Source organism: Oncorhynchus clarkii, chromosome 22 (genome assembly GCF_045791955.1).
Source record: "Oncorhynchus clarkii lewisi isolate Uvic-CL-2024 chromosome 22, UVic_Ocla_1.0, whole genome shotgun sequence".
NCBI lineage: Eukaryota > Metazoa > Chordata > Actinopteri > Salmoniformes > Salmonidae > Oncorhynchus > Oncorhynchus clarkii.
This window is the reverse complement of record NC_092168.1, coordinates 26,912,368-27,056,546: the sequence shown is the minus strand read 5'-3', so window position 1 is coordinate 27,056,546 and position 144,179 is coordinate 26,912,368. Positions and strand designations below refer to the sequence as shown.

The 144,179-nt window shown below is 41.7% G+C and overlaps 6 protein-coding genes across 7 annotated transcripts in view; 3 read left to right on the top strand and 3 right to left on the bottom strand.

The window, feature by feature from the left end:
* Positions 1-2,599, top strand: part of LOC139380186 (glycine receptor subunit alpha-2-like) — a 10,694-nt gene extending 8,095 nt beyond the window's left edge. The window contains exons 8-9 of the mRNA XM_071122640.1: positions 533-682; positions 1,479-2,599. Coding sequence (XP_070978741.1) covers positions 533-682; positions 1,479-1,760 — 432 coding nt within the window. The 3' untranslated portion in view covers positions 1,761-2,599. The remainder of the gene's footprint in view (positions 1-532; positions 683-1,478) is intronic.
* Positions 2,600-11,889: 9,290 nt separating this feature from the next.
* On the bottom strand, positions 11,890-20,254 carry LOC139380698 (Fanconi anemia group B protein-like). Of its 2 annotated transcripts, none has more exons than XM_071123633.1 (9): positions 20,031-20,254; positions 18,794-19,784; positions 18,564-18,719; positions 18,322-18,414; positions 18,009-18,137; positions 17,708-17,871; positions 14,648-15,060; positions 14,200-14,440; positions 11,890-13,971 (listed from the first exon to the last, which is right to left on the bottom strand). In XM_071123633.1, the coding sequence occupies exons 2-9, from the start codon at positions 19,718-19,720 to the stop codon at positions 13,554-13,556; spliced, it is 2,541 nt and encodes an 846-aa protein (XP_070979734.1). In that variant the 5' UTR covers positions 19,721-19,784; positions 20,031-20,254; the 3' UTR covers positions 11,890-13,553. The 2 variants fall into 2 exon arrangements, with proteins under 2 accessions (XP_070979734.1, XP_070979735.1); XM_071123634.1 differs by having other exon boundaries at positions 12,326-13,971; positions 18,564-18,715; positions 19,258-19,784; positions 20,031-20,250.
* Positions 20,255-20,615: 361 nt separating this feature from the next.
* LOC139380700 (motile sperm domain-containing protein 2-like) lies at positions 20,616-54,156 on the top strand. Its single transcript, XM_071123635.1, has 15 exons — positions 20,616-20,858; positions 20,969-21,026; positions 21,758-21,910; positions 22,800-22,886; positions 23,070-23,224; positions 24,667-24,727; positions 24,944-24,982; positions 25,111-25,235; positions 25,492-25,662; positions 35,931-36,052; positions 46,247-46,340; positions 46,550-46,646; positions 47,402-47,531; positions 47,817-47,925; positions 51,064-54,156. The coding sequence occupies exons 1-15, from the start codon at positions 20,826-20,828 to the stop codon at positions 51,205-51,207; spliced, it is 1,578 nt and encodes a 525-aa protein (XP_070979736.1). The 5' UTR covers positions 20,616-20,825; the 3' UTR covers positions 51,208-54,156.
* A 5,114-nt stretch (positions 54,157-59,270) lies between these two features.
* Positions 59,271-69,516, bottom strand: LOC139380697 (ankyrin repeat and SOCS box protein 9-like). Its single transcript, XM_071123632.1, has 7 exons — positions 69,244-69,516; positions 69,047-69,126; positions 68,547-68,654; positions 62,377-62,527; positions 61,980-62,114; positions 59,964-60,155; positions 59,271-59,732 (listed from the first exon to the last, which is right to left on the bottom strand). The coding sequence occupies exons 1-7, from the start codon at positions 69,335-69,337 to the stop codon at positions 59,581-59,583; spliced, it is 912 nt and encodes a 303-aa protein (XP_070979733.1). The 5' UTR covers positions 69,338-69,516; the 3' UTR covers positions 59,271-59,580.
* Positions 69,517-71,250: 1,734 nt separating this feature from the next.
* Positions 71,251-88,468, top strand: LOC139380696 (G-protein coupled receptor 143-like). Its single transcript, XM_071123631.1, has 9 exons — positions 71,251-71,525; positions 72,048-72,157; positions 77,779-77,873; positions 78,425-78,517; positions 79,051-79,160; positions 79,483-79,591; positions 81,727-81,844; positions 82,000-82,255; positions 87,347-88,468. Exons 1-9 carry the CDS (start codon positions 71,267-71,269, stop codon positions 87,448-87,450), a joined length of 1,254 nt encoding a protein of 417 aa, XP_070979732.1. The 5' UTR covers positions 71,251-71,266; the 3' UTR covers positions 87,451-88,468.
* A 1,070-nt stretch (positions 88,469-89,538) lies between these two features.
* On the bottom strand, positions 89,539-126,506 carry LOC139380695 (F-box-like/WD repeat-containing protein TBL1X). The gene is made up of 15 exons (XM_071123630.1): positions 126,195-126,506; positions 108,582-108,755; positions 108,051-108,196; positions 107,405-107,624; positions 105,688-105,820; positions 96,466-96,607; positions 96,270-96,333; positions 96,064-96,161; positions 94,901-94,961; positions 94,669-94,790; positions 94,382-94,456; positions 94,114-94,241; positions 92,981-93,146; positions 92,688-92,789; positions 89,539-91,609 (listed from the first exon to the last, which is right to left on the bottom strand). Exons 2-15 carry the CDS (start codon positions 108,637-108,639, stop codon positions 91,583-91,585), a joined length of 1,542 nt encoding a protein of 513 aa, XP_070979731.1. The 5' UTR covers positions 108,640-108,755; positions 126,195-126,506; the 3' UTR covers positions 89,539-91,582.
* Between the last annotated feature and the right edge of the window lie 17,673 nt (positions 126,507-144,179).

The following is a 144,179-nucleotide window of genomic DNA, read 5'->3' as shown; positions in this document are numbered from 1 at the left end:
CATGAAAGAAACGCTGATAAATATTAAGATAGGACTTTGAGAGGCCCAACTCACAGCAACAAAAGCTCAATATGCCTAAAGAGCACTCAACAACGTTGAGTTGTTTTCTCTCCATGCAAATTACCTGTCATTTTGAGAGACAGACGAGGTCATTGTAGGATGAATAAGAGGTCATCCTTCAGATTCTAGCCTCCATCTCACATCCGGCTGGGAGATGAAGGCTTCAGCCTAACTGCTACTGTTTCCTTTATGTTACCTTGGTAATTGAAGCAGCAATTATTTCCTTCCAGTGCTATCGCTGAAATCACTCATATCAATTTCAGCTTTGAAAGTTTAAAGCACTTGTTAGCAAATACCACCCCTCTAATTATGGTGATTTAGAATTTACATCAACTCTGATTAACATGACAAAGCACAATGAGGGAAGATAATAATCCCATTGAAATGTTAATTGACCGATGCATCATGACGCCAGGACATACAAGGATTATGCAGTCCCAGTAAACTATTGTTTGTTTGTTTCTTGTCACAGGTGTCCTATGTGAAGGCCATAGATATCTGGATGGCCGTGTGTCTCCTGTTTGTATTCGCTGCCCTACTGGAATATGCTGGGGTTAACTTTGTTTCCAGGCAACAGAAGGATTTACTTCGCTTGAGGCGAAGACAGAGGCGGACTCACAAGGTACAGTCTAGTCTTGAGGAGCATCCCACTGGACACATGCTGCTTAAATCAACGTTGTTTCTACTCCATTTCAATGAAATTACGTTGAACCAACGTGGAATAGACATTCAATTGACGTCTGTGCCCAGTGGGATTGCCGTTAGAACAGTCACTGCAAAGCCCAGACTCATTAACCATTTTTAAAGATTGGGAGTTCCACTCCAGTATTTTTTAATTGCTATTGAAGAGATGGGGAGAGACAGGCAAGATTGAGAAAATGTGTGTTGAAAATGCAACATGGACCAGGATTCGAGCAATCCCTCGCTTACACAAGCATACATGCACCAAAGGCAGGCGGTGCCAGTAACTGCTACACCAAATCCCAGGGCCTCATGGCTGATCATATGAATGGTGTCTTTCAAAAGGAAGTGTGACATGATGAAACTGGGCTGAATGAACATTTAGGGCAGTCAGAGACTTGTTGACTGAAGTGTGTCAGGTTGTCTAAGGTTATCTAAGTGTGTTAGCTTGTTGTTGCTGCTGCAGCAGAGGGAGGGAGGTAGGGAGGGTGCATCTGGGAGACATTCAGCTGTGTCCCCAGTGTTAATGAAGCAGCTGTAGATGTCGCCTGGAGGCATCCTCAGGTAAAGGGTACAACACCTGAGTCACGGGCCAAGAAAAGGACGCAAGAACATGGCTACTGGCCATACACCACAATGTCATAGTGTGTGTGCACATGGGAGTGTGTCTGAAACTCTTTCTCTCCATTGAACAGAAGCAAACTCACCATGGTTCTGCCTTTGTTTTGTTTCACCAGGATGATGACATGAGGGATGGCCGCTTCAATTTCTCTGGTTACGGCATGACTCAGTGTCTGAAGGATGGGTCGGCTGTTAAAAACGCCGTCTCAAACCCCGGCCCAGCACCACCAACTCCTAAAGAGAAAGAGGTGATAAGAAAAAGGTTTGTGGACAGGGCCAAGAGGATTGACACTGTGTCCCGAGCAGCCTTCCCTATGGCCTTCCTCCTCTTCAACATCTTCTACTGGATAACATACAAGGTCATCAGGCATGAGGACATTGGCATGCAGTCAGGGTAGTCGCTCTGCCCGGCAGGTTTTACCTATGGAACCCTCATCTCTCTCTCACTCTAATTTTACTGAATGAGAAATGATTGGACAGCAGTGAGACTACTTTATGTTGTGGGACTGTACATGGAGGAGAGGCACAGTGATGCTGGGGGTGGTGGTGGTGTTCTTTCAGGGATAATTGATAGGTGTTCAAGCAAAATCGAATAGACTAATGCACATGTTTTAGATGAACAAGTGGTGAGGCACAGATATATTCCTATGTGTTAATGCATCCTGGAGATTCTACTGGGTTTTTACTCAAGCCACAGAGCAATGATGTAAAAAGGTGGACCACATTTTATGAGACAATACTGCCTTTGCATTTGTGCAACATTGCAATGGAGCAACATTCCATGCATTTGTATGTGCAGTAGTCTGGGCTTTAGGGTTAGACTTTTGTGTGGTTTTCATATGAAGGTTGATTTAGAGCAGTTTTATACAATTGTACTGCAGTTCCTCACTGTTTCTACAAGCAGCAGTTCTATACGAGCACAATATATACACACACACACGTTTTACTATCCTTGTGGGGACCAAACAATTGATTCCCATTCAAAATCCTATTTTCTCTAACCCCTAAACCTAAACCAAACTCTGACCTTAACCTTAACCCTAACCCCAAGACTAAGACTAAAAAAGTATTTTTCCTTGTTGGGACCGACAAAATGTCCCCACTTGATTGAATTTTCCTTGTTTTACTGTCCTTGTGAGGAGTTCTGGTCCCCTCAAGTATAGTAAAACCAAACACACATCTATAAGGCCTACATGTGTGAAGAGATTAAATCCAGATTGACAGTTAGAAACTGCATTTTTATAAGCTACCCAAAGCCTTAGATATCATGGATTTGGAGATAAATGGTAGGCTTCCCTATCTTTCACAAAGCAATGTCTCTTTTCGCTCAGCTGTCTGTCAGATATGAATGCACTTATTTATTTAAAACTCAGTAAAATTTTGCCTAAAGGTGGTTTGTATTTTCCACTCCCCTTCAACGTACAGTTGAAGTCGGAAGTTTACATACACTTAGGTTGGAGTCATTAAAACTCGTTTTTCAACCACTCCACAAATTTTTTGTTAACAAATGATAGTTTTGGCAAGTCGGGTATCTACTTTGTGCATGACACAAGTAATTTTTCCAACAATTGTTTACAGACAAATTATTTCACTTTTAAATCACTGTATCACAATCCCAGTGGGTCAGAATTTCACATACACTAAGTTGACTGTACCTTTAAACAGCTTGGAAAATTCCAGAAAATTATTTAGAAGCTTCTGATAGGCTAATTGACATCATTTGAGGTGTACCTGTGGATGTATTTCAAGGCCTACCATCAAACTCAGTGCCTCTTTGCTTGACATCTTGGTAAAATCCAAAGAAATCAGCCAAGACCTCAGAAAACAAATTATAGAGCTCCACAAGTCTGGTTCATCCTTGGGAGAAATTTCCAAATGCCTGAAGGTACCACGGTCATCTGTACAAACAATAGTATGCAAGTATAAACGCCATGGGACCACGCAGCCGTCATACCACTCAGGAAGGAGATGCATTCTGTCTCCTAGAGATGAACGTTCTTTGGTGCGAAAAGTGCTAATTAATTTCAGAACAACAGCAAAGGACCTTGTGAAGATGCTGGAGGAAACAGGTACAAAAGTATCTACATCCACAGTAAAACAAGTCCTACGACCTGAAAGGTCGCTCAGCAAGGAAGAACTGCTCCAAAACCGCCATAAAAAAGCCAGACTACGGTTTTCAACTACGGACAAAGATCGTACTTTTTGGAGAAATGTCCTCTGGTCTGATGAAACAAAAATACAACTGTTTGGCCATAATAACCATAATTTTGTTAGGATGAAAAAGGGGGATGTTTGCAAGGCAAAGAACACCATCCCAACTGTGAAGCACGGGGGTGGCAGCATCATGTTGTGGGGGTGCTTTGCTGCAGAAGGGATGGTGCACTACACAAAATAGATGGCATCATGAGGCAGGAAAATTATGTGGATATATTGAAGCAACATCTCAAGACATCAGTCATCAGTCTAAAGTTAAAGCTTGGTCACAAATGGGTCTTCCAAATGGACAATGACCCCAAGCATACTTCCAAAGTTGTGGAAAATGGCTTAAGGACACAAGGTTCAACGTATTGGAGTGGCCATCACAAAGCCCTGCCCTCAATCCTATAGAACATTTGTGGGCAGAACTGGAAAAGTGTGTGCGAGCAAGGAGGCCTACAAACCTGACTCAGATACACCAGCTCTGTCAGGACGAATGGGCCAAAATTCACCCAACTTATTGCGGGAAGCTTGTGGAAGGCTACCCAAAACATTTGACCCAAGTTAAACTATTTAATTGCAATGCTACCAAATACTAATTGAGTGTATGTAAACTTCTGACCCACTGGGAATGTGATGAAAGAAATAAAGCTGAAATAAATCACTCTACTATTCTGACATTTCCCATTCTTAAAATAAAGTGGTGATTCTAACTGACCTAAGACATTGAATTTTTACTAGGATTAAATGTCAATAATTGTGAAAAACTGAGTTTAAATGTACTTGGTTAAGGTGTATGTAAACTTCCGACATCAACTCTATATCAAGTCATCATCATTACATACATGTTATCTAATCTATTTCATTATTCAACGTATCATCGCTATTTTCAAACTCCATCTTTTGCATTTCATTTTCTTCTTGTTCTATTCTTAAATATGCCACACGGGGTACATAAACTTCTGGCCCACAGACAATATCCCACTACTCAATATTCCCTTTTTGCCAATTAATTTGTTTGTATCACAGATAAATATTTAGAGTTGGGGTGTACGTTTTGTAGATTTAATTGTAATGAAATGTTTATTGTAATGAAGGCAGATGATATGTTTTTAAAAACTGAGATTTCTATTCTACTTCTTAAGATTCCTCTGAGGACTGCTGAATGCATTCCCTCTTTGGGCAGTATGTATTACAGTTAACATTGTATACTATACAGCATTGCCACTATGAAGGATATCCTCGTAACACAATGGTATAGAGCAGCTATTGGTCCTTGCACTCCTGACATACTACAAGGAAAGTATTTTCTTGAATGCTCAGTGTTTCCCCTATTTGCATTTAGCAGCGGCGCAATGTAGATGTATAGATGTATTCCCCAGAAGATCTCATCCCCGCACACCGCAGGAAGACCCCCCCGCCCCCCCTACTCTGCCAACGCTGCTGAAAGAAGTCCTAGGGGAAACTAATGCTGTTTCTGAAAAAGGTTGTTTAAGAAACTGTACATCAATAAAGTTGAGTGTGCACCACATATGCCCTCTCCCTCACCATGGTAGTGTGTTGTCCCATCATCAAACAGACTGTCAGAACATCACATGATGTGTACCGTATGGAACTAGCTGATCACATTTTAGAAGAAGAAGTATGATGCAGACTACAGAGTTCAATATTTCTAGTGGGATGGCAACAGGGAATCATTACCCATAAATAATGATTAGAGACCAACCAAGAAAAATCTTGTAAAACAGACATCTCTATGGTGACTTGGGACAAAGTTAGAGGAGAAAAAACAACAACTGTCCTTTCTTCTTACCTGGCCAATGACTCAGGGTGACTGCTGAAGCCTGGCTGGGCTCTCTTTATATCCAGATCGCGCCGTGTGACACAGAACTGGGGCGACAGCGGGCTTCCGCTAATGTAGGATAATGGACCTCACGGTGTGTTGGCAAGACATCACAGCAGGTAGCGTTTACCTGTGTGGACACCACCTGAATAGAAAATGCCAGAGTGGCTTCACTGCCACGGCAAAAACATTCTATTAGACATACACCTGGGGCTAAGTGGTAGCACCTCCTAAACGGTCTTCACTCAGTGCAATTGTCTCTGAAGTTGTTTAATGTGAAAACCATGGAAATCACTGCTGCCCAGAGAGAATCATGTTATGCTCCCTGACACCAAATGACCATGTGAATCATCTTAATTAGACAGAAAAGATAACATTGCTCTAATGTATATTGGACTTACCTTTCCCACTAGTCAATTCACTGGACCTTATTACCATGCTGGAAATGAATGCGAGAGATCAACATTGAGCCACATCCAACACAAAGTGTGCTATTGGAGATGATAGAATCAATCAAAGCAAAATAATGCATACAACTGTGGTTGAGTGTTTCACATCAGGATTCTAAACTGATTCATAATGTTAATAGTCTACAAATAATACCTCCCATTTACTGTAGGTGACACTTTACGGCACTGTTCATTATTGGTCTAAAAGGCAAGGATGCAGTCTTATTGAAATAGCCAGTCAGTGACAGCTTAGAAAATAATACAATTATTTTCAGAATAAAGAGTAAAAATAGATAGCATCTTAATTGTCTCAGAGAGAAAATACGACTTCCAATCGTTCATTAGGCTTCTAGACGGTCTGGGAGGGAGAAAAAAAAGAAATTACAGGGTTTCCATAGCAACTGCACAGAAATGGAAAGGCCAGTGTGTGGGGAAAGTGTGGATTGATTGAGTTTGAAAACTGGTGGATCATTTTGTCACAGAATATATATTTAGTCTTTCTCCTCATTAAAAGGCTGGGAGAAGAATATTTTGACAAATGAAAACTGTTTTATGTTATTCCAGTGATTAAACCAGCCTTATAGATGACCACAACAAAGCTATTATCATTGTCATCCAACTTAAACCAATGCTAACCCATTATCCTGTCTGGAACAGCAAAACAGCCCCCCCAAGTCTATACAAACTAATTAACAAAACCACTTAATGTCAATTCAATTCCCACCTTTAGAGGTTGGACACAGAGTTAAAACCCAGTGCAACTACTGTAGATGGGGACGCTGCTGATATTACAGAGTATTGATCTCAGTTCCTTTGTCATGGCTCAATATAGCTAGTCTATAATCAATGAGACTGAACTGTCTGTGCATGCTTCGATCCCCTCCAGGCCTTCCAAGACTGGTTTCCCTGCTCTTAGGAATGTTTCAAAGCACAACGATTCTATCATTCTAAATCCCTACTCCAAAGTGCATATATAAATATCCCTTTTTAATCACAGAGTTGTACTGCTCAGAGAAATGGTTTCTAACGAGAACTGATAAACACTGTTTATGCTCCTACTGGGACATGTACAATTAGAGGAATTAGACTGAGCAACCCTACACTTTGAGTCAGGCATGTCCCATCAGTCAGAAGAAGTAGTCAAATCAGAAAATAATATAAATGTGTTAGGATGTCGCTAAATTGAAGTCGCTAAATTGAACAAATACCATAATACATGATTGATATTTGATAAAGTCACGCAATTGGGATTGTTTTACATCTGAGGTCTACTTTAAAAGTGTATGTGATGGTTCCATTCAACACATTACTGGGAAGTGCTTTTAAGAGTAAGTATTTTTTTTAGACTATCTGCATAAGAAATGTTGTATTTAGAAAACTGCAAGTGTGCCACTTGGAATTGTAGTCAATAAACACAGGGTGAGAGAGTACTTCTACGACTACTAGTCAAGGCGAAGTCGAAATACATCTTCAATGTAGAGACACTTGGTATAGTTGTGCCTACTTCTCTATTGTAATCAATAAGCCTATGTATTTCCACATAGATTTGACAGAGTCACGGGCATTTATTGGGATGACTCATGTACTGGAGGGTAGTCACTAGCTGGCACAAAAACAGTCATACAATCTGATTTGAAACCTAACCCTAACCTTAACCACACTGCTGACCTTATGCTTAACCATAAATTAAAGGGATACTTTGTGATTTTGGCAATGAGGCTCTTAAACTTCCAGTCATTTTGCTAAAGCTAGTTAGCATTGGTTCGTGAAACTACTTCTAACTTCCTTCATACTAGACAAAGTCATAAAAATGGTATCCAGAAGTTCATCTAACTCTGGGGAATTAGATAAAGTGCCTATTTCCAAAATCCCGAAGTATCCTTTAAAGACCAAAAAGCTATTTTTTGCACTTATTTAGCCAATTTTGACTTTGCAACTGGCCCATCTAGTGTAAATCCCTCAGATCTGCCTCTAGGACAAGATTCATCCCAATAAACATCAACCTGCGACATAGTCCTGCAGCGAGAGGAACCTTAGTCAATAGCTATACTAACCAAGCCAGGAGCAGAGCGATCAAGGTTGACCTGTCACTCAGAATCAACATAACAATGACTTCTCTCCACCAACAACACTCATCATTGTTGGTGTTAACATTACCAGAACGATGCCTCTGGAAACAGTCAATCAAGTATCTGGGGCTTGTTTGTCCCTTAATAGATTATTCAATTGTGATTCATGTTCAGCAACATAAGAATTCCAAAAAACTGTACAAGATGGAAACTAGGCTACATGTTGTCTTGTCAACGGATTTAAATCTGTAATGACTGGCAAATTGCCTTCATGTCTTTAAGGCCAATTCCACCACTTTTCAAGGAAATGTTCATATCCAGAACAATACCAGTGTCTACATGTGAAAACAGCACATATCTACATTTTGTAGAAAAAAAAGTGAAAAAGTTCTACCCGATGACATTTTAAAAACAGTGATTTTCAAACACTACGAGATTCGGAGTGACGTGTGGAAAAAGAAGATACCCTCCCCTCCCTCTGGACTCATTGCAGATTTTGAAAAGCAGTTTTCCTACTTTCTTATCTTTTTAACCACAGATCATAGAAACGTGCCATTTTCACATATGTAGACTCTGGTATGGTGCTGGAGATGAGTTTGAAAAGTGGCAGAATTGCCCTATAATAACCTTCAAACTACACTGAACAAAAATATTAAAACGCAACATGTGTTAGTCCCATGTTTCATGAGCTGAAATAAAAGATCCTAGAAACTTTCCATATGCACAAAAAGCTTCCTTTTCTCAAATTGTGTGCACAAATTTGTTTCCATCCCTCTTAATGAGCATTTCATTTTTGCCAAGATAATCCAGATGTGGCATATCAAGAAGTCTTAAACAGCATGATCATTACAGTGCACCTTGTGCTGGGGACAATAAAATGCCACTCTAAAATGTGCAGTTTTGTCACAACACAATGCCAGATCTCTCACGTTTTGAGGGAGCGTACAATTGGCATGCTGACTGCATGAACGTCCACCAGAGCTGTTACCAATGAATTTGGCAGTACGTCCAACCAGCCTCACAACCGCAGACGGTATGGCGTCGTATGGGCGAGCAGTTTGCTGATGTCAACGTTGTGAACAGTGCCCCACGGTGGCAGTGGGGTTATGGTATGGGCAGGCATAAGCTATAGACAAAAACAATTACATTTTACAGATGGCAATTTGAATGCACAGAGACACTGTGACGAGATCCTGAGGCCCATTGCTGTGCCATTCATCTGCAGCCATCACCTCATATCCAGCAATTGAAGAGGAGTGGGACAACATTCCAGAGGCCACAATCAACAGCCTGATCCACTCCCCTACCTTTTTTTTTAAAGGTATATGTGACCAACAGATGCATTTCTGTATTCCCAGTCATGTAAAATACATAGACTAGGGCCTATTTAATTGATTTCAATTGACTGATTTCCTTCCGTGAACTAACTCAGTAAAATCTTTAAAATTGTTGCATGTTACATTTATATTTTTGTTCAGTATATTTTGGCTTCGGAGAAGAGGCATATGCAAGCTTCATGCCTGGTCCTCGTCTGCAATGAAATTCCTCTGTCAGGAACCACATTCTTCATTCTGATGAAAACACTTGTGGATCGAGGGCAGATGCCCTGCAGTCATTCTTCTCAAACTTAAAAGTTAGCTTGCAATAATGGGATGACAAAACAAATCCCCATGCATTCTCCTCAGCCTGCCAGGCAGTGAGGTTTGAAGAGGCCTCCAGGCAGAAAACCATCCCCAGCTGATACCATAACAAATCGAGCAGGTGCCTCAGTGCAAGCGCTGTATACCTAACCCCAGAGGAAAACCCAAAAACCTGTGTGTGTTTGAAGGAGGCCGAAAGGTGTGAATTAGTGTGAGTATTGTGAAAAAGACAGACAGCAGAGCAAAACGCAAATGGCAGGTATCACCAGATGATACAGTTCTCACAAAACCGGTTCAAAGCAGAATCATTTGAATTGTATGGCTTTTTATTTTTATTATTTTGCAAAAAATCCCATGACAGTGAAAACAAAGAGTGCCTACAACAATGTTCTCCAATTATGTTTTCTAGACAAAAAGTATTGTGACAGTGAGTCCAAGAGCCCTGGATTCAATAACAGCCTTAGGTATTGGACCACAGATAGTATCGTGGTGAAAGAGAGAGAAGTGGAATTTCTCTGGTCAGACAGTGTGCCACAGACAGGAGCTGCTGTGTCGCGATCTGACTTTATGAGAACCAAAACTGCACATCCCCATCCTGGGGTCCTCCAGGGGCGAACTTCACAAAATAAGGGGCCAAAAACCTGGTAGAAATGCACCATCCGTCCTACCAGACACCTTTAGTCAAACAGCCTGGGCTGTTTGCTGTTTGAGCACACATAGTAACTGTACTACATTTGGTCAAGACAATATCCAAGATGGGTTTAATTTATAGCATCTTACAGAAAATATAACTGCGCCATAACGGGAAGAGACAAAGCTTTCTCAGCTTCTAACCAGGGAGGCAGGTGTAGACGTTTGCCATCCCGTTACCTCCTAAAGTTTCATTCTGAACACACAGTGTTTCACACTTCAGATCACAGCAGCAGCAGCGTTTCACAGGCTGCCGGTCTGAGGGGAGAGAGGAGTAGCTATTACACACAGATTAGAGGCGTGAAGCACAGGAGGTGGTCCAAGGGAGACATGCATTCACACACGCACACATTCATACAGTGCTTTCAGAACATATTCACACAACTCAACTTTTTCCACATTTTGCTGTGCTACAGCCTGAATTTGAAAGGGACTAAACATATATTGGTCACTGGCCCACACACAAAACCCCATAATGTAAAAGTGGAATATTGTTTAGATCTTTTTTATTATTATTATTATTTTGTATAAAAAAAACAATAAGTATTCAACCTCTTATGGCAAACCTAAATAAGTTCAGGAATAAAAACTTACTTAAGTCATAAGTTGTTTGGACACTTTGTGTAACAATAGTGTTTAACGTGATTTTTGAATGACTACCTCATCTCTGTACCCCACACATACAGATAATTGTAATGTCCCTCAGTCGAGCAGTGAATTTCAAACTAAGACCACGGATGTTTTCCAATGCCTCAAAAACAAACAAAAAAAGCAGACATTGACAAGTTATTACACGTTAGATGGTGTATCAATACACCCAGTCACTAAAGATACTGGCATCCTTCCTAACTCAGTTGCTGGAGAGGAAGGAAACAGCTCAGGGATTTCACCATGAGGCCAATGGTAACTTTAAAACAGAGTTTAAATGGCTGAGGATGGACCAACAACATTGTAGTTACTCCACAATACTAACCCAATTGACAGCATGAAAAGGAAGATGGTACAGAATAATATTGCAATAAGGCACTAAAGTAATACTGGGGAAAAAGTGGCAAAACAAGTCACTTTTTGTCCTGAATACAGTGTTATGTTTGGGGAAAATCCAATACAACATTACTGAGTACCATTCTCCATATTTTCAAGCATAGTGGTGGCTGCATAATGTTATGGATATGCTTGTAATCATTAAGGACTAGGGAGTTTCAGGACAAAAAAGAAAACGGAGCTAAGCACAGTCAAAATTATACAGGAAAGCCTGGTTCAGTGTGCTGTACCACTGGGTGATGAATTCACTTTTCAGAAGGACAGTAACCTAAAACACAAGGGCAAATCTACACTGGAGTTGCATACCAAGAAGAGAGCAAATTATCCTGAGTGGGCGAGTTACAGTTTTGACATAAATCTGCTTGAAAGTCTGTCAAGACTTGAAAATTGTTATCTAGCAATGACCTACAACAAATTTGACAGAGCTTGAAGAATTTTTTTAAATAATGGGCAATGATTGTACAATCCAGAGTTGCAAATCTCTTAGAGACCTAGCCAGAAAGACTCACAGCTGTAAGTACTGACAAAGGTTATTCTAACATGCATTGACTCAGGGGTGTGAATTCTTATGCAAATACATTTAAAAAAAAAAAAAATTTTTAACTGTCATTATGGGGTATTGTGTTTAGATGGATGAGATGTTTGTTATTTATTTTGTCCATTTTTAATTCAGGCTCTCACAAAACATTTTCACAAAGGGGTGTGAATATTTTCTGAAGGCACTGTATGCTGCTGTTCTGCTACTTCAGTAGAAATAAAGCACCATTGGTTTTGAGGTGCTAATAAAAGGAAGTGAAACTATTTACTTGTGAAGCGCTATAACCGATTAGGCTGAGCCCCTTCTCGAAACAGAAACTTCTGTAGAGGGAGCAATGCTCCACCCCATCAATGCTGACTTAAATGAAGAACAAGCTTGAAGAATTGAGAAAATAATTTAAAAAAATGGGCAGATATTGTACATACCAGGTGTGGAAAGCTCTTAGAGACTTACGCAGAGAGACTCACAGATGTAATCACTGAGAGATACTTAAGTAAATGAGATTTCAGTATTTCATTTAATACATTTTAAACAATTTCTCAGAACGTTTTCACTTTGTCATTATAGAGTGTAGATGGATGAAACAAATCATATTTAATCAATTTTGAATTCAGGCTGTAACAAAATGTGGAATAAGTCTAGGGGTATGAACACTTTTTTTAAATGGACCGTACATCTGAGGAACTATAGGTACAGGCAGGTTTACAGTATGAGAGATTAACATAATAATTACAGTAACCTACAGGGTGAATTGCATCTCAGGTTTGTAACTTCTCATTACCAATGACAACGCATAAGGTAGCACTCAGTTCAACATGGCATAAGACAGTGATCATCTGGACTGAATCTCAACATTTCATTGATAACAGGAACATACAGAATATTAGAAACCAAAAGAAGGTAACAATACAATCCTGTAGAAGGCATAGAAATAAAAAAGAACTACTGCACTACCGTGGCCAGTTTATTAGATACACCATTCACGAAAATGGTTCACTCCTACAGTGAGTCACGTGGCTGCTATATAAAGCAGGCAGACAGGTATTGAGGCGTTCAGAAACTGTTCGTTGAACATTAGAATGGGCAAAACGAGTGATCTAAGAGACGTGGTATGATCGTCAGTGCCAGGCGCATCGGTTCCAGTATCTCAGAAACAACAGTGTCTAGGGTTAACCGAGAATGGTGCGACAAACAAAAAAAACATCCAGTGAGCGGCAGTCCTGTCAGCTTGTTGATGAGAGGTCAAATGAGAACGGCAAGAATCGTGCGAGCTAACAAGCGGGCCACAAACAGGCAAATAATGGTGCAGTACAACAACGGCATCTCGGAATTAACAACTTGTCGTTCCTCGTCACAGATGGGCCATTGCACCAGACGACCACACCGGGTTCCTCTCCGATCAGCTAAAAACAAGAAGTGGCTCCAGTGGGCACTCGATCACCAACACTGGACAACTGAAGAGTGGAAGAACTTTGCCTGGTCCGACTAATCCCGGGTCCTGTTGCGTCATGCTGATGGCAGAGTCAGCATATGGCGTAAATAGCATGAGTCCATGGCCCCAACCTGCCTGGTGTCAACGGTATAGGTTGGTGGCAGTGGTATAATGGTGTGGGGAATGTTTTCCTGGCACCCGTTAGGTCCCTTGATACCAATTGAGCTACGTTCCCATGAACCGAAGAATTTGGGCTGGCCACTTAGTGTGCATGTCAATGCATTGCAAGCCTAAATTAGTGTCTGTGTCTCTAGGAGGGCAGCTACATCTCCTTCCAGCTGTACCTGGGTTAGGCTCTGGGTCAACCTGCGATAGCGCTCCACGCCCACCAGGGGGCTCAACAGCCTCCTGCTCCTCTCCTTGTCCCGCTGCCACTCCTCCCTGCACCTCTGGAGTCCCTCAGCAGAGCCTGGATCAGGGGGCTCCATCTTCTTCACTCCACTGCTCTTCTTCACCTCCTCCATCTCCTCTTCCTCACCATGGAGCAAAGACGACACGCCCTGTTTGAGTGACAGTACCTCTTTCTCCAGGGAATGGGCCAGTCGTGGTACCGTCCCGTCTCCTCCCCCCTGCCTGAGGCGCAGGATGGAGCAGGATGCTGGCAGGAAACCGAACAGGGAGTCGAGGAACTGCAGCACCTTGAACTGGCTACAGGTAAACAATTATGTAAATATCATGAGAGGTATGTATTATTTGTGTTTAATCTGTATCGAAACGCACTATACCATTGAAGTATTAGAGCGCCATTAAACATTCCAGTATATTTGGATTAAGGAACATTCATGCATGGCCCACCACTAAGTAATTTAATCACTCGTGCATAATTTCCTAATTCGTTGAACATATCAAACGCCATTGTAAGCAAAGATTAGCTACCTGCAGTGGACGGATAATTCTCCCTGGAAAGGTGTTTTGTGCTGCCAGTGAAACAGCATGACAGCAGATGGCCCAGCAGGATTGGCCAGTAGGTAGTGTGGGCTGATCTCTAGCCTCTCACAGGGAATGCTTGTCTGGATCCAGCCAGCCACATCACACAGGGTGTGGTCAGGAGAGTGGATCAGGAAGGTCCAGGCATCCAGTACAGCCAATAGGCTAAGCAGGTCTTCTCTAGCCTCATCTAGAGAGACAGGAAAGAAAATAGAATGCAATAGAATAGTGAACACTACATACAGTATTAACTGTTTATTCAATGAGTAAGCAACACTATTATACTGTTAAGAAAAGACGTGAAGATGTCCACACACAAACGACTATCAATTATCATAAAGGGAGTTAGAGCTTTTACTTATTGACCATCCACTGATATAAAGTGTCACAGTTTTACCTGTTGTGAGTTGACTGTTGGTCATCAGCTGGCGGTGGTGTTTGACCTGAATATCAATTTGGATTTGACCGCACTGGACCACTGTTGGTCCTGGAGCGGTTACAGAGGCCGAAGATCCCTGTCTGTGGACGTAATGGAGCATAATGGGGCATTTGACGCTGCCAGAGGTCAGCAGAGGGGTCAGGTCAGTCATAGCGGTCACTGCCAGTCGGTGTGTGGCACGGGCTCCGCTGGCAATGGCCCGCCTGCTCCTCTTAGCCGCTGGCTCTGGGTGAGAGTAGGGAGACGGGGGGCTGGGTGTGGAGGGGCTGGGTGTGGGGAACCAGGACGCTTGGCTGTGGGTCTGGATGACCGCAGGCGTCTGGCTCTGGCCTCTCTCTCTCAGGATGGATAAAGTAACACTCTCCGCTGAGCTGGAACAAAAATATATACACTGAACAAAAATATAAAACGCAACAATATCAAACATTTTATGAAGTTACAGTTCATATGAGGAAATCAGTCAATTGAAATAAATTCATTAGGTCCCTAATCTATGGATTTCAAATAACTGGGAATACAGATATGCATCTGTTGGTCACAGATACCTTAAAATAAACAGGCCTCACAATGAGCCTCAGGAGCACGTCATTGGTATTTCTGTGCATTAAAAATGCCATTGATAAAATGCAATTGTGTTTGTAGCTTATGCCTGCCCATACCATGACCCCACCATGGGGCACTCTTCACAACATTGACATCAGCAAACCGCTCGCCCACATGACACCATACGTCTTTATGAGGCTGGTTGGAAGTGGTAGAGAAGGTAGAGAAGTGAACATTAAATTCTCTGGCAACAGTTCTGATGGACATTTCTGCAATCAGCATGCAAATTGCACGCTCCCTCAAAACTTGAAACATCTGTAGCATTGTGTTGTGTGACAAAACTGCACATCAGTGTCCTTTTACTGTCCCCAGCACAAGGTGCACCTGTGTAATGAAAATTCTGTTTAATCAGCTTCTTCATATGCCACGCCTGTCAGGTGGATGGATTATCTTGGCAAAGGAGAAACACTAACAGGGATGTAAACAAAATTGTGCACAATATTTTTGAGAAATAAGCTTCTTGTGTGTATGGAACATTTCTGGAATCTTTAATTTCAGCTCATGAAACAAGGGACCAACACTTTACATGTTGTGTTTATAAATTTGTTCAGTGTATAACACGTCAGTAACAATCGCTCGGACACAGTAGGCTGCTGAACAGGGAATCAAATACATTTAGTATTAATGAAGTGAGTGAGCGAATAAATTAAAGACCAAAAGAACGCATGAAAGAACAAACAGATGAGTGATCTCAAACTGTCTGGAGAGCCTATGTACTACTTGAGCTGTACCAGTGCCATGTTAACCCACAGCAGCAGCACTGAGGGCCCCCAAGCAATTCCACCATAAGGATGATATTCTCCATCCTCAAGACATGCGCCCAAGTTAAAACAGAACAGGTGGCGCAACTTGGACTCTTGATTGCTCTGCGCTCCCACAGAAACCGCTCTGAGGGCTGTTGGAGAGTATGTTGCCATGGTGACCAGATAGGCATGTGGCTGCTGTAGAGTAATATCTCAAAGTCTGGAGAGTTATCGCCCGAGAGAGTAAGACTGGCTCCTAAAAGTAGCTCTTCTACAGGAGGCTGAGGCAAGGCAACTGGGTGGAAGGGAAGACATTATTGATATCCCTTCAGTCTTGCTTTGAGTGCACTTCACAGGCATAAACAGCATTTGAGGTTACGTTTGTTTGCTATATGTCCTCATAAATGCAATCATGATCTAAGTTGTATAAGTTCTGTGATATTAACTAGGTTTCCATCTCACTTTTTATGCGAGTGTCGACAAACCAAAATACGCTAGACAAGATGGAATCTTTTTGTGTCGGTATAATTAATTTTGGAGAAATGGTGGTGGAAACGCCTTTATGCACACATATTGATACAATAACCATCATATCGAAGTAAAATTGGAGTCACACGATATTGTGTGTGATCCTCTCACTACAACTCGGGAAAGCATGCAGTTTATTAAGCTACAGATTAAATAAATTATGAAGTTCACAGGGTGGTGAAAGTACACAGCGATGAGCTTGATGCTCTTTTTCAATATTCTGGTGACATTATGATCTACGCTTGGCTGTCGTTTGACATAATAATAATAATAATCTTATCATGTAGGCCAGAGATTCCCAACCAAGGGGTACTTGAGAAGATTTGAGGTCATAGGACTACTGGTAAAATGCACGAGGGGGTAACCCCTAGCAGAGCAAAATTCAGTTGGTGGTACAGTAACGGACAAAGGTTTGGAGCCACTGATGTAGGCTATACCTGCACTACATGTGCAAGCTGTTGCTAGAGCACGCATGCCAAGGCCAGAGTGTGAACATTCGCTATTTAAAAAGGCAACATTTTTAGGCAACAAGTAAACAAGTAAAAAGGCAACAAGTAATTTGTGCATTAAGTCATTGCCTTTTGTCCGCAATAGTCAATTGGATTACACCACATCTTAAATGTGAAAATGCGCATATTGTTTTACGCATAGGCAGATTTTACAATATTAGTCACCAATTGGATTGAAACCTAGCTAGTGAGACAAATGTCTGGAGGGGAAACATGATCTTTCGGGTGTGATTTAAGTGAGTGGATTTAAAGATCAATATTCTGGCAGGTTTTTATTGTTTTATTTTTATCTCTGTCTTTTGGTTGGGGGAATTGCTCGTTGGTAGGTAAAGAAATCTGGTCAGCCACTGTGGGATCTAACATCTGGTCAGTGGTTTTCACCAGGCAGGAACCATGCTTGACTGAGCCCATTAACACATACTATCATTACTTTAACACTGCCGCTATCATTACCATGCCCTCAGCTCCATAAAATGAAGATATCAATAAAATTAGAAGCTGCAAAATTCACTACTAACAATTGATGTTCAATGATACGTAGCTGAGGAAAATAAGATGCAATGTTCATAGGGCTCTCAAACGAGCTCACGTGACAGTGAAAATATCAACTGATATAGAGAAAGAAGTATATTTACATGGCACTCTCTGTGGATAGTATCACGCCCACAATCAAGCGGTCTTCAATGACACGGTGCCAAAGATTGTCCACTAGAGGTGGTGGCATCACCGGCATAACCTGCCTCTTCTCATGAATGGCCTCGTCCTCTGGCTCATCTTCCCATAGAGAAACAAGGCCTTCCTGTTAGAGAGGATCAAAGACTACCATCAACACCAATATGATAACAGTTACATACATCTGGCATATATTGAATTGTCATGTAAGAAAGATCATGACAATGTAAGAAAAATAAGCGTGACTAGGCTAATGACAATCACCTGCTCTGTCTGGGTGAGAATGTGTTCTCTTCCTGAGACCAGGTCTGTGAGGGCTTGGACTGACTGGCGTAGAACCCTCTCCTTCACCCTCACATCGCTCTGAAGATCCTGGAGCAAGGTCAGGCCACTCTAAAGAAACACAACATAGTGGAAAATAGCAACATGTTGGATAAACTGGAATATTGTTGCATCTGGACAATACACTCCAAACATGACAACTGTTAAATAATTTACGCATTGTTCTCATTAGCACCCAAATACACAACTACAGAATAACAGCTGTGATGTTGTTCTCCTGAATGTAATAATATACCTGTAGTCTGGACTGTAGAGCTTGGACAGTTAGGAGGTAGTTCTCCTGAGCTGTGTCAGATGCCTGCTGTCCTTCACTGCTCTCCTGTCCATGCTGAAACATACAATCTTTAAAGATCAGAATGGTACCTTTAGGCATTTGGTTTACAAAACACCGGATATGAACCTTGTTACATACACCATTTAGGGGTATAAGTTGGGTGTTATAAAACTGGTAAAGAAGAACAAATAGTAGTGTCTCACAGAATAGGTTGTCCCGCAGAGATCTGTGATGAGGAAAAGATCCACTGGATCCACAGGAGGGCTCTGGCTTCCAAAGACCAGCAGCATCTGATCTGTTCCACAGCTCAAAAAGTCATCCACATGTAGGGAGGTCACACCTGACCAGCATGATGCTACCTGAGGGAGACAGAACAGGGCCATGAGAATTATACAGTAAGCATGATAGCTCACCCAAAATAGCAGAACAATACCTGAAAAGTATCTTTCCACACTGCACAGACATGTCCATCGTTGAAATAGATGGCAAACAGACATCCATTGCGTCCAGTGTTGACCATCTGAATGTGTTGAGGTTCTTCAAAGGGAAGCAGACATACCTCAATGGGAATGCCGTTCTCAAAATACACCAACTGCTTTTTACTGGTCGCTGCCACCACAGTTGATTTCAACACACTGTTCACCTCTTCAGCGGAGATCACAAATACACACTGTGTGATGGAACTATAGGCATGAGGTAAGATCAGATCTGCATTAAATACTTGTCCGTCCTCTACAAAATAACCCATGGTTTTGCTCCCGCCTGGAGCGTCCAAATGATCTTTCAGGCATTCTTTTGATTGTGTTTGGTAACCTAGTATGAATATTTTTCTTTTGTTGAGAGGAAACTCAACAATACAATTCAGAGAGAGCTTGATAGGTATTTGTCTAACTTCACCTGCCTGCAGTGACGTGTAGAAGACAATACCAGCATGGCTCCATAATACAGTAGGGCCTTGCAAGATAGTAACATTGTCTTTCATTCGGTATGGCAGTTTAAACTCCATATGTGGCTCTAATCTATTTGAGATGCTCAGAGTGAGAAGGCTGTACTTGAAGACATTTCCCTTCTTGCTCTGTATCAGTAAAATGCATGGCGAAGTGACTCTGTTTTTCACATGTAGGGCAAAGGTGCATGCCACTATATCAACATTAGATGAACTCTTTCTGTTGATGACAGCCATACCACCATTCCCCTTTAAGAAAGTGCAGCCATTCCGTTGAAATGTCAGTCTGCTAAAAGCCAATTCTGATCCTCTTCGACTTTCGCCATCTCTGGGATTGGGGAGTTTGCACTGAAATGTGAGAATATCACCATGGAAGGAGAGCAGCTTCGTGTGTTTGGGACTGTCATGTGTCATTGTGGTACTTTTATCCACAGTAGGATGAGTTCAGCAGGTGTCCTCTGTGTCCCCTCTTCGTCACCTGAAAAGTATATGCACATGACTCTAGTTGAGTTTAACTTGTCTAGCTAACGTTAGCTAAGTTAGCTTAATCAGCTGACTGAAATGCTCAGCTGGTGTACTGTAGTTATAGTAGCCAGTTACTGTAACGTTAGCTAGTTAACTTACTTGCACTAAACCCCAAAATTGCACCGAACAAACATGTAGTTAACTAGCTAGCTACGTGATTTCGAGATAGAATTACGAAAGATGACCCGGTGATGCTTACCTGCAGTTATGGGGCAAAAGTTTGTCAAATAGTTAGCTATCAAATATTCACTGTCAAAACATCGCGCCAGCACTCAGTCAAGGTGCCCTTGATTCATGTCGCCTGCGTAGAAGATGGGTGGAGTGTTTCATGGCCAATTACCAAAATGGTTGATGTGGTTATATATATATATACAAGTCTCATATAAAGTTCTCAACCCTACAAGCTCATCCGGCGAAGCACGTGACCCAAATCTAACGCTTTCAATTACGTAACAAACTTTGCATTGTGGGATAGCCAGTCTTGTTTCCAACAACATACACGTGAACAGTTGTCGCATTCAAAACAACTGGTAACTCGGAAAACTCCGACTCCCGACTTCAGTGCGCTCATAACCACTGGGAACCCTGGAGAAAAAAACGAGCTCCAACTGGGAAATATCGTATTGGACGGCTCATCCAACATGGAATCTCTGGAACTCCGAATTTCCGAACTGAAGTTCACTGACGTCATGATTTGACCTTTTTTTCCCCGAATTCCCTGTTGTCTTGAAAGCACCAAGGATAAACTATTGTTTACGTGCTTTGTCATCAATGCTTACGTTGAAGACGCTTGAATTAATCCATGCAATGTTCTTTATATTTGCATAAATGGACCTGAGATATCATATACCTATGTATATATTTGACGAGCTTGCCAAGAGTAAAAATGGCAACATATGTTGTATATCAGTGGGTAGTACTGATTCATCTATCAACTTCCATGTAGCCACACTAGCCACCACAGAAGCAGTCACTTGAACAGAGTCACTTGAACATGGCGGAAGTTGGGCAGCTCGAATCAGAGCAGGTAGCACACCAGCTCATTTTAGCAACAAGATTACATATATTTTGCTTGGCTATTTGTTATGATAATATTCATTAACATTAAACATGGCAAACGTATATCTCTTACAACAGGACATTGAGAAGAAAATTGAGGAGACAAAACAGAAGTTCAAGAATGATTACGTCCAAGGTAAGTGCCTGTTAACAGTCCAGTTAGCTAGCTAGCAAAATAACATTTGACACAACACCCCATAATCTAGCTACTGTAACGGATAACATCATTCGCTAACTAGTTAGCTAAAAGCCAAAAAGCTCTGCGCTGTTCGATTTCAGTTCATCAATCTAGTTTACTTCGCTAGTTAACGTTACCTATTTGACTGAGAAAAGATCATACTTTTGAAATAGTAGCCTGTTGCCATATGTTCAGATGTGCCACTTGTAAACAATAATTATCATAGTAATCATCATCATACCTATTCAGTTTCTGACAGATTGTTCTGATACATTAATTCATTGATGAATGAATATTGATTTGCCTACTGGCAGTGACATGTCTGTGGTCACACCATTATAATGTAAACTTGTTTTTTTTTGTAATAGAAAAACCTGTTATTTTCAGTAGCCTACTTGAGGTGAAAACCATACTATACCTTTCAGTCCCCTGATAAGCGTTCTTGAAAGACCAATCCCTCTTTGAAAGAACACTTGTTTCCTAAACAGCTACATTTAGTAAATGAGGTAGCTGAAGTAGCAAGGCACCCCTGTTTTGTTTTACATACAGTAGGCTAATTGCTGTCTGCACTCTATGGTAGGGTCTTGTCGCAAAAGGTTAGAAGCAACAATCTCATAGGTGTGTTTTTGGAGTAGGTATTTAGTTTATATATGAGTAATATAAATTGTTAATTTCTCTATCCTTCACAGAATCGGACAAATATGACTCCAGAGATGTGGACAGGCTACAGAAGGATGACGCTCTGGTGGAGGCATACCTGACATGGCGACAATACTCTGTGGACGATGCCTTGAAAATGATTGACGATAGTTTCCTGTGGAGGAAAGAATTTGGTTTAAATGGTGAGGAGACCATTGCAGGTGTCCTTTTTTTCTGGGATTGGGATACAATTTCGGTACAATTTCGGTACAATTTCATAAATGCCGACCGATAATCTGTTTGTTATACATGGTGGGATTGAGTCGCAACAAAATGGAATTTAGCATTGCATATAAATGTTCGGAATGACACTTTCATGTGTACAACATCTAAAGACCTACATCACTATACTGAGAGCTTTGCTGTTTCTAAAAGGACATATTTGGGTTACTGCAAGTGTGGTAGGTTTCTCAAAACCAAGTTAAATTACGAAAAAAGTGTCTGGACCCTTCTATAACATGCCATTTGCATCAAATAGAGATTTGGTTGTAAAAAGTAAACTTCTCCTTTTAAGGTTGTGTAGAAAACAGGAACAACACACATTCTACACTCTGCTAAAGTAGTGTCCTAACTATATTCAAATACAGGCAAGTTATAAAGAGCATTTTTATGTAGGCCTATCAGTATTACCACACTGTGACGATTCATCAGTAGCTGTTTTGTGTGCCATTGTGGGATAGATTCTTGGCCTTCTCTCAGAGAAAGGCTTCATAGTCCATCCGTACAAGCCGGAGACAATCTTCTATAAGCCTCACTGGTAAATTGCTGCATTTTAGTCATTCAATTACAGGGTTTTAATCCAGCCAACAGTCAGTTTGTTAAATCGGCGTCATGCAGAAATTGGATTTACAACTTCTGATATGAGTTATTGTCACTTGTTGACATGTTTTGTCAGTCTTGAATAGAAGAGAGGAGTTAGGAATACTTTGGTTTTTAAGATGATTATTTTGGCCAGTAATTGTTCCTATTATGAAACATTCTTATTGAATGGCCAAGAAAGTTTTTGGCCATGAAAGTTTTGTCTTATTTCAGACCTCACTGAGAGCAGCATTCCAAAGTGGATGTTTGAGACGGGGGCTGTCTTCCTCCACGGCTACGACAAGGAAGGCAACAAGCTCTGTATGTTGATTCAATATGCTCATACGGTACCATATGTATAATATATTTCTCTAATAATTGCTCACTGACACAATATTTATACCCCTTACAAAAGGATACAAAATATGTTCAGTCATTGTTCTTTAATACGTTTGCCACATATGTTGAGATTATTGAAGGCAATACCTTTGTCTGTGTTTTCAGTCTGGTTCAAAGTCAAGCTACATACCAAGGATGCAAAGACCATCATGGACAAGAAGAAGTATGTTGCCTTCTGGCTGGAGCGCTATGCTAAGAGAGAGCCAGGGATGCCACTGACTGTTGTGTTCGACATGGCTGATTCAGGGATCAGCAATATCGTGAGTGGACACTTATCTGTATGATTAACATTGTAGTCATTTCATGTATTTGTCACCTGCCCTTATTATTTGATAGTGTTTGAAGAATCACTGTAATTTCATCCATTGCTACAGTACATCAATAGCTCTGGTTTCAACCAATATGACTGTTGATCCACTCTACATAGGTTAAAGGCGGGCTTTATTTTTGTTAATTTTTGTCCTCATAATTAAACATGTTTGCCCCCTTTTCAAAAAGATGTGGCCTAACTCTGTGGGTGGTTATGAGTGTCATTGAAGACCCGGTGTGCATCCTAATTTTGCTTGCTGTTTGAGCCAGGGACTTGGAGGGATTGATGCTCTTCAATGCTTAGCACGTTGGAGATTAAAGTGACCTTTAAATCCGTTTGGTCAATCCAAATCGACTGACTACCTAATCCATAGACTGACTGTCTGTCAGAGCCTCCAGGCAGGCACTCTCCTCTCAGTCAGTCAGCTTGCTTCTCAGGCCAAACTCACTCCTGGAGAAATGCACCAATTAAACACACACGAGCCAGAGAGAGAATAAATAACTTCACAAAACCCAAATATGAAATGTGTGGATTAGTAGATCATTTTGGGAAGCAGTCTTAATGAAGTTTTTGGAAATAGCCCACTGTGTGGGGTGGAACAGGCCTAGCCAGTGTTATCTCATTAACTTTAAAAAATGTGTCTGTAGGGGGTGGGATCTAGACAGGCTCCTCCTAAGGGTATGACTAGATTGATAGTGTTGTCTGACAATAATAGGCCAATATGGTAATGGAAACATGACTGAGTGAATTGTCATGAAGGAGGCTTTTAAGGTAGCTGTAATCCATTCAACTGACTGGAGAGTTTTAGATACCGGTAGTCTCGTGTGTTTGTATGAATTCAACCTTTGTCCTTGTTTCAGGAGACTCAGGACAGATAGCATTGGTTTGTTTGGAGGACACGTGCACACACGAAAAGGAAACCTCTGAGTTTCCAAACTGTCCGTAGTTATCGCAGCCAAGGCTTGATATGGAGAGCGACTTTATACAACCTTTCAATCAAGGTTCCTCAATCATACAGTAAACAACCAAACTGCAATGTGTCAGCAAATACTGTGATTAATACAATCAGCGCAATGCAAGTAGACTTTGCCTTAGTTATGGTGGTTCATGGGGTGCCTGAATTATATTTCATATGATTGAGTTGAGGGAAGGTGTTTGAAAGTATGAAATGGATTGGCTACAGCTCTCTTCAGTAGAACTTGTGACAAAGTTTCAATGGTGGTGATTTGGGTCAATGCACAGCTTGCGGCAGTAAATATCTTAGGCTGAGCAAACAATTTCCCTATTGAAAACCCATAAAACGTCTTTGCTAGTCAAAGCCTGCTTTGAGGCTGTATAGCACTGTACTTTCTTTCGCGCTGTCGTGTTCATTTACTTTTTTTTATTTTTCAGGACATGGATTTTGTGAAGTATATCATTAATTGCTTCAAAGTGTATTATCCAAAGTTTCTATGTAAGTATATAAAAAGTGTAACAATATGGGTTTCATTCACGGGTTGGTCGATCAACTTTGTATGACACAGATGGCCTACATAATTAGTATTATCATTGACACGCATTGTGTGAAATTAGTTTTAATAAATGGATTTAAAACAACGCACATGGCATCATATGATTCTGTGTTGTGGCCTTGTTACCTCTCAGATATGGTTTTATCTTGTCATTTTAGCCAAAATGATCATTGTTGACATGCCATGGATCATGAATGGTGAGTCATGTAGTTATTCAAAATATTTGCTATAGAAATGTTAGTACCCATAAGGAACCAGTCTTTATGATTAAATCGTAGTTTGGACTTCGTAGTTGGGACACTGTTGTTTTTTTGTTTTTTTTCAGCTGCATGGAAGATTGTGAAGACATGGTTGGGTCCAGAAGCCATCAGCAAGCTCAAGTTTGCATCCAAAAACGAGATCCAGACGTTTATTGACCCTGAGTACCTCCCTCTTCACATGGGTGGAATGGTATATACCTGCAGTAATTAACTCACTGAAGATGGCAGTGACGCTGTCCATTGATTTACCTGGCTGCATACATTTTCATCTTACTATCTCATCTGATGAATTCCCTTTTTCAAATGTCAACATTTTAAAGGTTTTGCATCTATTCCTCCGCTCACTTTTCATGAGAAAATGTGCCTAGCCTGTGACTAATCAATATTTGGCCATTATCACATTACTTCGGATGGTTGACCTAATACTATCTCTGAATTCATTTCAGGACACCTTCAAATACAGCTATCCTCCCCTTCCTGACGATGACTTCCAAACACCCACCTGTGAGAACGGACCAATCGTCAGCGAGGATGACAATGAGAGCAAGGAGGGCGAATCAGAGGGCAAGGAGTTGGAGTCAAGCTTCAGCTCCGAAGTCGCTGTCAAACCCAAAAAGGTACAAAGGCTCCCCTTTTATTTATCAACTCTGGTATTTTCTGTCCTCCTCTCTAAATGTAGGTACAGCAAGGAAGACAACACGCTCAGATACATTGTATATTCACGCTGTGGCTGCATCTAAACTCCTAATCTGGCTTAAATAGTTTTACTTATCCATTAGATTTTTAGAATTAGTACAAGATGTTGTCATGTTTCTAAGGTAGCCTGCCATTACATCTGATAATGGCTGCTGCTATTACTCATTAACAGTAGAGTGAATTTAGTTAGTATTTGCAGTGAGCTAAAATTGATTACTGACGGTTTAACCCTGCATGGGGTTCTCTTAGAAACAGCAGACAGATTTTATCTTCGTCATTAGCTCGAATTACCATTAAAGCACACCCTGTCCACACTCAGCAGTCAAATAAGACATTAGAAGAAGTCCAGTCGAGTTACTCCTCACTTTGATGTGCCGTTTTACTCCCAGACCCTTTCATTTCTCAACGTTTAGTGTGAGATAACAGTATGTAATCGGGGTCCTCTGTGGAGAGAGCTGTGAATGGTTGAGGCGCTAATGCCCTGATTTGGCAGCTGTTAAGCTCCTCCTCATTGTCTCGGTCAAGGTGACTTCCCATGTCTCCAGCTGCAGCTTAATCCTTCCTGTCGACTGACTGACTGACTGTACCCGCACATCGCAGTCCCACTCTCTGGATCTACCTCAGTCTCCCTCACTCAACCCATGGCTCCTCTCATCAGGCTATTGAGAATGTGTCAAGTCTGACTGGCGTCAAAGAAGCTCTTCCTAGCTGCGGTGGAGACCGCTTTTTCCCCGCATGCGTCGTTCGGCTAACTTGACTTCACAGCAGTGTTTAAAGCAGTTCCCAGAATACTCCCGCGGGGCCTACTTTCTTTCTTTTGTGTTACCACTAATGGTTTTGTTGCCGGCCGGCCCTCGTGCAGCCAGGGCCCATCACAGAGACAACCTGCAGCTCTAGGCTTTAACACACCTCCACCATCTAGTTCTCTCTGCTGTCGTTAGGCTGCCGTACCCTAGCAACAGTCAGCACATCATTACTGGCATATGCTGCACACATTCCCCTCTTTCTCTTCCCTTGGGGTCTTCACTGTTCATCCACAGCACAATCTATTTAGCCTCTACTTTGTGTGACAAGCAAAACAAACACACATTGTAGCCTATGATATAGGCTACTGTCATTTCTGTCATATGAAGACTAGCCTGTATGAGTAGATCTACCTGTTTCATATTCTTTAGTGTAATGTCAACTGGATGGTAGTGCTGTGAAGTGTTGGGTGTTTATTGATGTAGCTGTCTGGGTGTAGCTGCGCTAGCTATGTGTCCTGTATTCCTGGCAGAGGGCTGTGTTGTCTCTACATTGTCAGACAATGGGGCGCTATGGCTATGCTGTGACTGTGCTGTGTCAAAGCAGACTTCTGTTGAGCCTTTAATTAGGCTTGGGTGATGTACTGTGGGAATTTAGAAATACCGATGGTATGATTTAAAAACAATATATATATCGGTATTTCTAAATTCCCACAGTATACGGTACATCGCCCAAGCCTAATTAAAGGCTCAACAGAAGTCTGCTTTGACACAGCACAGTCACAGCATAGCCATAGCGCCCCATTATCTGACAATATAGAGACAACACAGCCCTCTGCCAGGAATACAGGACACATAGCTAGCGCAGCTACACCCAGAGAGCTACATCAGTAAACACCCAACACTTCACAGCACTACCATCCAGTTGACATTACACTAAAGAATATACAGTGGGGCAAAAAAGTATTTAGTCAGCCACCAATTGTGCAAGTTCTCCCACTTAAAAAGATGAGAGAGGCCTGTAATTTTCAACTATGACAGACAAAATGAGAGAAAAAAAATCCAGAAAATCACATTGTAGAATCTTTAATGAATTTATTTGCAAATTATGGTGGAAAATAAGTATTTGGTCAATAACAAAAGTTTATCTCAATACTTTGTTATATACCCTTTGTTGGCAATGACAGAGGTCAAACGTTTTCTGTAAGTCTTCACAAGGTTTTCACACACTGTTGCTGGTATTTTGGCCCATTCCTCCATGCAGATCTCCTCTAGAGCAGTGATGTTTTGGGGCTGTTGCTGGGCAACACAGACTTTCAACTCCCTCCAAAGATTTTCTATGGGGTTGAGATCTGGAGACTGGCTAGGCCACTTCAGGACCTTGAAATGCTTCTTACGAAGCCACTCCTTCGTTGCCTGGGCGGTGTGTTTGGGATCATTGTCATGCTGAAAGACCCAGCCACGTTTCATCTTCAATGCCCTTGCTGATGGAAGGAGGTTTTCACTCAAAATCTCACGATACATGGCCCCATTCATTCTTTCCTTTACACGGATCAGTCGTCCTGGTCCCTTTGCAGAAAAACAGCCCCAAAGCATGATGTTTCCACCCCCATGCTTCACAGTAGGTATGGTGTTCTTTAGATGCAACTCAGCATTCTTTGTCCTCCAAACACGACGAGTTGAGTTTTTACCAAAAAGTTCTATTTTGTTTTCATCTGACCATATGACATTCTCCCAATCTTCTTCTGGATCACCCAAATGCTCTCTAGCAAATTTCAGACGGGCCTGGACATGTACTGGCAAGGGGACACGTCTGGCACTGCAGGATTTGAGTCCCTGGCGGCGTAGTGTGTTACTGATGGTAGGCTTTGTTACTTTGGTCCCAGCTCTCTGCAGGTCATTCACTAGGTCCCCCCGTGTGGTTCTGGGATTTTTGTTCACCGTTCTTGTGATCATTTTGACCCCACGGGGTGAGATCTTGCGTGGAGCCCCAGATCGAGGGAGATTATCAGTGGTCTTGTATGTCTTCCAATTCCTAATAATTGCTCCCACAGTTGATTTCTTCAAACCAAGCTGCTTACCTATTGCAGATTCAGTCTTCCCAGCCTGGTGCAGGTCTACAATTTTGTTTCTGGTATCCTTTGACAGCTCTTTGGTCTTGGCCATAGTGGAGTTTGGAGTGTGACTGTGAGGTTGTGGACAGGTGTCTTTTATACTGATAACAAGTTCAAACAGGTGCCATTAATACAGGTAACAAGTGGAGGACAGAGGAGCCTCTTAAATAAGAAGTTACAGGTCTGTGAGAGCCAGAAATCTTGCTTGTTTGTAGGTGACCAAATACTTATTTTCCACCATAATTTGCAAATAAATTCAGAAAAAATCCTACAATGTGATTTTCTGGATTTTTTTTCTCATTTTGTCTGTCATAGTTGAAGTGTACCTATGATGAAAATTACAGGCCTCTCTCATCTTTTTAAGTGGGAGAACTTGCACAATTGGTGGCTTACTAAATACTTTTTTGCCCCACTTTATATATATATATATATATTGCAGCCCTTGTGTGCACTTCTGGTAATACCCTGGTATGGTACAGGAATGGTATGACAATCTGTATGCCACCAACCCTACATTTAAGCCATTTGGGTAACCTGCACCACTTTTGTAGCTCACAGGGGACTCTGTACATATACACACACACTCTCTTGCGTACACACAGATACACAGACCTATTCTCCAGAGTGGCCCCGGCAGCTACGCGTCGCAAAGCTGCTCGCATGAGCCTCTTAAGCGCCTGGAGCCTAAAACGTCAAAGCCCCCATTGTAAATTAAGACCACATTAGTCATGCACAACAGATTTAGATTTACAAATGGACATATGCAAATGAGTGAGTAAATAAACATAGTTAGGGCTACCCAAAATCCTTGGGACATTCCTACCCCAAACCCGAACATTATCACCTACCCTAACTTTAACCATAACCCTTACCTAATCATAAAAACTTTACATTTCAACTTCAGTGGGGTAGGGATGTCCCAAGAATCCCCGATAGCAAGGACCAATAGTTCACACCCAAACCCTTTCCTTGGAATGGACTGCTGACGGTGTTGTAACATACAGACCTGGAGTCAAGCTACACACTCTGCTGTGGCATTGGAGTGTAGCTATGTATTCATGGTCAGGGAGGGTCAGCCTGCCTTGCGCAACCCTAGCGGGAACGGTATGGTTGGTGTATGGTTCAGGTATTTCTTTGGCATGATCAGGGAATGTCTTGTATTAGATTATAATAAATCAGGTTGGCAAACCAAAACCTGAGCCTCATCCAGTCTGTGTGTGGTTTTGTGTGTAGGCCTGTGTGATCGAGTGGTATGTGAATGAGTCCATCTATACACGCGAGTGAGCACAATGGTCTTTGTTGACTCTAACAATCTATTTAGGCTATTGGCTAATCTCTTGGTTTGCTGTGATTTAAGGTTAGGGTCCTAATTCCAATCATGATATCCATTGCTTACAGTTTGTCTGTCTGCACACATTCTGCCGTCATGATCATGTTCTGCTACTCCTCTCTCTACATAAATATGGTCCTGCCTCCTGAATCAATACCAGTGTGTCTCAACAGTGTTGATACAGTAGCGTCCCAGAGCAATCAGCTAATTGCCTTTCTCTCTGTTTTGAACCAAGGGCTGGTTTTGGTAAGCCATTGTATGCTCTTAGCCTCACCAGCAGAAGTACTGAGTCCTGGAGAGTTCTGCAGTCTGAAAGGGCAGTCTGAGGGTTTTACTCATGTAGAATGTGTGAGTACCCCACCCTCGCCATCTAATCACCATCATCGACTCATTCAGCCTTTGATTGAATCCAAAATGGACCTGGATCAAACATTTCAAATTTGACCCCTACAATGTGTTGCACTTTTTGGACTCCGTGAGATGATTTGGAATTTTATTATGTTTTTGAAGAGATTCATAGCCAATCAAGTAGGCTAAGATACATTACTCACAATAGTGCATCATAAAAGAAGAAAAGCTTTCCAACCTTGATGCCTGTCCCAGTGACCAGCTTTATATATTGGTGATATTTTATCCAACTTGGAGTGTTTTATCTTACTTAATGTAACATTAGGGAAGTTGTTTTTCTGTAGTGAAAAGAAAGGAAGTGTGCCAAGTGTATACATGCCTAAATGTATTGTACTGACCTTTTAATCCAAAACCATACTGTATTGTATCATTACTGTTCAGTTCAAATGAGCTTTTAAAAAAATATATAAATATTTCACCTTTTATTTAACCAGGTAGGCTAGTTGAGAACATGTTCTCATTTGTAACTGCGACCTGGCCAAGATAAAGCATAGCAGTGTGAACAGACAACACAGAGTTACACATGGAGTAAACAATTAACAAGTCAATAACAAAAAGTCTATATACATTGTGTGCAAAAGGCATGAGGAGGTAGGCGAATAATTACAATTATCTACTCTATTATAATGATGAATGTACTCATTGTTTATAATAATAGAGAAAGATAATTATACAGTCATACTACCACCAGCACTAACGTTTTTGGTATTTTTACCGCACTTACGTTAGCATATTTGCACTTACCTTTTGACATATATACCTGTAATTGCAAGACCTACCTCTGTGTATCAACACCGTTTCAAAAGACGAGAGAGCAACTTTTCAAAAATCATCTGTATTGTGCCTTACTGTCAATAACCACTCCAGAGCCCCGTCTTTCAAAAGTTATTTATCCGGATTCGGCTATCAGATAGGAGTCCCCATTCAAGTCAATGACTTGTCCGTTTAATTCAATATATTTCTATGCATTTAATCCTCTCGATAGGCGAAATCCAGATGTATAGCATTTCAAAAACTGTGCACAGATCATCGGACAGTCATTTCACGGTCTGCTTGGGGACGCTGCCGACAAATCATGTTATCAATTCAAGAATTTCATATGGGCTACATTTCTTAGACATTTCTGGATGTATGGATTTCATATTGTATCTGCTGCCTAGATCAGCCTTAGATCAGACGGTCCTTTTGAATTTCTAAATGTTTGTTCCCGACCCTATGTCATTTTTTGGGTGATTTCACATTTTAGCCAGGATTAGGATTAATATTAGGTGTAATGGCAAAATGTAGATTTCCGCCTAAATAGAGATACCCAAAAGTAACTGCTATTCATGTGTAATTACATGATTCTGACATGCTAACACTTGGTATATTTGGAAAGAAGTAATCTGTGAGGAAATGATCAGAAGATAGATAGATAGTTACATAGTTCAGAGAACACAATCTCAAGCACACACAAAATGACTTATTTTATTTTGAAAGTGATCTTTCATTGACAAGCTATAAGTGAATTATTGATGCCCAGAGCTGGAAACGCATCAGGTGGCTTCCACAACATGTGAACAATATCAGAAGAAATATGGGATTGATAGACCTAACCACTAGAAATGGGCAGATGTTTTAGTAAGTGGTGTCAAGTGTGGTCACGGGACGTTTCCAAGTGTCGCTAAACCTCTCCACAGTGGCATATGTCTGTAAATGAGATAATACCAGTGCTATTACGTATTTGCAATCCCTAAATGCACATTTTTCAGTCTAAAAAAACAATTTCTTCCATATAAACCTCACTCAAACATTGTATCGGTGTTATGGGGTATCCAGGGTACATTCAAGTGTCCTTCTCTCCAAAGTGTCTGAATGTGGCCATTAAGTCATTCATCATCAGATAATTGACAATAGGCTATATTTGTTCCTACCAACCTAAGGATTAATTTGATCCCCCCCCCCATATAGCTCAAACACAGACCAAATTGAAGCTTACCTTGCAAGATGTTTGGTGACAATGTTGTGTAAAATAAACATTTTAACTCTCGGGGCTGGTGATCAATAACGGTAGGTCAGAGTATTTTGATCCTGGTTTTGATTAACCAGAATGATAAACTGAACATTTTGTTTTTCACTGTTTGATTAACAGTTGATTTAGTTATGATTGTAACTCTTATGCAATTATTTGATAGTCTATTTAATCAACGGAAATGCTGTAGTTTTTTATTTATTCAACAGATTAGTCTCTGCCAGTCAATTATGCTCATGTACATTTCAACAGTAGCTAATTAATCCCTGTTGTGTATTGCACTTGATTTGAACACTGAATAAAAATAGACATTTCAGAAGCAGCTCAGTGTATCTTGATGTCTTTATTGTGTCATCTGTGTGTGTCGCAGCGGCCTGGTGGAGGTGTGCGTGTGTGTTGCTTATCACAGTAGAAGACACACTCCTCATGTGACTCATTAGTGCTTGTACACGGATCACAGGCACACCCCAGTCACCTCTCATCCAACTCTCCCATCCTATCACATCTTCTCTCTCCTGCTGCACTCCCCCTCTCCCTATCTCCCATCTGGCTCACTCAAGCTGTGGGACTGGCCTTGGTAATATACTATAGAGGCCAAATTACGCTCGTCCCACCACAACTGACCTTTCACCTGTCTTTCCATAACTTTCTGCCAACGTTGAACAAACCACGTGTTCATATCGGCTGTTCTGTGGTCTCGTGAACTCATTGTGTGGGTGGGTGTATGAGGGAGGGAGTTGGATGTGGGCGAAAGTTTACGTTTATTGAAGTGAAAGTGCTGACTAGCCATGGGACCATGTGTTCTCACAGGACATGTGTTTGTAGGGTTCCTCTTCTTGTTGCCTCACTATACTGTGAACAAGGTTCAGGGGTTGTCATGGGGATTGATGTGTTTATTTAGGAAATGAAATGACCTGTCACACACACAGTCCCAAAATGTATTTAACTGATATAATTTGAAATAAATCCAATTGTATATCAGATTTGCTGAATACAACAGGTATACCTTACCGTGTAATGCTTACTTAAAGCCCTTAACCAAAAACGCAGTTAAATAAATAGTTTAAAAAAATTAAAATAAATAAAATTGAATACAAAAATATAATCAAATCAAAAAGTAACACCAAGAAAATTACCTAACAATAACGAGGCTATATACAGGGGGTACCGGTACCTCAATGTGTTGGGAGGTACAGGTTAGTCGAGGTGATTTGTAAAGTGACTATGCATATATAATAAACAGCCAGTAGCAGCAGTCCGGGTGGCCATTTGATTAATTGTGCAGCACTCTTATGGTTTGGGGGTAGAAGCTGTTAAGGAGCCTTTTGGTGCTAGACTTGGCGCACCGGTACCTCTTGCCGTTTGGTAGCAGAGAGAACAGTATGACTTGGGTGACTGGAGTCTTTGACAATTTTTTGGGCCTTCCTCTGACACGCCTAGTATATAGGTCCTGGATGTCAGGAAGCTTGGCCCCAGCGACGTACTGGGCCGTACACACTATCCTCTGTAGCGCCTTGCGGTCGGAGGCCCGAGCAGCTGCCATACTAGGCGGTGCTGCAACCGGTCATGATGCTCTCGATGGTGCAGCTCAAGACATTTTTCAGAACCTGGAGACCCATGCCAAATCTTTTCAGTCTCCTGAGGGGGAAAAGGCGTTGTCGTGCCCTCTTCACAACTGTGAAGTGTTTGGACCATGATAGTTTGTTGGTGATGTGGACACCAAGGAACTTAACTCTCGACCCGATGTTAAAGGGGGCCTGTTTGGCCCTCCTTTACCTGTAGTCCACGATCAGCTCCTTTTGTCTCGCTCACATTGAGGGAGAGGTTGTTATGCTGGCACCACACTGCCAGGTCTCTGACCTCCTCCCTATAGGCTGTCTCATCATTGTCAGTGATCAGGCCTACCACCGTTGTGTGGTCGGCAAACTTAATGATGGTGTTGGAGTCGTGCTTGGCCACACAGTCATGGGTGAACAGCGAGTACAGGACGGTACTGTGCATGCACCCCTGAGTGGCTCCAGTGTTGAGGATCAGCGTGGCAGATTTGTTGTTGCCTACCCTTACCACCTGGGGGCCCGTCAGGAAGTCCAGGATCCAGAGGCAGGTGTTTAGTCCCAGGGTCCTTAGCTTATTGATGAACTTTGTGGGCACTATGGTGTTGAATGCTGCGCTGTGATCAATGAACAGCATTCTCACATAGGTGTTCCTTTTGTCCAGGCGGGAAAGGGCAGTGTGGAGTGCGATTGAGATGCATCATCTGTGGATCTGTTTGGGCGGTATGCGAATTGGAGTGGGTCTAGGGTTTCCGGCATGATGGTGTTGATGTGAGCCATGACCAGCCTTTCGAAGCACTTCATGGCTACAGACTTGAGTGCTACAGGGCAGAAGTCCTTTTAGGCCGGTTACCTTCGCTTTCTTGGGTTCAGGGACTATGGTGGTCTGTTTGAAACATGTAGGTATTACAGACTCGATCAGGGAGAGGTTGAAAATGTCAGTGAAGACACTTGCCAGTTGGTCCGCGCATGCTTTGAGTACAAATCTTGGTAATCCGTCTGGCCTCGTGGCTTTGTGAATGTTGATCTGTTTAAAGGTCTTGCTCATATTGGCTACGGAGAGCGTGATCACACAGTCATCTGGGACAGCTAGTGCTCTCATGCATGCTTCAGTGTTACTTACCTCGAAGCGAGCAACAAAGGCATTTAGCTCGTCTGGTAGGCTTGCATCATTGGGCAGCTTGCGTCTGGGTTTCCCTTTTGTAGTCCGTAATAGTTTTCAAGGCCTGCCACATCTGACAAGTGTCAGAGCCTGTGTAGTAAGATTCAATCTTAGTCCTGTTTTGATGCTTTGCTTGTTTGATGGTTCGTCTGAGGACATAGCGGGATTTCTTATAAGAGTCTGGATTAGTGTCCCGCTCCTTAAAAGCAGCAACTCTAGCCTTTAGCTCGGTGCGGATGTTGCCTGTAATCCATGGCTTCTGGTTGGGATATGTACGTACGGTCACTGTGGGGATGACGTTGTTGATGCACCTATTGATGAAGCCAGTGACTGAGGTGGTATACTCCTCAATGCCATTGGATGAATCCTGGAACATATTCCAGTCTGTGCTAGCAAAACAGTCCTCTAGCGTAGCATCCGCATCATCTGACCACTTCTGTATTGAGCGATTCACTGGTAATTCTTGCTTTAGTTTTTGCTTGTAAGCAGGAATCAGGAGGATAGAATTATGGTCAAATTTGCCAAATGGAGGGTGAGGGAGAGCTTTGTATGCATCTCTGTGTGTGGAGTAAAGGTAGTATAGTGTAGTATAGTTGTATAAAAAACAAAATTGTCTTTTTCTTCTTTTTTTTCTCTGGTTGCACATGTGACATGCAGGGAGAAATTAGGTAAAACTGATTTGTTTGCCTGCCTTGAAGTCCACGGCCACTAGGAGCGCCGATCTGGATGACTATAGTTAAGCATTTAATAGTTTTATTTAGAAATGAATAAATATTACTTATGAGAATATGTATCTTTTAGAACACCTCTCCAAACAAAGCACTTAGAATGATGCACTGATGAATGAGCAACTGTTGTCTTGTTTCAGGTGTATTTCTCTGAGGAGAGTCTGAGCAGTCTGAAGCTGGATGACAACGACAAAGGAGACTGTCGGACGAAGGGAGCTAGGAAGCCACTGACCACATTCAAGGGCCCTCTTCTAAACGTCAGGTATTCAATGCAGCCCTCTCTTAGTCTTCTCTTGCTGAATATCAAATCAACCCTTACTCGCTAGGCACTCCTGTATCTCAGAAAGTATTGAAAATTTATAAGCAATATGCTAATTCTTTCACTTTGCCTTCTGGGTGGAATTTTCACCATATTGTTTATCCAATATTTGCAGATATACAAGAGTTTCTAGAAAGTCAGGAGGGACTAGGGTTTGATTTGGAATTCAGCATCTCTCAGCTGCACTCAATGCTTAAAGAATAGCAGGACTATTAGCACAGTGACTAGGCTGTAGCTAATCCATATCCACATGGGAAGGATTTGAATGGGTTGTAGAGTTTAGGATGAATGTGTTTTTGACACTCAAGGCCAGAGACAAATATCAATATGTTTGCACCTGGATGGATCGATTGATCTTGTAGTATTTGAACAGAAATAAAGGATGCCTGCGATCAATAGTGCATTGCGTGGAAATCAGTTGGTGCAGTTAATTACTGTGATATTCAATAAAATTAATTGCTTGATCATACCGACTATTACTTCCCATATTAACCAAGGAGCAACCAGTAGTCCCCATGCAAATTGGATGGCTAAATGAATGTGGCATTAGTGATCGAGTGACAATTTTGTGCAAAACATAGTTCAAGGTCATTCTGTTACCTAATTGTACTATTTTGTGTTGAAGCTGATGTATAATTTATCTTGAGGCTGATTATAGAGTGCCATTATTCAGTGTTCTATGTTATTTGAAAGAACTTTATCTTTCCTAATCATTTTATAAGAATTTGTTGACTTAAGGTGACCTGTATGGGGTGCTGTTGCTGTTGAGGTTGACTTCAGGTACAGTACTTGTGAGCTACCTCCATTGATGGCTATTTTGATGTCAAATCAGATCATTCCTCTTTTCCCTAGTCATTTCTGTCGAGTTCAGTTTTTTGGAGAGCTGACACTTTGATGTGAGATTTGACAGCTCAGGGCTACGTATTAGATGCAATTATGTCTCTGAGCTGTGTTAGTCCTGATTCCAGTGAGACCACGAGGAAGGCAGAACACACTGAGAGGGGAGGGGCATGAGAGGGGAGGCTTTGATCTTCAGAATATGTTTGTCAAAAGGTTTCTTGGAGTCTAGAGAGTCATTCTGGGCTCAGGGGAGCACTGTGCTCCTCAACACTTTACTGGGGCAAATAATAAATACAGGAGGATGTGGAGAGGAAGGAAGTTGGAACAATCTGTTTAGAGGAGCCGTACCCTATGGAATGTACAATGAGAGACTTTAAAGAATGGCGCCCGAGGAGATGGCTGCTGTTTTATGGGCTCCTAACCAATTGTGCTATTTTGTGTGTTTTTTCACGTTGTTTGTAACTTATTTTGTACATAATGTTTCTTCCACCATCTCTTAAGACCGAAAATAGCTTCTGGATATCAGAACAGCTATTACTCACCTTGAACTGGACAAAGATTTTTTTCTTTAATGAGTCAGATGCAAAGGATATACTCCAGATACCCGACCAGGCCCAAATCCCCGTCATTTGCATGAAGAGAACACGCCAATACAGGGGGCGCAGGTCCGGGTGCCTTGTGAGAATTTGTTGGCGAGTGGGTAACCCACCTCTACCATCCGTCCTATTGGTCAATGTGCAATCATTGGAGAATAAACTGGATGAGCTCCGTTCAAGACTATCCTACCAACGGGACATTTAAAAACTGTAAAATCTTAAGTTTCACAGAGTCATGGCTGAACGACGACATGGATAATATACAGTTGGCAAGACCGAACAGCTGCCTCCAGTAAGACAAGGGTTGGTGGTCTGTGTCTATTTGTCAATAACAGCTGGTGTGCGAAATCAAGTATTAAGGAAGTTTCAAAGTTTTGCTCGCCTGAGGTAGAGTATCTCATAGTAAGCTGTAGACCACACTATTTACAGAGAGAGTTTTCATCTATATTTTTCGTAGCTGTCTATTTACCACCACAAACCGATGCTGGCATTCCACAAACTGAATAAAGCCATAAGCTTCCTAGTGGCTGGGGTCTTTAATGCAGGGAAACTTAAATCAGTTCTACCTCATTTCTACCAGCATGTTACAGTACATGTGCAATGAGGGGGGGGGGGGAACTCCACACACAGAGACGCGTACAAAGCTCTCCCTAGCCCTCCATTTGAAAACTCGGACCATAATTCTATCCTCCTGATTCCTGTTACAAGCAAAAACTAAAGCAGGAAGTACCAGTGACTCGCTCAATACGGAAGTGGTCAGATGACGCAGATGCTATGCTACAGGACTGTGTTGCTAGGACAGACTGGAATATGTTCCGGGACTCATCCAATGGCATTGAGGAGTATACCATATCAGTCACCTGGCTTCATCAATAAGTTCGATGACCTTGTTTCCACAGTGACCTACATACATACCCCAACCATAAGCCATGGATTACAGGCAACATCTGCACGGAGGTAAAGGGTAAAGCTGCTGCTTTCAAGGAGCGGGACTCTTACCTGGACTCTTATAAGAAGTCCCGCTATGCCCTCAGAGGAACCATCAAACAGGCAAACGCGTAAATACAGGACTAAGATTGAATCCTACTACACTGGCTCTGACGCTGGTTGGATAAATTACTTCTATGCGGGCTTCGAGGCAAGCATGCATGAGAGCACCAGCTGTTCCAGACAACTGTGTGATAACACCTTGGCCAATGTAAGTAAAACCTTTTAAACAGCTCAACATTCACAATACCGCAGGGCCAGACTAATTCGCCAACCGAATTACCAGGACATGTACTCCAAGCATGTGCTGACCAACTGGCAAGTGTCTTCACTGACATTTTCAACCTGTCCCTGGCCGAGTCTGTAATACCTACAGTAGCAGTCAAAGGTTTGGGCACCTACTCATTTTCATACTCATTTTCTACATTGTATTTTGTAGTTCATCACTAAGCTAAGGACCCTGGGACTAAACACCTACCTCTGCAACTGGATCCTGGACTTCCTGACAGGCTGTCACCAGGTGGTAAGGGTAGGCAACAACACATCTGCCACACTGATCATCAACACGGGGGCCCCTCAGGGGCGTGTGCTTAGTCCCCTCCTGTACTCCCTATTCACCCATGATTGTGTGGCCAAGCACGACTCCACACCATTAAGTTTGCCGACGACACAACGGTGGTAGGTCTAATCACCGAAAACGATGAGACAGCCTGTAGGAGGAGGTCAGAGACCTGGCAGTGTGGTGACAGGACAACAACCTCTCCCTCAATGTGATCAAGACAAAGGAGATTATCGTGGACTACAGGAAAAGGAGGGCCGAGCACGCCCCCATTCTCATTGATGGGGCTGTAGTGGAGCAGGTTGAGAGCTTCAAGTTCCTTGGTGTCCACATCACCAACAAACTATCATAGTCCAAACACACCAAGACTGTCGTGAAGAGGGCACGACAATGCCAATTCACCCTCAGGAGACTGAAAAGATTTGGCATGGGTCCCCAGATCCTGAAAAATGTATTGAGCTGCACCATCAAGACTATTCTGACTGGTTGCATCATGCCTGGTATGGCAAATGCTTTTTTTTACGTGTTATTTCTTACATTAGTACCCCAGGTCATCTTAGGTTTCATTACATACAGTCGAGAAGAACTACTGAACATAAGAGCAGCGTCAACTCACCATCAGTACGACCAAGAATATGACTTTTGTGAAGCGGATCCTGTGTTCTGCCTTTCACCCAGGACAACGGAATGGATCCCAGCCGGCGACCCAAAAAAACGACTTCGTAAAAGGGGGAAACGGAGCGGTCTTCTGGTCAGACTCCGGAGACGGGCACATCGTGCACCACTCCCTAGCATTCTTCTCGCCAATGTCCAGTCTCTTGACAACAAGGTTGATGAAATCCGAGCAAGGGTAGCATTCCAGAGGGACATCAGAGACTGTAACGTTCTTTGCTTCACGGAAACATGGCTCACTGGAGAGACGCTATCGGAATCGGTGCAGCCAGCTGGTTTCTCCACGCATCGCGCAGACAGAAACAAACATCTTTCTGGTAAGAAGAGCTTCATGGTTAACGTGACGTGGTGTGATCATAACAACATACAGGTACTCAAGTCCTTCTGTTCACCTGATTTAGAATTCCTCACAATCAAATGTCGACCGCATTATCTACCAAGGGAATTCTCTTCGATTATAATCACAGCCGTATATATTCCCCCCCAAGCAGACACATTGATGGCTCTGAACGAACTTTATTTGACTCTTTGCCAACTGGAATCCATTTATCCGGAGGCTGCATTCATTGTAGCTGGGGATTTGAACAAGGCTAATCTGAAAACAAGATTCCCTAAATTTTATCAGCATATCGATTGCGCAACCAGGGGTGGAAAAACCCTGGATCACTGCTATTCTAACTTCCGCGACGCATATAAGGCCTTGCCCCGCCCTCCTTTCGGAAAAGCTGACCACGACTCCATTTTGTTGATCCCTGCCTAGAGACAGAAACTAAAACAAAAAGCTCCCGCGCTGAGGTCTGTTCAACGCTGGTCCGACCAATCTGATTCCACACTCCAAGACTGCTTCCATCACGTGCACTGGGATATGTTTCGTATTGCGTCAGACAACAACATTGACGAATACGCTGATTCGGTGAGCGAGTTCATTAGAACGTGCGTTGAAGATGTCGTTCCCATAGCAACGATTAAAACATTCCCAAACCAGAAACCGTGGATTGATGGCAGCATTCGCGTGAAACTGAAAGCCCGAACCACTGCTTTTAATCAGGGCAAGGTGACCGGAAACATGACCGAATACAAACAGTGTAACTATTCCCTCCGCAAGGCAATCAAACAAGCTAAGCGTCAGTATAGAGACAAAGTAGAATCTCAATTCAACGGCTCAGACACAAGAGGTATGTGGCAGGGTCTACAGTCAATCACGGATTACAAAAAGAAAACCAGCCCAGTCACGGACCAGGATGTCTTGCTCCCAGGCAGACTAAATAACTTTTTTGCCCGCTTTGAGGACAATACAGTGCCACTGACACGGCCCGCAACTAAAACATGCAGACTCTCCTTCACTGCAGCCGACGTGAGGAAAACATTTAAACGTGTCAACCCTCGCAAGGCTGCAGGCCCAGACGACATCCCCAGCCGCGCCCTCAGAGCATGCGCAGACCAGCTGGCTGGTGTGTTTACGGACATATTCAATCAATCCCTATCCCAGTCTGTTGTTCCCACATGCTTCAAGAAGGCCACCATTGTTCCTGTTCCCAAGAAAGCTAAGGTAACTGAGCTAAACGACTACCGCCCCGTAGCACTCACTTCCGTCATCATGAAGTGCTTTGAGAGACTAGTCAAGGACCATATCACCGCCACCCTACCTGACACCCTAGACCCACTCCAATTTGCTTACCGCCCAAATAGGTCCACAGACGATGCAATCTCAACCACACTGCACACTGCCCTAACCCATCTGGACAAGAGGAATACCTATGTGAGAATGCTGTTCATCGACTACAGCTCGGCATTTAACACCATAGTGCCCTCCAAGCTCGTCATCAAGCTCGAGACCCTGGGTCTCGACCCCGCCCTGTGCAACTGGGTACTGGACTTCCTGACGGGCCACCCCCAGGTGGTGAGGGTAGGCAACAACATTTCCACCCCGCTGATCCTCAACACTGGGGCCCCACAAGGGTGCGTTCTGAGCCCTCTCCTGTACTCCCTGTTCACCCACGACTGCGTGGCCACGCACGCCTCCAACTCAATCATCAAGTTTGCGGACGACACAACAGTGGTAGGCTTGATTACCAACAACGACGAGACGGCCTACAGGGAGGAGGTGAGGGCCCTCGGAGTGTGGTGTCAGGAAAATAACCTCACACTCAACGTCAACAAAACTAAGGAGATGATTGTGGACTTCAGGAAACAGCAGAGGGAACACCCCCCTATCCACATTGATGGAACAGTAGTGGAGAGGGTAGTAAGTTTTAAGTTCCTCGGCGTACACATCACAGACAAACTGAATTGGTCCACCCACACAGACAGCATCGTGAAGAAGGCGCAGCAGCGCCTCTTCAACCTCAGGAGGCTGAAGAAATTCGGCGTGTCACCAAAAGCACTCACAAACTTCTACAGATGCACAATCGAGAGCATCCTGTCTGGCTGTATCACCGCCTGGTACGGCAACTGCTCCGCCCACAACCGTAAGGCTCTCCAGAGGTTAGTGAGGTCTGCACAACACATCACCGGGGACAAACTACCTGCCCTCCAGGACACCTACACCACCCGATGTCACAGGAAGGCCATAAAGATCATCAAGGACAACAACCACCCGAGCCACTGCCTGTTCACCCCGCTATCATCCAGAAGGCGAGGTCAGTACTGGTGCATCAAAGCTGGGACCGAGAGACTGAAAAACAGCTTCTATCTCAAGGCCATCAGATTGTTAAACAGCCACCACTAACATTATTCATCTCATATGTATATGTATATACTGTACTCTATATCATCTACTGCATCTTTATGTAATACATGTATCACTAGCCACTTTAACTATGCCACTTTGTTTACATACTCATCTCAAATGTATATACTGCACTCAATACCATCTACTGTATCTTGCCTATGCCGCTCTGTACCATCACTCACTCATATATCTTTATGTACATATTCTTTATCCCCTTACACTTGTGTGTATAAGGTAGTAGTTTTGGAATTGTTAGCTAGATTACTTGTTGGTTATTACTGCATTGTCGGAACTAGAAGCACAAGCATTTCGCTACACTCGCATTAACATCTGCTAACCATGTGTATGTGACAAAATAAATCAGATTTGATATAAAAAAAAATTGGTGCGTTACGTTCACTAGTTCCAAAAACATCCAGTAATTTTGCATAGCCACATCGATTCAACAGAAATACTCATCATAAATGTAGATGATAATACAAGTTATACACATGGAATTATAGATATACCTCTCCTTAATGCAACCACTTTGTCAGATTTCAAAAAAACTTTACGGAAAAAGCATACCATGCAATAATCTGAGACGGCGCTCAGAAATATAATACAATTAGCCCCCATGTTGGAGTCAACAGAAACCAGAAATTACATGATAAATATTCCCTTACCTTTGATGATCTTCATCAGAATGCACTCCCAGGAATCCCAGCTCCACAATAAATGTTTGATTTGTTCGATAATGTCCTTTATTTATGTCCAATTAGCTACTTTGTTAGCGCATATCCAAACGCTCGTTCATTTCTTCGGACAAAAACTTCAAAAAGTTATATTACAGGTCGAAGAAACATTTCAAACTAAGTATAGAATCAATCATTAGGATGTTTTTATCATAAATCTTCAATAAAGTTCCAACCGGAGAATTCCTTTGTGTCTTGAGGAGGAACACAAGTCAATATCATGTGGAATGCGCGTGACCAGGAAATGGCTCTCTGCCAGTAAGCTGACTCATTCAGCTCTTATTCAGTCCCACAACGCAGTAGAATCCTCATTCAAGTTTCTAAAGACGGTTGACATCTAGTGGAAGCCGTAGGAAGTGCAACTTCATTCATATCCCAATGTGAATTCAATAGAGGCTGGGTTGAAAATCGACCAACCTTAGATTTCCCACTTCCTGTTTGGATTTCTTCTCAGGTTTTTGCCTGCCATATGAGTTTGGTTATACTCACAGACATCATTCAAACAGTTTTAGAAATGTCAGAGTGCTTTCTATCCAATACTAATAATAATATGCATATATTAGTAACTGAGACTGAGGAGCAGGCCGTTTACTCTGGGCACCTCATTGCACCTTTCATCCAAGCTACTCAATAGTGCCCCTGCAGCCATAAGAAGTTAATGCAACCGCTGTGTCAGATTTCAAAAAAACTTTACGGAAAACGCAAACCATGCAATAATCTGAGTACAGCTTTCAAACAACAAAGCAGCCAAAAAGATATCGCCATATTGGATAGTCAACAGAAGTCAGAAATAGCATTATAAATATTAACTTACCTTTGATGATCTTCATCAGAATGCACTCCCAGGAATCCCAGTTCCACATTAAATGTTTGATTTAGTTCGATAATGTCCATAATTTATGTCCAAAGAGCTATTTTTGTTAGCACGTTTGGTAAACAAATCCAAAGTCATGAAGCGCGTTCCCTAGTTGCAGACAAAATGTCAAAAAGTTCCGTTACTGTCCGTAGAAACATGTCAAACGATGTATGGAATCAATCTTTAGGATGTTTTTAACATAAAACGTCAATGTTCCAACCGGAGAATTCCTATGTCTGTAGAATAGCAATGGAACTAGAGCTAACTCTCACGTGACCGCGCCTCAGAGCCTGTGGCAATCTGCCAGACACCTGGCTCAATCAGCCCTTATGAGCCCCCACCTCACAGTAGAATCCTCAAACAAGTTTCTAAAGATGGTTGACATCTAGTGGAAGCCTTAGGAAGTGCAACATAACCAACCAACCATAACCACTGTGTATTCAATAGAGGCTGGGTTGAAAATCGACCAAACTCAGATTTCCCACTTCCTGTTTGGATTTCTTCTCAGGTTTTTGCCTGCCATATGAGTTCTGTTATACTCACAGACATCATTCAAACAGTTTTAGAAACGTCAGAGTGCTTTCTATCCAATATTAATAATAATATGCATATATTAGCAACTGGGACTGAGGAGCAGGCCGTTTACTCTGGGAACCTTTCATCCAAGCTACTCAATACTGCCCCTGCAGCCATAAGAAGTTGACAGCTTCTACCCACAAACTATAAGACAGCTGAACAGCTAATCAAATGGCTACCTGGCTACCTGGATTTTTTTTACACTGCTGCTACTCGCTGTTTATTATCTATCTATGTATGGTCACTTTACCCTTACCTACGTGTACGTATTACCTCAAGTTACCTCGACTAACCTGTACCCACACACATTGACTCAGTACCGGTACCCCCTGTATATAGCCTTGTTATTTTATTCTTACTCTTTTTTTTAATTTTTTTACTTTAGTTTATTTAGTAAATATTTTTCTTAACTGCATTGTTGTTTAAGGGCTTGTAAGTAAGCATTTCAGGGTAACTGTTGTATTCGGCGCATGTGACAAATTAAATTTGATTTGATTATATGCGCTAGACAGGGATTTTAATCCTGTTTGCCATTTCACTGAGTTTTCAGTAGGTACTGTAGCAGGCCATCCGGATTCTGTGTGGGGAAGTGTTCACTGAGGCTGAATTATCCAATTACAGAATAATCCCTTAAACCTGAGCCTGTTTAAGCAGTCTTGGGGGGGGGGGGGGGGGGGGCGCTGAGTGAATGGGGTGCGCTGAGTGAATGGGGTGCGCTGAGTGTCGAAGAGCGAATCAGAGCACCTTGTGGCTAATTTCTCAGGCCATGGATTTTTTTGCACTGCTGCTCTGGATTTCACAGCTTTGATGCCAGATCACAGATGTTTTCACCCTAAACCTGGATAATAATGTGGTGTAATTCTCCATGTTCCCCATAAATGGGTTCAGCCAGGCTAGAGGCAGCCTAGTACCCAGGAGCCTGACAGACAGCTCCATATGGGTCAGGAGGAGACACAGCACATCAGAGACTGAGCGTTTGGCCCAGAGGAACATAGTCAAGAGCTATTTCTCTGGAAAGAACCCCCTTTAAAAATATGCTAAAGAACATGTTGACGTCAATCAAGGCTCTCCATATGTTGAGAGAAGAATATAATTCTGCTAAATGGCACACCCACGTCGGTTTCAGCATCTCTGTAGGATACCAGGCTTTTTGTTTACTCACAGATGGACATAATCTGCCATGTGTTAGATAATAATATTGAGGTAGATGGTGGTACAGCAGCTGTTTAGTAAATTTGTAACAACAGAAACTAACAGAAGCTAACGGAAGTTACACGTCCCTGGGTAATCATACTAAAATCACTCTCAGGAAGCAACATCTTCATCTAAGCTCACGAAGCTTAGTCAAAAAGATTGTTAAAGCTAAGATATCACAGAGAGGAACAACAACAGCACGCTGTAAAGCAAGCTGCTGTTGCTATCCACTTTTAACAGATGTATTGGCTTGTTTTGAACACCCAGATAGCCAATGTGGCCAATGGCTTAAAGAAAAATACATTCATTTAAAACACAAATTCAGTCATAGCAACCTTCTCTTCATATGCTGTTTCTCCTGTAAAATGTGACATCTTTTCTCTTTCTTCCAGTCCAGCAGAGGAGCTGAGTTTTGGCACCAAAGAGTCGGAGAGGAAGTGTCTTATCATCCTCGATAATGTGTCCAAGAATCAAGTGGCCTTCAAGGTGTGTGTGTGTGTGTGTGTGTGTGTGTGTGTGTGTGTGTGTGTGTGTGTGTGTGTGTGTGTGTGTGTGTGTGTGTGTGTGTGTGTGTGTGTGTGTGTGTGTGTGTGTGTGTGTGTGTTTGTCTGATACACAGTGGTGTGCATTTGCACAAAATACACAATGTTGTTGTCAGTCTCCAAGCTGACCTGAGTGTGTGTGTCCCTCTACAGGTACGAACCACAGCACCTGAGAAGTACAGAGTGAAGCCCAGCAACAGCAGCTGTGAACCGGGCGCGTCTGTGGATATAGTGGTGTCTTTACATGGCGGTAGAGTACTGATTTTATCTCTCTGCACTGTCTCTCCTCCTCTTACCTACTTCGTCCTTTGAATGTTTCCAAATGCTCCTGCAGAAACTTCAGAATAATCAAAAGGTCCAGTCTATTCATTTTGGGAAGTGCTGACAGAGTGCAGCTTTCTTTTGCCCGACATACATATTTTAAGAGTGATAAAATAATAATCTCTTATCTTCCCCTAAACCGAGACTTCAGAAATCTAACAGAGGGTGAATAAACTTTATTGAGACACTCTCAGTACTCTCCTGGAAGGCTGAAACCTCTAAGGTCAATGTTTTTACCTCAATCACTTGAGACCAACATTGAGTTGGGATGCAGGGACTTGGCTGATAAGAAGTTCCGAGGCGTTCAAGCATGGACATGTCAATCATGGCCTCTGATGTACTAGACATGGGTTTTTTGAAGATTTTAATTCTGGCACTATTCCAAAGTTTGAGGGTTTTCTTCTCTCTCTCTGGGTTTTAACTTTGAAACTCATTAATTACATGTTTGAGAGCCGCCATCTATCGCTTCCATCTTGTTCACTTAGTTCTAGTGGATAAGAACCCTCACTGTATCTGTAAATGAGTCAGCTCTTTCACTTCTATATCTGAGACTTTGATGCTGACAGCAGTGGGGTGATCCCATCCATATGTAGGACTCTAGATACATAAACTGAACAATATACAGAGATTAAATATCATTCAGAGTTCAATGAGAGAATGAGTGCCCTGGATGTGTTTGTGCAGGCTACCAGGCGTCTCTGCAGGACCGCTTCTTGGTCATGGCTGCTGAAATGGAGCAGAACGCTGGTGCTGGATCACCAGAGCTCGCTCAGTTCTGGAAGGACGTGCCCAAAACCAAGATCATGGATCACAGGTACACCACCATCAATATCTCATCATGGACAGGAATGGGAATATGTGAATACCTTTTTATACGTTTTTATTACCAGTTCATTCAAGGGGCAGGTAGTCATTTGATATGCCACTATCAAAATCTATAATGACCTCAAGATAACTTTGATTGACTTAACCCATTGTGGTCTTGCAGTGTACATCACAGATTGCCTCAGCATGGCTAGTGAATGTCAGTGACCTAGCAGGCAGATAATCCCCTCTACCCGGCCCTTTCTGACATGACTGTGTCCTGTCCTTCCTGTAGATTACGATGTCACGTCCTGGAGAGCACTAAGCCCATTCTGAGCTATCCGAGTGGATGTGACAACCCTGTGGAAGGAGGAGCCAATGGCCACCCAGACCTGCACACAACGGTGAACTCTGATTGGAATATACACCTCATCCCACAATAACTTATTAACCTATAAAGTGCCTATAGAAAATCTACACCCCCTTGAACTTTTTTCACATTTTGTTGCATTACAAAGTGCGATTGAAATGGATTTAATTGTAAAAAAAAAAAAAAAGGGGGGGGGGGGATTTGATCTTCACAAAATACTCCGTAATGTCAAAGTGACAAGTAATAAAATGTAATAAGTAAAATATAGTTGTTGCATAAGTATTCACCCTCCATAAATTAGTTCAGAAGTAAAATTTGGCTTAACATCAAACTGAACTGAGCTGCAGGACAGGAATGAAACTGCTCAGGGATGTTAACTTCTTACGGGTATGTGGGACGGTGGCGTCCCACCTGGCCAGCATCCAGTGAAATTGCAGAGTGCGAAATTCAAAAATACCAATTTCAAATATTTAACATTCTTGAAAATATATGTTATACATCAAAATAAAGCTTCACTTTTTGTTAATCCAGCCGCTGTGTCAGATTTCAAAAAGGCTTTATGGCGAAAGCAAACCATGCAATTATCTGAGGACAGCACCCCACATACAAACACATGAAAATCATATTTCAACCACGCAGGTGCGACTCGAAAGTCAGAAATAGCGATATAAAAATGCCTTACCTTGCCTCTTCCTCTGTTGGCACTCCAAAAGGTCCCAGTTACATCACAAATGATCCTTTTGTTCGATAATGTCCTTCTTTATATCCATAAAAACTCAGTTTAGTTGGCGCACTTCATTCAGTCAATAATCCACTCAGTTTCCCATCCACAAAATGCATACAAAATGAATCCCAAATGTTACTAATACTTTTCCAAACAAGTCAAACAACGTTTACAATCAAACCTTAGGTATCCTAATACGCAAATAAACAATACAATTTAAGACGGAGAATAGTATGTTCATTACCGGAGATAAAGAAGAATATTCCAAGCGCTTTCCTCCTCGCGCTTGGAAACACTACAGCCAAAATGGGAGCCACCTAGAAAAACTACAATTTCTTGGTCATTTTTCCAAAAACCAGCCTGTAATTCTTTCTAAAGACTGTTGACATATATTGGAAGCCCTAGGAACTGCAATTTGGGAGGACTTGGGCTTATAATTATAGTACTAGCCATTGAAAATAGTGGTAAGCTGAAATTCTTTTTGGGGGGGATGGTTTGTCCTCGGGGTTTCGCCTGCCATATCAGTTCTGTTATACTCACAGACATAATTTTAACAGTTTTAGAAACTTTAGTGTTTTCTATCTAAATCTACCAATTATATGCATATACTAGCTTCTGTAACAGGCAGTTTACTTTGGGCAGGCTTTTCATCCGGGTGTCAAAATACTGCCCCCTACCCCAGAGGTTTAACATGAGGCCATTGGTGACTTTAAAACAGCTACAAAGTTCAATGGCTGTGATGGGAGAACTGAGGATGTATCATTATTGTGTAGACTCCACAATAATAACCTAAATGACAGTGAAAAGAAGAATACAAATATATAGAATATATATTCCAAAACATGCAACAAGACACTAAAGTAATACTGCAAAAAAACACGGCAAAGGAATAAACTTTTTGGCATAAATGCAGAGCTGTATGTTTGTGGCAATCCAACACGTCACTGAGTAACTGCCTCCTTAGTTTCAAGCATGGCGGTGGCTGCATCATGTTATGGGTGTGCTTGTAATCATTAAGGACTGGGGAGCTTTTCAGGATGAAAAGAAACGGGATGGAGCTAAGCACAGGCAAAGTCCTAGAGGAAAACCTGCTTCAGTCTGCTTTACACCAGACACTGGGAGAGGAATTCACCTTCCAGCAGGACAATAACCCACATCAGAAGGCAAAATCTACACAATGAATGTTTGTGAGTGGCCAAGTTACAGTTTTTACTTAAATCTGTTAAATATATGCCAAGAATTGAAAATGGCTGTCTAGCCATGGTCCCCAACACCTTGACAGAGCTTGAAGAATTTTGAAAATAATAATGGGGAAATATTGCACAATACAGGTGTGAAAAGTTATTAATCCACTTACCCCAGGAGACTTACAGCTGTTATCGCTGCCAAAGGTGTTTCTAACGTGTAATGAAGCGGACTAAATCGCACACATGTTGATTTTGTCCATCCACACCAGACACAATCAGGAGACGCAGGTTGAAATATAAAAACGAACTCTGAACCAACTATATTAATTTGGGGACTGGTCGAAACACATTAAACATTCATGGCAATTTAACTAGCTGGCTTGCTGTTGGTAGCTAATTTGTTCTGGGATATAAACATTGGGTTGTTATTTTACCTGAAATGCACAAGGTCCTCTACTCCGACAATTAATCCACAGATAAAAGGGTAAACTGAGTTTGTTTCTAGTAATCTCTCCTCCCTTAAGGCTTCTTCTCTTTTGGACTTTATAATGCAGTTGGCAACCAACTTTAAGGTGCATTACCACCAACAACTGGACTTCACTTCATCTTTCAATCACCCACGTGGGTATATGCTCCTAAAAACAAATGAGGAGATGGGAGAGGTGGGACTTGGAGTTCTATTTTAATGCCTGGTTATGCAGACACTTGCGAGCAGTTTGGATGAAATGATTGAATAACATGTATGTGTACATTTATTTTGAAACGCTCACGCACGTAACGCGAGTGGTGTGGTCAGCATTTCATTTAGTTTTTTATATTTCATTCATCTTTAAAATTATAGAATATTTTGTGTAGATAGTTGACAAAAAATGACAATTACATCCATTTTAATTTCACTTTGTAACACAATAAAATGTAAAATATATATATTTAGTGTGTGTGTTTGTGTGTGTGTGTGTGTGTGTGTGTGTGTGTGTGTGTGTGTGTGTGTGTGAGATTATATATATATATATAATATATACACACACAAAGGGGAGTGTAGACTTTCTATAGGCACTGCATATTAACCAATGTATTGTCTGTACTTGAACTTGATTTACTTTCTTTGTATAATCTTTTTTTACACAATTAGAGCCATTGGGGTTATAATTATGGTGAATTGTGTAGTTTTCTGAAACATTTTAGTAGTGTCAAATTGATATGGGAGACTGAAAAGTGAATAAATTAATAAGATGAAGTAATCAAATGCTCTCCTCTGCAGCTGATGCGTGTGATGGTGTGTAACGCCAGGCTGGAGCAGAAGCTGGACCAGTGTCTGTGGGTCCAGCAGGTCCTGATTGGTCTGGTGCTGGTTGTCATGATGTTCAGCTTCCTGACTCTCTACCACCTTTCTGGGGCTTCCTGACTTGACTCAACCTTGTCTACAGCAGCTTAAAGCTAAACCAACAGACAGGGCTGGTATTGAACTTGGTGATAAAAAGAAAACAAAGGCAGACTCTCTTCTCTACAATGTCTGTCGTCATGAAATGGAGGAACGCTTTATTATGTAGCAGTGAACTGGGGACATGTGGAGTTGTCAGTCAGTTGCCCAGAGAGATTCTACATAGTCTCCTTGGCGTTGTGAGAGGTACCGTAGCTAAAGACTCGATACCGTGAAATGAAGTCAATAATGTATTTTTGTTACTAATCATGGAATTATAAATTAAGTATTTATTGCAATATGTAACATATTCATTATTTCAATATGTAATATGTAACATGATGAAGGAGATTTAGTTAATTTTTATGATCCTAATGAACATTTCATTTGAAATATATAGTATAAAAATATCAGGTCAAGAATAAACGTGCACTTTTTCTTTAAACCAATTGCAATTTGTTTGGCTTATAAAATGGCTAAAATAGGTGTCTGGCATGTACAAGGCACTACCCAACATGAGCTTCTCCATCCTGATACAGTAGATAACCATCTCGGTCCTGAAGCAAGCCTCAAACTTCTCTCTTTTGACCCTGATTTTACTTCAACAGTATAACAGTGTCGGTGATCCAGCCTTGCCACCCTCCCTCTTTGATAAAAGCCTTATCAATCCCGGGGTTCCTAATTGAAAAAATAGTAGTGTGTGACCTCGACAAACCTCTCCCCACTTACCTCTGGGGAGCCTAGGGAGATCTCTTTCTGTGCTATCTCCCTCCATTTGTTTTAATGACCCTACGCTGGCAAACCTAAAAATACCTGGCAATTACTGGTGAGGGTGGGGAAATGGCAGAACCCACAGAGCTCAGTGGGAAGGCTGGGTATCTATAACAAGATTCAGCGCAGAGCAGTCAACCACAGAGACAGTGCAGGGGATCACACTTAGAATATTATAATGAACAAAAATATGAATGCAACATGCAGCAATTTCAAGGATTTTGCTGAGTTACATCAGGAAATCAGTCAATTAAAATAAACTCATTAGGCCCTAATCTATGGATTTCCCATCACTGGGCTGGTGTGCAGCCATGGGTGGGCCTGTGAGCGCATCGGCCCACCCACTTGTGAGCCAGGCCCAGCCAATCAGAATGTTTTCCCCACAAAAGGGCTTTATTGCAGATATAAATACTCCTGTTCTGACTGCTCTGCAGCTGGTCTGCTGTTGGTGGTTGATTGCATTTTGCCCTCAAAAAGATAGTGTTTGGTCTGGCACTGAATACATCATTGTTTCATGTGCATTGGCTTTTGTCTTGCTTCGGTTGGAGCCTTTTCTTTTTCTTATATAAGACGATCACGTTCAGCTACCTCATGTTTCCTAACAGTGCTATTTCTGTGTTTTTCCTCATTCACATGTGATGTTTTGAACTCTCCCTTTTCTCTTAAAGGGTTCCTATGTATGAGTCTTTACCACGCGATTGAGAAACCTCTCTCCCTGCATCAATGGACTGTTTGTATTAGTCATTGGATCGTTTTAGGAGAATGTGTGCAGTGGGTGTAAAACTTGCATTATTTGTTGTATTTTTGCTCTCACTGAGAATCGCTTTCGCAGCTATTTGAGGCGGTAAGTGCCTGTGCATTTAGCAGGAGGACGAAGCTAAATGGAGTGCCTGGTTCTCTAGGGGGCTTTAGGTAAAAGCTTTAGCATCAGATGCAGGTGGGTAAGCTCTAAGTGCATCTATACCTCCTTCAGTACCTGACCAAGTCTGTCAGAATCCACTCAGAGACAGATTGATCCTGTTGGTTACATAAGGCGGTCCAAAACCCAATATGAACATCCTCCCAGGCAGGCTCCCACCCGCTCTCACCACTAATGCATTACATTCAGTCATTACAGTAGAGAAAGTTGTTCATTACATGTTTGAAAATGTGTAGCCACACGACTGTCTTCTCTCCCCCCTGACAGACAGACTCAGTCTCTTTCTTGATTTCCCAGATGCCACTAATTACATGGGTCTGATCAGTCTGACCGGGGAGTCTCAGAAGTCACAATATCCTCCACAATATTGATTTAACATTCAGCACTAGTAAATCAAAGGCTGGCTTAATGCGCACGGGTGGCCCAAGATGCTTATTGTACGTTTTGAAGGGACAATGATTTACCTCAAGCAGTAAATTGGGAGAGGGGATCGATGAAGAGGTAATGAGTATTGCGAATAATGAGAAGCCGTGTATGTGGCTCAGCAGCTATTGCTGAATCATCACAGAAAAGGAAAATCGTGTTCATGGCAGCACATTATCTCCTGTTGAAGTTATAGACATGGAGAAGAGACACGATGACAGACAGGCTACCATGAACCATATACATGAATGACACCTCTTCTGGGGCTTGTTTAATAATCAATTGTTCATAAGCAATAATTTAAATGAATGTGGTCATCGCAGTATCCATTTTTATGGAAAGAAATTGCTCCCTTTACTCTGGTTATGAAATAACTCAATAATGACCACCCTACTGTATTGTAAGTAATAGTTTTTTGAAGGGGAATAGAAAAGTGTTTACCCCACACTGTCCCAGAAACCATATTACTGGTCAAATTTCCACATTCTAAACTGGAAGACTAGGTATCAGATGGATCCTTCATTAGCGACATTTCTTTTGTTTCAATCTCCAGTGTCATCGCTTGGGGTATAATGAGGAATACAGTGGACCGCACAAAAGAGACGAGAAGGCAATCAATATATCACTCTGGCTAAATGTATCACCTCTTACAGGACACACACCTCTGTCTCCAATCGTCCATGTATCTCCCAGTGATTGGCTTTAGTTTTTCGCGTGCACCTACAGTGCCTTTGGAAAGTATTCAAACCCCTTGACTTTTTCCAAATTTTGTTACGTTACAGCCTGATTATAAAAAATTATTAAATAAAAACATTTCATCAGCAATCTACACACAATACCCTATAATGACAAAATTAGTTTTTTTTTTTTATGTTTGCAAATTTATTTAAAAAAAAGTTAAATACCTTATATGTAAGTATTCAGACCCTTTAATATGAGATTCAAAATTGAGCTCAGGTGCCTCCTGTTTCCATTAATCATCATTGAGATGTTTCCACAACTTGATTGAAGTCCACCTGTGGTAAATTCATTTGATTGGACATGATTTGGAAAGGTACGCACGTATTTCTACAGTTGAAGTCGGAAATTTTCCAAATACATATAAACTCAGTTTTCACAATTCCTGACATTTAATCCTAGCAAAAAATCCCTGTTTTAGGTCAGTTAGGATCACCACTTTATTTTAAGAATGTGACATTTCCGAATAATAGTAGAGAGTGATTTATTTGAGCTTTTATTTCTTTCATCACATTCCCAGTGGGTCATCATTTACCCTCCCTCATGATGCCATCTATTTTGTGAAGTACACCAGTCACTCCTGCAGCACAGCACCCCCACAACATGATGCTGCCACATCTTCGGCTTGCAAGCCTCCCCCTATTTCCTCCAAACATAGTGATGGTCATTATGGCCAAACAGTTGTATTTTTGTTTCATCAGACCAGAGGACATTTCTCCAAAATGTATGATCTTTGTCCCCATGTGCAGTTGCAAACTGTAGTCTGGCTTTTTTATGGTGGTTTTGGATCATGGCGCCAGACCAAACTGGAAGTCTTCCGACTAGCTTGGAAAGACAGTACCATGCAGTATCGAAGAGCCCTTACTGCTGCTCGATCATCCTATTTTTCCAACTTAATTGAGGAAAATAAGAACAATCCGAAATTTCTGTTTGATACTGTCACAAAGCTAATTAAAAAGCAGCATTCCCCAAGTGAGGATGGCTTTCACTTCAACAGTAATAAATTCATGAACTTCTTTGAGGAAAAGATCATGATTATTAGAAGGCAAATTACGGACTCCTCTTTAAATCTGCGTATTCCTCCAAAGCTCAGATGTCCTGAGTCTGCACAACTCTGCCAGGACCTAGGATCAAGAGAGACACTTAAGTGTTTTAGTACTATATCTCTTGACACAATTATGAAAATAATCATGGCCTCTAAACCTTCAAGCTGCATACTGGACCCTATTCCAACTAAACTACTGAAAGAGCTGCTTCCTGTGCTTGGCCCTCCTATGTTGAACATAATAAACGTCTCTCTATCCACTGGATGTGTACCAAACTCACTAAAAGTGGCAGTAATAAAGCCTCTCTTGAAAAAGCCAAACCTTGACCCAGAAAATATAAAAAACTATCGGCCTATATCGAATCTTCCATTCCTCTCAAATTTTAGAAAAGGCTGTTGCGCAGCAACTCACTGCCTTCCTGAAGGCAAACAATGTATACCAAATGCTTCAGTCTGGTTTTAGACCCCATCATAGCACTGAGACTGCACTTGTGAAGGTGGTAAATTACCTTTGAATGGCATCAGACCGAGGCTCTGCATCTGTCCTCGTGCTCCTAGACCTTAGTACTGCTTTTGATACCATCGATCACCACATTCTTTTGGAGAGATTGGAAACCCAAATTGGTCTACACGGACAAGTTCTGGCCTGGTTAAGATCTTATCTGTCGGAAAGATATCAGTTTGTCTCTGTGAATGGTTTGTCCTCTGACATATCAACTGTAAATTTCGGTGTTCCTCAAGGTTCCGTTTTAGGACCACTATTGTTTTCACTATATATTTTACCTCTTGGGGATGTCATTCGAAAACATAATGTTAACTTTCACTGCCATGCGGATGATACACAGCTGTACATTTCAATGAAACACGGTGAAGCCCCAAAATTGCCCTCGCTAGAAGCCTGTGTTTCAGACATAAGGAAGTGGATGGCTGCAAACTTTCTACTTTTAAACTTGGACAAAACAGAGATGCTTGTTCTAGGTCCCAAGAAACAAGGAGATCTTCTGTTGAATCTGTGAATTAATCTTGATGGTTGTACAGTCGTCTCAAATAAAACTGTGAAGGACCTCTGCGTTACTCTTGACCCTGATCTCTCTTTTGACAAACATATCAAGACTGTTTCAAGGAAAGCTTTTTTCCATCTATGTAACATTGCAAAAATCAGAAACTTTCTGTCCAAAAATGATGCAGAAAAATTAATCCATGCTTTTGTTACTTCTAGGTTAGACTACTGCAATGCTCTACTTTCCGGCTACCCGGATAAAGCACTAAATCAACTTCAGTTAGTGCTAAATACGGCTGCTAGAATCCTGACTAGAACCAAAAAATGTGATCATATTACTCCAGTGCTAGCCTCCCTACACTGGCTTCCTGTTAAGGCAATGGCTGATTTCAAGGTTTTACTGCTAACCTGCAAAGCATTACATGGGCTTGCTCCTACCTATCTCTCTGATTTGGTCCTGCCGTACATACCTACATGTACGCTACGGTCACAAGACACAGGCCTCCTAATTGTCCCTAGAATTTCTAAGCAAACAGCTGGAGGCAGGGCTTACTCCTATAGAACTCCATTTTTATGGAATGGTCTGCCTACCCATGTGAGAGACGCAGACTCGGTCTCAACCTTTAAGTCTTTACTGAAGACTCATCTCTTCAGTGGGTCATATGATTGAGTGTAGTCTGGTGAAGGTGAACGGAAAGGAGTGTGAAGGTGAACGGAAAGGCTCTGGAGCAACGAACCGCCCTTGCTGTCTCCGCCTGGCCGGTTTCCCTCTTTCCACTGGGATTCTCTGCCTCTAACCCTATTACAGGGGCTGAGTCACTGGCTTACTGGTGCTCTTCCATGCCGTCCCTAGGAGGGGTATGTCACTTGAGTGGGTTGAGTCACTGATGTGATCTTCCTGTCTGGGTTGGCACCCCCCTTGCGTTGTACCGTGGCTGAGATCTTTGTGGGCTATACTCGGCCTTGTCTCAGGATGGTAAGTTGGTGGTTGAAGATATCCCTCTAGTGGTGTGCTTTGGCAAAGTGGGTGGGGTTATATCCTTCCTGTTTGGCCCTGTCCGGGGGTATCATCGGATGGGGCCACAGTGTCTCCTGACCCCTCCTGTCTCAGCCTCCAGTATTTATGCTGTAGTAGTTTGTGTCTGGGGGCTAGGGTCAGTTTGTTATATCTGGAGTACTTCTCCTGTCTTATCCGGTGTCCTGTGTGAATTTAAGTATGCTCTCTCTAATTCTCTCTTTCTTTCTCTCTCTCGGAGACCTGAGCCTGAGCCCTACCCTACCCTGCCCATACCTCAGGACTACCTGGCATGATTACTCCTTGCTGTCCCCAGTCCACCTGGCCGTGCTGCTGCTCCAGTTTCAAATCTCCATTCGAATGGTTCAAAAATAAACATATCCAGGTGTTAGAATGGCCAAGTCAAAGTCCAGACCTGAATCCAATCGAGAATCTGTGGAAAGAACTGAAAACTGCTGTTCACAAATGCTCTCCATCCAACCTCACTGAGCTCGAGCTGTTTTGCAAGGAGGAATGGGAAAAAATGTCAGTCTCTCGATGTGCAAAACTGATAGAGACATACCCCAAGCGACTTACAGCTGTAATCGCAGCAAAAGGTGGCGTTACAAAGTATTAACGTAAGGGGGCTGAATAATTTTGCACGCCCAATTTTTCAGTTTTTGATTTGTTAAAAAAGTTAGAAATATCCAATAAATGTCGTTCCACTTCATGATTGTGTCCCACTTGTTGTTGATTCTTCACAAAAAAATACAGTTTTATATCTTTATGTTTGAAGCCTGAAATGTGGCAAAAGGTCGCAAAGTTCAAGGGGGGCGAATACTTTCGCAAGGCACTGTATAAGGTCCCACAGTTGACCGTGCATTTCAGAGCAAAAACCAAGCCATGAGGTCAAAGGAATTGTCCGTAGAGCTCTGAGACAGGATTGTGTTGAGGCACAGATCTGGGGAAGGGTACCAAAAAATGTCTGCAGCATTGAAGTTCCCCAAGAATGAAGTGACAGTGGTTGCCTGGCCAAACTGAACAATCAGGAGAGAAGGGCCTTGGTCAGGGAGGTGATCAAGAACCTGATGGTCACTCTGACAGGGCTCTAGAGTTCCTCTGTGGAGATGGGAGAACCTTCCAGAAGGACAACCATCTCTGCAGCACCCCACCAATCAGGCACTTATGGTAGAGTTGCCAGGCGGAAGCCACTTTTCAGTAAAAGGCACATGACAGCCTGCTTGGACTTTGCCAAAAGTCACCCAAAGACTCTCAGACCATCAGAAACAAGGTTTTCTGGTCTAATGAAACCCGAGATTGAACTCTTTGGCCTGAATGCCAAGCATCGAGTCTAGAGGAAACCTGGCACCATCCCTATGGTGAAGCAAGGTGGTGGCAGCATCATGCTGTGGGGATGTTTTTCAGGGGCAAGGACTGGGAAACTGGTCAGGATTGGTGCAAAGATTAACTGAGCAAAAGTACAGAGATATCCTTGATGAAAACCTGCTCCAGAGTGCTCAGAACCTCAGATTGGGGCGAAGGTTCACCTTCCAACAGTACAACGACCCTAAGCACACAGCCAAGACAACGCAGGAGTGGCTTCAGGACAAGTCTCTGAATGTCCTTGAGTGGCCCAGTCAGAACCCGGACATGAACCTGATCTAACATCTCTGGAGAGACCTGAAAATAGTTGTGCCGTAACGCTCCCCATCCAACCTGACAGAGCTTGAGATGATCTGCAGAGAAGAATGAGAGAAACTCCCCAAACACAGGTGTGCCAAGCTTGTAGCGTCATACCAAAGAAGACTCAAGGCTGTAATCATTGCCTTTATGTGCTTTAAGAAAGTACTGAATAAAGGGTCTGAATACTTATGTAAATGTGATATTTTTATTACATTGGCAAAAAAAAAATCTGTACCTCATAACAAAGCAAAACCAGGTTTTGTGTGTAGATTGATTAGGAAAACATTGGAAAAAGTCAAGGGGTCTGAATACTTTCTAAATGCACTGTGTGTACGTACTTATATATTTACTTATTTACATGTAACTTGTGTATGTAATTGTATGGCTAGATGAATGCATTAATGGGTGTATGAAGGTACAGTATCATGAATGGATACTTACATTTTAAGCTTTTTAGAAAATCCAAAAGGCATTGTTTGAAACAAAATAATTGTTTATTTGGCATTCCTTTGGTTAACATTTATGATCTTACCGTTTAGCAAAATATTCACACCAATTTTCAAGTAACAGTACATATTCATTTATTTATTTCTGAATGCAGAAAATCTAGTTCTCTCTTCTTTCTCATATCATTCATGTGTACAAATCTGATAATGTGGCACAAACCATCCCACTAATCAACATCAACGTCCTCTCTCCACAGATGCTGGTGGTAAGGTGCCACCTATTGACCGAAAGTAGAAATGCATTGAGAAATGCATTGAGATAGAACATAAAAAATATCCTCATTTAATAAATATACCCTTTCGATCTGATTGGTACAGAAGGTATTGCTTCAGTTCTGTGGGGATCTGAAGACCATGGATTGAACTAAGTCTGGCCTTTCCCAAAACCTTCCTGATGGACAGCCGGCACTGCTGCATCAGATGAGACACTCCTGGTCAGCCATCAGAGGAGAAACAGCCATCATTTAGATAACATAAAGATGTTCTCAGGGTTTGATATTGTTTATAACACAAGCACAATACTATGCAAATCTATTAATAAATCATGCAAGAACCAAGAATCCTTTCACAAACACATCCATGATGGATTTAAACTCGATGTATACAACAGCAGTTCAAAGCACCACAGAATCTTCTGTTCAAAATCTTACGGGTCTAGCTACCTCCTCTGTGGCCCAGTAGTTTCTCAACGGGGCTGTTGGGAGGGGCCAGGTCCAGGGGCTGCTTGCCCTGTGTGTCTCTGCAGTTGCAGTCAGCCCCGTGCTCCAGGAGAACAGACACCAGCTCAGGGTTGGACAGACGGGCTGCCGTGTGCAGAGGAGAGTCCCCATCCTTACTCCTGTTCACACTAGCACCTGACAGAGAGCATATACAGTGCCTTGCGAAAGTATTCGCCCCCCTTGAACTTTGCGACCTTTTGCCACATTTCAGGCTTCAAACATAAAGATATAAAACTGTATTTTTTTGTGAAGAATCAACAACAAGTGGGACACAATCATGAAGTGGAACGACATTTATTGGATATTTCAAACTTTTTTAACAAATCAAAAACTGAAAAATTGGGCGTACAAAATTATTCAGCCCCTTTACTTTCAGTGCAGCAAACTATCTCCAGAAGTTCAGTGAGGATCTCTGAATGATCCAATGTTGACCTAAATGACTAATGATGATAAATACAATCCACCTGTGTGTAATCAAGTCTCCGTATAAATGCACCTGCACTGTGATAGTCTCAGAGGTCCGTCAAAAGCGCAGAGAGCATCATGAAGAACAAGGAACACACCAGGCAGGTCCGAGATACTGTTGTGAAGAAGTTTAAAGCCGGATTTGGATACATAAGATTTCCCAAGCTTTAAACATCCCAAGGAGCACTGTGCAAGCGATAATATTGAAATGGAAGGAGTATCAGACCACTGCAAATCTACCAAGACCTGGCCGTCCCTCTAAACTTTCAGCTCATACAAGGAGAAGACTGATCAGAGATGCAGCCAAGAGGCCCATGATCACTCTGGATGAACTGCAGAGATCTACAGCTGAGGTGGGAGACTCTGTCCATAGCACAACAATCAGTCGTATATTGCACAAATCTGGCCTTTATGGAAGAGTGGCAAGAAGAAAGCCATTTCTTAAAGATATCCATAAGAAGTGTAGTTTAAAGTTTGCCACAAGCCACCTGGGAGACACACCAAACATGTGGAAGAAGGTGCTCTGGTCAGATGAAACCAAAATTGAACTTTTTGGCAACAATGCAAAACGTTATGTTTGGCGTAAAAGCAACACAGCTGAACACACCATCCCCACTGTCAAACATGGTGGTGGCAGCATCATGGTTTGGGCCTGCTTTTCTTCAGCAGAGACAGGGAAGATGGTTAAAATTGATGGGAAGATGGATGGAGCCAAATACAGGACCATTCTGGAAGAAAACCTGATGGAGTCTGCAAAAGACCTGAGACTGGGACGGAGATTTGTCTTCCAACAAGACAATGATCCAAAACATAAAGCAAAATCTACAATGGAATGGTTCAAAAATAAACATATCCAGGTGTTAGAATGGCCAAGTCAAAGTCCAGACCTGAATCCAATCGAGAATCTGTGGAAAGAACTGAAAACTGCTGTTCACAAATGCTCTCCATCCAACCTCACTGAGCTCGAGCTGTTTTGCAAGGAGGAATGGGAAAAAATGTCAGTCTCTCGATGTGCAAAACTGATAGAGACATACCCCAAGCGACTTACAGCTGTAATCACAGCAAAAGGTGGCGCTACAAAGTATTAACTTAAGGGGGCTGAATAATTTTGCACGCCCAATTTTTAAGTTTTTGATTTGTTAAAAAAGTTTGAAATATCCAATAAATGTCGTTCCACTTCATGATTGTGTCCCACTTGTTGTTGATTCTTCACAAAAAAATACAGTTTTATATCTTTATGTTTGAAGCCTGAAATGTGGCAAAAGGTCGCAAAGTTCAAGGGGGCCGAATACTTTCGCAAGGCACTGTATGTGTGGATATTGTGTGTAAATGTGTGGATTTTGTATGTAGCCTACCGTAAATGTCAAATGAGAGTATCATATAGTATTTGAGCACCTTGTGATAGAAGCACCCTGGTCAATGTCTAGTCCAGATTCTATCTATCTATACATCCTTTCTGCGTAATAACAAACTAAAGAGAATACATTTTCATACCAAGCTGAAGCAGTTTCCTCACGGTACTCAGATGCTGATTTGTGCAGGCAATGTAGAGTGGCGAGCCTGATTGGTCAGTGTGCTGATCTACATCTGCCCCGTGATGAACCAGAGACTCAATGCACTCTGGGTGACCTGGACATAGATATATTCAGGGGATAAAGAACAGTGTTTGGGATCTGCTTTGAAAAACTGCTTACTGTATCTAAGTCTGGGGAATGATACATTTCATTACACTATCATAAAAAATATCAAATCTGACTGGTTTAAAAAAGTGCTATAGCTCCTAGGTATTACAACAACAAAAAAATAACTGCAACAACAACAAATGGAGTTCATGGTGCTTTTTTTTATTTGATTAAAGCTGACGATAAAAGCTAAGAATGTGACCCCTGACCTTTGGCTGCAGCCTCGTGGATGGGGGAGGCTGAGAGGCTGGATCCCTGGGGTGAGGCTCCGTGCTGGAGGAGCAGGGTCACACAGGCCACGTGACCCCGGGCACAGGCCTCCGACAGAGGGGTGGTCTTCTCCAACATGGGGACATTCACCTGGTACCGCAGACAACAACATATATCTTGCCAGATACCTCTACCATCCTATACAAACCAACATAACTGCTGGTGATAGCCTGCTGAGAAGGTTAACACTCCACTGGTTGTCACATTCCAAGCATATTAGTGTGCCTGGGAATGGAGGTTGCACACCTATATGGAGATATACACTGCTCAAAAAAATAAAGGGAACACTAAAATAACACATCCTAGATCTGAATGAATGAAATATTCTTATTAAATACTTTTTCTTTACATGGTTGAATGTGCTGACAACAAAATCACACAAAAAGTATCAATGGAAATCAAATGTATCAACCCACGGAGGTCTGGATTTGGAGTCACACTCAAAATTAAAGTGGAAAACCACACTATAGGCTGATCCAACTTTGATGTAATGTCCTTAAAACAAGTCAAAATGAGGCTCAGTAGTGTGTGTGGCCTCCAGGTGCCTGTATGACCTCCCTACAATGCCTGGGCATGCTCCGGATGAGGTGGCGGATGGTCTCTTGAGGGATCTCCTCCCAGACCTGGACTAAAGCATCCGCCAACTCCTGGACAGTCTGTGGATGGAGCGAGACATGATGTCCCAGATGTGCTCAATTGGATTCAGGTCTGGGGAACGGGTGGGCCAGTCCATAGCATCAATGCCTTCCTCTTGCAGGAACTGCTGACACACTCCAGCCACATGAGGTCTAGCATTGTCTTGCATTAGGAGGAACCCAGGGCCAACCGCACCAGCATATGGTCTCACAAGGGGTAAGAGGATCTCATCTCGGTACCTAATGGCAGTCAGGCTAACTTTGGCGAGCACATGGAGGGCTGTGCAGCCCCGCAAAGAAATGTCACCCCACACCATGACTGACCCACCGCCAAACCGGTCATGCTGGAGGATGTTGCAGGCAGCAGAACATTCTCCACGGCGTCTCCATACTCTGTCACATGTGCTCAGTGTGAACCTGCTTTCATCTGTGAAGAGCACAGGGCACCAGCGGCGAATTTGCCAAACTTGGTGTTCTCTGGCAAATGCCAAACGTCCTGCACGGTGTTGGGCTGTAAGCACAACCCCCACCTGTGGACGTCGGGCCCTCATACCACCCTCATGGAGTCTGTTTCTAACCGTTTGAGCAGATACATGCACATTTGTGGCCTGCTGGAGGTCATTTTGTAGGGCTCTGGCAGTGCTCCTCCTGCTCCTCCTTGCACAAAGGCGGAGGTAGCGGTCCTGCTGCTGGGTTGTTGCCCTCCTACGGCCTCCTCCACGTCTCCTGATGTACTGGCCTGTCTCCTGGTAGCGCCTCCATGCTCTGGACACTACGCTGACAGACACAGCAAACCTTCTTGCCACATCTCGCATTGATGTGCCATCCTGGATGAGCTGCACTACCTGAGCCACTTGTGTGGGTTGTAGACTCCGTCTCATGCTACCACTAGAGTGAAAGCACCGCCAGCATTCAAAAGTGACCAAAACATCAGCCAGGAAGCATAGGAACTGAGAAGTGGTCTGTGGTCCCCACCTGCAGAACCACTCCTTTATTGGGGGTGTCTTGCTAAATGCCTATAATTTCCACCTGTTGTCTATTCCATTTTCACAATAGCATGTGAAATTGATTGTCAATCAGTGTTGCTTCCTAAGTGGACAGTTTGATTTCACAGAAGTGTGATTGACTTGGAGTTACATTGTGTTGTTTAAGTGTTCCCTTTATTTTTTTGAGCAGTGTATAAAGTGTTGGTCCCATGTTTCCTGAGCTGAAATAAAAGATCCTAGAAATGTTATATGTACGCACAAAAAGCTTATTTACATGTGCACACATTTGTTAACATTCCTGTTAGTGAACATTTCTCCTTTCCCAAGATGATCAATCCACTTGACAGGTGTGGCAAATCAAGAAGCTGATTAAACAGCATGATCATTACACAAGTGCTCTTTGTGCTGGGGTCAATAAAAGGCCACTCTAAAATGTGCAGTTTTGTCACACAACACAATGCCACAGTTGTCTGAAGTATTGAGAGTGCAATTGGCATGCTGACTGCAGGAATGTCCACCAAAGCTGTTGCCAGAGAATCGAATTAGCCGCCTCCAATGTTGTAGAGAATTTGGCAGTGTGTCCAACCGGCCTCAACCGCAGACCACGTGTAACCGCACCAGCCCCGGACCTCCACATCCGGCTTCTTCACCTATGGGATCATCTGAGACCAGCCACCTGGACAGCTGATGAAAGTGTGGGTTTGCACAACCAAATAATTTCTGCACAAATTGTCAGAAAGTCTCAGGGAAGCTCATCTGCGTGCTGACTGCAGTTTGGCATTGTAAACAACTTCAGTGGGCAAATGCTCATCTTGGATGGCCACTGGCATACTGAAGAAGTGTGCTCTTCACGGATGAACCCCTGTCACAACTGTAATTGGCAGATGGCAGGGCATCGTGTGGGCGAGCGGTTTGTTGATGTCAACATTGTGAACAGAGTACCCCATAGTGGCGGTGGGGTTATGGTATGGGCAGGTTATAAGCTACAGACAATGAACACAATTGCATTTTATCGATGGCAATTTGAATGCACAGAGATACCATGACGAGATCCTGAGGCCCATTGTCGTGCCATTCATCCGCCGCCATCACCTCATGTTTCAGCATTATAATGCACAGCCCCATGTCGCAAGGACCTGTACAGAATTCCTGGAAGCTGAAAATGTCCCAGTTCTTCCATGGACTGCATACTCACCAGACATGTCACCCCTTGAGCATGTTTGGAATGCTCTGGATAGACGTGTATGACAGCGTGTTCCAGTTCGAGCTAATATCCAGCAACTTCGCACAGCCATTGAATAGGAGTGGGACAACATTCCACAGGCCACAATCATCAGCCTGATCAACTCTATGCGAAAGAGATGTTCCGTGCTGCATGAGACAAATGGTGGTCACATCACATACTGACTGGTTTTGTGATTCATGCCCCTACTTCTTTAAAGGTACAGTGCCTTGCGAAAGTATTCGGCCTCCTTGAACTTTGCGACCTTTTGCCACATTTCAGGCTTCAAACATAAAGATATAAAACTGTATTTTTTTGTGAAGAATCAACAACAAGTGGGACACAATCATGAAGTGGAACGACATTTATTGGATATTTCAAACTTTTTTAACAAATCAAAAACTGAAAAATTGGGCGTGCAAAATTATTCAGCCCCCTTAATTTAATACTTTGTAGCGCCACCTTTTGCTGCGATTACAGCTGTAAGTCGCTTGGGGTATGTCTCTATCAGTTTTGCACATCGAGAGACTGACATTTTTTCCCATTCCTCCTTGCAAAACAGCTCGAGCTCAGTGAGGTTGGATGGAGAGCATTTGTGAACAGCAGTTTTCAGTTCTTTCCACAGATTCTCGATTGGATTCAGGTCTGGACTTTGACTTGGCCATTCTAACACCTGGATATGTTTATATTTGAACCATTCCATTGTAGATTTTGCTTTATGTTTTGGATCATTGTCTTGTTGGAAGACAAATCTCCGTCCCAGTCTCAGGTCTTTTGCAGACTCCATCAGGTTTTCTTCCAGAATGGTCCTGTATTTGGCTCCATCCATCTTCCCATCAATTTTAACCATCTTCCCTGTCCCTGCTGAAGAAAAGCAGGCCCAAACCATGATGCTGCCACCACCATGTTTGACAGTGGGGATGGTGTGTTCAGCTGTGTTGCTTTTACGCCAAACATAACGTTTTGCATTGTTGCCAAAAAGTTCAATTTTGGTTTCATCTGACCAGAGCACCTTCTTCCACATGTTTGGTGTGTCTCCCAGGTGGCTTGTGGCAAACTTTAAACGACACTTTTTATGGATATCTTTAAGAAATGGCTTTCTTCTTGCCACTCTTCCATAAAGGCCAGATTTGTGCAATATACGACTGATTGTTGTCCTATGGACAGAGTCTCCCACCTCAGCTGTAGATCTCTGCAGTTCATCCAGACTGATCATGGGCCTCTTGGCTGCATCTCTGATCAGTTTTCTCCTTGTATGAGCTGAAAGTTTAGCGGGACGCCCAGGTCTTGGTAGATTTGCAGTGGTCTGATACTCCTTCCATTTCAATATTATCGCTTGCACAGTGCTCCTTGGGATGTTTAAAGCTTGGTAAATCTTTTTGTATCCAAATCCGGCTTTAAACTTCTATCTCAGACCTGCCTGGTGTGTTCCTTGTTCTTCATGATGCTCTCTGCGCTTTTAACGGACCTCTGAGACTATCACAGTGCAGGTGCATTTATACGGAGACTTGATTACACACAGGTGGATTGTATTTATCATCATTAGTCATTTAGGTCAACATTGGATCGTTCAGAGATCCTCACTGAACTTCTGGAGAGAGTTTGCTGCACTGAAAGTAAAGGGGCTGAATAATTTTGCACGCCCAATTTTTCAGTTTTTGATTTGTTAAAAAAGTTTGAAATATCCAATAAATGTCGTTCCACTTCATGATTGTGTCCCACTTGTTGTTGATTCTTCACAAAAAAATACAGTTTTATATCTTTATGTTTGAAGCTTGAAATGTGGCAAAAGGTCGCAAAGTTCAAGGGGGCTGAATACTTTCGCAAGGCACTGTATCTGACCAACAGATGCATATCTGTATTCCCAGTCATGTGAAATCCATAAATTAGGGCCTAATTGATTTATTTCAATTGACTGATTTCCTGATATGAACTGTAACTCCGAAAAAAACATTTTTTAATTGCATGTTGCGTTTATATTTTTGTTCAGTGTATATATATTTTTTTACCTTAATTTAACTATGCAAGTCAGTTAAGAACAACTTCTTATTTACAATGACGGCCTACCAAGAGCAACAACACGGTAGCAACACAACATGGCAGCAGCACAACATGGTAGCTGCACAAATATGGCACAAACATTGTTAGGCACAGACAACAGCACGAAGGGCAAAAAGTGTAGAGACAACAATACATCACGTGAAGCAGCCACAAGTGTCAGTAAGAGTGTCCATGATTAAGTCGTTGAATGTTGAAATGGCGATGTTTCTTGCAGCTTGTTCCAGTCGCTAGCTGCAGTGAGCTGAAAAAGGAGCAACCCAGGGATGCGTGTGCTTTGGGGACCTTTAACAGAATGTGACTGCCAGAACCGGGGTTGTATGTGGAAGATGAGGGTTGAATGCGGGTATCTCAGATCTGGGGAGTGAGGCTTAAGAGGGTTTTATAAATAAGCATCAACCAGTGTGTCTTGCAACGGGTATACAGAGATCACCAGTTTACAGAGGAGTATAGAGTGCACTGATGTGTCCTATAAGGAGCATTGGTGGCAAATCTGATGGCCGAATGGTAAAGAACGTCTAGCCACTCGACAGCAACCTTACCTTCCGATCTATAAATTACGTCTCCGTAATCTAACATGGGTAGGATGGTCATCTGAATCAGGGTTAGTTTCACAGCTGTGGTGAAAGAGGAGCAATTACGATAGAGGAAACCAAGTCTAGATTTAACCGTGGCTTGCAGCTTGGATATGTGCTGAGAGGACAGTGTACTGTCAAGCCATACTCCCAAGTACTTGTATGAGGTGACTACTGGGGAGGTGCCAGCTGAGTATAAGCCTGTATCATCTGCATATAAATGGTTGAGAGAGCTTCCTACTGCCTGAGCTATGTTGTTGATATTCTGTTTTCGCTCAGTGCTTTATAAAAACGAAAATGTAGACTATTCAACAGTTAAATAAATTGTTACACTCCAATTCAGTAGCTATTGAAACATGTGACTTTACACTCACTCAGTGTACAGTTGGGGTATTGTTGTCTACAGATTTGTGCTAGTAATGTTAAAGTGACAAGGAATGAGTGAAGCTAATCGACAAATAACTCTACAGACACATTTATAACCCATATTCAGAGGGGTCTGCCTGTATTTGGCCTGTGCTTGTTCCACATTGAAATTGAATCATGCAAATAATGTATACAGCTTTGTGCTGTGAGTCTTAAAATCAGCCAAATTCAGAGATGGTGCAGATTAGAGTGAAATTCCTTACTCACATTTGCCCCATTTTCTAACAGTAACCGGGCACAGTCAGTGTGTCCCTGCATACATGCTCCATGAAGGGGAGAGACTCTGTCTTGAGTGGCCAGGTTGACACACGTTCCCTGTGAAAAGGGTTGAAAAATGACACACAAATATAAAACCAATCCTATTCCCTCTGCCAACCATAGATAGACATTTCTCCATATTGAAATTGCTTTGAATGTTCAGTGTGCTAAGCTGTCCCTTGAATAATGCTGTGCTTAAGTGATGCATTCCATCTATATCCCCATTCCGCAGACAATGGTAAGGCTATTGTTACTTTATAAACAGAAATACCAAATAGCAGTTACACTAAAGCTTGCAGGCATGAGCGTGCATAATAAGGACCCACAGGGCACACACTGCTTGAATCGACATTGTTTCCATGTAATTTCAATGCAATTACATTGAACCAACGTGGAATAAACGTTGAATTGACGTCTGTGCCCTGTGGGTCTGGGTGTGCCTTCCTTACCTGAGCTATTAGGTTTCTCAGTGTGAGAACACGTCCATTGTAGGCTGCATCATGAATGGGAGACCAATCTGACTCCATATCTTATAAGAGAAGAACAACAATCATAGGATCATTCACAGATACAGACATTCATTGGCCAAAGCATAGATATAGACAAGTGGAAATTTTTACTGTATCTCACCAAGCAGTCTACTCACCACTCATCAAAGGGTTGGAGAGAAAAACAACTGATCCAGTCTGGGTAGCATTGTTCCTCTGGTTGTCACTGCTGTGTCCTGTAGCCTGTCTCATTGTTGAACTAGAGAGTTCCCCAAATCAGACAGGAGTCTAGTAGTCTGTCTTGCACCATTGGTTTTGTAACATCAGCAACTGGACTTCGACCTGTCGCTGGAGTCAACACTTATCTGTACCCGTCTGTTCCTGAACTGTTTTTGGGTGATTTCGACATCACCTCCCAACTTAAAGCCTGTGATGTCATTTCCCCTCAGCTTCAGTCTGCCCTGCAGGAAGTGGTTTTGAATGCATTGCTGGGCTTGTTTTTACAGTGCATATGGTGTTCATTAGACCCAATTGTGGGCAGAGAGAGTGAGTAGAATCCTGTTGAGCAGATCTGTAACTTGACACTGTCATCACAGACAGTTCACACCCATCACCTCGAGCTAAACAGGGAGGGTTAGAGGGAAGGAGGGGGCTAGAGTAAGAAAGGGGGCTGGAAAGATACATAGGAGATGTGCAGTTACACGTTTGTTTTTGTAGTTTGGGTAATGTGTCAACATCATGACTGACACTTTTTCCTTGGATACAAACTGTAAAGCCATGCTTTAATTGGAGGACTTTTCCATGCCTAGTTATTCATCAGCTGTAGTCAGACTTTACATGCAAGTTTCCACAAATCCAATCAATGTTTGGAATGAAATTCAGTTCAAAAAGCTGGCTGGATAGACTTAGAAATGCCTAAACTTTACAAGGAGAAATTCCAGGCTCACAGAAATTTGCCAGAGTTATTTGCCAGAAACCAGTTTATGCTCCCTACTTTTTCCATTTGGAGGTTAAACTGTTGTCTTACTGAGGAAATACGCCAGAAAGACTTACTTACTGCATTGTCTGGCATAGATAAACTAGCATCCGGTTCGCCATGAGATCCGCCATGAGAATAAACTAATCATCCACATAAGTTAGTTGATTTTTATATACCCCAGAATTGCTACCCCACATTGACATTATCGAGGCAAACATTTGACAGTGAGAAAACATGGCAAGGCACTCCTTAGCATGCACATTCTGTGACATACATTCTTCATGGATGCAACGTGATTCTCTAATGAAAACATTCTCTACATAAGTTATTTTATCCACCACCAGATGTCAGCAGCAGTTAGGTTTGTTCATTGAGAGAGAAGGAAAGAGAAGCGAGAGCTGCAAACATCCAATTCACTATGATGTTGATATAATCCCTGCCACTGTAAAATTAAAACACACATTACTTTGTGCCTTGTCAGAGAAGGTGCATGGATTAGAATACCACTGTATAAACCCACTGAATGTCCTCTCTGTAATCAATGCATATTCATAGCTCCATTGATCCACAAATCATTTCTACAAAGGTTCACCTGCTTTTCTTTCGGGTTCTTAGAGCTGGAATGTAGCTCCTCTAGCTCCTCAGGTCAGGTGCTGCACAGTAGGCTATTCATAAATGATCTGTCTGGACAGGGTAGGGCTTAGTAACTTTGTTACTATATTTCAACTTCCTAATGTAGCCTACCTACATTCAAACCACTCAAAACAACTGCATAGTATCAGATGTTCTTGTACAATTGGTAAAAGTTTGCATACTGTGCAATTCATATTTTCCACTAGGACTACAGCATCTGCTATTTATTAAAGGTATGATTCAGTATTTTCCTGAACACACATTTCCACGTTTTCTCACACTCATAGTGCAATTTATACTTAATATTATAGAGGCATGGACAATTTTGTGAAAACATTTTACAACAAAAAGCAGCCTAAGCCTTTTTACTACAAATGTTGAGCAACATTCTTATGTGGCCTCTTACCAATGTGGGGCAGTTAAACCCTGACTGGAAGAATTAAATAGAAGCACATGATGATTCAACCCGTGATTTTCACTTGAAACAGACCTCATGCCACGGACTAAATTAATGGATTTTCCTTTATTTTCTCCCCTGACACCGTAGCCTGCTTCTTTCCATCGAGTCCATGATGGCATCCCCAAGGCTGGAGACGTTCTGCTGCCCAAACCGAGACGCATCGACCGAATTTGTTATTACTTTTCAGCCCCTCTTCTTTGGCGCCATTTGCATCGGTAGCGCAAGTTTAAGTTTCATATTTTCTATTTTACAAATTTTGCCCAAACGTAGGGGTTACAGGCGCCTTGGACAGTACCCTCTTTCCAAACCAGCGTCTTCGTCGAGAATATTGTTTATCATCAGCATATGTGATATACTGGGATGTGCAGGTAAGGCTATGTCCCGTTACTTTTCATGAACAACTTGCGCGTCACTGTCGATACAATGGAGAATTTAATCAAAGTTGTAGGCATACACCACGTTTGTAATTGTGTTCCTCTACTTTACTGTTCAATTTTAGATTGTTTATCACAGCTTATGACAATGGAACTAGATATTGTAGCTAGTGAAATACAATTTATGCAATTGGCATTTTGCAGGCCAATAGGTCTCACATATCATCAGTCAAAGAATGAATTGTTAGCCTACTAGCTTGATTTTGTAACAGGCCTGGGGGTCTCACTGCAATCATTACACAAGGACTGAGAGTAGAATGTGTATGTGGAGGAGCAACAGATACACACACAATTGTGATTGTGATATAGCCTGGAATCGAACCAGGGTCTGTAGTGACGCCTCAAGCACTAATATGCAGCGCTACTCGGGAGCCCCCCTCATTGACATCCTGCAAAAAAGATCTTTATAAGATGTTCAGATGTTTTGAGAGGTCTTGTTGTGTTTGTCTCCTCCAGGTATCATAGTGAGGTCATCCATCTGGCTGGGCCTGCCCAACCTTGTCAGAGGGATCAATGTGGCCAACAACAGCGACATGTGGCCAGAGGTGTTCTGTGTCGGCAGTGCAGTATGTATGATAGATGTTTTCTTGACCATGTGAACTAACCAAGAAAACCATCTGACCTAGCAGAGGAGACAAATATGAGCTCAGCAAATATACAGTACTGGGAGTAACAGGCTAGCAGATGATATGATCTTACATTTGAAACAGTCACTTGTATGACAAAATGGTGGTTAAAGGGATACTTCGGGATTTTGGCAATGTCGCCCTTTATCTACTTCCTCAGTGTCAGATGAACTTGTGGATACCATTTTTATGTCTCTGTGTCCAGTATGAAGGAAGTTAGAAGTAGCATGCTAGCAGATACCCATAGACTTCCAATCATTGTGCTAGCGAGTTAATTGCCTTGTGAAACTACCTCTAACTTCCTTCATACCTAAAGCTTAAAGAAGTTATAACAACCATCTCACTGCACACAGCAGAGGGTGTTGAGGAGAGTCAGGCGTGTTGAACCAACACCTTTATATAGAGCAGGTATTCCCAAACTGGGGGTATGCACAATGCCGTTGGGGGTACGCCAAATAAAAATGTGATTCATATTTTTTTAAATGTAAAAAATCTTCACATTTTCAAACAGTCCATTTATATTTTCCAACGGGGCTATACATTTGGGTGAGGTTTTTTTCTCTCCTGAGTAGCCCTGTTTCACTGCCAAAAATCAAATTCAACCATCTAGTGTTCATCGAAATAACAACACAATGTCAAATACAGGTAGCCCAGTCAAATAATTAATATCCAATCACATTAACTGTTACTCTCTCGCGGGAATTCCACTAACGGTCCGTATGTACCTGGGAAAGCACCGAACAACAGACAGCGACGTGGGACCATCGAAGAGGAGCAAATATGATGGGAACTACATTGATTTGAGGTTCTCTTATGTTGGGAGTCGTGCCTTTCCTCAGCCACAGTGTGATATATGTGCAAAAGTACTATCTCACAACTTGATGAAACCTTCACTCTTCTGCAGACATTTAGAAACACAACATCCCATTTTGAAAAATAAGCCACGGGAGTTTTTGGAGCGAGAATTAAGATGACTTTCAAGTAGTAAGACGTATAAAAGCAACAGATACCATTAATAAGAAGGGGCTAGAAGTGTCTTATATGGTGAGCTACCAAGTGGCTAGGATAGGCAAGCCCCATACTATTGTGGAGGATTTAATTATTCCTGCTGCCGCGGATATGGCTGGGACAATGCTGGGGGAAAAGGCCCCAAAAACTATACAGACAATGTCTCCATTTCACGACGCATCAGTGACATGGCAGGACACGTTTTGAAACAATTACTGCTTCGCATTACAAGCCAGTGAATTATATGCATTACATCTGGATGAGTCAACAGACGTGGCAGGCCTTGCACAGCTCCTGGTATATGTCCGTTATGTTTATGGGGGGTCAATTAAGGAAGACATCCTCTTCTGGAAACAGGAGAGGATATTTTTAAAGTACTGGACAGCTTTGTGACATCAAATGGACTTCGGTGGTCAAGATGTGTTTGTATCTGTACTGATGGCGCTAAGCCATGACAGGGAGACATAGTGGAGTGGTAACGTGCGCGCAAGCAGTTGCTCCCGACGCCACTTGGGTACACTGCAGCATCCACAGAGAGGTTCTTGCTGCCAAAGGAATGCCTGACAGCTTGAAAGACATTTTGGACATTACAGTGGAAATGGTTAACTTTGTTAAAGCAAGGTCCCTGAACTCTTGTGTATTTTCTGCACTATGCAATGATCAGGGCAGCAACAATGTAACGCTTTCACAACATACAGAAGTGCACTGGTTATCAAGGGGCAAAGTATTGACATGTTTTTTTTTAATTGAGAGACAAGCTTTAAGTTGTCTTTACTGACCATGATTTTCACTTGTCTGACCGCTTGCATGATGACGAGTTTCTCACACGACTGGCCTATCTGGGTGATGTTTTTTCTCGCCTGAATGATCTGAATCTAGGATTACAGGGACTCTCCGGCAACTATATTCAATGTGCGGGACAAAATTGAGGTTATAATTAAGAAGTTGGAGCTCTTATCTGGCTGCATTAACAAGGACAACACACGGGTCTTTCCATCATTGTATGATTTTTTGTGTGCAAATGAACTGAAGTTTACACACAATGTCAAATGTGATATAGCGAAGCATCTGAGTGAGTTCAAATCAAATCAAATTGTATTGGTCACATACACATGGTTAGCAGAAGTTAATGTGAGTGTAGCGAAATGCTTGTGCTTCTAGTTCCGACCATGCAGTAATATCTAACAAGTAATCTAACAATTTCACAACAACTACCTAATACACACAAGTGTAAAGGAGTGAATAAGAATATGTACATATAAATATATGGATGAGCGATGGCCGAACGGCATAGGCAAGATGCAGTAGATGGTATAGAGTACAGTATATACATATGAGATGAGTAATGTAGGGTATGTAAACATTATATTAAGTGGCATTGTTTAAAGTGGCTAGTGATACATTTATTACATACATTTTTTCATTATTAAAGTGGCTAGAGATGAGTCAGTATGTTGGCAGCAGCCACTCAATGTTAGTGATGGCTGTTTAACAGTCTGATGGCCTTGAGATAGAAGCTGTTTTTCAGTCTCTCGGTCCCAGCTTTGATGCACCTGTACGGACCTCGCCTTCTGGATGATAGCGGGGTGAACAGGCAGTGGCTCGGGTGGTTGTTGTCCTTGATGATCTTTTTGGCCTTCCTGTGACATCGGGTGGTATAGGTGTTTTGAAGGGCAGGTAGTTTGCCCCGGTGATGCGCTGTGCAGACCTCGCTACCCTCTGGAGAGCCTTGCAATTGTGCATGGAACAGTTGCCGTACCAGGTGGTGATACAGCCCGACAGGATGCTCTCAATTGTGCATGTGTAAAAGTTTGTGAGTGTTTTTGGTGACAAGCCGAATTTCTTCAGCCTCCTGAGGTTGAAGAGGCGCAGTTGCGCCTTCTTCACCACGCTGTCTGTGTGGGTGGACCATTTCAGTTTGTCCGTGATGTGTACGCGGAGGTACTTAAAACTTTCCACCTTCTCCATTACTGTCCCGTCGATGTGGATAGGGGGGTGCTCCCTCTGCTGTTTCCTGAAGTCCACAATCATCTCCTTTGTTTTGTTGACGTTGAGTGAGAGATTGTTTTCCTGACATCACACTCCGAGTGCCCTCACCTCCTCCCTGTAGGCCATCTCATCGTTGTTGGTAATCAAGCCTACCACTGTAGTGTCGTCTACAACTTGATGATGGAGTTGGAGACGTGCATGGCCACGCAGTCATGGGTGAACAGGGAGTACTAGGAGAGGGCTGAGAACGCATCCTTGTGGGGCCCCAGTGTTGAGAATCAGCGGGGTGGAGATGTTATTTCCTACCCTCACCACCTGGGGGCGGCCCGTCAGAAAGTCCAGGACCCAGTTGGACAGCTTAATGACGGGTTTGGAGGGCACTATGGAGTTAAATGCTGAGCTGTAGTCGATGCACAGAATTCTTACATCGGTATTCCTCTTGTCCAGATGGGTTAGGTCAGTGTGCAGTGTGATTGGGATTGCGTCGTCTGTAGATCTATTGGAGCGGTAAGCAAATTGGAGTGGTGTCAGGTAGGGTGGAGGTGATATGGTCCTTGACTAGTCTCTCAAAGCACTTCATGATGACGGAAGTGAGTGATAGTCGTTTAGCTCAGTTACCGTAGCTTTCTTGGGAACAGGAACAATGGTGGCCCTACTGAAGCATGTGGGAACAGAAGACTGGGATAGGGATTGATTGAATATGTCCATAAACACAGGGATGCCATCTGGGCCGGTAGCCTTGCGAGAGTTAACACGTTTAAATGTTTGACTCATGTTGGCTGCGGTGAAGGAGAGGCCGCAGGTTTTGGTAGCGGGCCGTGTCGGTGGCACTGTATTGTCCTCAAAGCGAGCAAAGAAGTTGTTTAGTTTGTCTGGGAGCAAGACATTGAGGTCCGTGACGGGGCTGGTTTTCTTTTTGTAATCCGTGATTGACTGTAGACCCTGCCACATACCTCTCGTGTCTGAGCCGTTGAACTGCTACTCTACTTTGTCTCTATAATGACGCTTAGCTTGTTTGATTGCCTTGCGGAGGGAATAGCTACACTGTTTGTATTCGGTCATGTTTCCGGTCGCCTTGCCCTGATTAAAAGCAATGGTTTGCACTTTCAGTTTTGCGCAAATGCTGCCATCAATCCACGGTTTCTGGTTGGGGAAGGTTTTAATAGTCGCTGTTAGTACAACATCACCGATGTACTTGCTAATAAACTCGCCCACCGAATCAGCATATACATCAATGTTGTTGTTCAACGCTATCTGGAACATATCCCAGTCCACGTGATCGAAACAATCTTGAAGCGTGGAATCAGATTGGTCGGACCAGCGTTGAACAGACCTGAGCACGGGCGTTTCCTGTTATAGTTTCTGTCTATAGGCTGGGAGCAACAAAATGGAGTCGTGGTCAGATTTGCTGAAAGGAGGACGAGGGATGACTTTGCATGCGTCACGGAAGTTAGAGTAACAATGATCCAGAATTTTCCCAGCCCGGGTTGCGCATTCGATAGGGTGTGCAATTACGCAGGTACTTTCCCAAAACGGATGACACAAACAACTGGATTCATTATCCCTTTCATGCCCTGTCTCCAGTCCAGTTACCGATATCTGCACAAGAGAGCCTCATCAAAATTGCAACAAACGGTTCTGTGAAAATTGAATTTAATCACAAGCCACTGCCAGATTTCTGGATTGGGCTGCGCTCAGATTATCCTGCCTTGGCAAATCGCTCTGTTAAGACACTGCTGCCCTTTGCAACCACGTACCTATGTGAGAGTGGATTCTCAGCCCTCACTAGCATGAAAACTAAATACAGGCACAGACTGTGTGTGGGAAATTATTTAAGACTGAGACTCTCTCCAATACAACCCAATATTGCAGAATAATGTGCATCCTTTCAAGCACACCCTTCTCATTGACATGTTGTGAGTTATTCACAATTTTCAATTAACAAATAAAGTTTTATATGTAAGATGGCTAAATAAAGAGCAAAATTATTGATTATTATTATTTTATTATTTGTGCCCTGGTCCTATAAAAGCTCTTTGTCACTTCCCATGAGCAGGTTTGTGACAAAAACTCACACTCATTCTTATGTTTAATAAATGTATCGTATAGTCTGTGCGTGTGGCGGGCTTACAATGATGGCAAAAAACAACATTTGAGAGTGCGCTGACCCTGGTGCTTAGAGGGGGTACGCAGCTGAAGATTGAATGTTTGAAGGGGTACGGGACTCTGATTTAGAGCATGTGAAATTCCCTGAATAAGTAAATTACTCTGCAGGGAGCATTTAGCAACCTTGACCCAGTTTTTGGGCTTGAACACACTGACTGACATTTGCGGAGATGGTCATGTATACATATAACTTTTAATGCATATGGAGACACATACATAGGCTTATTTGAAATAAAAGAGATTAGACCTATATTAGTTTTAGTTACATTAAAAAGCAATCTAGTTACTTATTCAGGAGAGATTCTAAACCATGTCTATAATCCTGTATGATGCTAGATTAAGTATTGTTTATATACAGTGTGTTGTTCTGATGTTGAATCTGGATTTGTCTTCCCCAGATGTGGATCCAGCTGTTCTTCAGTGCATCCTTCTGGTGGACCTTCTGTTACGCTGTGGACGTCTTCCTGGTGGTCAGAAGATCTGCAGGAATCAGGTAGTCTATACTCTCCTCCTACCATCTATCACCTTCTGCTGTATCACTTCTATATCAAGTCTGTTCTCTCTCAATAAAACTCTTGACTATGTCTCCAATTGGGGGGAAGTACTATAGCCTCTGATGTGCGCTATCATCAATATAATATCTGTAATCTCTCAATACAATATAGCTACAACTCCTCAATATAGAACTCCTGTCTTTCCAGTTGGGGAAAAGTACTACAGCCTCTGATGTAACGCAAAACCAAATATTGTGTTGAATTATTAATACTGGCCTAATGATATGCCACTTCCATTAGAAAGTGGATGTGTAAGTCTGCTCTTCACTTCTGATACTTCTCTCTGGGCTTTACCGTGTATCTCATATGTAATTATCTTGGCCAGGTCGCAGTTGCAAATGAGAACTTGTTCTCAACTAGCCTACCTGGTTAAATAAAGGTGAAATATATATATATATTTGTTTAATAAGTGAAATATTGTGTGCAGTATACTATGTGTCTTTTGAAATCTCTGCCTGGCTCATGACGTGATGTCTTGTTGTTCCGTCAGTACCATCATCCTCTATCACATGATCACATGGGGTCTGGCTGTGTTGCTGTGTGTGGAGGGTGTGGCTATGCTCTACTACACATCCATCTCCAGGTATGTCAACAGCTTCCCACTGGGCACGGATGTCAATTCAACATCTATTTCACATTGGTTCAACGTCATTTCATTGAAATGGAGTGGAAACAATGTTGATTTAACCAGTGTGTACCCAGTGGGTTGGCTTTGTCTGTGTCTATGACATAACGTTTGTGTTGTTCTGAAATGCACTGAAAATGTAGACTTGCGAATGTTTACTGTACTGCTGACTGTCAACATACTGGGATGAGTGAGCATTGTCTCAGAATACATGAGGAATGTATGATATTGTGCTAACTGGTGTGAATAACACAATGTTTTGCTTTTGTTCTTGATGTTAGACCAGTTTTCTGTGCTTTCCAATACCTGTGCAGTGCTGGCAGTCAATAGCCATATTGTAGTTAAATGACTGAGGATTGTGGTGTGCAAACCCAATATTTCTCTCTCTACTGATTCTCCTGTGATCCTTCCTCCCTGCTTGGAGGAAACATGCATGGTTGTGTGATGTGCAGTGCAGTGCATTTCTCTCAGTGTGGTCTCTTGTGTTGCAGCTGTGAAAATGGCCTGCAGCATGCCATTCCTCACTACATTACTACCTACGCTCCTCTAATGCTGGTGCTTATAGTCAACCCTACACTGTTCGCCAGGACTGTGTCTGCAGGTCAGTTCACCCTGCCCCTCCGGCCCAAGCTCTTTATGATACAGAGCGCTGAACAGGCAATATGCTTCCAAAATGGCACCCTATTCCCTATTTAGTGCGCTACTTTTGACCAGGGCCCAGCACACTCATATCAGATATTCCATACAGAGATAAATACTAACAGCTCTATTGTATGGAACTGTACAGGCCTACAGAAATGTGTTTTTATCTTATCTTTATCTTTTAATCTTTCACACCTATTCTTTTTCAAAATAAAGGTTTTGTGATGATCATCCAAATAGAAAGAAAGGAAAGGAAGTGAACGTTTGTATTTTCCATTTAGTGACAGCATTATTGAAGGGACGACAAGGGATCTACACAAAAAACGAGAGACGCCTTGGAACAGAGATAAAAATACGCTTCTTCAAAATCATGCTGGTCTTCTTTATTTGGTAAGACCACAATATTGCATTTCATTGTTGTATACACAGTACACAGTATGCCATTTCTCCTGTGTTCTATTGTATTGTGTTCTGTTGTACTGTCAGCCAAACATCATACAAATAGCTTGATGGCAAGTGAAATGGTCACACCTACTCATTCAAGAGTTTTTCTTTATTTTTACGTTGAAAAATAATAGTGGAGACATCAAAACTATGAAATAACAGACGTGGAAGTATGTAGTAACCAAAAAAGTGTTAAACAATTAAAAATATATTTGAGATTTTTCAAGTAGCCACCCTTTGCCTTGATGACAGCTTTGCACACTCTTGTCATTCTCTCAACCAGCTTCATGAGTAATGATTTTCCAACAGTCTTGAAGGAGTTCCCACATATGCTGAGCACTTGTTGGCTGCTTTTCCTTCACTCTGAAGTCCAACTCATCCCAAACCATCTCAATTGGGTTGAGGTCGGGTGTTTGTGGAAGCCAGGTCATCTGATGCAGCACTCCATCACTCTCCTTATTGATAAAATAGCCCTTACACAGCCTGGAGGTTGTGTAAGGTTGTCCTGTTGGGAAACAAATTATAGTCCCACTAAGGGCAAACCAGATAGGATGGTGTATCGCTGCAGAATGCTGTGGTAGCCATGCAGGTTAAGTGTGCCTTGAATTCTAAATAAATCACAGGCAGTGTCACCAGCAAAGCACCTACACACCATCACACCTCCTCCTCCATGCTTCATAGTGGGAACCACACATGCAGAGATCATCCATTCACCTACTCTGCATCTCACAAAGACACGGTGGTTCGAACCAAAAATCTCAAGTTTGGACTCATCAGACCAAAGGACAAATTTCCACTGGTCTAATGTCCATTGCTCGTGTTTCTTGGTCCAAGCAAGTCTCTTCTTATTATTGTTGTCCTTTAGTAGTGGTTTCTTTGCAGCATTTCGACCATGAAGGCCTGATTCACACATTCTCCTCTGAACAGTTGATGTTGAGATGTGTCTGTTACTTGAATTCTGTGAAACATTTATTTGGGCTGCAATCTGAGGTACAGTTTATTCTAATGAACTTATCCTCTGCAGCATAGGTAACTCTGGGTATTCCTTTCATGTGGAGGTCTTCATTAGAGGCAGTTTCATCATAGCACTTGATGGTTTTTGCAACTGCACTTGAAGAAACTTTCAAAGTTCTTGAAATGTTCCGGATTGACTGACCTTCATGTCTTAAAGTAATTGCGGATTGTTGTATTCCTTTGCTTATTTGAGCTGTTCTTACCATAATATGGACTTGGTCTTTTACCAAATAGGGCTATCTTCTGTATAACACCTCTACATTGTCACAATACAACTGATTGGCTCAAATGCATTAAGAAGGAAAGAAATTAACAATTAACAGGCACACCTGTTAATTGAAATGCATTCCAGGTGACTACCTCATGAAGCTGGTTGAGAGAATGCCAAGCGTGTGCAAAGCTGTCATCAAGGCAAAATATATTTTGATTTGTTTAACACTTTGTTGGTTACTACATGACTCCATATGTGTTATTCATAGTTTTGATGTCTTCACTATTATTCTACAATATAGACAATTGTAAAAAAAAAAAACGTTTAAAAAAACTTGAATGAGTAGGTTTGTCCAAACTTTTGGCTGGTACTGTATATTACAGCTCTTGGCAACAAAGTCACCTTAAATTTGATTAAGGCAACTGTCCTTCCTGACTGTCTTTCATAAAGTCCATGACTTTCCTCAGAGAGGTCATACTCATAATCCTGTAGTGTAAATCCATGGATTTCTAAAACCACACTTTCAGAACATTATGAAGACCCGCAGAGGCCCCTTGGAATCTAATATCCAAGTTTCCAAATGGAACAACTGGCACTTCAACTGATTTTTTACTACACTTTTAATCAATTACTTTAATTACTTTTGTAGGTAGCCCTGGGTGAATCTGTCCAGTCAGCAATGGTACAAAACATTGGCACTATTAAAAATATGCCTCAGTTAAAGAGGTTTCCTCCATGGTGAACATTTAACGAGTATCAGATCGACAATAGATCTCAAGACAAATCCCTCTAAAACATTCTGTATGCTTTCCTGACATTAATGTACAATACCTGTATTATACTTCCCACTTTTCAGCTGGCTTCCCAACATCATCAATGAGAGCCTGCTGTTTTACCTGGAGATGCAGACGGACATAAAAGCCAGTGACCTGAAAAATATACGAAACACAGCCCTCATCACTTGGTTTATCATGGTGGGTTCACTTTGAATCCATTTTGATTATAGTAAACGATCTTAGCCAAAAGCGTTTGTTTGTGTAGCAAACTTGTCCAGCACCAATGTTAGTGTGTTACACTGAAGGCTCAGGTTTGTTCATACCTGAGGGGTTCTGTGTTCTACTGTTTCAAGGGGATCCTGAACCCCATGTCAGGCTTCCTCAACACGTTGGCCTTCCATGGCTGGACGGGCTTTGATGTGGACTGCAGCCTGCAGAGGAGAAGGGAGCTGGCCTGGGATTCAGCCTCCACCTCGGCGGCTAACAACCCCATCGTGGGCTCCACCCTGCTCTACCAGAGCCACGTCCAGGAGGCCAAGAACATGACCGGCAAGAACATCAAGGGCAATGGGCAGCCAGCCTCTGACGCCATCAGCGTCCTATCAGAAGGTAATGGGCATACATGGCTGCAGAGCAGGGAGAATGACAATGGTAACGCCTGGGCGTATCAGGGCTGGTGAAACCGGTAATACCCACACTGGTCATCATCATCTAGATTCTAAAGAGCATGGTGCTGCCAATAAAGCTGCTCTTGGTCTGTTTCATATTATACCACCGTGGGTTTGGTTTTAGATTATAAAGTTATAGATGGCTTCAGACCCATAGGAAATGTGCCTCACTCACCAGGCAGAGGTTCCCTTAGTAAAGCCAGTTTTGATAATATAATACTGTCAGACATTGTCCCCAGGACCAGCTTAGATGATTACTTGTAGAGGATGATGTTCTGAGCCAGGAGAACTTACCGGGGACAAAAGGATTTGGTTCTAATCAAGAAATGACATTTACAGTGCCCTCAAAGTATTCACATCCTTTGACTTTTTCCAATTGTTGTGTTACAGCCTGAATTGAAAATGGATTAAATTGAGCTTTTGTGTCACTAGCCTAAACACATAATGTAAAAGTGGAATGTTTTACATTTTTTTAAACAATTTAATTAAAAAGCTGAAATGTCTTGAGTCATTAAGTATTCAACCCCTTTGTTATGGCATGTTTAAATAAGTTCAGGAGCAAAGATTTACTTAACAAGTCACATAATAAGTTGCATGAACTCACTCTGTGTGCAATAATAGTCTTTAATGTCATTTTTAAATGACTATGTAAACTCTACTCCACACATACAGTTACTGTATCTTTAAGATCCATCAGTCGAGCAGTGAATTTCAAACGCAGATTCAACCACAAAGACCAAGGCCAGGGAGGTTTTCCAACGCCTCGCAAAGAAGGGCACCTATTGGGTAGGCCGTCAATGTAAATAAGAATTTGTTCTTAACTGACTTGCCTAGTTAAATAAAGGTTAAATATATAAACATACATAAAATATTGGTAGATGGGTAAAAAAAACAAAATTAAAAAATTTAAAAAGCAGACATTGAATATCCCTTTGAGCATGGTGAAGTTATTAATTACACTTTTGATGGTGTATCAATACACCCAGTCACGACAAAGATACAGGTGTCCTTCCTAACTCAGTTGATGGTGAGGAAGGAAGCCGCTCAGAGATTTCACCACCTAAATGACAGAGTGAAAGGAAGGAAGCCTGTACAGAATACAAACGTTCCACAACATGCATCCCGTTTGCAATAAGGCATTCAATTAAAACTGCAAAAAAAATGTGGCAAAGAAATTAACTTTATGTCCAGAATACAAAGAGTTATGTTTGGGGCAAATTCAGCACAACACATCACGGAGTACCACTCTTCATATTTTCAATAATGGTGGTGGCTGTATAATGTTATGGGTATGCTTGTCAATGGCAAGGACTAGGAGTTTTTTAGGATTAGAAGAAATGGAATAGAGCTAAGCACAGACAAAATCATAGAGGACAACCTGCTACCTGGTTTCCAACAGACACTGGGAGAAAAATTAACCTTTCAGCAGGACAATAACCTAAAACACAAGGACAAATACACAATACAATGTGTTGTGATAAATGCCTCATTTGCTATTAAACCTGTTAGTTCATATGCCTTGCGACCGTGATATATGCTTAGGGCTGAGACAATAAAAAGACAGTGGCAGAATAAATTCAACTTTGTAAAGTATATTGCAGGTAACAAACAGTTACATGACCTACAGTATGGTCAATAAAGTTAATGTTTACGACAATTTCGGACTACTAAACAACTATTGATTTAGAACCACAGAGAAATACTGCAGGTCGCAAACACTACTATTTCAGCACCATTTCAACTTCAACATCATATCACCTATGATTACTCTAATACATTGACAACTTAAAGATAGTAAAAACAATTTAGTCCAATCAACATAAGCTAAATGTGATGTGGCTGGCCATGGTTCTGATTTGTGTGTGTGTTCATGCAAGCAGAAAAAACATTTTGACTCACCCTACTTGTAGAGAAATGCCAATGCCATCCTCCTCTCTTTCATGTTGATGAAACAGTCTATGACTCTACCATACAGTACACACTTCAGTTTGTTGTTGTCCTAGTCGACCTGGCTAAAAGTCTTGCTCGCTAGCCTAATTTCCTTTCATGGGAGACCGTAGCTAGTTAACATTAGCCTTCTACATCTAGCTACATATTGACCTTCCTTCATCTCAGTCCAGGGGCACAATGTATTTTATGGTTGGATCAAAATCGCAGTTATAATCATTAACCAGTATAGAGAATTAAGTAAAACCACAAGGCCAAATCCCTATCGCTATACATGGCTAATTTAGGAAAAGGCCAATTTTTGCTAGCTAGCTAGCCACCGGAAGACAACACACAACGAGAAGCAACAATTCAAGTTGTTTCTATCGATGACGTATTTCTCTGTGATAGGAGTGAAGCCAAATCCAAACTGGTTTCCCTTGACACTTTCTTTTGGCGTACCCGGACCGTTCACAGTTCAGCTCACTCAGTTTAGCTCAACGCTGATTGGCTATTATTTTAAACTTTTCTAATCAAGGAAGGCCAAATGCTCACTGGCTTCCCTTGCATTCAATGCTATGTGCGGCAACAATGTCATAATCTTTTTGACCAGACAGCATCAGATGGATGGGCTACACATACAGAGGCAGGGGGGCACTGTTTCGCTCACTTGGTTGCTTTCTCCAGTGAGATACATTCAGCATCTTGCGAATTGAAAGAAAATTATGAAAATACAAAGAGATACATTTTTTTCTTAGTCCATTTTTTGGGGTAGCCTGGCTTCCCTTGGCATCCATGAATACACGGCACTGTTCCTGAGTGGCCTAGTAACAGTTTTGTCTTGGCTTAGAACTTTTGTGAAACATCACAGTTAAAAATATATGGCAAATAGAAATCAGACTGGATGGTGTTCAGAGATAGATGGGCGGGGTTAAGGGTAGTGGAAGGATAGGAGTAAAAACAAACAAGATGACTTTTGTAAAATAGATTGTGTCCGTAAAATTGATATACTGTAGTATGTATAAGCTGGAAGTAGATGCCTATGTGTTGTTGTTCATTAGTTTACTCCAATTAGGGAAGTGGTGGTAGGGTTCATGGAAAATAATATAGGAAAATATATTTTTAAAAGATGTGGATATATGTGTAATGTATGCATGTATATATTTGAAAAGTATTCAGACCCCTTAACTTTTTCCACATTTTATTACGTTACAGCAATATTCTAATATGGATTGAATTGTTTTTTCTCATCAATCTACACAATACCCCATAATGACAAAGCAAAAATAGGTTTTTAGAAATGTTTGAAAATGTATTACATATAAAAAAATGTAAATACTACATTTACGTAAGTATTCAGACCCTACTTAGTACTTTGTTGAAGCACCTTTGGCAGCTATTACAGCCTTGAGTCTTCTTGGGTATGACGCTAAAAGCTTGGCACACCTGTATTTGGGGAATTTATCCCATTCTTCTCTGCAGATCCTCTCAACCTCTGTCAGGTTGGATAGGTAGCGTCACTGCACAGCTTTTTTCAGGTCTCTCCAGAGATATTCGATCAGGTTCAAGTTTGGGCTCAGGCTGGGCCACTCAAGGACATTTAGAGACTTGTCCTGAAGCCACTCCTGCGTTGTCTTGGCTGTGTGCTTAGTGTCGTTGTCCTATTGGAAGGTAAACCTTCGCCCCAGTCTGATGTCCTGAGCGCTCTGGAGTGGGTTTTCATCAAGGATCTCACTGTACTTTTCTCCGTTCATCTTTCCTGACTAGTCTCCCAGTCCCTGCCTCTGAAAAACATCCCCATAGCATGATGCTGCCACCACCATGCTTCACCTGGTTTTCTCCAGACGTGACGCTTGGCATTCAGGCCAAAGAGTTCAATCTTTAGTTTCATCAGACCAGAAAATCTTGTTTCTCATGGTTGCAGAGGCTGCAGAGATGGTTGTCTTCTGGAAGGTTCTCCCAACTCCACAGAGGTACTCTGGAACTCTGTCAGAATGACCATCGGGTTCTTGGTCACCTCCCTGATCAAGGTTCTTCACCCCCAATTGGCCAGGCAGCCAGATCTAGAAAGAGTCTTGGTGGTTCCAAACTTCTTCCATTTAAGAATGATGGAGGCCACTGTTTATTGGGGACCATCAATGCTGCAGAAATTATTTGGTACCCTTCCCCAGATCTGTGCCTCGACACATTTGTAAAAACCTGTTTTCGCTTTGTCATTATGGGGTATTGTTTGTAGTTCGATCAGGATTGTATTTATTTGATTCATTTTTGAATAAGGCTGTAATGGAATTTTTTTTTTTTAAGTCAAGGGGTCTGAATCCTTCCCGAATGCACTGTATAGAGTATTTCTAAAAACATAATTTCACTTTGTCATTATGGGGTATTGTGTGTAGATGGTTGAGAAAAAATATTTGTAATACATTTTGAATTGAAGCTGTAACACAGCAAAATGTTGAATAAGTCAAAGGGTATGAATACTTTCTGAAGGCACTGTACTGTTTTTGTAGTATAGTAGAACATGTATTGAACAGGGATGTGCTGCTGTATATCTTAAATCCATAAGGTCAAATATTTAAAATGTTCTACTATTTAAACAGACTTAGTGAGTTGTTTGTGTGCACAATTTCAAAATAATGTACACCGATATTGAATGTTTTTGATTGATGTTCAAGATCCCTGACAGTCATCCTAACTTTTAAATGAAAACCACTTATAAAATAAAATAAAAATGTAAATCATGACTTTCAAGGATCGTAAATCCCATGGGAATTAAGTTTCAATATCGAGTTGAAGTGAAAATTGTTAGGTTTGACTTTTTATTTTAACAAGAGGATCCGAATATTTGAACCCATAACAACACATGCAAATAGAGTCCTGTCAAAACTATTCTAAAATTCCCAAAATACATTTGTCAATCATTTGAAACATATGCCAGATATATTTGTATGAAGTTGTTGTGCATGCCTTGAATGAAGACAGCAGCAGCAGAGGACGTATGATAATTTTAGGCACTTGGGAGTTATGATTTGAAGTGTAAGAGAAGGGATATATTGTATATACCCACTTAACTCAGTCATCTCCCCTATCCCCTATTTTGTCTTGCTAGGTTCAGAGTCTAGTACAATTGAAATCGACATTTCCACTGAGCACCAAGACTATGAGGATATAGACGCAGATGGAGAATCATTGGGGAGTTCTGCAAGGCACTAGCTGCTGCATCACCTGCTGCCAGCCTCCATCTTGTTTTGTCTCTCCCCCACTGAGTTTTAGACCCTGTCCCCATCCGCTGTTTGAAAAAAATCAACTCAGACACCTCTTTAGATCCAACAGCAGTATTAAAAATGATCTGTCTACCTGTACCATTTCATTTATTTCGCTCTTAAGAACTGCCATTTAAATACTGCTGTAGCACAGTCATAGGCTTGATGTTGTCACAGAACAACATGACACATTTGGCCACCAGTCTGCTCCTCATATGTCGTGACGATACATAACAGGACCAGTTAATTTGCCTCATCACTGAACTGGGTGGGTATGGTTCCCAATCAGAGGCAGCTGTCTATCATTGTCTCTGATTGGGGATCATACTTAGGCAGCCTGTTTTCCACCTGAGTTTGTGGGATCTTGATTTTGTTAGTTGCTGTATTAGCCTGCAGAACTTTACGTTCATTTATCTTCTTTTTTTTTTTGGTGTTCATCAAAATAAAGAAAGATGTACGCTTACCACGCTGCACCTTGGTCTCATTCCAACAACGGACGCAACAGAAGATACCACCACAAACAGACCAAGCAGCGTGGTCAGGAGGAGAGGACACAACGGAAACCTGAGAGGCAGCCCCCCCAAAAAATTGGGAGGAGGGGCAGATGACGTGGGCGTCGGTGCTGAGGGGTGAGACCGAGGAGGAATTTTTGGACTGTTTGAGCGAGGAGTGGTTGGCAGTGGAGAGGGATGAAAGAGTTTGGAGGGGTTGGAGTCTGGAGCAAGACCGTTGCTATGAGGAGCGTGTGACCCTTCAGGCACCATACTTTGCGGTTACACATACTGTGTCTCCGGTACGCATCCACAGCTCTGTGCCAGCTCCCCACATTTGCCGTGCCAGATAGGGCATTCAGCCAGGACGGTTTGTGCCGGCTCAGCGCTCCTGGTCTCCGGTGCGTATCTTCGGCCCCGGATATCCCGCGCCGGCTCTGCGCACTGTGTCTCCGGTGCGCCTTCACAACCCAGTGCGTCCTGCCCCGCAGTTGCCGGGCTAGGGTGAGCATCCAGCCAGGACGCGTTGTGCCAGCTCTGCGCTCCAGACCTCCGGTGCGTCTCCACGGCCCAGTATATCCTGTGCCAGCTCCACGCACCCGGTCTCCTGTGCTTCTGCCCAGCCTGGTAAGCCCTGTGCCAGCTCTACGCACCTGGCCTCCAGTGATGATCCATGGCACGAAGCCTGCAGTGATGGTCCATGGCACGAAGCCTGCAGTGATGGTCCATGGCACGAAGCCTGCAGTGATGATCCATGGCACGAAGCCTGCAGTGATGATCCAGGGCACGAAGCCTGCAGTGATGATCCAGGGCACGAAGCCTGCAGTGATGATCCAGGGCACGAAGCCTGCAGTGATGATCCAGGGCACGAAGCCTCCAGCGACGATCCGCGGTCCGGAGTCTCCAGAGAGGGTTCCCGGTCCGGAGCTGCCTGCAACTGTCCTCTGGCAGGAGCCTGCGGCGGTTTGGTTCCTCCAGCAGTGATCTACGGTCTGGAGTCCCCAGCGACGATCCCCGCACCAGAGGCACCACCGAAGTGGGGGGAGAGCCTCATGCGGAGCGGGGTCTGCGTCATGGGGAGCGGGGGGGTTAGGTCAGGATGTGACTTGGGTGGGCAAATCTATGTGTTCTATTTCTTTGTTGGCCGGGTATGGTTCCCAATCAGAGGCCATCGTTGTCTCTGATTGGGGATCATACTTAGGCAGCCTGTTTTCCACCTGAGTTTGTGGGATCTTGATTTTGTTAGTTGCTGTATAGCCTGCAGAACTTTACGTTCATTTATCTTTTGTTGTTTTTTTGGTGTTCATCAAAATAAAGAAGTACGCTTACCACGCTGCACCTTGGTCTCATTCCAACAACGGACGGGATGAGAGGGAGGGTTTCAGTGCATTGTAATTTCAAGTTTGATAATGTTAAATGATAACATTAAATATCTCCTACAGTGCTACACTAAGTGTCTACTTCATCATTATGCACATGATCATAGTAATGCTATACATTATGCTGCATAAGTGACAAACACAACAATACAAGAAACGGACGCAGTGTTTTCTCATATCAAAATAGAGTGATTTATTTGAGACATTGAGTGTGAATTCATTGTTTAGTCTTGGAAACAGATGACCATATCCTAGACTGGGGTAGGAGAGAGATCGCTGTCAGTCACAGCATTTTATTCCACACTGGGCTTCTCAACATGCCAAGATGGCCACCAACCATAGCCCGATTCTCAGTCTGACACAGACAATATTGGCTCTCAGCAAAAAAACATTAACGCCGGATTATTTATATATATAAAAAATTGAAATAAAATGCTGGCCTTCCTCTTTCAGCACAAATCCAAACAAAAGCTGAGCCTACCTTCTGAAAATGAGCTTGACTGAAAGAATGGACCAGAAAAAAAAGGCATTCTCAAATTGGTGGCTTGTTAGTTTGAAAAGACTGTCACGTTAGACCACGATAAGTACAAGTAGACATACTGCACACAAAGCTAAATCCATCATACAGGCAAGTCAAATAAGTCCAATCTGACCAATTAGATCAGGCGGTGGCAATGTCGGGACCTCAACCCAACTCAACCAATCACAGCTTAGAAGCTACAGTAGGACTTCCATTTGACCAATCAGAGCCTGGTTGATCAGTCAGCGTGTAACTTGGGTTTCCACCAGAACGATCACCCTGCCAAACAAAGGAGTACTGTAAGAAAAGCTCAGTAGATGACTAGTGATGACACTGCTACTAAAGCAACATTAAGACAACACAATACAAATGTTCACAGCATCCTCTCCTTCTCAATCAGCATGCTCTCTGTCTGTTCTGATTTCCATTTCAATGGTTGTCATTAGGGCTGAATACAGACAGGTCCTGTTTCACATCCCAGACCTGAGCCAGGGGTAACCCCGACAAAACAGGTAGAGCCTACAGAATGTAACATCCCATCTTTATCCCATTCATCATTACCCATGGTCCATTCAGTTACGTTGAGGCACAGATCTCCATGGCTTAAAGTGTAAAGAGCCATCAGTGAAATGACTACAGTCCACTTCAGCACCACCTGACTTAACACACCAACCTGATACACACATAATTGTCAGAATAAAATAACATACATGGTAACAAAAGAAACATCTATCTGACGTGCATTAAATTGAATCAGGGTCTTGTAACCGAGTATCAGCCAAGAAAAGATGGGATAGCTCAAGCCAGTATTGAGCGTCTAGAAGATTACGTTAAAGTGTACTGAATATAAACATATATACACAGTATATAAGTCTGTGTATTTTTCTAATTTACATATCTTTACATTCATTAAATGTACATCCAGAGGGGAGAATATATGCTTATAAACCACGCTTTTTGCATATTTTATTTTTAAAGTGAATTAAATGTCATTCAAACTTAGAGAAGTTAAACTTGGCAGTTTGGTGATTTTGGTTGACCTTGATGTTATTAAATGCGAGCACAGAACTACCGCATAGCGGCACCTTTTTTAACTCGGACTTTCAGAAGTCTGTTTGTGAAAAACCTGCAAGAAGTACTGTTTAAACAGGAACTATTCTCCACTGAGGACAATTTAAACATCACATAATTTGAGAATGCCAGTGCAGCAATAACAATGTCACTCTCCTCATGTCTCCCATATTGTTTCTCAACTCAGGACACCATAGGGCTAACATGTGCTTAGATAGGTTCTAAAACACAACCTTTCTCTCACAATTTCATGTCAAACACACCCAAAACACCGGTCTGTCTCTCCTCACACCTCTTCCTATTCAAATCCTCTTCCTCATGATTCAGACCCTAGCCAGATAACAGCAGGGCACCTTTTAGGCACCTTTTAAAACATGGCTGAACAAAAAAAAATGGATTTCGTCCAGTATGTTAATTAACCCAGGAAATGTTCTTTGTGGTCTTAAACAGGAGACACAAATCCACAAACTGAGGATTGCCTCTGCCATTAAGTAGTTTGTGGTTGTTAAAATGTCTCCTGTGTCCGCCCTATGAGGATGTCCTCCATGTTGCCAGGCCTGCTTTGAGCTATGAGAGTGTTTGCTGATGGCAGGGTCCAACTTCAAAGTCACTGCCAGGATGCTATTTTCTGAGATCAAGAACACATACCTGGAGGGCAAAGATAACATGATTAATAATACATATTATGCTTCGGATTATTTTGGTTCCTCTCCATGCACTTCTGAAAGCATTGGTCCCGAGACTAAAGCATTAGGGGCTTAGCTTTTATTCACTTTGGTTAAAAGGGATACTTTGGGATTTTGCAAATGAGGCAATTTATCTACTTCCCCAGTCAGATGAACTCGTAGATACCATTTTGATGTCTCTGCGTACAGTTTAAAGGAAGTTGCTAACTGGTGCTAGCACAATTGCTAACTACTGTTAGCACAATGACTGGAAGTCTATGGGTATCTGCTAGAATGCTAGTAGATGCTCATAGACTTCCAGTAATTGCGCTAACGCTAGTTAGCATTGGCTCACGAAACGAACTTTAACTTCCTTCATACTGGACACAAGAGACATAAAATGGTATCCACAAGTTAATCTGACTCTGGGGAAGTAGATAAAGAGCCTCATTGCCAAAATCCCGAAGTATCCCTTTAACATCTAGAAACGTGTGATTGACAGAGCAGCTCACAGATTACTGCACCTGTACATAGCCCACATATAATTTAGCCCAAACAACTACCTCTTTCCCTACTGTATTTATTTTATTTATTTATTTATTTATTTTGCTCATTTTTGTATTTATTTTTATTTTGCTCCTTTGCACCCCATTATTTTTATATCTACTTTGCACATTCTTCTACTGCAAATCTACCATTCCAGTGTTTTACTTGCTATATTGTATTTACTTTGCCACCATGGCCTTTTTTTGCCTTTACCTCCCTTATCTCACCTCATTTGCTCACATCGTATATAGACTTGTTTATACTGTATTATTGACTGTATGTTTGTTTTACTCCATGTGTAACTCTGTGTCGTTGTATGTGTCGAACTGCTTTGCTTTATCTTGGCCAGGTCACAATTGTAAATGAGAACTTGTTCTCAACTTGCCTACCTGGTTAAATAAAGGTGAAATAAAATAAACAGTGCTTGCATAAATGAAATAAAACAGATCATTACAAATGATATACAGCTTGAAACACAAATTATAATCCAACTCAACTAAAATATGACAACTTACTGATCCATCTGAAGCGCTAGCACCAACTTTGTCTCCTGTGCTGTTCCAGCACACCTCGAAAATCCCTCCGGTCCCCCTGTAGCTATGCACCAAGGCTCCAGTCTGCAACCACAACACAACCAACTCTGGTGAGGACTGCTAGATGGCCATAGTTGCCTCCTCGACCTTACAACATCACTGATCTCACTGTCTGGGTAATGCATTGGGGCCAGGGGTTTTCCATGACCAAGTAACTAACTGTTGTAAGCTGCTATAACCTGTTTTAAGCTGTTATAATCTCCTGGGTGACTCACCATGGTGTTCCAGATGTGGACACACTTGTCGAAGGAGCCGCTGGCCAAGTGCTTCCCGTCAGGGCTGAAGGCCACACTGTAGACGGGTTCCTGGTGTTTGGTCAGGGTGTGGATACACACACCTCGCTCCACATCCCACAGACGCACAGTTGAGTCAAACGAGGCACTAAGGGGTACAACATAGCACATGGTCAGTTCTCCATCTACTAACTGCCATCTACAACATGCAAAGACATACTGTAACTGAAATACATGAAAGCTCTAACTTTAAGTTTATGTTAATATCAATAAGCCATCATTGGTCTTTCCTTACGAATGTTAATTTACAGGGTTTGACAGGCGATTTAACACCTTAATGACAAAGTAGCAGCCGGGTAGTTTTTCCAGCTTTAGATTGACAACAACACTACATGGAAAGAAGGATATGAAATGTAAGAAACATGTCAATAAGTTTGCTTTGGTGGTCGACACAAATTCTATTTCAAAATGCTGATTCACAGAGCCAAAACAAGATGTGTGATTTTGTAAGATCAGTGAAATGGTGATGGTGTGAATATCTGTCACCACAAAAGGAGAGACACGGTTGAAAGCAAGTGTTAATGAAAAGAGAAGCAGACTTTCATTAACACTTTCTCATCAAAATGTTATTATTAGGTAGTGTAAGTCAACCTGGCTAGGTTGCAAATCTCACTTTACAAAGACAAAGGAAAAGATGGAGATAAAAACTAAATTAAAAAAGAAGTTCGGAAAGAACCAAATAAATCACAGGATCAGACAGGAGCTGTTTCTCGGTGTACAATAGCCGCATTTACCTCAGATAACTATCAAGTTCCTCACAAGTCATAGCATTAATGGCAGTTTTACATCAAGAATGAAATATAGACCCATCCCAGGGGATGCCAGTACAGGTTGTAAATACCTCTGCTATTTGAACTGTAACATTTACACATGCATTCATGTCTGGGTCATCGGCTTTATGTCCCTCAACGACTGACAGTTATTAGACCTGGGAGGATGTCTGGGACACTTTTTGACAAGAGACCCTTTCACTGGCACACACACTGCCCATTTTCAACTAATAAATCACAACGTTGTCCCAAAACAAGCTTAGGAGCTGTGTGTGTGTGTCCCACCTAGCCAGCATGATGTTGGCGTTGGGGTTGCTGGTGCCTGGGCCGGTGGGGCTCCACTTGATAGTGTAGATCTCTTTACTGTGGGCCTGGAGATCATGGACACATGAGTCCTGCTTCATACTCCAGATCTGGGGAAGAGCACAGCACACTTTAAACTCACTATGTAATCATTACATTCTTATATTGACATATAGATCATGGTCATAGGAAAGAGGTGGAATTCATTGTGTGTCCAGAATCTTGCCTGAAGTAGCAGCACTGGCATTACCTTTAAAGTCATGTCATCAGAGCAGGAGGCTAGTAGCATCCCTGACGGGTCCCACTTAATAGCGTTGACTTCATTCTGAAACACACATGGGCAGATATCATGTAGACTCAGAGGACCAACACAAGACATCCTGCTCTTCCTACCACTAGTCACAAAATAATCTTGTTTACTTTGCAGAAGTACAAAAGTTGGGGAAAACACATTCAGTAGAGAAATCCTAAGTCTGACTATGTCCTCAGTAGTGTGAGATGTAGAGGTTAGAACACAGACGCTGTGTGTTTGTTTACCGTGTGGCCCTGGTAGGTCTTGAGCGGCCGGTCGCTGCCCAGTCGACACACGTGGATGCACATGTCTGTGCTGCAGGAGGCAAATGTTGTGTTGTTTTGCCAGTCCACGTCCAGGGCTGGAGCTGTGGGTAGGAGGCAACACACAGGGACAGGAGGGTTCGCAAAGGGTTAACTCACATCAGCCGGGAAGCTGAAGTCCTACATCTTTCTGTTCGGGACACAGGGGGCTTACCTGAGTGGAAGGGGAACTGCTGCTTAGCCTCTCCTGTGTGTGCGTCCCAAATGATTGTCGTCTGGAAAATGACAATAGATACATAGAAAATGCAGTACAAACTCTTGACAATTGGGCGGCAATGTTCCCTCTAAGCTGTGCACGTAGTTACCCCGGGACTGTCGCGCAGAAGAAATATCAGCCTGTGCATAGAAGCATGAGATTGAACTTCACTAAACCTTCTTGAGTTTTCCCCGTTAGTTAACACTATCAATGTTTCCTTTACTGTCGGAATTGTGATCGAACCAAATCAATACTAGCCACTTTCAATGCAACGTACCGAAACAAAACAAACTTCGCAAGACTTGGTATGAAAAACAAACTATGCAAAATATTTTTTGCTGGTTGGTGAGTTATTAGTCCAGTTATAGCTCATTTGTAGTAAGAAATGTGGGAGTGGTTGCTTCCTACAAGAGCACACAGCGTTAACATTTCTAGCCATCGTAGAAAAGCGATTCAGGTAAAGAGCCTTTTTATATCTCTTAAAAGGGGCAGTGTTGTATTTTGAGACAGGCTTAAATAAGCTAAGTAACCAATAGGCAGAGGGTAGCAGCATTTGTCTGTTATCTCTCTAATAATGGTATGGGAATAATAATGCATTTTATTTTGTAAAGTGGTTTCTTGTATCAAACACAACAAACACAACAAAATGTTGTCACCTCCTTGTCTGAAGGACAAGTGGATAAAAAGGTTAATGTTAAGCCCTGTATGTTTTTTTCAAAAGTCTCATGAAATGTAGGCCTACGTTGAACACCACACATTGGCTGCTACTGTAGGCTGAACGATAGAACAGCTATTTCCATGTTAAAATGTTATGGGATGCATTTTTTTCCATTGTTTAATGGTAGGCCACTCTGGTAGGACTACATTATGATCAAATAGCCACAGTAGTCTACTTGGTCACTGTTAAAACAGTAAATTACAGTGGGTACAGCCTCAGGGTTCACGCGCACAGAATTTTCACAACGTTCAAGTTAGCTCTCATCAGAACTGAAATTTGCTCAGTGCCCAAAGACATTTGAAGGAACCTTGTTGGGCGCTATACAAAAAAATTCAGTCAGCATTCTTGAACTAATATTAATTGATTGCTACATGAGTGACATGATGCATTCAATCAAAAATACCTTATCTACACCAGCACTGAGGATACAGTTCCCTTTCTTGTTCCACTTCAGTGCAAATATGGGTCCTTTATGTTGGCCCAAGGTGCTCGCCAGATTACCTGTGAAAGACAAGAGTTTAATGCATTTGCACAGATAACAGTATGATTCAGAATGGGCATTGGGCACGGTTGTTTTATTAAATTAAAAAGCTACAAAACTCAGCGTACCATCTTTTGTCCATATTCTTGCAAATCCATCATAGGATCCGGTTGCTAAGAGTGTCCCATCGCTCTGTGGGGTAAAACAGAACTGTTAGTGAACTGTCCTCAGTGTAGATGGCTTCTAATGTTCTGTTCCAGACCATTTCAGTCAAGTAAGAATAGATACAGTAGACGTGGATGGAATGGACCACTGAGAACTCACATTCCAGTCTAGTGAGGTGACGTCTTTGTTGCTGGGGACGTCCTGGCCCCCCTCCCTGATGCAGTGTCTGAGCACCAGCTGGGTGGAGCTGCTGTTACTGTTCTCAATAAGGTTCCAGATCCGGGCTGTCGAGTCTCCCGACCTAGACACAAACAGATAGAATATAGAAGAAAAATGCAATACATAGTGTGTGTGCGGCAGTGTGTGTGTGTCGCTCTAGCCTCCCAAGTCCCAGAGAAGCTCAACCCAGCACTGACCCAGTCCCTCCCCCTGCCACTCAAAACAAAGAGATGAAAGATCACTTTTTCCTCTATGACAACAAGCAGTTTCGACATTAATTTACTGTAATAGAGGAGAACTTAACCTTTGTAACGATACTCTTTTTATGTCTTCAACTCCGGAAATTTAGAACAGAGCAGACCATACTCGACGGGAGTATCAATGAACATGATTGTGGAAAATAGATGCTCAGTTTGTCGCGTGCAGCATTGCGGTACCACATACTGCTAGCAGCATTTTAGCCTCAGATGGTTACATGCTAGCTGTCTGTTTTATAAATGTGCCATGAGCATAAAAATTGGCGACTTGTTCTCATTCTGAGAAATAAACTTTTTTTTTATTGATGTAGGCCACTTGATTTCAACATCTAAACAAAGTGAACCAGCTGTAGTTCATAAGTTTTACAGATGGCCAGGAGGGTGTATTCATAACAGTTCAACTGTTCTACAGTACCTTGTTAGCAGGCAAAAAATATCCAAGTTGGCTAGACTTGAAATATAAACATTAGCTGGCTACTAATTAGCAGTGGGTTCTGGTCTGAAATATTGTTTAAGAGACCTGTGTTAGTTTTCATGGTTTTGGTTATATATTCATAGACAGACTTGAAAGCCAGATCAGTGATTATTGCAAAAAAAGCAGATGACACTATTTTGATAAAATAATTAGTCGGTCTTATGGTTGAAGGCTTATATTTGGTCTAGGTATAATTTTACAAGCCCCGAATTCATCAGATTATTCCAGACTGTTTGAAATGCAGTGTATTGACTATTAATTTTGTGCAACAAAGCTTATTTTGAGAAAATGTCAAACCATGTTTTATACATACACACATATACACACACACACACACACACACACCACAATATATATATATTACACACATACAGTATATATACACACACAAGATTTTGGACACCTACTATTTTCTACATTGTAGAATTATAGCAAATACATCAAACATATGAAAAAACACATATGGAATCATGTAGTAATCAAAAAAGTGTTAAACAAATTAACATGTATTTTATATTTGAGGCTCTTCAAAGTAGTCACCCTTTGCCTTGATGACAGCTTTGCACACTTCACATTCTCTCGACCAGCTTCATGAGGTCACCTGGAATGCATTCAATGAACAGGTGTGCCATGTAAAAGTTAATTTGTGGAATTTCTTTCCTTAATGCGTTTGAGCCAATCTGTTGTGTTGTGATGAGGTAGGGGTGGTATACAGAAGATAGCCCTATTTAGTAAAAGACCAAGTCCATATTATGGCAACAGCTCAAATAAGCAACAAAAAACGACAGTCCATCATTACTTCAAGACATTAAGGTCAGTCAACCTGGAACATTTTGAGAACTTTGAAAGTTTCTTCAAGTGCAGTCGCAGAAAACATCAAGTGCTATGATGAAACAGGCTCTAATGGGGACTTCCACAGGAAAGGAAGACCCAGAGTAACCTCTGCTCCTAAGGATAAGTTCATTTGAGTTGAGTTAACTGCACCTCAGATGGTAGCCCAAATAAATGCTTCGGAGTTCAAGTAACAAACATCTCAACTAGAGGTCGACCGATTATGCTTTTTCAACGCCGATACCGATTATTGGAGGAACGAGAAAGCCGATACCGATTAATCGGCCGATTTTTAAATTTGTAATAATGACAATTACAACAATACTGAATTAACACTTATTTTAACTTAATATAAAACATAAATAAAATCAATTTAGCCTCAAATAAATAATGAAACATGTTCAATTTGATTTAAATAATGCAAAAACAAAGTGTTGGAGAAGAAAGTAATATGTGCCATGTAAAAAAGCTAACGTTTAAGTTCCTTGCTCAGAACATGAGAACATATGAAAATTGGTGGTTCCTTTTAACATGGGACTTCAATATTCCAAGGTAAGAGGTTTTAGGTTGTAGTTAGTATAGTATTTATAGGACTATTTCTCTCTATACCATTTGTATTTCATATACCTTTGACTATTGGATGTTCTTATAGGCACTATAGTATTGCCAGTGTAACAGTATAGCTTCCCCCCTCCTCGCCCCTACCTGGGCTTGAACCAGGAACACATCGACAACAGCCACACTCGAAGCATCGTTACCCATCGCTCCACAAAAGCCGCAGCGCAAGGGGAATAACTACTCCAAATCTAAAAGCGAGTGACGTTTGAAACAGTATTAGCGCACACCCAGCTAACTAGCTAGCCATTTCACATTGGTTACACCAGCCATTAGGCTGATAGGCTTGAAGTCATAAACAGCACTGTGCTTGCGAAGAGCTGCTGACAAAACGCACAAAAGTGCTGTTTGAATGAATGATCACGGGCCTGCGCTCAGTCAGACTGCTTTATCAAATCAGACTTAATTATAACATAATAACACACAGAAATACGAGCCTTTGGTCATTAATATGATCGAATCCGGAAACTATCCATTCGAAAACAAATGTTTATTATTTCAGTGAAATACGGAACCGTTCCGTATTTTTTCTAACGGGTGGCATCCCTAAGTCTAAATATTCTTGTTACATTGCACAACCTTCAATGTATGTCATAATTACGTAAAATTCTGGCAAATTAGTTCGCAATGAGCCAGACAGCCCAAACTGTTGCATATACCCTGACTCTGCGTGCAATGAACGCAAGAGAAATGACACAATTTCAACTGGTTAATATTGCCTGCTAAACTGGAGTAGTAGTTATAACTAGTGATTATAATTGATTGTTTTTTATAAGATAAGTTTAATGCTAGCTAGCAACTTACCTTGGCTTCTACTGCATTCACGTAACAGGCAGGCTACTCGTGGAGTGCAATGGTTAGAGCGTTGGACTAGTCAACTGTGCAGTTGCAAGTTTGGAACCCCTGAGCTGACAAGGTGAAAATCTGTTGTTCTGCCCCTGAACAAGGCAGTTAACCCACAGTTCCTAGGCAGTCATTGAACATAAGAATGTGTTCTTAACTGACTTGCCTAGTTAAATAAAATGTATAAAAATTTAAAATAAATGACCGATTTCCGATTGTTATGAAAACTTGAAATCGGCCCTAATTAATCGGCCATTCCAATTAATCGATCGACCTCTAATCTCAACAGCAACTGTTCAGAGGAGACTGAGTGAATCAGGCCTTCGTGGTCGAATTGCTGCAAATGAACCACTACTAAAGGACACTAATAAGAAAAAGCGACTTGCTTGGACCAAGAAACACGAGCAATGGACATTAGACCGGTGGAAATCTGTCCTTTGGTCTGATGAGTCCAAATATAAGATTTTTGGTTCCAACCGCCGTGTATTTGTGAGACGCAGAGGAGGTGAACGGATGACCTCCACATGTGTGGTTTCCACCGCGAAGCATGGAGAAGGAGGTGTGATGGTGTGGGGGTCCTTTGCTGGTGACATTGTCTGTGATTTATTTCAAATTCAAGGCACACTTAACCAGTATGGCTAGCGCAGCATTCTGCAGCGATACGCCATCCCATCAGGTTTGCGCTTAGTGGGACTATAATTTGTTTCTCAACAGGACAATTACCCAACACATCTCCAGGCTGTGTAAGGGCTATTTTACCAATAAGGAGAGTGATGGAGTGCTGCATCAGATGACCTGGCCTCCACAATCACCCGACCTAAATCCAATTGAGATGGTGTGGGATGAGTTGGACTGCAGAGTGAAGGAAAAGCAGTCAACAAGTGCTCAGCATATGTGGGAACTCCTTCAAGACTGTTGGAAAAGCATTCCAGGTGAAGTTGGTTGAGAGAATGCCAAGAGTGTGCAAAGCTGTCATCAAGGCAAAGGGTGGCTACTTTGAAGAATCTTAAATATATTTTGATTTTTTTAACACTTCTTTGGTGTGACTAGCTATCATTTTACATGATTCCATATTTGTTTATTTCATAGTTTATGTCTTCACTATTATTGTACAATGTAGAAAATACAAAAAATAAGGAAACACCCTTGAATGAGAATGTGTTTCCAAACTTTTGATTGGTAATGTACAGTTGAAGTCGGAAGTTTACATACACTTAGGTTGGAGTCATTAAAACTAGTTTTTCAACCACTCCACAAATTTCTTATTAAACAAACTATAGTTTTGGCAAGTCGGTTAGGACATCTACTGTGGGCATGACACAAGTAATTTTTTCAACAATTGTTTGAATACATATTATTTCACTGTATCACAATTCCAGTGGGTCAGAAGTTTGCGTACATTAAGTTGACTGTGCCTTTAAACAGCTTGGAAAATTCCAGAAAATGATGTCATGGCTTTAGAAGCTTCTGATAAGCTAATTGACATCATTTGAGTCAATTGGGGGTGTACCTGTGGATGTATTTCAAGGCCTAACTTCAAACTCAGTGCCTCTTTGCTTGACATCATGGGAAAATCAAAAGAAATCAGCCAAAAAATAATAATTGTAGATTCATCCTTCTGAGCAATTTCCACATGTGTGGTTTCCACCGCGAAGCATGGAGAAGGAGGTGTGATGGTGTGGGGGTCCTTTGCTGGTGACATTGTCTGTGATTTATTTCAAATTCAAGGCACACTTAACCAGTATGGCTAGCGCAGCATTCTGCAGCGATACGCCATCCCATCAGGTTTGCGCTTAGTGGGACTATAATTTGTTTCTCAACAGGACAATTACCCAACACATCTCCAGGCTGTGTAAGGGCTATTTTACCAATAAGGAGAGTGATGGAGTGCTGCATCAGATGACCTGGCCTCCACAATCACCCGACCTAAATCCAATTGAGATGGTGTGGGATGAGTTGGACTGCAGAGTGAAGGAAAAGCAGTCAACAAGTGCTCAGCATATGTGGGAACTCCTTCAAGACTGTTGGAAAAGCATTCCAGGTGAAGTTGGTTGAGAGAATGCCAAGAGTGTGCAAAGCTGTCATCAAGGCAAAGGGTGGCTACTTTGAAGAATCTTAAATATATTTTGATTTTTTTAACACTTCTTTGGTGTGACTAGCTATCATTTTACATGATTCCATATTTGTTTATTTCATAGTTTATGTCTTCACTATTATTGTACAATGTAGAAAATACAAAAAATAAGGAAACACCCTTGAATGAGAATGTGTTTCCAAACTTTTGATTGGTAATGTACAGTTGAAGTCGGAAGTTTACATACACTTAGGTTGGAGTCATTAAAACTAGTTTTTCAACCACTCCACAAATTTCTTATTAAACAAACTATAGTTTTGGCAAGTCGGTTAGGACATCTACTGTGGGCATGACACAAGTAATTTTTTCAACAATTGTTTGAATACATATTATTTCACTGTATCACAATTCCAGTGGGTCAGAAGTTTGCGTACATTAAGTTGACTGTGCCTTTAAACAGCTTGGAAAATTCCAGAAAATGATGTCATGGCTTTAGAAGCTTCTGATAAGCTAATTGACATCATTTGAGTCAATTGGGGGTGTACCTGTGGATGTATTTCAAGGCCTAACTTCAAACTCAGTGCCTCTTTGCTTGACATCATGGGAAAATCAAAAGAAATCAGCCAAAAAATAATAATTGTAGATTCATCCTTCTGAGCAATTTCCACATGTGTGGTTTCCACCGCGAAGCATGGAGAAGGAGGTGTGATGGTGTGGGGGTCCTTTGCTGGTGACATTGTCTGTGATTTATTTCAAATTCAAGGCACACTTAACCAGTATGGCTAGCGCAGCATTCTGCAGCGATACGCCATCCCATCAGGTTTGCGCTTAGTGGGACTATAATTTGTTTCTCAACAGGACAATTACCCAACACATCTCCAGGCTGTGTAAGGGCTATTTTACCAATAAGGAGAGTGATGGAGTGCTGCATCAGATGACCTGGCCTCCACAATCACCCGACCTAAATCCAATTGAGATGGTGTGGGATGAGTTGGACTGCAGAGTGAAGGAAAAGCAGTCAACAAGTGCTCAGCATATGTGGGAACTCCTTCAAGACTGTTGGAAAAGCATTCCAGGTGAAGTTGGTTGAGAGAATGCCAAGAGTGTGCAAAGCTGTCATCAAGGCAAAGGGTGGCTACTTTGAAGAATCTTAAATATATTTAGATTTTTTTAACACTTCTTTGGTGTGACTAGCTATCATTTTACATGATTCCATATTTGTTTATTTCATAGTTTATGTCTTCACTATTATTGTACAATGTAGAAAATACAAAAAATAAGGAAACACCCTTGAATGAGAATGTGTTTCCAAACTTTTGATTGGTAATGTACAGTTGAAGTCGGAAGTTTACATACACTTAGGTTGGAGTCATTAAAACTAGTTTTTCAACCACTCCACAAATTTCTTATTAAACAAACTATAGTTTTGGCAAGTCGGTTAGGACATCTACTGTGGGCATGACACAAGTAATTTTTTCAACAATTGTTTGAATACATATTATTTCACTGTATCACAATTCCAGTGGGTCAGAAGTTTGCGTACATTAAGTTGACTGTGCCTTTAAACAGCTTGGAAAATTCCAGAAAATGATGTCATGGCTTTAGAAGCTTCTGATAAGCTAATTGACATCATTTGAGTCAATTGGGGGTGTACCTGTGGATGTATTTCAAGGCCTAACTTCAAACTCAGTGCCTCTTTGCTTGACATCATGGGAAAATCAAAAGAAATCAGCCAAAAAATAATAATTGTAGATTCATCCTTCTGAGCAATTTCCACATGTGTGGTTTCCACCGCGAAGCATGGAGAAGGAGGTGTGATGGTGTGGGGGTCCTTTGCTGGTGACATTGTCTGTGATTTATTTCAAATTCAAGGCACACTTAACCAGTATGGCTAGCGCAGCATTCTGCAGCGATACGCCATCCCATCAGGTTTGCGCTTAGTGGGACTATAATTTGTTTCTCAACAGGACAATTACCCAACACATCTCCAGGCTGTGTAAGGGCTATTTTACCAATAAGGAGAGTGATGGAGTGCTGCATCAGATGACCTGGCCTCCACAATCACCCGACCTAAATCCAATTGAGATGGTGTGGGATGAGTTGGACTGCAGAGTGAAGGAAAAGCAGTCAACAAGTGCTCAGCATATGTGGGAACTCCTTCAAGACTGTTGGAAAAGCATTCCAGGTGAAGTTGGTTGAGAGAATGCCAAGAGTGTGCAAAGCTGTCATCAAGGCAAAGGGTGGCTACTTTGAAGAATCTTAAATATATTTTGATTTTTTTAACACTTCTTTGGTGTGACTAGCTATCATTTTACATGATTCCATATTTGTTTATTTCATAGTTTATGTCTTCACTATTATTGTACAATGTAGAAAATACAAAAAATAAGGAAACACCCTTGAATGAGAATGTGTTTCCAAACTTTTGATTGGTAATGTACAGTTGAAGTCGGAAGTTTACATACACTTAGGTTGGAGTCATTAAAACTAGTTTTTCAACCACTCCACAAATTTCTTATTAAACAAACTATAGTTTTGGCAAGTCGGTTAGGACATCTACTGTGGGCATGACACAAGTAATTTTTTCAACAATTGTTTGAATACATATTATTTCACTGTATCACAATTCCAGTGGGTCAGAAGTTTGCGTACATTAAGTTGACTGTGCCTTTAAACAGCTTGGAAAATTCCAGAAAATGATGTCATGGCTTTAGAAGCTTCTGATAAGCTAATTGACATCATTTGAGTCAATTGGGGGTGTACCTGTGGATGTATTTCAAGGCCTAACTTCAAACTCAGTGCCTCTTTGCTTGACATCATGGGAAAATCAAAAGAAATCAGCCAAAAAATAATAATTGTAGATTCATCCTTCTGAGCAATTTCCAAACGCCTGAAGATACCACGTTCATCTGTACAAACAATAGTACGCAAGTATTAACACCATGGGACCACACAGCCGTCATACCGCTCAGGAAGGAGACGCATTCTGTCTCCTAGAGATGAACGTACTTGGTGCGAAAAGTGCAAATCAATCCCAGAACAACTGCAAAGAACCTTGTGAAGATGCTGGAGGAAACAGGTACAAAATTATCTACATCCACAGTAAAACGAGTCCTATATCAACATAACCTGAAAGGCCGCTCAGCAAGGAAGAAGCCAATGCTCCAAACTGCCATAAAAAAGCCAGACTACAGTTTGCAACTGCACATGGGGACAAAGATCGTACATTTTGGAGAAATGTCCTCTGGTCTGATGAAACAAAAATACAACTGTTTGGCCATAATGACCATCGTTATGTTTGGAGGAAAAAGGGGGAGGCTTGCAAGCCAAAGAACACCATCCCAACCGTTCAAGCACGGGGGTGGCAGCAACATGTTGTGGGTGTGCTTTGCTGCAGGAGGGTCTGGAGGAGGGTGCACTTCACAAAATAGATGGCATCATGAGGGAAGTAAAATTATGTGGATATATTGAAGCAACATCTCAAGACATCAGTTAAAGTTCAAGCTTGGTCGCAAATGGGTCTTCCAACTGGACAATGACCCCAAGCATACTTCCAAAGGTGTGGCAAAATGGTTTAAGGACAACTAAGTCAAGGTATTGGAGTGGCCATCACAAAGCCCTGACCTCAAGCCTATTGAACATTTGTGGGCAGAACTGAAAAAGCGTGTGCGAGCAAGGAGGCCACACGTTTGACCCAAATTAAACAATTTAAAGGCAATGCTACCAAATACTAATTGAGTGTATGTAAACTTCTGGAATGTGATGAAAGAAATAAAAGCTGAAATAAATCATTCTCTCTATTATTCTGGCATTTCACATTCTTAAAATAAAGTGGTGATCCTAACTGACCTAAGAGAGGGAATTTTTACTAGGATTAAATGTCAGGAATTGTGAAAAACTGAGTTTAAATGTATTTGGCTAAACTGTATGTAAACTTCCGACTTCAACTGTATATAGATAGTGAATCGCCCATAAATTAGAATAATTTTTTATTTATTATTATATATATTTTTAGGCCATATCGCCCAGCCATACACCCACCCCTGACCCATCCCAGTGAGACTCACCCAGAGGCCAGCAGGTCGCTGACAGGGTTCCAGGCACAGATGAACACCTCTGACTCATGGCCTCGGAGGACCGTGGCCTTGCTAGCTGGGATCTCCACGTCCACATCCATCTCCATGGGCTCGCTCTGGTTATCTGTAATCAGATCAAACCCACCCTCTGTTAGACACATACAACTCCCAGTACCTACTGTACTATTCAGAATATCACATGGAAATGGAACCATATTTTCAGCTTTTCTATTCTAGTGCCATATTCAGCTTCAAAAACAAACTATCTATTAAGTGCGTATGTGACAAACATTTGAGATGTTTAACCTCTCACCTTTCAAAATCATAACCATTCAAGATCAAATCATTTTAATTAGGCTAGTTCTAAAACATTGCCTTCAAAAAGAAGAGTGTGAGATTTTTAAATAACCGTGTTATCTAAGATTTTCAATTACCGCATCATACATACTTGTTGACCCAAAAGAATCAGAGGGAGCAATCTGTGCGGCGTCAAAGCACAACTATTCGGGGAGATGAACTAAGAGCTAATCCAGTAATCATCTTCGTATCCTGCCAGCAGTATTGATAAAATGTGTTTTTCTTCCAGACATGTTTTTGCTGCAGTGCAATCCTAAGGGGCTGCAGCGCAATCCTAAGGGCCTGCAGCGCAATCCTAAGGGCAAGCAGCGCAATCCTAAGGGCCTGCAGGGCAATCCTAAGGGCCTGCAGCGCAATCCTAAGGGCCTGCAGCGCAATCCTAAGGGCCTGCAGCGCAATCCTAAGGGCCTGCAGCGCAATCCTAAGGGCCTGCAGCGCAATCCTAAGGGGCTGCAGCGCAATCCTAAGGGCCTGCAGCGCAATCCTAAGGGCCTGCAGCCAAATCCTAAGGGCCTGCAGCGCAATCCTAAGGGCCTGCAGCGCAATCCTAAGGGCCTGCAGCGCAATCCTAAGGGCCTGCAGCGCAATCCTAAGGGGCTGCAGCGCAATCCTAAGGGCCTGCAGCATCCCTGTCTGTTCAGACAAGTGTGAAAGAAAAATTACATATTTACCTGATTTGTTTGATATTAGTAGTTAGCAATTAATACTTAATAGGAAGAAATGTCTGTCCTGTTAGTGTCTTTAATTATTGCAATAATTAAATCGATATTAAATAAAGATGATTGTTTGAAGAAATTACCCAATCTCTCTCAGCACTGAATTTCCATGGCACAAGTAATCATTATTTACAGTAAGATAGTCTTTCCTGATGCTTTGCCACTCACCCACACATTAGACTTTAACTCCAGTGGGATCGGCTGACAAACATCCACAAAATCCGCTTCTCCCTAGTCTAATGCATCACCTGACCCACACCTCTCTGGTTTCACTGGCTGAACTCTACAAGCATCTGAACAGTTAGGGAGGCACAATAAAAGGTAAATGCAGGCAGGGTCAAATTCACCAACACTCAATGCCATGTCACTAATGACCTCACATTTGGTGAAAACCACACTGTTCTGAAGTAACCCCCCCCCCCCACACACACACACACACACTTAAAGCTGTACTAGTACTGTGCTCAAATAAACCAATGTGGTGTTGATCATGCTTGGGTTTGCTGATTTATGGAGATTCAGCTGTCTCACATAGTAAGTATCGAGATAATGTAGGAAAATATTATTTGCTAAGTTACAACACGAAAATACCAACTAGCAACAGCTAAATGGGTCAGAGAGGAAGTAATTCTTACAGATGGTGTGTGTTCCGTTTTCCTCCCCGTTCACGGTGGCCTCTCCGTTCTTTGTTGCATTAAGTTGGTTGCTAGCGGCAACAACTGCCATGCTGCCGGCCGCCTGTTGCTGGGCTAGCATGTCGCGGAAGGCCTGCTGCCGCGTCTGTACCACGTCCGGCATCACCGCGTCGATGAGTGACAGAGACTCGATGGGCCGCCCATCAAACAGTGTGCCATCCTGCCAACATAACGCCAAACATGCCAGGGTTACACCATATTTCATTAAAGGTGGGATATAATTTGTTTTAATTTATAAAGTACAATAGTGTATTGATTTTTGTATTTATTTTTGTATTGTTAACAATTTATGATTTTGATCAATTTACTTCACTGTACTTCACTATATTAGTGAAGGCAGTCTTATATAACCCCATTGATTTATATGGAGAGTGTGTGTTTGTTCTGACAGTGGTAGTCCAAGGTTGTATTCTCTAGGCACCAAACAATAGAAAACAGATTGAAACAGGGAGGAACTATGTGGACTTTTACAATAAAAAAACACATTTTTGTGTTCTGTTGCAAAACATTTTGCTACGGTGTGCACTAATGAATGTGTCCCAAGGCAGCACTAGACAGCAGCCTGGACTGGAGCAGCTGGCCTCACCTCATTGATGCTGATCTCTGCCTCCACATACTGGAGGCCTTTCTGCAGGATGGAGATGAGGGCAGCAGGGGGCACTAGTGTTCCATTGATGTTGGACTGGCTGATGTGGCTCTCAATTCCAAAGGTGAACGCTGAGTGGGAGAAACCTGGAAACGAACACACAGAGAACATAGTCAGTACAATGACAACACCAGAGACCCTGCAACACAAACCTCTTACTCCTATACAAACATATCTACACTTTTTATACAAGTGAACGCAGACAGCGGAGCGAGTCAATTATCCGTACCAAGTATACTTTTTCAGTGCGATATATTTTGAAATGCCAGAGCTATCATGCGTTACACCAATGACGGGCTTCAAAGAAAGCCCCAACAAAAGAGTAATAAAATACAGCGGCTAGGAACTCAATAATTCATTCAACCTGTGAAATACAGGTTAGCATGAATGGCATGAGAGACAGACACCGACATACAGGCAGACAGGCACAGACAGACAGTGTGTTCCAGGAAGTTTGGCAGTCATACATACCTGACTCCTGAAGATATCTGTAGACCAAGAAGTTAACTTCATCACTGGTTATACTCATCTTAGCCCACCTCGATGGAGGAGGTACTGTATCTTAGCCCACCTCGATGGAGGAGGTACTGTATCTTAGCCCACCTCGATGGAGGAGGTACTGTACGTAGTAAAGATGGACTCAGTCTAGGGAAGAGAGAGAGGAAGACATTGAGTTTTAGATTCATTACACAGCTAGCTACATAATTTCAGAAGACAACAAGCTTCCCAACGAGTGGGACAATGTAGGTTACCGTTTTTCTTGGTAGGTCCCCAATCATCATAACCAAATGACTTGACAGCTACCTTGTCATCACATACAGAGATAAAGCAAGAACATAAATGTGTCTCTGTCCATGGTTAGAAGCGCACACACAAAGGAAAACCCAACTAACTCCCTCCATTAGTGTGGGCCCCCATTTGCCCATTGGGTGCACTTTTCGACCCACTGAGAATGGCAATGACCGGGTCACTTAGCCAGCGAATCCATCTCCACTGCACAGGCCAAGTATTCCCCCATCTCTCTATTGTGACATGACTGCGGCGTCCAATTCCATTAGTGACCTGGCCACTGATCTAGATGGATAGAAGCCTAATAACGCATTACAGGGCATTGAATGCCTACTGCCGTTATCTAGTAAACTGTAGAGAGCTTAGCACATGGCGTAAGGATAATTACTGGTAAAGTTGGGGGACTTTCGCATCATTCTCTCTTTGTCAGATAACACTTTATTGGCACCGACGTGAACAGTTCAACTTGGCATTCTTTCAAAACTACTGGGAGCTGAAGAAAAACAACATAAAAACAGAAGCCTTTAGAATCACAGCAATTGAGTTATTGTTCCCACTAATGAGCTAGCCTTCAGGCTAATGAGGGCTTCGCTACAATGGAATGATTCATCATTTTCCAACAATATATTAATGAATTGGCAGTACACATTATATTGTGCATAATAGGGAAGGAAATACGAATGTGAGACTGGGACTTTACTTTTGTAATTGAGAGAGAGAATTCTGAAACTGAAGGTGCAACCAAGTAAACATTATTTTGTATCAAAGCCTATATATAGTTAAGAGTAGAGCTGAATCTCAAACTGAAGGCAAAGCAGACAACAAGTATTTGATATACCACACATAATGCAGTCAATACCATGTAGACAACCATACATTGTAAAATGCTTCCTATTCACATTGGCAGCGCCAATCATATTCAACATTTGACCAAAGATTGAAAAACTTGAACCTCTGTACCTCTTCAAAAACTGCCAGTTATCTATCATAAACACCCCCACTAAAACAGTTAAGACTGCCTCGGAGATTAACAATACATTTGAACTTGATCCTAAACCTATCATTCAGAATGCTGAATCATGGCCATTGTTATATTTTGTGCTTTCAGTCTGACTTGAGGGTTAGAACTGGACAAGAGGGACAAGCTTCCTTCCAGACCAGATACAGAGTAGAGCCAGTCAGTAAGAAATGCAGGCCTCTCTAACCTCCATACCACACCACTCACAGAGCTCAACTCACTCCCAAGAGTCACCCTTTGGTAGCATAGCAACCAGCAGGAACCAGTTGCAAAATACACAGAGAATACTGTTACGAGTGGGCCCTGTGCCAGCTGGGTCGAAAATGTTACCCAACATGAATAACACACGTCTTTCACCTTGGGATATTCTTTCACATGGACTCTCTGGCTTTATTGCACCGCACAGCAGACATGCAGCGCTCAAATGAAATAACCCCCGATATTGGCTGAGTGTGAATGTTCACATTAATTTTCCTCCAAAAAAAAGAGATGGTGCTATGATTTGGAGCTGGTGTGAGAATCAATCTCACACTGAGACACATTCCCCTTATGGTGTTCCATGAATACATAATCATACCACATGTTATTGAATGAGAACCATTGCTTGATTTAGAGTATCATAAAACCCAAAATGCAATACATTTAAACATGATCAATAACGTATTATACATTTTAAAAAGTACAACATAAACAGCAAAGCTGGAACAAGTCCCATTTTCCCTAGCATTCTAGCTAAGCCAAGCCTTTGTGTGATAGTCTGGGTGGCCTGCAGAGCTCAATGCCAACCCACTAAACTGCTTCTCTTTGGGCTAATTAGATAACAAGCAGGGTCTGGCTAGAAGGGAAGGCATATCTGTATCAAAGCTGTGAGACGCTGCTCCCATGGCCGCCACCCCCACAACAACTGGAAACATAATTATACTGAACAAAATATAAAACACAACATGCAACAATTTCAAAATGTTTACTGAGTTACAGTTCATCGAAATAAATCCGTCAATTTAAATAAATTAATCAGGCCCTAATCTATGGATTTCACATGACTGGGCAGGGACGCAGCCATGGGTGGGCCTAGGAGGGCGGGCATAGGACCACCCACTGGGGAGCCAGGCCCAGCCAATCAGAATGAGTTTTTCCCCAGAAAAGGGCTTTATTACAGACAGAAATACTTCTCAGCATCCCCCATCCCCCTCCTCAGACAATCCCGAAGTTGAAAAAGCCGGATGTGAAGGTCCTGGGCTGGTGTCGTTACTCGCGGTCTGCGATTGTGAGACCAGTTGGATGTACTGCCAAATTCTCTAAAACAACGTTGGAGGTGGCTTATGGTAGAGAAATTAACATAAAATTATGTTGGGACAGTCCTGCAGTCAACATGCCAATTGCATGCCCCCTCAAAACTTGAGACATCTGCACATTTTAGAGTGTCCTTTTATGTGTAATGATTATGCCGTTTAATCAGCGTCTTGATATGCCACACCTGTCATGTGGATGGAATGGTGGCAGGGTAGCCTAGTGGTTAGAGTGTTGGACTAGTTGGACTAGTAACCGGAAGGTTGCAAGTTCACATCCCCGAGCTGACAGAATTTGTCCTTCTGCCCCTGAACAGGAAGTTAACCCAGGCCATCATTGAAAATAAGAATTTGTTCTTAACTGACTTGCCTAGTTAAATAAAGGTAAAATAAAAATCTTGGCAAAGGAGAAATGCTCCTAACAGGGATGTAAACACATTTGAGAGAAATAAGCTTTTTGTGCGTATTTGAAAATGTTATCCGTTGGGTATCATAATTCTATGTAAACTGACTTGAGTATCAGCTATGATACAGTATCATTGGAAGAACATATCTGCAAACCTAAAGTACATCTTTCGGTACACAATCTACATAGGCAATTCCAAAGTAACAGAATGAGACTGCAATTTTTCACTTTAAAAGAATGTCAAACAAAAGCCATTGATTGCAAAGTTAAACAAACCATACAACTCTATGCAAACGGACAATTTCCTTAGTTTTTACAAAAACACATTTACTCAAGAACAGTGCAGATGCAAAGTTAGGTAACAGAATGATGGTAAAATCTTGCTCTGTTTTTTTATGAGACCAGGTTTTTCAAAAACTCTAAAATGTCTATTTCTGCAGAAAGAATGGGGTGTCAGCTATGATGACACCTTGAGTTTGAAAAAATCTATTTTGGTTATTGAACTACAGTAAGTGAAGTGGGTGAAAACCCAGTAAGAGGGATAGCAACAGAATGGCATGGGTCACTGATCTGTGCTAGAGGTCGAGTGATTAATCGGAATGGCCGATTAATTAGGGCCGATTTCAAGGTTTCATAACAATCGGAAAACTGTATTTTTGGGCGCCGATTATTATTATTTGTATTTATACCTTTATTTAACTAGGCAAGTCAGTTAAGAACACATTCTTATTTTCAATGACGGCCTAGGAGCGGTGGGTTAACTGCCTCGTTCAGGGGCGGAACGACAGAGTTTCACATTGGCAGCTCGGGGGATCCAATCTTGCAACCTTACAGTTAACTAGTCCAACGCAATAACGACCTGCCTCTCTCTCGTTGCACTCCACAAGGAGACTGCCTGTTACGCGAATGCAGTAAGCCAAGGTAAGTTGCTAGCTAGCATTAAACTCATCATAATCACTAGCATGGTGACACATGGTTGATGATATTACTAGATATTATCTAGCATGTCCTGCGTTGCATATAATCTGACTGAGCATACAAGCATCTAAGTATCTGACTGGGCGGTGGTAGGCAGAAGCAGGCGCGTAAACATTCATTCAAACAGCACTTTCGTGTGTTTTGACAGCAGCTCTTTGTTGTGCGTCAAGCATAAATTGATTTCATTGATGTATTATATTAAGTTAGAATAAGTGTTCATCCAGTATTGTTGTAATTGTCATTATTACAAAAGCAAAAAAAAAATTAATCGGCCGATTAATCGGCATCGGCTTTTTTGGTCTTGCAATAATCGGTATCGGTGTTAAAATCATAATCGGTCGACCTCTAATCTGTACTATACAGAAATGCATAATTATTCTCTTCATGGGGATGTGTCCTTAATAGGTACACAAAGGTAGAAGATTTGCATTTTTAGGTATAATTCTACACTCTGGCTATTATTATTAGGATACCTGGGGTGGCAGGTAGCCTAGTGGTTGGGCCATTAACCGAAAGGTTGCTGGTTCAAATCCCCGAGCTGACAAGGTAAAAATGTATCATTCTGCCTCTGAACAAGGCAGTTAACACACTGTTCCCCGGTAGGCCATCATTGTAAATAATAATTTGTTCTTTACTTACTTGCCTAGTCAAATAAAGGTTAAATTTAAAAACAAGAGCAATTTAGTTGGTCCGGTCCATCTATGTTTCACAAGTTTGGACATCACAGCACAGCATGTATAACATAGTTCAGTACAGTACAATATAGTAAATTATACTGATAGATGTCTTCTAAGACCCCTTTAACCATATGTGACCCGAAATCAAAGCCTCTGCTTATTTCTAATTTGTAGGATGGAACATGGTTGAAAAATGTATATATGCCTTAATTTCTCAAATATAGACTCTTAGCTTTCATTTTACTCCAAATTTGATGTGCTCCTATGAACTTCACATTAGTGATCATAGGGCTTTTTACATTGGAATTCCCATACGCTTCAGGGCTCTAATACCACATGTAGGATAAGGATTACATTTATCAGCTCATCATAGAACCCTACATCCCACCAATTAAGATTGCTTTCCAATGTTCTCCAAAGAGATTGCATGAGAGTTTATTCCCTCAGGGTGAAAGGACATTAAAAGAGAAGTTCACTTTTTTACAACCAAATCTGTAGTTTGCATGTAACCTACATGTACGAGAAGTGTCCAGACACTTTGTGGGGATTTCACTTGTTTTTGAGAAACTTACCCCAACCAGCAATTGACTTCCTCTTCATTATTCTGCAGTGTGGGGGCTAAAATAACAAATCAACAAAAGCAACAAAAAACAAACAAGCGCTTTGAAAAACAGACACGCACTAAGTATAGTGATGCAGGTCTTTAGATGTTGTACACGTGAAATTCTGTCATTCCAAACTTTAGCCGCAATGTTATATTCCATTTTGTGCGATTTGAGCCATTTCCCCTACGCAGCTGTACAAGACGGGTGTGTCGGTAAATATATGGACACCCCCGGCCTGCACAGCTCTGTATGGACACCTGCACAGCTCTGTATGGACACCTGCACAGCTCTGTATGGACACCTGCACAGCTCTGTATGGACACCTGCACAGCTCTGTATGGACACCTGCACAGCTCTGTATGGACACCTGCACAGCTCTGTATGGACACCTGCACAGCTCTGTATGGGAAACAGCTTCAGTTGCACAAATCTAACATTGCGGATAAAGTTTGAAAAATGACACAATTTAATGTGTTGGGGTATAACATGCCATTTATATCTAAATGACAGATTTGGTTGTAAAAAAGTAAACTTCTCCTTTAGCTGTAGACACCCATCAATGGCCAGAGGTAGACCCCAACTTGAGACAGACACACCCCTCATATCATCATGGTTAATCAGACTATATCATTGTGTTGAACCCTTGCATCATTCACTACACGTTACTAATCAATGGATTTTTGTCAATAGCAGAGGAAAACATAATTCCTTCAGGATTTCTTTTTTTTTATCTTTATTTTCCTAATTTAAAGAAAAATCGAGTGCAGATGTAAAATGTTGGTATTACTGCATAAACAGCTGGTAAGAAACAACTGTTTGTAATAAGAGTACATCAGGTACATACAAAGTGTAATATAGTGTAGTGCCTCTCGTCAGATCCATTTCAAATACATTTGTCTTGTTCAAACGGTTGTCCTACTTTGATGCACGCATTCACAGCGTTCCCAAGCAATTGCATATAGCCTCAATAGCATATCCCAGGACTTGACTGACACTGCAGTAGAAGACAAATGGATATCCCACTGGGCAGTGTTGAGCTTCCCAGTGGTGGTCAGCCCTGTGACTCATTAGGGAAATCATTAGCATGTTTACTGCACAGTAAAGGGGGTTACTTTACTGTCAAAGTACAACAGCAGCAATCATCCAGTCATTCACTCATCCAGGCTATGGTGTTTAGGTTGTAACTGAGTGTTATGCTTGAGGCTGTGGTCAAAGTACAACACAATTTAACTGGATGTCCAATTAACTGGTAGTTGCTATGAACCAAATTGCATCTATACTAGCTGCCTGAGCCATTCGAAACTCATTGGAAAAGAACAATCTTTGGATAGCTTTTCAGAATTCACATGGAAAACTAAAGGCATACAAACATAAATGACCTGGTAATAGGAAACACATTTATTTCCATGACAGAATTAAAAAGCAATTTGACTGACCAAAGTAGATATTTTCAAATACATGCAACTTAAAAGTTTCATAAGTACATTTTTTTGTGTGAAATCCTTGGACATCAGAACAATCTTGAGGGAATCCTTTTTGAGTCAGATAAGGATATTCATATGATAGGTAAGCTACACAAAACCTTGCAGAGAGCCTATCCAACTGACCATCGCTTAGAAAAATATCTAAACTATTGGAACAAAGACTTAAAAATAACTGACACTGGCACAAGATGGAGGGAATGTTGGAACATAACTAATGACATTACAGTTAACTAAAATGTACACTTAATCCAGTGTAAACTAATGAATAGAATTTATTATACAATAACCGAGTCATGTCTTGAGTGTAAAACTAACAATGTCTCAATAATCTATCGCATCTGGGAATTCTATAAAGTCCAAAAACATTATGGGCTGAGTTAGAAAGCTGGCTGTCAGAAGTATTACAATGTAAATGTACTTTTAATCCACCTGTCTGCATATTTCAAGACACGGCAAATATGGGTGCAGTGATATACACGATGGGTTGGACGATACCTTTCTTGTCAATCATCTTGAAAAAACATATATTTACCTGGAAATCAACCAATCCTCCATCATTAACACAATGGAAAGGTCAAATGCTTTATTATCTAAATGTTGAAAGTGCGTGGGTGACAAAGAGAAACAAAATGGTGCAGATTGACACCATGTGGTAGAGAGTGTGATGCGGGCATTGGAGATGGGGGTGTGAGCAGGTGGATCTGTGTAACAGTAGACCGTCCCCTCGCCCATACCCGGGCGCGAACCAGGGACCCTCTGCACACATCAACAACAGTCACCCACGAGGCATCGGTACTAATCGCTCCACAAAAGCCGCGGCCCTTGCAGAGCAAGGGGAACTACTACTTCAAGGTCTCAGAGCAAGTGACGTCACCGATTGAAACGCTATTTAGCGCGCACCACCGCTAACTAAGCTAGCCGTTTCACATCCGTTACATCTGGGCAGTGTGATGTCGTTGATGTTTGTGTGAGTCTGTAGGCTGTCGATTGGATGAACATGTTTGCATTCTTTGAAAAAATAAAATAAAATCTGAGTCATTGGAAAAAGCACCACATCAGGTTGAATGTCCATGTAAGTAAACACATTGCAACAGGTAAATGGCTTGACCAAAAAGATCTCAGGACTCAAACCAAAATTGAGTTGCAGTCATATAAGCATTTCATGAGTGTTCCAGCCCATTCAAAACTGTATTTATTGCAGTGTTTCCACAAACACGTCCAGTCATTCCAGCACATTGATCCAGGGTCAGATTTGTCTTACCCTCTCCAACTGTGAGGTTTCAAATTTGGGGAAGGGTCAACTGATGGTAGATAATCACGCTGGGGCACTACAAACAGAAATGTCAGCCACTTAAATTCATACATCCTAGATCTAACAAACAGACAACCTACAAGCAGGGGAAGCTGTGGTAAGTTTTCATGATAAGGTCATCATGGGTGGATGTAATAACAGTCGCAAATGCAATTTTTTTGCTGTCTATCCTAAAAATAGATGTGGATGGTTTGTGGTGTGAAACTCACGTACAGAGCAATATGCTCTCTCAGATTAGAGAAGTCTTAACATCTACTGATTGGATATATACTGAAGAAATAGAAAACACAGCCACATCCAAACATTGCAGAGAAAACACACAAAACCCTAGCAAAATACAAAACATTTTTATCAACCACAACAGTGTCCAATATGAAGAGAAAATAAGTGTAAAAGTAAAGAATAAATCCTGACATAAGCTATAAGACATCATGCCATCAATGTATTCAGAGATTAAACACAAAGACAGTAAAGCTAAGAAAAATGCCTGGCTGTAGAGTGTGTGTAGGTTTTGAAAGTGTTTGATGTAGAAAAACAGGACACTACAAAATTGAGAGAGAAAAAGACGTTTACAAAAAAGAGAGGAAGGCACATTCTACACCAACATGCCAAGGACCCCATTTTCTCCTGTACAGTCACCTCCTGACAGATGTGCAAACAAGACCTGGAAACAGCAGCCATTTTCTCTTGAACTGCTCTGATGAGTAAAATCCACCTTTGGTTGGGCTGCAGTCTCTGGGCTGCAGTCTCGTCTGACCATTGGGGGAAGGGAGAAAGATAGGGGGTAGGGAAGGATAACTAATGATGCCACAATCAGGTAGTCACAACAAGTACTTCTGCATCACTGTCTGCCTTTCTCAATGACTCACTCAACGACAGGCGGTGTGGGCTTGGAGGGAAACTATGGGGACTGGGGGATGGTAGCACTCCTGTCTCTAGGGGAAACCACTTCTCCCACACCTGCCTCAGCCTGCATGCCTGGATAGAGGTGACTTACTGACAACAGTTTGAAGCTGACTGTGTTTCTGTAGTTTTAATATTGAAGGGTTGCATGGGTTGTAAAATCTAAAGGGATGTAGGTCTACATCAGGGACTTAGAGGGCGTAATTTATTGAGTAGTACAGTGAATAGTAATATCAAAGCATCATTTCAGCTGGCAGCTTTTCAACCACCAGTGACTAACTTTGCCCTAGTTCTTTTGCGTCCTACACAAGATCACACAGGACAGGATAGAATCCATACACGACTTGCTTGAACTTTCATGCATATTGACCATTGATAATTTCAGCATTTATGCCAAAGATCGAGTTTGTATAATCGTAATAAAAATGTTGGCCAAACTAAGTATACCAAACATTAGGAACACCTTCCTAATTTTGTGTTGCATCTACCATTTTTGCCTTCAGGGTGTCGAAAGCGTTCCATGGGAATGCTAGCTCAATGCTTCACACAGTTGTGTCAAGTTGGCTGGATGTGCTTTTGGTGGTGGACCATTCTTGATATATACGGGAAACCCAGCAGCATTGCAGTTCTTGACACACTCAAACCGGTGCGCCTGGCACCTACTACCATACCCTGTTCAAAAGGCACTTAAATATTTTTTCCTACATATTCACCCTCAGAATGGCACACATACACAATCTGTGTCTTAATTGTCTCAAGGCTTAAAATCATTCTTTAAAACACCAATGATATTCACTAAGTCAATGGTTTATATTTAGGATAGTGTTTGACAGCTTTGTAATTCTATTTTTAATCTTATTTCATTATTTAATATATTTTACATGTGATAAGGCCAGAGAGAGGTCCAGAGAAAATTACAGACACGTGTGATAATTTGAAGAACCCAAACGAGCCACATGAAGTCTTTTGATAGATAACATAAAAACCTTGAATGATAGCAAAATTCCAGTAGTTTACTCATCAACTAAGCAAGTTTTCAGTAAAATACCCCCCCTTTGAAACCTTATCCTGAGTTATCTATAACCTTTATTTTGTGGCTCCCTGGAGAACACATGGGATAGAGACAGATACTTAGGCTAATTGAAGGGATTCATCATGACTTATCATTATGAACATGACCTATGATCCGCTACACTCAAAATCCACTGCTTTGCATCGCATAGGTCTACCGGTGACAATATTTTTAGACTCTTGGCATTTACCAGAGCAACCGAGTGAAAACGAGAATAGTAGAATGGTTCTGACAGCAGAACCACCAGGGCAATTACAGTGTTGTGGAATAAAGCTTGTAATGTTTTATCCATCCTCCTCTAGGGATGAGAATTGCCAGGAATCTCCCGATACTTAGGTGCTGATATGTATTGCGATGCTCATGATTCTATATGTATTGCGATTCGATACTGGTGTTTTATTGCGATTCTATTTTTATTTTTTTTGAGAATTGATACTTGGAGTCATATAATCTATATAATATCGTCAAAAATAATTTTGCAATAGTCTAGTGTATCAATTTCTATCCCATCACTATTATCCTCTATGCAGGCCATGTGGATCTAAACACCTAGGCTCTGTGGAGGGGACCGTGGCATCTGGTTGAACAGAAACGGTATTCCTCAGTAATGCTCACTGCAAAAGTCATTAGCAAACTCATTCAGCCTCCTCTCTCTTAGTTAATTCACTATATTGGAGAACAAAGCAAGCCAGGCAACTTTGAAGACTGTTGTTTTAACTCAAGACAAAGGATATACCTAAGCCAATATTTTTTTATAGGCCTTACAAGTTTATGTTATGATGGATATCATGACAGCCAGCCTGAACTGTACCATTCAGGCTATATCACAAGCTTTAAATATTTCATAGCCTGTAAATCCATATATGCAAATATGACAACAGGACAGAAATTCCTGACTGCAGTGTTTATGATTAGATTAGCCAATAGGCATTCACTCCGTCATGTCCCCGAAGGAGATGGCTGTCTGACAGAACCAGTGATGGCCTATTGGTACACATCTCCATGATTCTCATAACACTATGTGATTGGTGGCAGAAACCTTCGCCCATGAGTAGACTAGACTATTGCTTGTATGGAGCCAATAGCTTGCTTTAATTTATTATTCATTTAACTAGGCAAGTCAGTTAAGACTTCTTAGGGCTGAAATCCCGTTAACGGGATCGATATGACAACAGCCAGTGAAAGTGCAGGGCGCCAAATTCAAAACAACAGAAATCTCAAACATATCTTATACCATTTTAAAGGTAATCTTGTTGTTAACCCCACCACAGTGCCCAATTTCAAATAGGCTTTACGGTGAAAGCACCACAAACGATTATGTTAGGTCAGAGCCAAGTCACAAAAACACCCACAGCCATTTTTCCAGCCAAATAGGAGTCACAAAAAGCAGAAATAGAGATAGAATGAATCACTAACCTTTGATGATCTTCATCAGATGACACTCATAGGACTTCATGTTACACAATACATGTATGTTTTGTTCGGTAAAGTTCATATTTATATAAAAAAATCTCAGTATACATTGGCGCGTTATGTTCAGTAGTTCCAAAAACATCCGGTGATTTTGCAGAGAGCCACATTAATTTACAGAAATACTCATTATAAATGTTAATGAAAATACAAGTGTTATACATGGAAATATAAATAAACTTCTGCTTAATGCAACCACTGTGTCAGATTTCAAAAAAGATTGTATAAATATTCACTTACCTTTGATGATTTTCATCAGAATGTACTCCCAGGAATCCCAGTTCCACAATACATTTTTGTTTTGTTTGATAATGTCCATCATTTATGTCCAAATAGCTACTTTTGTTTGGTAAACAAATCCAAACTCACAAAGCGCGTACACTAGTTGCAGAAATGTCAAAAAGTTCCGTTACAGCCTGTAGAAACTTGTCAAACAATGTATGGAATCAATCTCTAGCATGTTTTTAACATAAATCTTCAATAATATCCCAACCAGAGAATTCCTTTGTCTTCAGAAAAGCAAAGAAACAGGAGATACCTCTCATGTGAAATCAGCCTGACTGCTGGCAGACCTCTGACTCATTCCCTTCTCATTCAGTCCTCCTTCATAGTAGAAGCCTCAAACAAAATTCTAAAGACAGTTGACATCTAGTGGAAGCCTTAGGAAGTGCAACATGACCAATATACCACTGTATCTTCGATAGGGGCTGAGTTGAAAATCGACCAACCTCAGATTTCCCACTTCCTGGTTGGATTTTTTCTCAGGTTTTTGCCTGCCATATGAGTTATATTATACTCACATTCATCATTCAAACAGTTTTATAAACTTCAGAGCGTTTTCTATCAAAATACACTAATAACATGCATATATTAGCAACTGGGACTGAGGAGCAGGCAGTTTACTCTGGGCACCTTATTCATCCAAGCTACTCAATACTGACCCCCAGCCATAAGAAGATAAACAAGGACTTAAGAAGGATACACCTCCACTGAAAGTGACTATTCTGCCCCCTTTGTCTCGCTTAGTCATTAAACCAAGTCTTCCTGTAATGATTTACAACTATCTATGCAAACGCAGAGCTATTTATATAGGACCCTCCACACTGCCAATATCTGGTTTGGCTGAGTGCCCTAGTCTACGCCACCATGGTAGAGGAACCGCTTGCATTTGGTTATTACTTTACAAATTAGCTTATCACAAGGTGTGGGTTTAAGACGTCTAAGGAATAAAATGATCTCAAATCTCAACCAAACAGCTTTTTCTGAGAAGTTAAAATGGTAGGGCAGTGAATTCAGATACAAGACAAGTCAAAGTCTGTATTACTTGTCACAGTGTCTAGGTGTTAGTCAACCTCTCAGAACCTCCAGTGGTATCATTATGAGAGCGTATGGCTGTTTCAAACTACAAACGGCAGGAAATGGCAGTGATAACAACTAACTGAGGTAGACTATCTCTGGCATTCTACACATGAATGTTTGGGATCCATTCCAGAGCCACTATTCAAGGACAGGGTTATCCTGGAAACTTGATAACCTTAACAGACAGAGGCTGGTCATGGCCAAGAGCAGAGCAGACGAATGATCAACACAAACATACTTCGAGCATCAGAAATCATTACAACTAACACCATGAATTATTAACTTCAATGTTATCTTCTTTTAACTTCTTTTGATTTTTTTCACACTAAAAACAACTTCACAACTCATTGGGGACAATACAATGTCACACATATTGGGAATTCCTTTCGGATGCTGTAATTATATCACGAGTTGACAGTAAATGCCACCCAATTACTCCAATTGCACTGTGATATTGGTCAACAAACAAATCTAAACCATACTTTGCAGTGTGTGTTTAAATGTGAATATGAATTCCCCTGTATTTCCCTCACACAAATCTCTTGCTTTACTTTTTTATGACACCTCACACACATGGCACACAGTACCAGTCAAAAGTTTGGACACATATACTCTATTCTACATTGTAGAATAATAGTGATGACATCAAAACTATTAAATAACACATGGAATCATCTAGTAACCAAAAACGTGTTTAAAAAATCTAAATATATTTGAGATTCTTCAAAGTAGCCACCCTTTGCCTTGATAACAGCTTTGCACATTCTTGGCATTTTCTCAACCAGCTTCACCTGTAATGCTTTTCCAGCAGTCTTGAAGGAGTTCCCACATATGCTGAGCACTTGTTGGCTGCTTTTCCTTCACTCTGCGGTCCAACTCATCCCAAACCATTTTAATTGGGTTGAGGTCGGGTGATTGCGGAGATCAGATCATCTGATGCAGCACTCCATCACTCTCCTTATTGGTCAAATAGCCCTTAACCAGCCTGGAGGTGTGTTTAGTCATTGTCCTGTTGAGAAACAAATGATAGTCCTACTAAGCGCGAACCAGATGGGAATGGCGTATTGCTGCAGAATGCTGTGATAGCCATGCAGGTTAAGTGTGCCTTGAATTCTAAATATATCACAGACAGTGTCACCAGCAAAACATCCCCACACCATAACACCTCCTCCTCCATGCTTCACAGTGGGAACCACAAATGCGGAGATCATCCATTCAGCTACTCTGCGTCTCACAAAGACATGGCGGTTGGAAACAAAAATCTCAAATTTGGACTCATCAGACCATAGGACAGATGTTCACTTGTCTAATGTCCATTGTTTGTGTTTCTTGGCCCAAGAAAGTCTCTTCTTCTTATTGGTGTCCTTAAGTAGTTGTTTCTTTGCAGCAATTTGGCCATGAAGGCCTGATTCATGCAGTCTCCTCTGAACAGTTGATGTTGAGATGTGTCTGTTACTTGAACTCTGTGAAGCATTTATTTGGGCTGCAATTTCTGAGGCTGGTAACTCTAATGGACTTATCCTCTGCAGCAGAGGTAACTCTGGATCTTCCATTCCTGTGGCAGTCCTCATGAGACCCAGTTTCATCATAGCACTTGGTGGTTTATGCGACTGCACTTGAAGAAACTTTCAAAGTTCTTGACATTTTCCAGATTGACTGACCTTCATGTCTTAAAATAATGACTTGGTCATCTATCTTCTGTATATCACCCCTACCTTGCCACAACAAAACTGATTGGCTCAAATGCATTAAGAAGAAATTCCACAAATTAACTTTTACAAGGCATACCTATTAATTGAAATGCATTCCAGGTGACTGACTACCTCATGAAGCTGGGTGAGAGAATGCCAAGAGCGTGCAAAGCTGTTATCAAGGCAAATGGTGGCTACTTTGAAGAATCTCAAATATAGTTTGATTTGTTTAAAACTTTTTTAGTTAGTACAGGATTCCATTTGTGTTATTTCTTAGTTTTAATGTCTTCACTATTCTACAATGTAGAAAATCGTAAAAATAAAGAAAAACCCTAGAATGAGTAGGTTTGTCCAAACTTTGGACTGGTACTGTATATACATACATATCCTATATGGTCGCTTACACAACTCACAGCATAACTGATTGGATATGCATCAATTACTTTAGTGCTTTAACAGAAGCAGAATGGGGGGGGGGGGTTATCTGGATTCTACAGCTTTCAAACAAGGGCTCTAACAATCATTACAGTTTAGGTCCGAGAATAGACATTGATTTGCAGCTGAAGCGAGCAAGAGAGCAGTTGCCGTATAAACATGTACAGTGAGGTTTCTGTTGAGGCCTCCAGTCCACTCTGGGACCTCCAACTTGTCTTTATAGCCTAGCCTAAACACAATTGTAAGGTCATAAAGGCACAGCCACCCCTGGTCCCAAATAAATAGCTGTAGTCTTGAACAAGGATGTACTGCAATGAGTGTTACTTCTATGTAATGTATTGGCCTGCCAACACTAGTGGCCCACGTGAACCTTAAACCCCTCTAAAAGAGAAGTCTTGCCATGCCTCCTCCCATGTTCTATTAGGGATAAATAGTGCTGCATAAACATTTGGACAAATGCTGAGATTGAGAGTGGTTGTTTTCACATGGGATTTTTGTATGTGGGGCTAATTTCAGGTACTGCTGGTGTATGGGGAATAAAGCACTGCTTTGAACAAATGAGAGTTCGGCAGAAAATAACCTCTATCTCCTGCAGAAAGGGGTAATCAACACATTAGTAACGAAATAAGAAAAATGTGTACCCAAATGAAACAACAAACTACTGTCTGAAGGAGAATGTCTAAATGACCATTAACCTATAGTGGGACATTGGAGACTGGAGGGGTTGTTATTAGTCCATGCCATGGAGGGTAATAGGCTACCTTTTATGTGTTACACTGCTTTCTGTTGTTTGTCAATGAATGTTTCTTTTGCATGTAAAACTTGTCTATTTGAACAAATGAAAAATGTACTTGTAAAAAAAACTACTGAGGACAAAGATTACATCTGAAACATAAACTGTATCATTGCCCTGGAGCTCATTTATAACATGAACACACAGTGTCAGCACTAAATCCAAAAGGTGTTGTGTCATTTCAAAACAAGCTCACTGAAACTTCAGTAGACATATACCCCTAGAACGCTGAGACACTCAAGTGTCAACTATCTAAGTCTTCTGAAACAGCCTATCAGAAGAAAAAAACACAATACAATCTCCCAGAACAGAATGTTCACTGAGGCATAAACCAATTCCAATATCATGGAGAGTTAGCATTGTTGTTACCACTCACTGTTACCTCTCCATTTCCAACACGGTGCCATTCTACCAAGGTTCACACAGCCATAGCTTACTAATGGATTCCAACATTACCACTCTCTAATAGCTTGTAGAATTCAACAAATGGAAAAGCCTCGAGTCGTCGAAGGACAAGCAATTACGCTATAATACACCCCATTGTTCTTTTAATAGATGGCACTAAACCAGTTGTTTTTTTTATGACTCATTTGGTTTAATCTACAACCAAACCAGTAGACACAGGCACAACGAGCTCCAGTTTTTGTTGTGGGATTCTACACTTTTATTAGTTCAAATTCCTTATTAATTGAAGGTCATATTTGGAGTTGGAGTAAGATAATTCCAGTGTCACCGTCCTGGTGAACTGTTGCCATACATTGAAGAATGTTGGTGGGGGTTGTCAAGTCTTACATGTCTGCACATTATCCCATAAACTTAAGTGGGAGGATGGAAATGACTTTACGTTAATATAGAGCCTAAGTAGTCTTTACATCACCATATTTCGTGTCTAAAGTAAGGACCTAGATCTAGAAAAATCTCAGTTTGACCATATAATCACCAGATCAACAGGTGTTAGAGGTGGTGCCATTTAGGCCTAGGTTACATCCCGTGTCGTGATGATGCCTCTTTCAAACCTCACAGTCTTTGTTCCTAAAGCTTCCCCAATAGCCTTCAGAAATAAAGTGCCAACAGTCAGTATAATCATTCTTTAAAGATGAATCTAATGTCATGTGTAAACATCATGAAATAATGATAATAAGAATGTCCAATCTAATGACCAATTAGCATTCTAAATAATGTATTGAATAGGCATGAGGGTGAAGGTTGTTTTTGTACATGGTCTAAATGTCACCATTTTGACTGATACTGTAACAAGAAGTAACCGTGGCAGCAGGCTACTTACTAGTGAAAGCAACGTCTGCTGGTGTATTGAATCAACTTCCCCTCCCCCACTCATTGCGAACTATCAGCATGTGCAATACCCTTTAAATGTAGCTAATATCGTTACAGTTTGCAGAGTATATGAGAAAGAAAACTGATGAAGTAACTTTAAATACTCAAACTTAATAATAAAAAAATCGGGGAAACAATAGCTACCAAAAGTTGATGCATTTGATGTCTTGTAGTTCAAAACAATAGCGTTCATTTATGCCCAAATATACAATATTTCGACTATTATGTCCAAATAAAAGGGCAACGTTTTGATAAGCCTAGCTCGTTACTACTAATAATAATACAATATAAAATAAAGAACAATGTTCCTTCGGGAAACATTTATACACATGTAAAGTGATTAATGTGACCCAGTAAATGATTCATAACAGTGTTACTAAGTTCAGCAAGTAATTACATGCAACAATGTATCATTCATGAAATTACAATGTTCCAATTCATGAAACTTGAGCGAAAGTTTTAACTTACCTTTCTCAGAGAGTGAGCTTGTGGTGTTGCCGACTTGCCGCCACCTCTTCCACTTGGATAGCCCCCAACTTCAGTGAGCAAGAAACGACTTTCCTCCCATTTTGCTTATCATAATTCAAGTTCTGACCACCGGTGCAATCTCTGCGTTCCGAAGGTAACATAAACGGTCTAAAATATATTTCCTCGCGAATGTTTGTGTGGGATGTAAAGTTTAAAGAAGCTTGAGGTCTAAATAAAGCTGAGGATGTGTGGAATAGAGTTTCCAGCGATTCTGAGAATGAAACGAAGAGACCGCAGCAAACACTCATCGGCAGAGAGAGAGAGAGAGGGAGAGAGAGGGAGAGGGTGGGGGGTGGGGGGGGGGTATTATTTCCCTTGTTTATTTCCCTTTTTGTTTATTGTCTATTCCACTTGCTTTGACAATGTAAACACGTGTTTCCCATGCCAATAATGCCCTTTGAATTTACTTGAATGGAGGGGTTAGGGGGACTGTCATGACCTACAATTTATTTTATTGTAGGTCATGACAGTCTATCTATCTATCTAGCACCTGACCTTAAACCTGCTTATTCAAAACATGACATTTCTTCCAGTAAAACTTAACTAAATTACCATGTGGTTATCATGTTGACCACAAGTAATTTCCTTTACAGCAAGAGCAACTAGTGCTAGTGAATGGCTTTGTTTGACCTTTATTGTGCAATTTGTTATGGTTTAAAAAAAAGTAATTTGTATTATATTGCCTTGTACATAATGTAGGCCTTCATGTGGTCTCAGAACATGGTCACTGCAAAACTACAATCAAAGAACATTGTGGCTAGATTAATGTATTGTCTTTGGTAGCCTAATTGTCTTTTTTACATTGCATTTGAACATTTTAAAAGGCTAATATAAATGATTGATTAATTTCATTGCAACCCAATATAATACGTATTTTGTGATACAATTTCAAACTAGGCCTATGTATTACTTTAGATGCTCAAATTATATTGTTTGATTAGACATCTACATCAATCAAGAATATACTAAACGGTAATCCCAAAAAATCTATTTTAAATTAGTCAGAATTCCAAGATTGAAGAATTGCAGTCATTATAATCTTAGTTTTGTTAAAAATTACTAATATGCACCATATAATGCACAAAGGCCAAAAACCCTGGGTTGGTTGGATCTAGTAAAACAAAAGGACTACAGCAGCTGAAGTCTTTTCATGATGCAACTCTACATTGTATGTGGCCTTAGCGGTCAATACCCCTCCCCCACAGTTCCGTATTTTTCGCCTGCCGAGTCACATAGTGGTTGATTAATTCTCTTTTCGCCTTGCTCAGTCATTCAGATTTGGAAAGTAAATAACAAGTTGACATCATTACAGCTCGACATTGGTGTGACACATTCCTTTGGTTACCGTATGAGCTTGAATATTTGCGCACAAAGACTACAGAATTCTGTAATTTAATCATAAAATAAAATGTTATTGGTCACGTACACATATTTAGCAGATGTTATCGCAGGTGTAGCAAAATGCTTATGTTCCTAGCTCCAACCGTGCAGTAATATTGAAATATTAGAACAGGCAATGTCAGAGTCCGGGAACTGAATATATATGTATATTATTGTGTGTATAGACATTATTGGTAGTATATGAATATAACATTGTAGCAGTTATATAGGATAGGCCTTGACTAGAATACAGTATATACATATGAATTGGGTAAAACAGTATGCAAACATTATTACTATGACCAGTGTTCAATAACTATGTATACTGAACAAAAATATAAATGCTACATGCAACAATTCATTGAAATTAATTCCTTAGGCCCTAATTTATGGATTTCACATGACTGGGAAGGGGCACAGCCATGGGTAGACCTGGGAAGGCATAGGCCCACCCACTGGGGAGCCAGGCCCAGCCAATCAGAATGAGTTTTTCCCCACAAAAGGGCTTTATTACAGACATAAATACTCCTCAGTATCATCAGCTGTCTGGGTGTCTGGTCTCAGATGATCCCGCAGGTGAAGAATCCGGGAGGGAATGTCATGGGCTGGCGTGGTTATACGTGGTCTGCGGTTGCGAGGCTGGTTGGACGTACTGCCAAATTCCCTAAAACAACATTACATTCTCTGGTAACAGCTCAGATGGACATTCCTGCAGTCAGCATGCCAATTGCACACTCCCTCAAAACTTGAGACATCTGTGGCATTGTGTTGTGGGACACAACGGAACATTTTAGATTGGCCTTTTATTGTCCCCAGCACAAGGTGCACCTGTGTATTGATCATGTTGTTTAATCAGCTTCTTGATATGGCACACCTGTCAGGTGGATGGATTATTTTGGCGAAAGAGAAATGCTCACTAACAGGGATGTAAACCAATTTGTGCACAAATTTGGAGATAAAAAAGCTTTTTGTGTGTATGGAACATTTCTGGAATCATTTATTTCAGCTCATGGAACATAGGTCCAACACTTTGCATATTGCGTTTACATTTTTGTTCAGTATACACTACCATTCAAAAGTTTTGGGCCACTTAGAAATGTCATTGTTTTTGAAAGAAAAGTACATTTTCTGTCCATTTAAATAACATAAAATTGCTCAGAAATACAGTGTAGACATAGTTAATGTTGTAAATGACTATTGTAGCTGGAAACAGAAGATTCTTTTTTAGGGAATATATATATAGGCATACAGAGGCCCATTATCAGCCATCATCACTCCTGTGTTCCAATGGCATGTTGTGTTAGCTAATCCAAGTTGATCATTTTAAAAGGCTAATTGATCATTAGAAAACCCTTTTGCAATTATGTTAGCACAGCTAAAAACTGTTGTTCTGATTAAAGAAACAATAAAACTGGCCTTCTTTAGACTCGTTGAGTATCTGGAGCATCAGCATTTGCGGGTTAGATTACAGGTCAGAGTAGGCTACCTACCATGCACACGCTTTATAAACGATAGTGATAGAGTCATACCTATGAAATAACACTGTAATTACATAGTACTTTATTAATCTCTTTGTGATTGCATTGTTCTGAATTTGAGTGTTTTCGTTGTAATAACAATAATGTAATAATTATTATAATTGGAGAAGCAGTCCACCATGTAATGACCAAACAAATACAATGCTGGTATTAATGTAATATGTAACAACATTTTATGTTGCTATTAGAGTTTTTACAGTGTAACTTCACATGTGTAAACTGTTACCCGTTTCCACATTTTTATTTCAACAGTGATAGTGATATGATACAAACTGTATACTGTAGCCTAGCTGTGTCCTCAGAGCATGCACAGACCAGCTGGCTGGAGTGTTTATGGACATATTCAATCTCTCCCTATCCCAGTCTGCTGTCCCCACATGCTTCAAGACGGCCACCATTGTTCCTGTACCAAAGAAGGCAAAGGTAACTGAACTAAATGACTATCACCCCGTAGTACTTACTTTTGTGCTTTGAGAGACTAGTCAAGGATCATATCACCTCTACCTTACCTGTCAACCTAGACCCACTTCAATTTGCTTACCGCACGATAGGTCCACAGACTATGCAATCGCCATCACACTGCACACTGCACACTGCGCTATCCCATCTGGACAAGAGGAATACCTATGTAAGAATGCTGTTCATTGACTACAGCTCAGCATTCAACACCATAGTGCCTTCCAAGCTCAGCATTAAGCTTGAGACCCTGGGTCTCGACCCCGCCCTGTGCAATTGGGTCCTGAACTTCCTGACGGGCCGCCCCCAGGTGGTGAAGGTAGGAAATAACATCTCCACTTCACCGATCCTCAACACTGGGGCCACACAAGGGTGCGTGCTCAGCCCCCTCCTGTACTCCCTGTTCACCCATGACTGCGTGGCCATGCACGCCTCCAACTCAATCATCAAGTTTGCAGACAACACAACAGTAGTAGGCTTGATTACCAACAACGACAAGACAGCCTACAGGGAGGAGGTGAGGGCACTCGGAGTGTGATGTCAGGAAAACAATCTCTCACTCAACATCAACAAAACAAAGGAGATGATCGTGGACTTCAGGAAACAGCAGAGGGAGAATCCCCCTATCCACATCGATGGGACAGCAGTGGAGAAGGTGGAACGTTTTAAGTTCCTCGGCGTACACTGAAGACTGAAATACAGCTTCTATCTCAAGGCCATCAGACTCTTAAACAGCCATCACTAACACAGAGAGGCTGCTGCCTGTATACAGACTTGAAATCATTGGCCAATTAAATAAATGGATCACTAGTCACTTTAATAATGCCACTTTAATAATCTTTACATATCTTGCATTACTCATCTCATATGTATATATTGTATTTTATACCATCTATTGCATCTTGCCAATGCCGCTCAGTCATTGCTCATCCATATATGTACATATTCTTATTCCATTCCTTTACCTAGATTTGTGTGTATTAGGTCGTTGTTGTGGAATTGTTAGATCACATGTTAGATATTGCTACACTGTTGGAACTGGAAGCACAAGCATTTCTCTACACTCGCAATAACATCTGCTAACCATGTGTATGGGACCAATCAAATTTGATTTGATTTGATTTAGTAACAATTTGGTTTCAGCAGAACTGCTAAATGGGCTCATATATCAAAAACATCATTCATAGGTCAAATTGAATATCAATAGAATGAGTTGGAATTTCTATGTTATCATGACAGGAAATCCCCAAATACATTATATAGTGTTTAATATCAAACAATTCACATAAATCTTTAGAGTGAAGTTGCTGTTTTTTTTGCATCATAGATATATCTGGAGACATATGATCTCGCTTTCACTCTATAATTGTTTGTAACAACTATCTCTTTACTATTCAGATTAATGAGATATATTGGCTGTAAATACAGATTCAAGTGTTTGATCATATTCAACTTCACATTGTCTTATTACATTATAACTCCCTTATTTATTTTTACATACACCGGATAGGTGCAATGAAATGTGTTGTTTTACAGGGTCAGCTATAGTAGTACGGAGCCCTTGGAGCAAATTAGTGTTAAGTTCCTTACTCAAGGGCACATCCACAGATTTTTCACCCTGTCAGCTCAGTATTCAAACCAGTGACCTTTCGGGTTACTGGCCAAACGCTCTAACCACTAGGCTACCTGCCTACCTTATTTATGGGTCAAATGAGCAAAAACATGGACTTTCATATCTGCACGTGTAGCCACACTATCCAGGCCTCTGGTGATGTTGTGTTCTGAGATACATGTCTAGCTGGCTATAGTTTTCTGCCCTGAAGTACACCAATGGCCCTGAAGTACACCAATTCATAGAGCTGGGCTTTATTTGTAGCCTGTGTGCACAGCTATTAGTGTATGTGTGGTAAAGAGCACTTCCTGCCATGGTGCTGGGGCTGACCTCCTAACAAAGAACAGGTTCAATCTGCTTCCCCTCCCCCAACCCGGGAGACCTTTCTAGGCGGCACAGAGTGGGGGATGGTAATATATTGACGTGGGGGAAGGGTGCTGCTAGTCACACCACTCTTGTTTGTCTGTTATTAGGCCTGGGAAGCGCTGGCAAAGCACAGCCTCTAGCTGGGATTATCCAGCTGTGTCTCTGTTTCTCACAGTGCTGCAGTACCATCAACATATTGGATTTAGCTCCCAAGCCCTCCTGCTTTATTCATACCATAAAGAGATTACGAGCACAGGCAGGGTGTGAGTCAGTCTGGCAGGGCCAAGACCATCCACCCACCAACACAGAAGCCTACTGTGTGTGTGTTAGAGTGTGTGTGCGCGAATCAGCGCCTGTGTATGACTCTGTGAGTGCATGCACGTGTGTGTGTGTGTGAGGAAAGGCTTTGTGTACTCAGTAACACTGAACCACCCCTCCCCCACTCCCATCCCTCCCATCCCCCACTGCAAGCAGCCACACAGGCGGGAGACGCATTAGGGTTTCTTTAGTGCTGTTATGTCATACAGACCCATTTTCCAGACACAGCAACACATCGTACAAGAAAAACAAAGCTATTTTCAGACACAGAATTTGAGTATGTTTACCTTCATATGAAATTTGACTTCACAGACGGAAAATACTTTTTATATGACTTTATTATACACAATTTCCTGCAAATGTATACAACCTTCTTATTACATAGATCTATACTTACATATTACATTTATTTTTGTCATTTAGCAAATGCTCTTATCTGGAGCGACTTACAGCATATGTCTCACCTACTCAAAATCACATTTTATTTGTCACATTCGCTGAATACAACAGGTGTAGTAGACCTTACAGGACACCTACAGCACCCGATGTCACAGGAAGGCCAAAAAGATCATCAAGGATATCAACCACCCGAGCCACTGCCTGTTCACCCCACTTTCATCCAGAAGGCGAGGTCAGTACAGGTGCGTCAAAGCTGGGACTGAGAGACTGAAAAACTGCTTCTATCTCAAGGCCTTCAGACTCTTAAACAGCCATCACTAGCACATTAGAGGCTGCTGCCTATAGGAATAGGCTAGGAATCACTGGCCACTTTAAGGAATGGAAAACTAGTCACTTTAATAATATTTATATATCTGGCATTACTCATCTTATATGTATATACTGTATTCTATTGTCATGTCTGCTCCTTCCCTCCGGCGTACAACGTCGCCAGAGTACTAACCACCGGTCCTGGGATTCATCACAGGTGTGCGTAATGATGAGTGCCAGGTGTGCGTAATGATGAGTGCCAGGTGTGCGTAATGATGAGTGCCAGGACCGGTGGTTAGTACTCTGGTGACGTCGTACGCAGGAGGGGAGGAGCAGGAGCAGACGTGACATCTATACTATTCTACTGTATCTTAGTCACTTAATGTTTACGTATCTGGCATTACTCCTCTCATGTGTATATACTGTTTTTCTAAACTATTCTATGGTATCTCACTTAATAATGCATGCATAGCTTGCATTACTCATCTCATATGTCTATACTGTTTTTCTATACTATTCTACTGTATCTTAGTCCGTTTCACTCTGACATCGCTCGTCCATATGTATATAGTCTTAAGTCATTCCTACTTAGATTTGTGTGTATTGGGTATATGTTCTGTAATTTGTTAGATATTACTGCACTGAGGGAAGGCTTTGTGTAACACTGTACCACCCCTCCCCTACTCCCATTGCGGTCAGAGGCAGAGCAGTTGCCATATCAGGCAGTGATGCAACCAGTCAAGATGCTCTCGATGGTGCAGCTGTAGAACTCTTTGATGCCAAATCTTTCCAGTCTCCTGAGGGGGAATAGGCGTGCCCTCTTCACGACTGTCTTGGTGTGTTTGGACCATGATAGTTTGTTGGTGATGTGGACACCAAGGAACTTTAAGCTCTCAACATGCTTCACTACAGCCCTGTCGATGAGAATGGAGGTGGCTCAGGTATTCAAACCAGCGACCTTTGGGTTATTGGCTCAACACGCTTAACCACTAGGCTACCTGACGCACTACAGTAATTCTCTGCTAAGATAGGAAATATGTACAGTACCAGTCAAAAGTTTGGACACACCTAGTCATTCAAGGATTTTTCTTTATTTTGACTATTTTCTACATTGTAGAATAATAGTAAATTCATCAAAACTATGAAATAACACATATGGAATCATGTAGTAACCAAAAAAGCGTTAAACAAATCAAAATATATTTCATATCTCAACATCAACGTCCTTTGCTCTGATGAGTCCAAATTTGAGATTTTTGGTTCCAACCGCTGTGTCCTTGTGAGACGCAGAGTAGGTAAACGGATGATCTCCGCATGTGTGGTTCCCACCATGAAACATTGAGGAGGAGGTGTGATGGTGCTGGTGACACTGTCTTGTTATTTATTTAGAATTCAAGGCAGACTTAACCAGCATGGCTACCACAGCATTCTGCAGCAATACACCATCCCATCTGGTTTGGGCTTAGTGGGACTATCATTTGTTTTTCAACAGGACAATTACCCAACACACCTCCAGGCTGTGTAAGGGCTACTTGACCAAGAAGGAGAGGGATGGAGTGCTGCATCAGATGACCTGGCCTCCACAATCACCCAACCTCAACCCAATTGAGACGGTTTGGGATTAGATGGACCACAGAGTGAAGTAAAAGCAGCTACCAAGTGCTCAGCATATGTCGGAACTCCTTCATGACTGTTGGAAAAGCATTCCTCATGAAGCTGGTTGAGAGAATACCAAGAGTGTGCAAATCTGTCATTAAGGCAAAGTGTGGCTACTTTGAATAATATCAAATATAATCTAAATGTTTTGGTTACTACATGATTCCATATGTGTTATTTCATAGTTTTGATGTCTTCACTATTATTCTACATTGTAGAAAATAGTAAACATAAAGAAAAACCCTTTTGACTGGTACTGTACATATGTTCACACACTGAGGAATGCAAAGGGTTACTCCAGTGCATTCTTTCTCGGCTATAGTCAAATGCCTTACAGACCAAAGGGAAGGAGAGAGGGAGTGAAAAGGTTGGAAAATCAGACATATCAGAGATTGAAGGGCTGAGGTCAGGGGTCAAGGGTTGACGACCTGTGGATCCTGCTGCTTCCCCTCCTCTCCTCCCTCCATCTCCTCCCTCCTCCTTCCTCTCCCTCACCAGGCACTCAAGCAGTAAGTGCTACAGAATGGCATTACAGTTTATGTCTCTAGGAGGCATGTATTCTAATGTACTGTGAATGTAGAAAATAATGTGGAAAACAGGTAATAGCTGCTGATGAGAAGCAACTTAATTCCCTTCATAATTGAGAAGTTGTCTCTTATAGAAAATCTATCTTTATTTGGCTCTATTACAACAACAATCAGAATCCAAACTGCAGTCTGTTTACTCATAATCTGGGCATAATACTAATCTAATACTGCTCAAGATGTCTTGGGTCAAGAAAATGTCAGAAAGGCTAAATAAAGCCCAATATTTGCAATGATATCGACATTCATTTCAAATCAAACCAAACCAAATCAAATCAAATCAAATGTATTTATATAGCCCTTCTTATATATCTAAAAGTGCTGTACAGAAACCCATCCTGAAACCACAAACAGCAAGCAATGCAGGTGTAGAAAAACAGTGGCTAGGAAAAACTCCCTAGAAAGGCCAAAACCTAGGAAGAAACCTAGAGAGGAACCAGGCTATGAGGGGTGGTCAGTCCTCTTCTGGCTGTGCCGGGTGGAGATTATAACAGAACATGGCCAAGATGTTCAAATGTTCATAAATGACCAGCATGGTCAAGTAATAATAATCACAGTAGTTGTCGAGGGTGCAACAAGTCAGCACCTCAGGAGTAAATGTCAGTTGGCTTTTCATAGCCGATCATTGAGAGTATCACTCCCACTCCTGCTGTCTCTAGAGAGTTGAAAACAGCAGATCTGGGACAGGTAGCATGTCCGGTGAACAGGTCAGGGTTCCATAGCCGCAGGCAGAACAGTTGAAACTGGGGCAGCAGCACGGCCAGGTGGATGGGGACATTAAGGAGTCATCATGCCGGGTAGTCCTGAGGCATGGTCCTAGGGCTCAGGTCCTCCGAGAGAGAGAAAGAAAGAGAGAAAGAGAATTAGAGAGAGCATACTTAAATTCACACAGTACACCGGATAAGACAGGAGAAGTACTCCAGATATAACAAACTGACCCTAGCCCCCCGACACTGCAGCATAAATACTGGAGCCTGAGACAGGAGGGGTCAGGAGACACTGTGGCCCCATCCGATGATACCCCCGGAAAGGGCCAAACAGGCAGGATATAACCCCACCCAGTTTGCCAAAGCACAGCCCCCACACCACTAGAGGGATATCTTCAACCACCAACTTACCATCTTGAGACATGGCCGAGTATAGCCCACAAAGATCTCCACCACGGCACAACCCAAGGGGGGGCACCAACCCAGACAGGAAGATCACATCAGTGACTCAACCCACTCAAGTGACACACCTCTCCTAGGGATGGCATGGAAGAGCACCAGTAAGCCAGTGACTCAGCCCTTGTAATAGGGTTAGAGGCAGAGAATCCCAGTGGAGAGAGGGGAACCGGCCAGGCAGAGACACCAAGGGCGGTTCGTTGCTCCAGAGCCTTTCCGTTCACCTTCACACTCCTGGGCCAGACTACACTCAATCAAATGACCTACTAAAGAGATGAGTCTTCAGTAAAGACTTAAAGGTTGAGACCGAGTCTGCGTCTCTCACATGGGTAGGCAGACCATTCCATAAAAATGGAGCTCTATAGGAGAAAGCCCTGCCTCCAGCTGTTTGCTTAGAAATTCTAGGGACAATTAGGAGGCCTGCGTCTTGTGACCGTAGTGTACGTGTAGGTATGTACGGCAGGACCAAATCGGAAAGATAGGTAGGAGCAAGCCCATGTAATGCTTTGTAGGTTAGCAGTAAAACCTTGAAATCAGCCCTTGCCTTAACAGGAAGCCAGTGTAGGGAGGCTAGCACTGGAGTAATATGATCACATTTTTTGGTTCTAGTCAGGATTCTAGCAGCCGTATTTAGCACTAACTGAAGTTTATTTAGTGCTTTATCCGGGTAGCCGGAAAGTAGAGCATTGCAGTAGTCTAACCTAGAAGTAACAAAAGCATGGATTAATTTTTCTGCATCATTTTTGGACAGAAAGTTTTGGATTTTTGCAATGTTATGTAGATGGAAAAAAGCTGTCCTTGAAACACTCTTGATATGTTCGTCAAAAGAGAGATCAGGGTCCAGAGTAACACTGTGTGTCATCCGCATAGCAGTGAAAGTTAACATTATGTTTTCGAATGACATCCCCAAGAGGTAAAATATATAGTGAAAACAATAGTGGTCCTAAAACGGAACCTTGAGGAACACCGAAATTTACAGTTGATTTGTCAGAGGACAAACCATTCACAGAGACAAACTGATATCTTTCCGACAGACCAAACCAGGCCAGAACTTGTCCGTGTAGACCAATTTGGGTTTCCAATCTCTCCAAAAGAATGAGGTGATCGATGGTATCGAAAGCAGCACTAAGGTCTAGTAGCACGAGGACAGATGCAGAGCCTCGGTCTGACGCCATTCAAAGGTCATTTACCACCTTCACAAGTGCAGTCTCAGTGCTATGATGGGGTCTTAAACCAGACTGAAGCATTTCGTATACATTGTTTGTCTTCAGGGCGGCAGTGAGTTGCTGCGCAACTGCTTTTTCTAACATTTTTGAGAGGAATCGAAGATTCGATAAAGGCCAATAGTTTTTTATATTTTCTGGGTCAAGGTTTGGCTTTTTCAAGAGAGGCTTTATTGCTGCCACTTTTAGTGAGTTTGGTACTCATCCGGTGGATAGAGAGACGTTTATTATGTTCAACATAGGAGGGCCAAGCACAGGAAGTAGCTCTTTCAGTAGCTTAGTTGGAATAGGGTCCAGTATGCAGCTTGAAGGTTTAGAGGCCATGATTATTTTCATCATTGTGTCAAGCGATATAGTACTAAAACACTTAAGTGTCTCTCTTGATCCTAGGTCCTGGCAGAGTTGTGCAGACTCAGGACAACTGAGCTTTGGAAGAATACGCAGATTTAAAGAGGAGTCCGTATTTTGCTTTCTAATGATCATTTCATGAATACATAGTCTTGTTGGAAAGTAAACATAAGAAAGCTTTTAGATTGTAATATAGGCTAAATTAATATTAAAGGTCATTTTCCACAGCCAGACATGATATTTGGTGACATTGTCTCTGATTTCAATAGCCAAAATAGAACGTCTGAAAAGAGCACTGGCGTCATAGGGTATGTGTTTGCTATAGCATGAAGTGTGCCCCAGCATGTGCAATGCAGATTACTTTAATGGTACTGCTAGTTGAAATGTCAGCAATTCCAGGTTTCCATGGAGATATACCCTTCACACTCAGTAGCTAAATAGAAACTAAAATGTTCTGTTCTAATTCACTGTCCACGGAGGTGACAAAGCTCACTCAAAACCATGGTTTGATCTAACTTTAATTCAAACCAATGTGTACCACCACCGCAATGCTATCCAATAACAACATTGTGAAGGACAAAACCTGTTTTAGTATGCAACTAGACCTTGATGATATTTATACATCATAAAACAGGATTCAATTTCATGAAAGAGGAAAGGAAGCCACATACAGTACTAACATGACACATTTCAGCCAATAGTGTCTGGTTTCTACCTTCCACAATGCCCCCTATGGGCAACTAAATGCTTCGGATATGGTTAATGATTTCCACCTAACAGCCTGGATACATCTTAAACAATTTATGATTTATACAGAGAGAAATTAGTCAATGTAAATCTCACTGTAGATCTGATACTGACAATGTATTGTTTGCTGGGGGATGGGGATGTATGCTATAGCTAGTTACTGCTGTGTAATCAGTGGATTCAGCCCAGAGTTTTGTCATGTCAGCATATTGCTGTGTAATGGGGCCATCCACTCAGCCAATGACAGTTGTAATGCAGCTAAGTGAGCTGTCACCCCACACTATCACCTGGTTTTACTTACAGGATTGTTTGTATGCATTGGGTCTACTTAATTACTGAGCTGCATGCCCTAGTCCCTACAAAGACACATATCAATGACACTGGCTGTATGCAGTATGGGCCAGGGATTTTGCATGTGGCAGAGGAAAGGTGTTGTGTAAGGTGGACTGGAGGAAAAGACAAGCAGTATTTATCTCATCATGATAAAGGTCATTCATATGAGGTTGACAAGCCCTTCCTGATGATCTTTTACCAGGTGAGACGAGAGTGATAGAACAATGCCAATCATTATATCATCTAGCAAAATAGGTCATAAAATCATTATACAAATGTTGTACATGTTTGTGTGTGTGTGTGTGTGTGTGTGTGTGTGTGTGTGTGTGTGTGTGTGTGTGTGTGTGTGTGTGTGTGTGTGTGTGTGTGTGTGTGTGTGTGTTTGTGTGTGTGTGTGTGTGTGTGTGTTTGTGTGTGAGAGAGAGAGAGTAAGAGAGGAGAGAGAAAACAAAACCTGTTCTATTTTCCATTATATATCTTATTTTGGTCATTATGATCCTCAGACAAGAAAAACAAAAGTAATTATCCATTGTTTACTATTAATGCTGAATCTTCTCCTGGAAATAATTATTTCCAAATAAAAAGTACAAAACAAAGTAGAGGTCTCAGCATCCAAAAGTTGTGTGTGGCAGCATTGCCATCTAGTGGACACTAAATGCGCTGACGCTAGAGTGGACAAGTCAAGGTTAGCCCACCCAGCAAAATAATAAACATTGAGTTTCTCTTTCTACCCGGCTGACTGCCGCTGAGGGACACTCACACATCAATCAAAATACATTGAGCACATTAAAGTATATAATTAAATTCTACAGATATTGGAAATAACTAAATGAAGCTGTCCACTTTGGGAAGCTTATAGAGATGGTAGAGATGAGAATAGCAGCATGCTGATCTGAGTGCCTACAGTGCTGCACAATGCAGTGTTGTTTAGGGAGCTGCTGGTGATTGTCAGAACAATGTTCCCAGGGCGTCTATGTTTAGAACTCTTTCACACTGAACAGTTTTTCCGACCTCATACAGAGGATAAATATTGTCACAGGGAATATGGGAAAGTCTTGTGAATAGATACTGCCTATTAAGTCCAGTTTAGACTCTAGAGTTACAAACAAAGACTACTGTACCAAATTGAGAGGGGCCATTGTAAGTCTGAGGAGAGTGTAATAATTTCCTAAGACTGGAATTGTGACATACTCAGTTATTTTATTAGAACCCCGTGAAATGAAGCCCAGCTCTCATGGTTGAATATCTGGCCAATGTAAAAAAAAAGACACTAATTTAAGTCATGGCTTTTAAATGGCAAGGAGTTGATAACTGTCATCAATGCATATTGAAATGTTCCAAAAGAAGCCAAAATACATTCTCTCAAATGATGCCCCCTGGTTGTAGGAAATAAAACCGCCATGTCAAGAATGAAAAACATTTTGTGACTACACTAGAATCTAGATCTAATCGTTATATAATTTAAGATACTGTAGTGTTTGTGTTTTAAATGGCACCATTTCAGCCCTACTTGCCTCCACTTGGAAGATATCTTGCATCTGCTGTAATGATGTCATCCCCGGTGTCAGCACTCATGATGCCATGAGACATCATCATGTTTGCTGTTATTTTTGGCTTTTGAGCAGCTTATACGGTATCTCAATATCATCCCAGAGACCTCAGCAATGTGCAATCGTGTCGTGCTTTTAAATGAATAAGGGATCATCTGTAGCGATGAAAGACTTGTATGGGAGGGCTTGTATGGGAGGTATGGGAACTGTCCCTTTCTTTTGCCAGTGGTCTGTTTTCTCTGCAGTAGGCTGAAGAATATCATGCAATGGCTATAGATAGTATTGTCTGCTCTGAGACCAAATAGAAAGTGTTGGGGGGGAATACGTGAAAATGAAAGGTGAGCCAGCCATGTAAAGGTGTTCTGCATTCATTCCACAACAGAAAGTGTTGGATTTATTGGAGGGGTTAAGGTTAAAGGTCCAATACAGCTGTTTTTATATCAATATCAGACCGTTTCTGGGTAACAATTAAGTACCTTAGTGTAATAGATTTCCATTAAAATGGGCAAAAATAGCTTTCTAGCAAAAAACTATTTCTCAAGTAAGTATTTTGCGAATAATGTCTGGAATTGGTCTGAGTGGGGTCTATTAACCAATTTACCGCAAGGGGATGTCACCATGGAAAGCCAAAACTCCCGCCCATGCAAACCTACTGATTAGAAGATCCTGTGGAGATTGTATTATCACCCAGCAACTATAAGGAAAAAACACGGATCACATTTTGAAACACTTTGACAGTGTTAGTTTTATAAGCTGTTGTACAATAGGACATGTATTTTGAATTTTGATTGCACTGGGTTTATAAGATGTGTGACTTACACATTCCACATCGACCTCTATATATTGTGTTTGTGATGGTTGTAGCAGAGGCCATTATGGTTCAGAGATACTCATCTATAATACCACTGTTGGTGTTGACTAGGCTACTGACTGACAGAGTCTGTATGACCTGAACATGGGCTTCAATGAAGAACACTGGCAGATGGCAAAGTGAGGAGGTCCATGGGACTGTTAATACCTTGATGTATTTCAGTTAATCATACTCTGTTCCTCCAAAGACGCTAGTTATAAAATAATCAAATGTGAACTTTACAGGATAAGTAACAAGAGCAACGATCAACATGATCACAATCACTATCAGAGCCTATACAAACGAAATGACCTAATTTAATTTGATCGATAATGTCATTGGTACACACATAGAGGCAGGCAACGTTCAATCTGTCTGCTTTTGTTTCATGCATTGTATAGGCTACTGCTTGAACACTAGAGTATTTTACAGCTTATGTACTTAGTCTGCCCATACCTCACTAAAATAACTCAAGCTATCTTGTTCTTGATCATCAGTCAGGATCCTGTACATGCTTGTCCCTTCTGATCTTCATACCACTGCAGTCACAGGTGTGTGTAACAATGACTACACCTGCAGCCTTTGGGATCAAAGATGGGTGCTGAGCACTTCTTCGCTCAACAACATCAATACTGGGTGAAAACGGATGCTGGTTTGTTATCAATTCAAAAACTTTTTTTTCCATATCATGTGTCAAAGCCCATATTTGTGTAACCTGGGGGAAAAAGCAGACCATGCAACCAGTGGAATATACCAGACTACGGCAGCTTGGAAGTCATGCTCAGTGAGATTGACAGTTTGACAGAGGGTTTCCTATATAGAAGCCCTCAACTGGCTGAAACACCACTATTTCCACATATTTTGCAGGCAAGGAAGTGTACCCATAACAACCTGGCATGTCACACTCAATCATCTCCAAGATACTAGAAAATTAGGGTACTTCACATCAATTCTCAGTGTTTGGTTTATCATTGATATTTTGTTTATGTTAAGGCACCATTTTGTGTATGGGTCTACAGCTTGAGGTCAAAGGTTGAGGTCAGAACAGAGGTCATGGGGTGTGGTGGTTAGGGTCAGGCCATTCAGAGGTGATGCAGGGATTAGGGGATTTTAGAAAGGAAGTTCTGGTTAATGGGCTTCAGTTGACATTGTCCTGGAATATATTAACACACAAAGATTCTAACCAATGATTGCAATGATAGCATTATGCTCTCACCCATCTCCTTTTAGAGAAGAATGCCAACAGGGCAATCATACAAATTCTATATCCAACAATACAAAACAGTGTCTTTATACTTTCTAGGTAGTTACCCTATAGATGGCTCATTATAGAGAATTCAGACTTCTGAGCCAAGTACACACTGGTTTATTTATGTGTGTAAACATCAGTTGCCAGTAGAGACCCCCACAGTAATTAATGGAGCGAATTAACACAGTGACGTGGGTAGCTGAAAAATCAGGTTCCACCTCTGCCCAGACAAACACCTCCGCTCCTACTCTGGCTTTATGACCTGAGTTCAGTATTGGCAGATTTTTCCCAGTCAATGAAACACTGGAGTCGGTCAGAGGAGGGATGCATGCGTGTCCTACAGGCTGTAGGAGACATTAGGACCGCACACAGGCACTGTGTTTCCTTCACCACACACCATAAAACCCCTACCACACATGGCTGTAATAAGCCAGAAAATGAAGCCATTACACCATTTTTAAGGTACACAGACATCCGTGTTTAAATATTTTAAGAGTGGCAAGGGATCTCTCACCACAAGTTACATTGTACTCTGGGACCACCAGGGAAATGGACACCCATTCAAATAGGAGTTCTGCAGCCACGGGGATGTGTTTACACACCATGCAGCAGCATCAGAAAGCCTTATCTCTTCTATAATCACAAATCATACCCTAGCAGACATGTATAGAGGGTTAATAACCTACAGGAGGCTATAGAATATGTAAATGATAAAAACTGCATTGTTATTGGAAACAGAAACTATTATTTTGGGGGTGATCCCTATCCTTGGCACTGGCAGCCTCATGCTTTCCAGGATGTATTTGTATGGCTGTATTAACAGACCCATTTCATTAGAGAGAGAGAGAGAGAGGGGTAAGAGCTGAAGTGCTTGGCACAGAGCATCGCTAGCCCAGGGCGAGCTGCATGGCTACCTGAGCCAAAATCTAATGATTGTGTTAGTCTCCGTTTGGATCCCATTCTGCAGACTGTTTAAGAGCAACACATATAAAAGCTCATTACAATACTTCTGTAATGGTGTACGGCAAAGTACTCCATAAGCTGAGAACAGCAGAGAAAGAATGTCTAGTAGACCCCCTAGGGAACTTCCTTATTAAAGATGGATGTTGTTTTTCTTCTTCTTCAAAGATTTCAACCTTTTCCTACATGTCATATTTGCTCCATTCCCTGGGCTATGAAACAATGCCAAATTTTGGGAGACCATGTTGAGGAATTTGTTTTAGGGCGGTTTACATTTTTTCCAGGTAGAATAGTTTTTCCAAGCTACTGTTTAACGGTGAGGCACAGACTGGTGGAAAGGGATTCCCTGATATGTTGGCAGGCTTTCCAGGGGCCATATGTGGGGGCTTGGTTTAGACGACCTGTCTATTCTGCATTTCTGATGTATTGTGTCATCAGTAGGTGGCAGTAGGTCGAATACTTCCTGCAATCCGCTGCACACATGAAATGTGGAGCTTCCTGTAAATGGTGTTGCTTATGTATGAGCCATTTATGTTTTGGAGAGATTGTCTATAATTAAGATCTGCTGAACGTCTCATTGCACACACTAGGATAGAGGTTTTCCAAGTGGACCTGATAAACTAGGCTACCCTGTTTATCATGCAGTATTACAATGTCATGAGGTGGCAGGTAGCCTAGTGGTTAGAGTGTTGGGACAGTCACCAAAAGGTTGCTAGCTTGAATCCCTGAGCTGACAAGATGAAAAATCTGTTGATCTGCCCTTGAACAAGGCACTTAACCCTAATTGCTCCAGGGTCACTGTCAATCACTCTTATAGAGTACCTGACTGTGAGGCCACTCTCTGAGAGTGTTTCAGGGGGAGTTGGGATACGCAAAACACATTT

What these genes read in the sequence shown, in the direction of transcription:
- LOC139380698 (XM_071123633.1), bottom strand. Translation starts at nt 19,720, where the DNA reads ATGACACATGACAGTCCCAAACACACGAAGCTGCTCTCCTTCCATGGT. An exon ending in TTCTCACCCAGACAGAGCAG is followed by an intron (nt 17,872 to 18,008) that starts GTGATTGTCATT and finishes CCTCTCTAACAG; the next exon opens with GAAGGCCTTGTTTCTCTATG. An exon ending in CAACAGTCAACTCACAACAG is followed by an intron (nt 14,441 to 14,647) that starts GTAAAACTGTGA and finishes CTGTCTCTCTAG; the next exon opens with ATGAGGCTAGAGAAGACCTG.
- LOC139380700 (XM_071123635.1), top strand. Translation starts at nt 20,826, where the DNA reads ATGGCGGAAGTTGGGCAGCTCGAATCAGAGCAG. An exon ending in CTCTTCACATGGGTGGAATG is followed by an intron (nt 25,236 to 25,491) that starts GTATATACCTGC and finishes AATTCATTTCAG; the next exon opens with GACACCTTCAAATACAGCTA. An exon ending in GGCCCTCTTCTAAACGTCAG is followed by an intron (nt 36,053 to 46,246) that starts GTATTCAATGCA and finishes TCTTTCTTCCAG; the next exon opens with TCCAGCAGAGGAGCTGAGTT.
- LOC139380697 (XM_071123632.1), bottom strand. Translation starts at nt 69,337, where the DNA reads ATGAGACAGGCTACAGGACACAGCAGTGACAACCAGAGGAACAATGCT. An exon ending in TGTTAGAAAATGGGGCAAAT is followed by an intron (nt 62,528 to 68,546) that starts GTGAGTAAGGAA and finishes CTGCGGTACCAG; the next exon opens with GTGAATGTCCCCATGTTGGA. An exon ending in GAGGAAACTGCTTCAGCTTG is followed by an intron (nt 60,156 to 61,979) that starts GTATGAAAATGT and finishes GCTCTCTGTCAG; the next exon opens with GTGCTAGTGTGAACAGGAGT.
- LOC139380696 (XM_071123631.1), top strand. Translation starts at nt 71,267, where the DNA reads ATGATGGCATCCCCAAGGCTGGAGACGTTCTGCTGCCCAAACCGAGAC. An exon ending in TGATATACTGGGATGTGCAG is followed by an intron (nt 71,526 to 72,047) that starts GTAAGGCTATGT and finishes TGTCTCCTCCAG; the next exon opens with GTATCATAGTGAGGTCATCC. An exon ending in TACTACACATCCATCTCCAG is followed by an intron (nt 78,518 to 79,050) that starts GTATGTCAACAG and finishes CTTGTGTTGCAG; the next exon opens with CTGTGAAAATGGCCTGCAGC.
- LOC139380695 (XM_071123630.1), bottom strand. Translation starts at nt 108,639, where the DNA reads ATGAGTATAACCAGTGATGAAGTTAACTTCTTGGTCTACAGATATCTT. An exon ending in AGCGACCTGCTGGCCTCTGG is followed by an intron (nt 96,608 to 105,687) that starts GTGAGTCTCACT and finishes GTTTGTGTCTAG; the next exon opens with GTCGGGAGACTCGACAGCCC. An exon ending in TCAGTGCTGGTGTAGATAAG is followed by an intron (nt 94,962 to 96,063) that starts GTATTTTTGATT and finishes GTCATTTTCCAG; the next exon opens with ACGACAATCATTTGGGACGC.